The sequence below is a fragment of the Eurosta solidaginis genome, chromosome 3 (assembly GCF_040869045.1).
Source record: "Eurosta solidaginis isolate ZX-2024a chromosome 3, ASM4086904v1, whole genome shotgun sequence".
Lineage (NCBI taxonomy): Eukaryota > Metazoa > Arthropoda > Insecta > Diptera > Tephritidae > Eurosta > Eurosta solidaginis.
The window spans coordinates 240,310,346-240,454,524 of NC_090321.1; the positions used below are offsets into that span (position 1 = coordinate 240,310,346).

Below are 144,179 nucleotides of genomic sequence, written 5' to 3' on the forward strand. Positions count from 1 at the left end.
TAAAGTGTATTGTGCGAAAGATTGAAGCCCACCGTGAACCGGCTGATTGGACCTTATCAGTGCGGCTTCAGACCTGGTAAATCTACCATCGACCAGATTTTCACAATGCGCCAAATCTTGGAAAAAACCCGTGAAAAGAGAATCGACACACATCACCTCTTCGTCGACTTTAAAGCCGCCTTCGACAGCACGAAAAGGAGTTGCCTATATGCCGCTATGTCTGAATTTGGTTTCCCCGCAAAATTTATACGGCTGTGCAAAATGACGTTGAGCAACACCATCAGCTCAGTCAGAATTGGGAAGGACCTCTCCGAGCCGTTCGAAACTAAACGAGGTTTCAGACAGGGTGACCCCTATCGTGCGATTTCTTTAATTTGATGCTGGAGAAAATTATACTAGCTGCAGAACTTAACCGCACTGGAACAATATACTATAAAAGCGTGCAATTACTGGCATATGCTGATGACATTGATACCATCGGCCTAAACACCCGCGCTGTTAGTTCTGCTTACTCAAGCTGGAAAAAGAAGCGGTAAAGATGGGTTTGATGGTGAATGAGGACAAAACGAAGTACCTGGTGTCATCGAGCAAAGAGTCAGCGCATATGCGCCTTGGCAACCACGCTATTGTTGGCAGCCATAATTTCGAAATAGTAAAAGACTTCGTTTATTTGGGAACCAGCATCAACACTAGCAACAACATCAGCACTGAAATCCAGCGAAGAATCAATCTTGCCAATAAATGCTACTTTGGACTAGGTAGGCAATTGAAAAGTAAAGTCCTCTCTCGGCGAACGAAAATCGTACTCTACAAGTCATTTATCGTACCCGTCCTGCTATATGGGGCAGAAGCATGAACCATGACAACAGCAGATGAAGCGGCTTTGGGAGTGTTCGAGAGAAAAGTTCTTCGAAAGATTTATGGACCTCTACGCGTTGGCGATGGCGAGTACCGAAGAAGATTTAATGATGAGCTGTACGAGCTATACGCAGACATCAACATAGTCCAGCGAATTAAAGCGCAGCGGCTGCGCTGGCTAGGCCATGTTATGCGAATGAAAGATGATGCTCCGGCCAAGAAAGTGTTTCTATCGGAACCCGCCTATGGAAGCAGAGGTAGAGGGCGGCCCCCACTCCGTTGGAAGGACCAGGTGGAAAACGATTTAAACTCCCTTGGTGTGACCAATTGGCGCCGGTTGGCGGAGCGAAGGAGCGACTGGCGCGCCTTGTTGGACGGCCATAACCGTTTAGACGGTTAAGCGCCAATTAAGTAAGTAAGTAAGTAATATTTCAGAGAGAGAACGATTTGACAATGCTAGGTAAGTTATGTTGTGTTGTCCAAACTTCTTTATATTCACTGAGAACTGGTTAGCCAATTCAAAAGTTGATCTTTTTGAGAACATTTTTCTTATAATTCCCCTTAACAAACATACCATTTGAATTATTTCTTAAGGTATCGGAATAAATTTGTTTTTCACGATGCTTGCTTCTTTATGTTCTACGTTCATTGGTCAAACCGATTAGTATTAAAAATATCTCCCTATAGTATCTTAATTAAACGTTACTTTGAATTAGTTGAATATTTTGGGAAAAATTTATATAACGCGTCAACAGGATAGACAAGGCGATAGCTCTTTCACTTATACCTTGTAAATTTCTTCAAAGGATTTGCTCCCGTGATTGGAATTCGAACCAACACTCCCGCGATGATCTATTCGTAGACAAACATTCTCGACCAAAGCCACGTCAAATTTACTCTTTCTGAACTGCTGTTTCATGACTTTTTAAAAGTATATTAGCTTATGAAGTGAATCATTCGACAACGAGAAAAATGAATACGAACGAAAAACTACGTAAAAAAATTCTGTACATTTGGAGAATAATCCCAATGTTAATTACGACAAGTAAGGAAAGCTAAGTTCGGGTGTAACCGAACATTACATACTCAGCTGAGATCTATGGAGACTAAATAAGGAAAATCACCATGTACGAAAATGAACCTAGGGTAACCCTGGAATGTGTTTGTATGACATGGGTATCAAATGGGGATAGTGGGCCATAGTTATATAGGTGGACGCCATTTAGGGATATCGCCAAAAAGGTGGACCAGGGCTGACTCTAGAATTTGTTTGTACGATATGGGTATCAAATGAAAGGTGTTAATGAGTATTTTAAAAGGAAGTGGGCCTCAGTTCTATAGGTGGACGCCTTTTCGAGATATCGTTATGGACCAGGTTTGACTCTAGAATGCGTTTGTACAATATGGGTATCAAAAGAAAGGTGATAATGAGTATTTTAAAAGGGAGTGGGCCTTAGTTCTATAGGTGGACCAGAGGTGACTCTAGAATGTGTTTGTACGATATGGGTATCAAATTAAAGGAATAAAGGGTTTTAAAAGGGAGTAGTGGTAGTTGTATATGTGAAGGCGTTTTCGAGATATCGACCAAAATGTGGACCAGGGTGCCCCAGAACATCATCTGTCGGGTACCGCTAATTTATTTATATATGTCATACCACGAATAGTATCCCTTCCAAGATTCCAAGGGCTTTTGATTTCGCCCTGCAGAAATTTTTCATTTTCTTCTACTTAATAGGTGGACGCCTTTCACACCCATTTTACAAAGTTTTTTCTAAAGTTATATTTTACGTCAATAAACCAATCCAATTACCATGTTTCATCTCTTTTTTCATATTTGGTACAGAATTATGGCATTTTTTCGTTTTTCGTAATTTTCGATATCGAAAAAGTGGGCGTGGTTATAGTCGGATTTCGGCCATTTTTTATACCAATACAAAGTGAGTTCAGATAAGTACGTGAACTGAGTTTAGTAAAGATATATCGATTTTTGCTCAAGTTCTCGTCGGCCGAGCGGAAGGACAGACGGTCGACTGTGTATAAAAACTGGGCGTGGCTTCAACCGATTTCGCCCTTTTTCACAGAAAACAGTTATCGTCCTAGAATCTAAGCTCCTACCAAATTTCACAAGGATTGGTAAATTTTTGTTCGACTCATGGCACTAAAAGTATCCTAGACAAATGAAATGAAAAAGGGCGGAGCCACGCCCATTTTCAAATTTTCTTTTATTTTTGTATCTTGTTGCACCATATCAATATTGGAGTTGAATGTTGACATAATTTCCTTATATACTGTAAAGATATTAAATTTTTCTTAAAATTTGACTTAAAATTTTTTGTTTTAAAGTGGGCGTGGTAGTTATCCGATTTTGCAAATTTTTATTAAGCATACATATAGTAATAGTAGTAACGTTCCTGCCAAATTTAATTATGATATCTTCAACGACTGCCAAATTACAGCTTGAAAAACTTTTAAATTACCTTCTTTTTAAAGTGTGCGGTGCCACGTCCATTGTCCAAAATTTTACTAATTTTCTATATTTTCTTCAGAAGTTCAACCCACCTACCAAGTTTCATCGCTTTATCCGTCTTTGGTAATGAATTATCGCACTTTTTCAGTTTTTCGAAATTTTCGATATCGAAAAAGTGGGCGTGGTTATAGTCCGATATTGTTCATTTTAAAAGCGATCTGAGATGAGTGCCCAGGAACCTACGTACCAAACTTCATCAAGATACCTCAAAATTTACTCAAGTTATCGTGTTAACGGACGGACGGACGGACGGTCGGACATGGCTCAATCAAATTTTTTTTCGATACTGATGATTTTGATATATGGAAGTATATATCTATCTCGATTCCTTTATACCTGTACAACCAACCGTTATCCAATCAAAGTTAATATGCTCTGTGAGCTCTGCTCAACTGAGTATAAAAATTTGCCAAAACTCACAGGATAATCCCATGACATTGCCCTAAGAACGGGTTTGAGCTTTAAGGAAGATGACTAGTTCGGAAAAAGCTATAAAAATAGAAAAGTTTGGCAGAGAGGTTCCGATTTGGCAAGCTATTTGTGAATGCGGGCACAAATTCGTGCAGCTCTTTACGATGGGAACCTTAAACGCAGAATTTTATGAGAAAGAGTGTCTTCAAAAACGTCTTATGCTCTTCTTACGTCGTCATAAAACTATATTTTGGCCGTACCTAGCTCTTTGCGCTCATGTCACCCAAAAATTCTTGGAAGATAATAATATACATTATGTTAGGAAAAACTTCAATTTACTCAACGTGCCTGAGTTGCGGCAAATTGAGCGATCTTGGGCACTGATGAAAACGAAACTTTTGAAAATATGGAAACCCCGGAAACCGTTGCAGAAGTAAGAAGAATGTGGCGAATATACATGGTTAAAAGGGCACAAAACCATTCAACAAAACTTGATGTGGGGTTTCTCCAGAAAAGTTCGGTCATACGGTGAGCAACGAATATTTTGATAAATTTTTTTTTTACCTGCCACTGATATAAATATGTATTTCCATGCTTATAAAAATCACAGGTCAAACAAAATAAATGTTAGCGCTTATGAGCATATTTTAATTTGCAGAACTTTTAATACTAACCTAACGAACTCTTCTGAACCCAATAATTGTTGGTTGAGGATAATTTGTCCCTTTCTCAGCTGACGGTTCAGGAAAGCCCGTTCTCAGAATTTCTACAAAAAATGACTTAACTAAGAATTCGGTTGAAAAACGACCCATCTCAGAATGTTTTTTATAAACGCCGTATCTAACGTGAAAACATATTTAATTTATGGTCAGTTAAGGCGTTTTGAAAAAACAACTAAGATAGGACATTTTTGCGAAACATTTTGAGTTAGGGCGTTCTCAAACAAATTCCGAAACAGGACGTTTTTTTCTAAATTTTCTGAAGTAGAGGGTTTTTGAAACTTTAGTCGATACTCTGAGCACTGAGCAGTCGAAACAGACTTATCAGTTGCCCATTCGGCTACAAGCAGGGGAACCTGTACTGCTTCTGTTACTTTGAGGATTAAATAAATCGGCACTTTGTTTACATTTCTTTTGCAGCGTTTAAAGAAGTCTCGCTTTTTGGCCGAACTCTCTTTGGCTGTCAAAACATAGCGCACAATGCCTATGTTAGCTGTCAAACCTTATTGACAGACACTTCATAATGGCGGAGCATCCATCCAGCTGTCTTCAATGTGATAAAATTAGACGTACGGTGACATCAAGAAGAAGAAGACTTACTGCTATTTTGACGTAAATATGACTGACGGGTGAGTAAATAGATGCAATTGAAAAAAATTTAAGGTGCGTTCCTTTTTAATTTGCTATAACTTCATTTAAATATTCTTCTTCAATTAAATTTTTTATCACTAACAATAAACATATTATTGTATGACTTAATTCTAATATTTATATCTTTTGTCTTTTCATTACTTATACAATAATTATAAATACTTCAACACAAAATTCAATCTTAACAATTTGTATAATGTTTTTTTTTAGTTTTAAATTTAAATGGCTTGTTCTTATGACGAATATTTTTTTGTTATGTATTTTTGTAAATTTTTTTATGTATTGGGGTAGGGATTTCTCGTTTTCTTCAACAATACATCTATATGTATGAGCATGATTTTATGGGATTTGCTGTTCTTCTGCTGCTTACTGAGGGCGAGTGATTCACAATGTTATGATCAGTTGCAGTAATTAAAGTCATCGGCTTGCGGATTGTTAACCTTGATAGCCAACGTAGCTTTTTGCCTCACTTTACTAATGATTAAATTTGATGTGGATGATGCGAGATTTTTAGTTTTTACTATATACTATACATACATTATTTGTTTTGCTTTTCGTTATTTCGTTATCTTTAACAGTTTTTATATAATAAAAGTAAATAATAATAATCAATTATTTAAAATAACTATTTAACGAGCCAATGTTGTTTGCAGCACATAAATCGAAAAAATTCCTGAATAGTTTATATTAATTGCTAAAACATTTTATTCAGAATTTTTCAATTTTTTAATTTGTTAGTTCTAGCACAAGTATACTTAGTATATATCGGCAAGTACACTCCGTCACTCAGTCGACATAAACCATCATTTTTTATCTACATACGCTCTCTGCTCTTTATGCTCGTTTATAGCCCACGAAATTATTATCGTATGCGGACGCAGCGGCACCACCATCATATAAATCATTTTGATATTCTTGATATTGTTGTTGATAAATTTCTTGTTGCTGATGTTGTTCTTGTTGTTGTTGATCATCTGTTGCTTGCTGTTCAAGATATTCTGATTGTTGATGGTGTAATTGCTCTTTTTCGTATGCTTCCATCAGTTCTTCATATTGTTCAATATCATGTTCGAATCGTATAATTTGTTCTCTAATCTCTGCTGGCATTTCATCCAAACGTATTGTTTTGATTTTAGCCATCATATCTTTTGATGACATTTTATCAATACGGAAACCACGTTGATCGAATATTGGCATTTCACCGCGACTCTTACGTAAATCATCAACATATTTGAGCGCGCGTGCTATAACATCTGGTATACGTGGAATATGATCTCCCTCGGGTATGAAACCTTTGTTATTGCTTTTATAGTTGACACGATAGAGTTTGCCATCATCACCAGTATATTCGTAATAGCCCTTAGCATCGGTGCCACCCTCTTTGTGTAGTTTAGCTTGTTCTTCGCCATAGATGCCATTTTCAGTTAGATAACTATTTAGATGAAGATGAAATTTATACAAATTATAAGAAGAGCGAAAAATACCAAATTACTGTTATCATTAACGAAAATAATAAAAAAAATAATACAATATTTACTGTGTATTAGCGAGTTCAAGGCTAAAGCCCAGGCACATCATTTAGTCTACACTAATTTTAATTATAGCTTAATAAGTTATTTTGTTAATTAAGAATGAGGAAAATACCGTTTAGGCTTCTTGAATTGAAATCAATGTGGAATTTGCTACATTGTTTGAAAGCCTGCAGCTATAATTTTTTAGAATATTTTGATTTCAATGTAAAGCCACGAAACTTTAGCGAAATCAAACGAAAACTTTATATTTACTGTCGCTTTCTAAAACTGAGTTAGTTTTATTATCGTTTAGGAGTTGTAAGAAGATAATTCTTGAAATTCAGCGGTGATTTTAATATTGATTTTCAAATGTATCGCAAATAATCGAAATATTTTTCAAGTATATTGCGTTCAAAAATACGATTTGTAATATTTTTTTTCATTTGAAATGTCAATTTCACCAACCATATTAAAATATATCTTATCTGGAGGAAACAAATCTTTCAGATAGCATCATTTAACATTTTCGTTTTCACCAACTCCGTGTTCAATCGATAATTATGAATAATTTGTAGAAATCCCAAAAATCTGTTGTGAAAAAACATCTGAACTGTGTTTAAACTTTTTCCTTGCACTTAACTGAGAGGCTAAGCTTCAGTAAGCATAGCGAAAACGAAAATTTCGTTAACTTATGGATGAGTAACTAACTCATGATGAGGTAGTTCATAGGCCCTCTCTGCTTAGATTAAAAAGTGTGGCTGATACTCTCGTTGTTAAAAGTATAAACAATTGCGCCTGTATTTGCCCCGGGGCATCAAAAGCAATGTTGTCTGAACTACTTTGTTTCCCAGTTACTTATGGTTTCCCTACTGTGTGCCCTTATGATCCACAGATGGTCTCTGGACCATCGAATGCTGATAAAGCACCTTGCTTCGCTAGGTAGTTTGCCTGTTAATTACCTTCATGTCCCCGATGTTCCTAGTTCGGAAGTAGTTGTAAGTTAAAGGTAGGCAGATTCTCTTTATGCAGATTTTTTTTTTAGAATACTTTCATTGCAATGTGATCGATAATTTTATATTTTTTATTGAGTTTAAAATTAAGCAAAAAAGAAATACCCAAATAGTTCTATAAATAGAACAAAAAAACAACAACAAATACCAAGTTTCTCTGAAAACCGCCTTACAAACAGGCATAACTTCAACACATAACTACATACGAATTATGTAATGTGTGGAAGATAATATATGCGAAGAAGGCGATTGGGAAAAACTTTACAACAACTAAGGCATGACGTAGCTGAATGCGTTTATAACCATTTCAACTATCGTAGGAGTGCGGGTTCGACTCCCACTCCCGGGAGAAAAGGCCTTAAAGAGATTTACAAGGTATAATCGAAACAGCTGTCGCCTTGTCCGTCCTGATGTCACGCTGCTTCAATTTTTCCCAAATTATTAAATAAATTATAAAATTAAAAATTGCTTGAAATAAATGTTTTCATACATTTAAAGCGATACGGGCAATCCTCGGTTAACGCATATAAATACCCAAATGTTTGGTTCTATTAGTTTAAAAAAGATGACGTCTTTAAATTTTGAAAATCGGTTATCAAATTTATTCAGAGGATATGGAAATTTATCGACAAAAAACAAGTTATTGTTGCTTTATACTAAAAAAAAGAAGTTAAAAGATAACATTTTTAATATTATGAATAAAGATTTAAAAATTGATCATAAAATATATCGAAATGATATCGAAATTAATCGATAAACAAATATGTTTATAGCGTTCGAAAATTTATATTCATTTTACATGTGTGTATAATTTTTATAATTTTTGGAGGACAATTTTTTTTAAATTCTGAAATACGATTTAATATGAATTTAATGATGATATAAATATCGAAGTTATCGTTGTTGAGCATAATGGATTCTGTAGAATTGTTTTGTAACAAAAAAATAAATAAAAAAGATAAAATTAATATTATTAAAATCTTCAAACAAATTCGGACGTCTTTAAGGAATTTTGAAATTTGAAGATGGTTATCGAAGCTCACGAAATTATAATCGATAGCTAGTATGAGATCACACAATGATGATAAAAAACTATAACTTGAAAGTAGAACGAGTATGTAACTTTTTGACTTTAAATTTGTATGTAAATGCAAAATCAATTCAGCTGTGTTCAGTGGTGAACTGTGTTATTGACTTTGAAATGTATAGATGATGAAAAGAAAAAAGGGTTATGGTTATTTTTAATTAGTAACTATCGATAAATCGAATGAAATCGATAAAAATATCGCATTAGTTTATCGATTTCATTTGATTAAGGCAATTAGTTTTAAATTTGTGGCTTTAATTTGGACTACAAAATCTTGACAAAACGATTTTGCGGAAATAAAATATTGAAATGTTGTCTAATGGGCTGACAATTTCGACGGTTACAATATTACAATTCTCTTGCATCAGTCAAGTCTAATTAATCTATATTCGAATGCTGTATAATGAACTGATTTATCGATTTGCGATACTATGCTTCGCGCATATTTCGATAGAGACAGAGTCTGAAACTGTTATGTTAAAATGGTATAAATTGAAGTAGTAAAGAAAACCACTAGAAGCCAATAACCTTGTGATTGGATTACGAATTTGCTTTACCATCGATCGCTTCTAAGCTATCTTATACGATTAATCGATAAATAAAATATGATATGCTTTTACTTACGAATGATCATATTTGTCTTTTTTGCGGTAATCCTCCTGATGCAACACCTTATATTTGCCCTCCTCATCATAGTTGAACAATACCGTACGTGGTGTAGTTGTTGTTGTCGTTGTAGTTGTTGTGGTGGTAGGTTTCTTCGTTGTAGTTGTGGTGGACTATTGTTTTTTTTTGCGTATATATTTTTTTTTTCATAATTTGTTTTTTTTTTTTTTTTTTGTTTTTAAATTATTTGTTGTTGTTGTGGATGGCAAATGTCAGTGTGTATATTTGTTGTACGAGAGTAGTATTGGTGGGCAAAAATATTGTTGCATTGATTGATGATTTTGTAATTGGTTTGGTGAATTTTCGGTTTGAAAAAGGTGAAATTGTTTAGAGCGCGTTTAATATTTTGCATAATTTTGAAATTTATGAAATAAGACATAAATTACGATAGATACGAGTATAAGTATATTGGCAGCAGGCAGCATGAGTGTGTATGCAAAAAGTGTAGTTTATCTGTTTGTGTGTGGGTGCAAATGGACGTGTGTTTGTGCTTGTGAGTGCAAGTGTATGCAGTTGTGGGGAGTATGCGTTTAACAAATTAGCGTGCAAAATGTATTCAATACCTATAGAAAGTGCATGTGTGACGATAGTGGGGGGAGAGAGCTGTGAAAAGCTCTTATAAATAAGCTAGCAATTTTAAATTGCTCAAATTAAAAAAAAAAACAAGTTAATACAATTTGGTTAACAACTCTCCTTCAGAATATTTTATAAGCTCTTTTTCATTTATAATTAATTAAGTACTTAGCTTTAAGTTTTTTTTTTTTAATTCAATCTTAAGTTAGTGCAATTTTCGACTTTTTGCTTGTGTTATTTGGGACTTATGTGTAATGTGTGCAGGAGTTACAGGTTTTTGTGTATGATTCTTAATATTAGTTGAGGTATTATATGAAATTGTGTTTGTTTGTTTTGTGTTAATACTACTTTTTACGTGTGATGTAAGATGATTGGTGTGGGATTTCGGTACTTCAATTTTTTCTTGAGTGTTTTTGTATTTTTTTGGAGGCGGTGTTTTTTTTTATTGCTCTGCTTTTTGGGATTTGGAATCAGCGGAGCTTTTAACAACAGGATTGGCGGTATTGGATGTGATTTCAATTTGTGGTTCATATTCGGGGAAGCCATATTCCAATTTGATTTCGGGAACTTTAAATTCAGCATTACTTACTGTGTAAAGATTGTGGCTGTGAATAAAAAGAAATGGAAAATTTATTAATGTTTTCATAGATTTACTTTGCAAAAGACGAAAAGAAAAAATCTGACATTTAGCAGCTGGCGCGCAATTTCTATACGCCTAACATAAGTGGAGAAAAATGAAATTTTTGAGATCCCGCCACAATATATTTTTCCAATTTCTAGATATTTTAAAGAAGCAAAACGATGAGTGAATTTTTTTTAGTGAACAAAGGCACCTCAACAGGAGTTGTGTGAAAGTGTTACAGATCGCCAGATATCTCCATGGTCAGCGCTGAGCTTGAAAGTTGCACCAACTGGCGACGATGTCTTAATACAACAACAACACGATGTCTTCCCTAGTATCTCACTACGTACACATAACTACTCCCTTCGATTGATCTTCCCATCGAATTAATTACATCAGAACTCCGTCTACGGCCCACCTGATACCAGCTAATAAATATCGGAAATATCCTCGAATTTCCTTCCCCCAGCGGGTTAGGGGGTCAGAATATTCCCGCGGTAGGTATGCCTGTCATAAGAGGCGACTAAAATACCAGATTCAAGGGGCTGTGTAGCGCAACCCCTCAGGTTGCCAGCGCAATATATACATAGCTTCTCCAAACCCAATTGTCAACCTCACCTATCCGCGACGAATCCTGTTTCACTAACAGACGAGGCTCTGGCGACCCCAAGCTCCTCATGGAACTTGGTGGTGTGGAGGGAGGGGATGGCCTGAAGGTTTAATGTGGCCACATAAATCGTTCCCGAGAAGGTTGGGCTAGCACCTTAATGGTGCTGTGGTACCGGAGCGTACCGGATCTGTATCCGGCAAAGGACCATTACATCGATAACACTCCCCAAAGCCTTCGGGAAGGAACCTTATCGCTACAACAACAACAAAAAGCCTTAAAAAAAATCTACACATGGAAATCAGACGATTAATTTATCAACATAAAACGACTGCTTGGGTCACCATGAACTCCCTGTCAAATGCTCAAAAATACATCATAGATCTCTCCGAAAGGGTGTTCAATCGCTTTCTACCCAAAATTTGTGATATCTTTTTATGTAGAATGTAAGAGTCGCCATGTAACCTTCCACAAATGAAATTAATGTGTGTCGAAAAGGCGAAAGACTTCAAAATCGTTGGCTCGATGACAAACTACCAACGTAGAAAGATCTAAGCAATGAGGGGTTTCGTTAGCTTGTGTGTGTTTTGTACCTATGTTTTTGGCACACCTGAAAAACGAAACAAATCAAAGCTTCCAACTATTGCAAAGGGGAAAAGAGACTTCTCTGGGAGACGCATGTCAATAGTGTTGATCTGGATGTTTAAGGTTGTACATACAAATTTAAACACTTAGTCGCGACTTACACAATGTTTGTGCTAGATCTAAGTGCCTCAATCTGTTCCATTGTAATGTGGATGCATTGCACTTTTAACAAGAAAATTTATCAACACAGATTCTTCATCGCTTAACAGTTTGAGCTACTCCAATCTTTGTAGCAGTGTTTGTAGATTTCTAAGCGTAGTGAAAAATTCGTATACGATACGACGACGATCCCAATCGTCTGTGGAAAGTGTTAATACATTTTTAAATTCGTTTATTCTTTTCTACTGTTTTTTGTGAAACATCAGATGAATGAGGAACGAAAAAAGAACACACTATATTTCTTTTAAAAGTAGTTATGATGCAATAAAGCTTTTGTGCTAATGCATTCATCAGCTCAATTATTACTTCTTAAAAAGAACGCATTTTGGACAATTTCGAGTGAACGCGGACTTAGTCCGGATGCAAAAAGAACACGCTACCTTGCCATGCTCCTTCTATTTGATTTACTATAAATCCAAAAAAAAAAAACAGCCAATACAATTTAGAGATTTTCAAAACCCTGAGTTTAAAAAAGTTGTTCTTTAAAATTGAGTGCATTACTTGCAAAAACAGGGCCCGAATCGTAGCATACGATCACGGATCGGCAACCATACGAAAGAAAATTACGTGATACGTCAAACGTATAAACAAATTGGGATTATAACATACGATAGCAATCGGAACGTAATTGATTTTTAATTCACAATAAATTCTACGATCCACATTAGGTTGGATTGTATTTTTAGCTCACAGTAGATTTTGAACTGTCAACTTGGTTGCGAAAATATAAAAAATAAAGTAAATAACTGCGATGGATCAAATTTTATTGTTTTGTTTGAGCTCCAGTAATAGCGAAAGCGATGAAAAGATAGTCAAAAGGTGGTTAAGAGAGTGCAGTGGACTTATCGAACAAAGCGCAAGCATATCATTTATGTATTATATCTTTGTAACAAAAAATTATTGCAGTTTCTTGAAGAGATTGCGCTGAACTTAAGAAGGTTTTAGTTTCTTTCTGGATAAGTGAAAAAAGCAAGCCGATACCAAAGCGGGTGTCTCGCCATGAATTCCGCTAATATTTCTTTTGGCTTGGATTAAGCTTGTTTGATTTCGACCTTTGTTAATAATAAGAGTTTGAAATTTGTTATTATATTTCACTCGTTCATCTATCTTAACAATTTTCTTACATTTTCATTGAAATTTGTGTGGATACGATCGCCAGTTTGTGTTCGAATGAAAGTGGAACGGAAAGTGTACGTTCAGCCACTCGTCACGTATGTTGCGATCCAAAATTATGATCGAAGTAGTACGTCCACGTATGTCATAATCCGAAAATCATATTTTTACGTGACGAGTTATACGATCACGGATGTTACGATTTGGCCCTAGCTCTTTACTTACGGGAAAGCTAGTCCCTTATATTTGACTCGTTAGAGAAGAACTATTTTGTGTATAAAACTTGTTTCAGATCTCAAAAATCGATTACTTGATTATAACTCGAAAATTCTCCTACTTCCTTGTCATAAAATTTTGCATGTCAGCAATCTTTTTCAATTTACGAAATTTTGTTTTTGTTTTTAAAATTATACTTACTCATACGGCACATCGACATGCATATACGGTATATTTGAACCGTTATATGGTCCATAACCACCATCATAAGGATATGGGATGTGCTTATAAAATCCAAGTTCACGATTGTCATGCACATGACGATAAGGTATCACATCGTGCACATAGCGACCTGTGTAGAGGGAGTAGTAGAGAAAAACAAAAACAAAAACAAAGAAAAAATTATAAATTAAATGTTTTCAGAACAAACAATATTTTTAAGTTTGCGAAATCATATAAAACTTGGAACTTTGTTGGTTTGTGTGCGTGTAAATATGTATGTAAGTGTTGGTGCTAGAAAGTTTAATGGGTTAAGGATACTTGCTAATATTAAGACTAGGGTTACGCTATTATAATACTTTTGCAAAGCTACCAATTTTTTTTTTTTGTAAAAATAAAATTTCAATATTTCTTATAGCCAAAGTACAAAATTAAACCTACAAACCAGTTCTAATAAAAAATATTGCACACCATTAATAAAATAAATAAAACATTGTCTAATTCCGATAAGAAAATGAAGAAAAAAAATAATAAAATTTGAAATTTAGAAAATCTAACACATTGGTCACACTGAACAACAAACTCGATTTAATGGGGAATTTTGGTGTTTTTATGGCGCAGTGTGACCATACTAAAAGAAATCATACACATAAAGATATTAATTCAATATACTGAGCTAGAGCTTTACGGCCAGTGATTATAAGGCAAAATTGAAAATTTTCTCTTTCCACCTGCGCGTTTCGATGCTTTTGCATCTTCTTCAAGGAGTATTCTAATAACTTTTTTGCACTTAAAACAAAACACATTTTAGGTACGTCTCGCTGACAGTGCGAACATGGCAGCAAAGATAATAAGTTCAAATAAGTTTATTTATGTACAGTGAGCTGACACGTGCTAGAAATGTGATTTAGGAGCGAATTAAATATAATGCAACAAGTAATCTTTTCTCGTGTGAGCCAAATTTCGTATTATGCTCATTCACTTTAAATGAAATATTTTGTATTATGTAGTGCTGACTGTAAATGCGAGGGACTGTGACACAAAGTATCACGGTATCACACAATGTCGCCCTTAATGTCAGTGCGAAGGATTACTAAAATACTCCACGAAGAGAAGCGAAAGCCAACGAAACGCGTAGGAGATAAATGTAAAATTTTGTCGTATAATTATCCGCACAAAGCTACAACTGACCATATTATAAAGACTGACAATTTGGCCCCATATAAGTTATAGCATACGATAGTTAAACAAATTTTCTGCAAAAGTTATTTCATATTAACAAAAATTTGAAACTTCTAAATAAGTGAAATAAGTCTTAAAGAAATTTTTATTAAAATTACCTACCATAAAAATTTTCGCGCATTAAATATATGAATCAGTATTTTTTGAAACAGTATATTTTTCCTATAATACGTTCAGGTTGAGTCATAAGTTAGAGTTTATGGAGAGTTTATTTTTCAAACTGAACATAATTAGATACTAGCCGTAAACTTTCCTGCACTGTGCCTCTGTCAGTATTAGAAAAAGAAACTATAAGGGTGGCTTAATGAGGATTGGGGTGATGGATTGACTAAATATATTTCTTTTTAGTAGTGGTGTTGAAATAAATGGTGAGTGGATTGTGTTGAATATTTTTGTTTGAAGATGGTTTTCATGTTTTATTTAAATCAATTTTATGTAGTTTCGCAAGCATAGTTGAATAATAAAAAAATTAGAAAAATATTTTTACCCTGAGCATCATAGTGACCACTTCTTTCGCCTAGAATTAGATATTTTGGTATATTAGAAAAGTTACAAAAACTAAATACACGCTTATATGCACTCCAATCACAAAAAAATATGTTAAAAACATATATGAGTTTTCAAGCATATCCAGCCAAATACATGCAACATGCAAATATATTTATAAAAACTTACATATAGATTAGTTGTATATAAGTGGTTTGTATGTAACTAGTTTGTAACTAGTTTCCAGTCAATTGATTTGCTTTAAGTTATTAACATTTTTGTACATGCATATGGTTTTAGTCCTGTTCGTGCACTATTAGAAAGTGTTACCAAAAATATTTTACTAAAATTAGTTGTATTAAGTGATTTGTTGAACAAAAATTTTTGTTAAAAATTAAACCGAAAATGTATCAAAACAAGATTGAACAAAAAATTTTACGTATTCCAGGGTATATATAAATTAATATACATTTTACAAAAAGAACACACTTGCACTTGAAGACAACAAATTAAAATAATAAAAAATTTTCAAAATTCAATCAGATATTTCAAAATAAGTCAAAATAAAGAAACAATTTTTTTTGTTAATTTTGTCAGTATTAAAATTAAATTTCCATAGTAACGCAACATTACAATTAAAGAAATTAAAAGATTTTATATTTCTCTCGTTTTTGTGAACTTAAACGAATTACCTTCGTTTTGAGAACTTGGACGATATTTGCCATCATTGACTGGATGATATTTGCCATCGTTTTTATTATTTACGGAATTTTGATACTTGCCATTGTTATTGCTGCCAACTGGTATGGCTGTGCAAAGCGCAATCCCGGCCTAAAAAGATAAGTTAAAAAAAAAAACAATTAAATTTGAAATTTTAGTTGAATGAAATTATTGAAAAAAAAAAAATGTATTCTTAAAAAAAAAATATATATATATAGACTTTAAAATTTTAGTTTAATGAAATTATTGAAAAAAAAAAAAAAAAATGTACTCGGAAGAAAAAAAAGTATATATATATGTGATCTGGAATCATGAAACGACCCTATTGTGTGAAAATGGTGTTCTTCACTTTTTGAGTGATTCTTATAGGAAATTTAACCCTCTTTCCAATGGAGCCAACCGCAGTTTTGCCTCTTTCTTAGTTTTTTCACAAATAGCATTTAAGGCCAAATCGGACCGCAAATACGACTTTTTGAAATATTTCGATCCATGCGCCACCTATCGGAGTTTTTCTCTTCTTACTGCATTCTCATTGGGTTCTGAACTATATTCCAAGTTTCAAGCTTGTAGCTTATCAGGAAGTTAATTAAATTTTAATTACAAAATTCGTTCACAACCAGCCGCTACACAGAGTCAAGCTAAACAAAAACTTTAAACGCATTTTTCTCGAAAACTTGTTTCCGCACATTAGAGTCGTTTCATGATTCCAGGTCACATATATATAAACGTACACAATAAATATAAAAGTAAAAAAAAAATAATAATAAAATAATATTAAAAAATTCGGTAATAAAATGAGCATGCAAAATTCAAAAAAAAATCTACTGCTTTTCTTTAATAAAAAAAGCTCTTATTTACAAAATCAAAAGTTATAAGAAAAATAAATATTAAAATTTTTCATAGGTAAGAAAAAAGTTAAAATATTAAATAAAAAATAAAATACCAAGTCTTAAAAGTTATAAAATAAAATCTAATATATAAAAGAAATATAAGAATTCCATAAAAAAGTTAAAGAAGCTGAACTGCTCACCATAAAATAAAAATATAAAAAGAATGGTATAAATATCTAGTAAAATTTGAAATAAAAAAAAAATAAAATTGAGAAGTAAGAAAAACAAAAATAAATAAATAAAAAAGTAACAATTAAAAAAAGTCAAAAATTAAAAATAAAAAAAAAAAAATAAAAATTCAAAATTTATTATTTAATATAAATAAGAAAAATATTGTTTATAAATAAGAAGAAAATTTAATTAAACTAAAAAAATTATATAAGCCCTTAATAAACAATTGAGTAAATTCAATTACAAAGTCTTAAAATAAAGCGTAAAAAATATTTTAACAAGTTTTTATCTGAAAAAAAAAATTTTTTTTTTTAAATAAATAAATAAATAATAATAACAACAAGAAAAAAAAACGTTAACGAAAAAAAAATTTTAAATACTTCCGAACAACAAAAGTTCACCATATTAAAGTTTGATTAAGAATGAAAATAGAAACAAAAATAAATCAATTACATGCAAATACATCCACACCAACTGAAAAGACACGTATACGTAAGCAAAAACCCCTTGTTAAAAAGAATTTAATGGTATAAATTTATGAAAATGAATCAAATAAAATAGGGCAAATTTCGAAAACTTGGAAAAGTGCGAAGAATTAAAATACTTAAAAATCAAACCGAAGAATAGAAGGTTTGATTTCCAATGCAACCGTTATTTTTAGTATAAGAATTGAAAAAAAAGGCTTAAATAAATTTAAATCAAAAAAATTTAACCACAAAAATTATTTATTTTGTTATTCGAAGTGTTCTTTATAATTTGTCAAAAAAAAAAAAGAATACTTGATTTGATAGTTTTTCTTTTTTTTTTGAAAAGCTTAAAATGTTTTACTTAAAGGCATGGTTCAATTATATGGTTGGCTCATCTCATCAGCTGATTTTATTTATTTCATTGTATGGTCGATGGGATTGTCAAAAGGAGATGGCAAACTCAACATGAAACCAACACATTGGCAACATTTTCTTACACATATAAAAACTGCAAAATTTTATGTTTCCATTCCATACCATTCGCACCAACACCAATACACAGATTTTGACAATTGAACAGACATATTTTGTTAGTGCACAGATGAGCCAACCATATAGTTGAACCATGCTTAAAGGCGAAAAAATAAAAATTAAATGTTCATCAAGGGAATAGAAAGAAACCTTAAAAATCAAAATAAAACAAAAATAAAAAAAAAATAAAATTTGAAATTTTTTCTTTTCTATTTAAAAATTTATTTATTTACAAAATTAAAAAAAAAGTTAATAAAAAAGTTATTAAAAACAAAAACATTTTTTAAATACTCTTTTTTCTTAATTTTAACATTATCTAGTTTGTAACTATGCAACCTTTGTTTATTCAAAGAACAGCAAAAAATACAAGATTTGTGGGCTGAAACTCTTTTTTAAATTTTATTGTTGAATCTGTTAGCATTCCTTTCCTTCATTTTTGTCAATTAATTTAAATATTGTAGCATTGTACACTTATTCGTTATGACATGCTCAGATTTATTTAAAATTTAACAATTTAAAGACATTGTTTAGAACAGGTTTTTCTATATACAGCAGATTCCAAAAAAGAAATTTTAGGACAAGTTCAGTGAAGCAAGTTTTAATTTATTATTAAATTGTTTGTTATTTTATTTCATATACCTCTCTGCAAAGAAAGCGGGACACAGTCATACAAAGCGACGGTTTTTCACTACAGATTTAATGACTACCTCCGAACTGGTGCTAAGTCGATGCAGAGCGAGACACTTGGTAGCCACACTTCTACTAACAGATTTGAAGTCTGAGCGATATGTATTTAAATTAATTAACCAAATGCTGCAACTAATTATTTCAACGCTACCTATAATTGCCGCTTCGTAGGATATTACAATGATAAAATAGTAATTTTAAAGCACTGCGGGGGAAAAGAATAAAAACTAATATCGTCTCTTAATGCGTCTAATAGTTCTGTGCGAGTTCGAAACAAGTGCAATTCGCTGCAGGGCTTTTCATGAGTATGAAGTAGTTTGATGATGTTTGTATGTGCAAACAAAAAAATTGCATACCAGAATAATCAGGGTATTGCTATCCTGGATTTAGCCCTGTCAATTTGTTTATCCCTCTTCTTCTGTAACATGGTGTTACAATGCTATGAGCCCAAGATTATTCCACCCGCTCTGACACACTGTATTAAAACAGCACAACAGACACAAGCCAGCTTGCGAAAAACGAGCGAGCATCTGATCACCACAAGCCCACAGCCAAAGGCTATCCCGTCCTTATTTTTTTATTTAGCTGTCTGTTTCGATGTAAAGTTTATGAGCTTCAGATATTTTTTGGAATTAGCATTCTATGCAAAAAAGTTGGAAAAAAAATTTATAAATAATAGAACAATTCAATTTTAGATATAAGACGATTTATGGAAGAGAACGAGAATTCAGAAATATGCAATTTTGTCTAGTCAAAGAAAAAAAATTGAACGCGAGTCGTAAAAAGATATATTTTTTACCAGAGCGTATATAAATCATTAGTAAATGAAATTTTTAAATAAAAGATTTGATTGCACATCATAAACCCGACTCCCGAATGCCGAAAAGACATACTCAGGTAAATTTTTTGAATATCAACACACAAACCAGCTAAATTATTGTAATAATAGAATACAAATATTATAGCTCTTGTTTACCATCGATTAGTCGGCTAATCAACTAGTCGATTACATAGATTTAAAGTCGACTATCTGGTTTTCGATTTCAATATAGCATCTATTTGACTAACTGACAAATTTTTTGTCATTAAAAAAAATCTTAAATTTTGTAAACTAAGTCTTTTGCGATATTACTTATAAATAATCAATTGATCGCTTCCAAATGAGTTTCTTTTCTAGCTTCGAGGATGCTGAAGAAGAAAAGTTAAAGAAATTTGAGTTGCGGAGAGCTTCAAAAACTTTGCATCGTCTTCAAAAATCGCACAATTCACTAAAAATTACAAAACAACAAAAACTGTTCGAATGGTCGCATATGTCACTAATCGAATGCCAACGGCTATTCAATTAGTGATAATCGATTGCTTGCAACTTTTGCTAATTGATGAATCGATTTTTGGAATAGTCCAATATTAGGAGCTTTAATAACTATACCACAGGGTTTTCATTGAAGAAACTTTTTTGAAGAATTTTTTATGTTTTTCGATATTTTTTCGGGATTATGCCTTCTATGTTTGGTCCGAATTTGATCGTGTCTAGATTATGAGCTTCTGGATTACGCAAAAACAGGATTCTGTAAGTCAGGTTTACTTTATATACCCAAACAAATTTGTTTGGTTAACATTTTTATTACTCTCATAAGTTTGTATTAAGAACTATGCAGAATACAATAAATAATAATGAACGTTTGTTAAGAATAAAATTTAAACACATTCTTTATTAACTCTAAGCATAGTTGGGACACAACAATCAATTCAGTATTAATGAATCATTTGCCCAAAAATGTTAACATTTTTATAGATTAATTTATGTGAAACTCTTATAAAACAATAAATAAATGTAGTAAATTTTGTGCTAGAACAAAAAATGGGGGAAAAAACTAAGAAAGCGAAAGCTCCGAAATCTAAAAAAATAAAAATAAAAGAAAAAAATTAAAATCAATTCGAAATGAGATTTTAACACTTAAGAAATAAAAAAAGATGTCTAGACACAATAAACAAAAATATACCATTAATTAAAACAAGAAACAAATTCTGGCTCTATACGTTAGAGTTGTTTCAGTCATTTTAGGGTGTGATGCACACAATTGGCATTAGTGACTTCGCTTGTTGTTGCCACAATAAGCAATGCAATTGGCTGTGCAGAATGGCGTGTGTGTGCGTTATAGGGAGCTTATAGTTAAGTGTGTAGAACATGAATATAAGCCATTTAGAATGATTGATAGTGGCAATTTTTATTAAATATTTCTTTTTAAATTCATTTAATAAATAATAACAATAGTTTGGTGCGCCGAAAACGTGACGTGCAAAGGCCGTGTTTTTGCTGCTTTTTTGAATTGTTGTGAAAACTATTAATTTATTTTCGTTTGTAAAGAATTTTTTGATGGACAAAAGTAAAATATATAAAAAAAACGTTGGTAGTTTTTATGAGCACAATGTGAAAAAAGGTATTTATGATTATCTTGTAGGGAAATCCATATGTAGTATAACATTTAAAAAAAAAAATTAATTGTGTGTTTCGAATTCCAGGTCGCTATACTTATAGTTTTGTATTTAGGCAATTTTGGCAGTAGCAGCCTGCACTAATAACATCTTTTGCTAATAACACGCGCTCACATTTTACTTAAGGCAAGTTCAAGGTTATGAAATTGTAAAGGTCGTGTATCATTCTAACTGTGGGCACAAACACAGCTGTTGACAAAAAAATAAGAGCAAGCAATTTTGCAAATAATGATAATAAAACATGTTTGCATCAATAAAAATGCCAGTATGAAATTTAATATTTTATACTTTATAAGCCTCAAGAGCGGCTAACTCAAAATCTAATTATCATCATTTTTTAATTAAATTTAAAAATATAAAAATGAAAAGTTTTATCTTCTATAATGGCGTTTAATAGAAATACTACAAAAAAATTAATTAAAAAAGTAGTTTTTAGTAGTAGTTTTTGTATTGCATTTACTGGAAAAACAGAAATAGCCAAAAGTTAAGAAAAATTGTATGTATATCGAAAATTAATCTGAAATTTCATAAAGGAGCCTTTAAGTTTCAAGCATATTTTTTATATATTTTTTTTCTCAAATTCGAGCAATTTTTTTTTGTTTGTTTCTAAATCAACTTAGTTATTTACCAAAAGTGTCCATTTTAAACTTTTTTGTATTTTAAATTAATTTTTAAGTTTTTCAGTAAAAAATTTGTTGTAAGGGAATTTTTGGACTCTTTAATAATTTGCCGCTGAGAAAAAATTAAATATTAAAAAGTATTCAAGATTCATAAAACTAATACATGTTTTTAAAATAAATTTATCGTTTATTTTTATTGTTATATCGGCCTATTGATTTGTAAGAGCGCGGGTTCAAATCAAGCTCAATGCCTAAGAAAAAAAAAATTACAATTTATTTTATTATTGTTATGATACATTTTATCTTAAAAGAAATTTTTAGAATAGATACATTTTTTCTCTTTTAATTTTTTTTTGTTAGGCCTTGAACTCGATTCGAACCCGCGATCTTAAATTCTATAATTTTTTAATAGATTATATTTTTTATGTATTTAATTTTTTTTTCTCGTAATTTAATTATATTTTAAAATCCAAAACTCAAAAAGCGAGATTTGTTTTTTAATTTGCTATACAATTTTTTTAGATAAAATAAATTTTAATAAATTGTCGAATTCTCAGTTGAGCTCTTCACCAATTATGGGGAAAGTCTTTTAAACTGCTTTAATTTTAAAGCTTCCAAATGGCGAACCCAACCTTTTCCAAAAACTTTTAAAATTAAATTTTAAAATTCAAAACAATTTTTTTTAAAGAAAACTAACAAAATTATAAACTTATTTGAATAAATTGCAAATTTGTCTTAAATTTTTTGCAATTAATTTAAAACTTAAAGTTAAATTTTACTTCTAGAGTTCTACGAAGGCGTTTCATCCTTTAATTTAGTAAAAAGTTTTGAAATGCGTGAAATTGTACAAAAAAAAAAAAAAAATTCTAGCTCAATGTTCAAAAACTTCTCATCTTCAAACACTTTTTATATAAATTATATTTTTGTACTAAAACACTGAAACAATTGTTTTTATATTAAATTGCTTTTTTACAAAACTTATTTTTTAAACACATAAATATAGCCATATTTTTGTTTGCTCTAATTTCTTGGAAATCCGCAACTCAAAAATTAAAAAAAGATGTAATAGAACAAAAAACAAAAAATTGTAATTCATTTTTATATTTTTAGTTACATTAAAATTAAAAACAAAACCTATTTTTAACGCAGCGATCAATCAAATATTAAAAAAAATATTTTTTTAGTAAACCTCTTTTTTAAATACTATGTCCATAGTGTTTGCATAAAATATTTCAATCTATATTGTAAACATATACCTAGATTATAATTTTTTTTTCGAAAGCCTAGGACTCGTATCAGAAATTTTATTCCAAAACTAAAAAATAAATTCCTTAAAATTATTGCTTATGACAAAATATTACAAAAAAGAACTTTTAATAAAATTTCAAGAGTTGGGTAAAATTTATTTCCCATTTGAATTGATTTTTTGTGAAAGTAACATTTTCTTGAATTTTAATTTGACGATTATTTGATGTTTTTAAAAAATTATTGTAAAAAATTTAATATAAAATAAAAAAATGTCGGTTCAGTTTCACAATTTTTCAGTTACAACAGCAAGTAATTTTCTTAAATTTTAAATTGAGGCTTAAGAAAAAACTTAATTTTAAGAAAAAATTTAACTTTTTCTTTAATAATTTAATAAAGAATTTTATTTTAAGCGCAAGCCTAAACGGCTTAAAGTGTGAAACTTAATTTTATAATCTCAGATTAAATAGATGTGCATATATTACTTTGGTAAAATTTAATAAATGTTCGACATATTGCACAATAATTTGTGATTATAATGAAAATAATTAAGCAAACAACAATTAATAAAATACAAAAATTGCATGATCCAATTACTATGCAATACGTTCAAAACTCATTACATTTTACAAATGTTTTCGGTTGCCTTATGTTTATGTGCAGCGCTGTATTGATACATGTTACTACGTATATAATTTACGCAAATTTTTTGCATTGCCAAATATTTTTGTAGTCAATTATTTGCAACAAGGTAAAACAGTCAGGAAACTGCAAAAATTCAATTATCATTTGACGTTATGAAGATTCTTTTTATATATGTATGTATGTAATAAAAAGTGCGCGAAACTTCCAAAATGAATGCATCGAACTGCTAAATTGGCTTAATGATTTTGTATTCAAAAAATCACATATTTATGAGCGAGAAAATATTTAAAAAAATACTAAGTAAGAAAAAACGATAAAAAAAAAAATAAAAAATTAAAAAAAAAAATTAAAAAATTAAAACAAAAAATTGATTGGCACTTCTTTGCTGAGTCGCATTGCTGCTTAGGCAACAATAGCAAAACACACCCCAACACATTTTTTTGCTTTAAAATTTAAAAATAGAAATATATATTTGCATATTATAAGACTCCAGTGACATTCCAATGACGTGTAATGGCAATCTTAATATCCAATCGTACACTCATAAAACTTTGAATTTCCGTTAACTGCAAGCAGTTGAATGCAGCATTTTTTTTCAAAATTATATTTTCACATTTCTTATTAAAATATATACAATGTGTGTATATTACACATACATGCATATGTAATTATGTATGCAATGCTACTTGGCGCTCTGCATTTAATGTTGTATGTGTGATTTCACACACAATTTTCCAATATCCGCTCAATTCCATATTCGTAATGCACTACATCAAATCATTTGGCCACATGTGCACACACATATTTGCATAATGAAATCACTTTATGCTGTTTTAGATTTGTTTTGGTTTTTGACGAGTAGTTTTTTTAAAATATTTGAATTACATTTTTGCTTTTTTCTGTTTTTACTCACCACAAATGCTAGAAATAAGATCACTTTGGTATTCATATTGTTGTTGTTTTGCATATATTTTTTTTTTTTTGGAGTTTCAATTCTTTTATAAACACTTTTCACTCACACACTTCACGTGTGTCGTAAGTATTTAATAAAATTTACTTTCTGCAATTTAGATATAACAGCTTTTCACGTAACGCGCTCTTGCTTTAGTATTGTTTGCTGGTAATCCTTAAGCTTTGCTGGTTGCAACAGGAATGCGTGCTTAACGTTCAAGTTCAGCTTGTTTATATACGAAAAATGTAAAATGCTTGAGCATCTGCCAAGATTCATGCGTTCGTTGCGTACTCAGCTTGATTAGCTCTACTCATTTAGTACACTCACCATATAAAAATAAATTCAATATTTGGCTGTTCTTGTTTTAATATTGTTATACTCAGCTGAGCAGAGCTCACAGAGTATATTAATTTTATTCGCATAACGGTAATCCGTTACGGCATAAACTAATCGAGATAGATATAGACTTCTATATATCAATATGATCTGGGAGAAAAAAGAAATTCATTTAGCCATGTCCGTCCGTCCGTCCGTCCGTCCGTAAACACGATAACTTGAGTCAATTTTGAGGTATCTTAATGAAATCAGGTATGTATGTTCCTGGGCACTTATCTCAGATCTCTATTTAAAATGAACGAAATCGGACTATAACCACGCCCACTTTTTCGATATCGAAAATTTCCAAAAAACCAAAAAGTGCGATAATTCATTACGCAAGATGGATAAAGCGATGAAACTTGGTAGATAGGTTGACCTTATGACGCATAATAGAAAATTAGTAAAATTTTTGACAATGGGCGTGGCACCGCCCACTTTTAAAAGAAGGTAATTTAAAAGTTTTGCAAGCTGTAATTTGGCAGTCGTTGAAGATATCGTGATGAAGTTTGGCAGGAACGTTACTCTTATTACTATATGTGCGATGAATAAAAATTAGCAAAATCGGCTAACGAACACGCCCACTTAAAAAAAAATTTTTTTTTAGTCAAATTTTAACAAAAAATTGAATATCTTCACAGTATATAAGTAAATTATGTCAACATTCAAATCGAGTAATGATATGGTGCAATAAAATACAAAAATAAAAGAAAATTTCAAACTGGGCGTGACACCGCCTTTTTTCATTTAATTCGTCTAAAATACTTTTAATGCCATAAGTCGAACACAAATTTACCAATCCTTGTGAAATTCGGTACATGCATAGATTCTATGACGATAACTGTTCTCTGTGAAAATGGGCGAAATCGGTTGAAGCCACGCCCAGTTTTTATTCACAAGTCGGCCGTCTGTCCTTCCGCTCAGCCACTAACACGATAACTTGAGCATAAATCGATATATCTTTACTAAACTTAGTTCACGTACTTATCTGAACTTACTTAATGTTGGTATTAAAAATGGGCGAAATCCGACTATGACCACGCCCACTTTTTCGATATCGAAAATTTCGAAAAATGAAAAAAATGCCATAATTCTATACCAAATACGAAAAAGGGATGAAACATGGTGATTGGATTGGTTTTTTGACGCAAAATATAACTTTGGAAAAAACTTTGTAAAATGGGTGTGACACCTACCATATTAAGTAGAAGAAAATGAAAAAGTGCTGCAGGGTGAAATCGAAAGCCCTTTGAATATTGGCAGGAATATTGTTTGTGGTATTACATATATAAATAAATTAGTGGTACCCGGCAGATGATGTTCTCGGTCGCCCTGGTCTAAATTTGGTCGATATCTCGAAAACGCCTTCACATATACAACTAATGGGCACTCCCTATTAAAACCCTCATTAATACCTTTAATTTGATACACATTCTAGAGTCACTCCTGGTCCACCTTTATGGCGATATCTCAAAAAGGCGACCACCTGTGGAACTAAGCATCACGCCCTTTTAAAATACTCATTAACACCTTTCTTTTGATAACCATTCTAGAGTCACCCCTGGTCCACCTTTATGGCGATATCCCGAAAAGGCGTCCACATATAGCACTAAGGCCCATTCCCTTTTAAAATAATCATTAGCACCTTTCATTTGATACCCATATCGTACAAACACATTCTAGAGTCACCCCTGGTCAACCTTTATGGCGATATCTGGAAAAGGCGTACACATATAGAACTATGGCCCACTCCCTTCTAAAATACTCTTTAATACCTTCCATTTGATACCCATGTCATACAAACACATTCCAGGGTTACCATAGGTTCATTTTCCTACATGTTGATTTTCCCTTATTTTGTCTCCAAAGCTCTCATCTGAGTATGTGATGTTCGGTTACACCCAAATTTAGCATTCCTTACTTGTTTATACATGCTAGTAATATTGTTGTTGTATTAAGTAAGTTGTCGAGTTATTTTATACAATACAAATTTTAAATATTCTCTGCTCTGCTTAACATATATTATTAATTTGAATGCATTTGTATGTGTTTGTTGTTATTGTTCTAATTCAGTGGTTGTGGGTTTTACTTATTTTTTGCAAATGCCCTCTTCTGCTTTGCTCTTCTTACAACTCATCATGATTTTTTTTAAATAATTCTGTAAGCCTTAATTCGTATTACTTTGCCCTGTTTATTATTTGTATTCAATTAATTAGGGATTTTATTGCAATTGGCAATTGTATTTAGTCGTAACTTAATTTTTGACATTTTTTATGTGAATCAACTTTAAATCGCTTTTTCAGTTCATTAATCCTTGGAATTTAGTCATAAATGAGATTTTTCGTATACCTTTCAGGAGAACATAGCCCAAGAGGGTGGTGGAAGAGGTAAAGTGATACAGCCATGGATCATGAAGAAGCTCAAAGAACAGATTCCAATTATCTAACTTCCCAGAGATGACACGAGGAAGCTAATTAAGTTTAAGAAGCGTTTCAAAATAGAGCTGAGAACAAATCTACGCAGGCCACCTCCAGAATTGAAGTCCTTCACCAGGAAAACACTCTAATATAGTACACCGATGGTTCAAAGATACTGAACCGCTTCGTAGAGCGTGTGTTCGGCCCCAATGCCAAAATGTCCATACCATTCAGAAAATATCCGATCAACTTCCAAACCGAAGTTATAGCCATAAGCCGGTGTGCAGAGATAAATCTACAACGGGGCTATACAAGCGAGAGAATTGCTATACTTAGCAACAACGCTCAACGCATAATATTTAGTTGAGATTAAATCATCAACCGTCCTTAAGTGCATGGTGTGGGTAAACAGGCTAGGACCAATAACACCGTACGTTTAGCTTAGGTACCTGGACATAGGGGAGCTGCTGATAACGAGCATGCGAACGAGATTGCCAGGTTGGCAACGGCCGAGGAACAAATAGGACCTGATCATGCCGATAGTGCCACACACTGTAAGGGAGGAGATCAGGCAAAAAGAGGCGTGCCTCAGAGAACAACACTGGCGCGAAAGTTTATGACTTCGGCAGGCAAAGGCACGAATAGGAGGGTACAACTCAAAGCGATATAAAACCATGATTAACCTCCCCAAAGTAGCCTAAAGGTGCGTCCACGCCAGTAACAAAACGTGTTACAAACAGTTATACAACCAATGTTATGTAACTTGTTAGAAATTCTACTGCAAAATGTTGTATAACACGATGCTGTGTAACTTTTTTGCTTTTTTTTTTATAGCAGGTTACATGTTACCCAGAGGTTGTTGGTAAAGATCAAAGGAATTAGATAACTTGGTTGTATAACAAGTTGCAAGCTCGTCCACACACACAACAAAGTTTATACAACATATATACATGTTTTAAAACAATTGTTATACAACTTTGCTATTTCGTTACCGGTGTGGACGTACCTTAAGAATTTTAACAGGCATTTTCACAGGTCCCTGCAGACTAAAGAGTCACATGCATAAACTAGGTATATGGTCTAGAAGCCTATGCCGGTTATGTGATTGCGAAGATAAGACTGCAGCACACATCCTGCTGGAATGCGATACAGTCGCGAGAAGAAGACTAAGGATTATTGGATCCCTCAAATTAGAAAAGTGTCACATACGCTCTTGAAGCCGAGTACTATTCTAGATTTTCTCAGAGAACTTGGTTTGGACGAGGTGCTGGGAAGAGCATGAGGGCACAATAGACTAATAGGTTGCATCAAAATGAAATCTACCTTTCATGAAAACGAAAAAGGTATATTAAGTTTGTTACGAATCTCAAAATTGTAAGTCCATAATGGAAAAGGGATAGATCCACCAATAAGTATAAGGAAATGATCAGGATGACGAGCTGATGTGAGTATGTCTATCCCTTTGTCTGTTTGAACGTAAACTAGTTGTATATAAAAGAGGATTTTTGTAACATCTTCCTCAGTTTATTAGATTGAAGCTACAAATTTCACCATACGCTTTCGTATACATCACATATTGGTGTCTGAAAGAATCGGAGATATCTCTCGTATATACAGCATATATACTCTACAACCGATTTTTCAGATAAAAAGCTTTTCTTAGTTTCTGCCCCATTTTAACGACTAGAAGCTTCATATTTCACTAAATGTTTTCGTATAGGGAATTTATTGGTGTCTGAAAAAATTATATAGATCGGTGGTATATATAGTATATTTCCCATACAACCGATTATTCAGTAATCAACTTTTCATAATTTCTGTAATAATTCAAGGTTCGATTCGAGCTCTAGGCTAGAACAATAATTTTTTTCTAATGATAATTATTGTTATTTTTTAATTTTTCTAAATTTGAAAAATTGTAATTTCTGTAATATATATTATTGTCTGAAAACATCATAGAGATTTGTCGTATATGTGATATACACCCCATATAAACCGATTGTTCAGATAAGGACTTTTTTTCATTTCTGGCCCACTTTAATTGCTATAGCTTCAAATTTCATTAAAAATTTACCTATACGTGATAAATAGTTCAGATAAGTAATTCATGGTCATAGTTATCTCCTCGGCTATGAAGCAAATGTCACGTATGCGTTTCGGGACAGTACGTAGATAAGTTAATGAAACCAGGCTAGCCCTGTTAATTTTTCAGAACAATCGAATAATGTTACTAGAGGCTAGTTTTTTTTATAGCATATAAAGTTTCCTGGGCAATTTCCGGAAACAAGAGTTAGTTCCAAATTTCAGCAAGGTTTTCAACGACTGCTTCACTAGAAGTGACCTTCTAGAGTATAGACTACGAAAGTGGATCTTGGCAAAAAAAAAAAAAAAAAATTGCTAGTCGATTGAGGCGACGAAGAATTTATAAGGCTCGGTAAGCTTCTTGTAGGTAATAATTTGGAAAGGCTTTAGTGAAACACGCTGATACAGCGTGACTAGGATCAGGATAAGCCGAGAGCCCTGAGCCCTCAGCAACATCTGGCATGATAGCTTACAAGACTTAAGCCGAAGAGAAAATTATCTGGGCAATAAATTTATGAGCCAAGGGTGATAGTTGCTATTCTAACCATTATGCTGCAGAAGATCCAGAAATCTTTGTGATTAATAGTAGTCACCAGGGTACAGCGGGCAGTAGCCAACCATTTACCAAGTTTCTAGGACTAATAACCGACTGCAAGTTAGCGTAAAAAGCGTGCAACGATAAGCGTGTGCAAAACGTCTTAATTTCTAAACAAGCAAATTATTGTTTGGTAAGAAGGAGTGCTCAAGGAGAAGTTGGTGTCATGGCTGTAAGATATATTGGTAAGCGCTTCAGAAGGACATCAAATTTAACCGAAGGCTATTGTCAAAATATTCAGCGAAGTTGCGTGATAACTGGCTCAATTGGGAGTGGTGAGGGAGCTTAAGCCCGTCTCCAACCGTCCTGCCCAACTCATTGGAGGTTTCCCGTTCCTCTTCTTCTAAACACGGTTGTCGATAGAAATACTTTCTGGCTCGGAGCGTCTTCATCCATTCGCATAACTTACCGAACCAGCGAAGCCGAGGATTTTTATTCGTTCTTGTTATCTATGCAATAAATCACAAATCTCCTAATTGTAACTCTGTAGATACTGGAAGTCTGCATCCAGGGACGTAGAGAGAAAATCCGGGCCCGGGACTAAACAATTTACGGGCCCCTATAAAAAATCCACTAATACATTTGATTAATTTGAATTAATGACGTCTCATTCATGAATCATTATTGATGGATTATATAAAAAAAAAAAAAAAATTTGCCACATCAACTAAAGGATTTTTGTACTAAGAGCTGAAAATAAAATTAACACAGAAAATTTACTATTGTAACGAATTTAGGGAAATTCCGCTTATTCCAAACCTTCTGCTAACGTTCGAATCGCTAAACTGTTGAATAAATAACTCCAATATTTAATAATGCAAAATGGTCTTTATTAGACTACTTTGAAAGTACTTCACAATAACACTTATACGTGCTTAAATTAAAACTGATTAGTCATGCCTCAGCTTGCGCTGCTTTTATACTCTCGGTTTCCTCGTTCACCCATTTCTCCTAAGGTCTAGTAATTTCGTGAACTTTATGCTTGGTTACCAGCTATATACATGTATATTTGTAGTTTGTACCCATTTGCGGGTGTATATGTGAGTACTACATCGGCTGATGTTGACATGCGTTTGTGAGTATCCCCCTGCTGCCTTGCATGTATGTGTGTATATGACGATTGATTGTTTACGCGCATACGAGTGGCTGCTTAGTATCGGGTTAGTGATGATAATATTCGTCACACTATACTGTTTTATTGTATGGTAGAAATAAAATTCTCTTTTAACAGCCACATATTGTTTCAAATAATCTTTTCTAGTTATTTGGTAACATTTTAATACTTTTTGATATTTTTAATGATGACTATAAATTTTAATGATTCAATATAGAAGGTTCGGATATCAAAGAGTGGCGTTTCTTGCTTTTTTCGCTGCAAAATTTTTTATAATGATATCAAAATTTAACTGCCTTGCCAAAACGGATTCACATAAAGCGTGACAAGTCCTGAAACTCGCTCTGGAGATGAACGGGATCTATGAAAGTTTTTGATTCTTGAAAGGACGCTGAATGAACGTTCTGCACTAGCTACAGTGACAGGTATAGTACAAAACATACGTAAAGCAACACAAATGTTGGGGAAAATCGTATACAGATTTTGAACATATGTAGATGGCATTTAGCAATTCCAATGGTGACAGACCTTTATCAAAATTTGCTTCGTAAATGTGTTTCAAGTGAATTGTTTCGCATTTTAAGCATTGAGATATGTCCGTCTTGTATTTTTCGACAAATTTTGCTGCGCTCGTCCGAACCGTAGTTTCATCGATGTCTTCAAATTGCCACAAAAAGGAAAACGTCTCGTTTAAATTTCTCATAGCTGCAAATCGTTCAGTAATGCCAATGATTACCGAATCAACGATCACCAGGAATGTATTGTTTTTAAAATCAGACTCTGAATGATCTGTAATCATCTCATTTAAATTATCTTCAGAACGTCTTTTGGGTTTTCTCTTTCGAATGTCCGGAAACTTTGGCGAGATGCTGAATAGCAACTGTTTTGCATTCGTTTAAAATTGTTTGCCATTGGTTCCTGATCAAATTCAAATCTGCTAATAAGACATCAAGATGTCGGACCTTGTTGTCGTTGTAGCGATAAGGTTACTCCCCGAAGGCTTTGGGAGTGTTATCGATGTGATGGTCCTTTGCCGGATACAGATCCGGTACGCTCCGGTAACACAGCACCATTAAGGAGCTAGCCCGACCATCTCAGAAACGATTTATATGGCCACATTAAACCTTCAGGCCATCCCTCCCTCCACACCCCCAAGTTCCGTGAGGAGCTTAGGGTCGCCAGAGCTTCGTCTGTTAGTGAAACAGGATTCGTCACGGATAGGTGAAGTTGACAATTGGGTTTGGAGAAGCTATATATTGCGCTGGAAACCTGAAAGGGTTGCGCTACACAACCCCTTGAATCTGGTATTTTAGTCGCCTCTTACGAAATGCATACCTACCGCGGGGGAGATGTCGGATTGTCTCTCTCTCTCTCTCATCTGTCAGATGTCAGACCTCAACATCTATGGTGGTGTATCTAGCTTGGAGGACCACGTTTCTTTCGTTAATGGTAGTCAGTATTTTTAACCAAATTTAGGACAGCAAGATACATTCGAACTTGTTTATGTACTTGAGAATGCCGGTAACATCGCCGTATGCTTGCGCAGTCAAATTTGGCTTTTGTTTGAAAGACTATGAAGAGAGATCGGTACATTTTTTTTGAGGATGTCCCATCGTTGTGGACTGCAGCTGAAATCAATAAAACATTTTTGTACAATTCCGAGGAAAGTAATTGCAGCCGTACAACATTCTGCAGCATCAAAACCAGATAAATTGAGACTGTGAGTTGCACAAGGCGAGCATTCGAGTTTTTGACGTAGTGCTCCCTTGTAAGTTCCATTCATATTGGCGCCGTTATCGTACCCTCATGCACGACAATTTTAATGGGGTTTCATGTTTACATAAAGTATGGCAAATTAGATCAGCGATTTCGTTCACCAAGATATATACTTTCGCTTTTGAAAGCTAGGCCTCTTTCACCCAAAAATAAAATAGTGTCCAAAATTCTATATAACATTTCTTTCCACTTTTGAGTTTCAGTGATTAGCTGTTCATTGATAAGTGTATCAATTGTGGCCCCCTTTTGCGTTAGATTTTGTAAAGATAGCCATTGAATTTAACATTTAATGTGATCTTGAGTATTTTCGTGTGGTGGCAGTTTATCGTATAGCTTCTTCTATACCTGGAATTTCGAATATCCGCACAGCAAATTTTAAGTCGATTTAAAGTATTGGTGCTTAACAGACGAAATGGTAGGCAATAGAAAGCATTGCTACTGGCACTCCACACTAACCAGTCATGCTCCACTTCCTCTCTATTTGGCAAGATGCTCCGCCACGACAATCACGTGGAAAAATAACAGGGCAGTTTTTATGACCTTGACGAATTATTTCGTTGACTTCTTCAGATCCCAAAAACTCATTATTCACGGTACCGATATCGAAGTCGTTTAAATAATCTGGACTTTCATACAGAGTTGGTGGTGTTATTGGATTACTTTTTGAAGATGAACCTTCATCAGGGTCACCACGAAAACTTTATTATTTTGGATTCATGTAAACATACATTTTTGTTTGATGTTTTTGTTGTCTCCCCAGGCCCAGGCAAAATATCATTATCAATATTCGTTGCTTTTGAAATGCGCCTTAAAATTTGGACATGGAACAACTAAAGACTCTCCCGAATTAAAAAAATGTCTTAGTACATCTAAAACGCGGGCATCCTGAGAAACCCCGGGCCAGGGGGGAATCCCGCCATTCCCCCTCCCCACTCGTCGGGCCTGTCTGCATCATGGCAGGATCTGAATTTTCGAATAATCTTTCTCTATCGTTACCGTTCACGATTTCGAGCCATACATCAGGAGATGAATGTTAAGGGACTTATAGAGCATGATTTTTGTTTACCAGAGAGGACTTACTTTGCAATTGTCTAATCAAAAAAAAAAAAAAAACTTTAGTGTGCGATAAGAAATATTTTGGAAAACTTTTGCTTCTTCTCGGGCAAGCATTTGTTTTGAGAGCTATCATTATTGATGTCGTCAAGTTTATTTATTTGCATTGGCTGATTGGTGTACAGTCCGTAAAGCAAAACTTGTTTTTATCCCGACTGGCGCCATTAAGACGGTCTTTGATAAGTGTATCGAGCTTAAATAAGACATTATTAGCCAGCTAAATGTGTTTAATTTGTCTATTTTAAATGCTTTCAAAATATTTTACATACAAAATTTCAAAGTAAAATTAAATTATAATTAAGTTTTACATTTATTTCAGAGTTTCAAGTTTTCAATACACACACAAACATTCGACACACAATTACCTTAAATGCCTTAGAAATGTTATGCAGAGCAATTTGTTTCTTCGATAATGGAATGTCATGCAGGTCAATGGGCAGGTATTTTTCAAAAACCTTAATTATGTGGTCAATTTAATAAAATTTATCTGCATAAAAAACAACAAATACAATTAAAACGCTATAAAGTAACAAAAAAAGCCCAAACAAAAAATTTCCGTCCAATTGTTGTTGGGCATTTAGAAAATATGCCTGTTTGAACTTATTATGAGCCACACATATTGATATTCGTTTTAAAATGTAACATGTTTACATATAGGTTTATTGAAACAGATACTAAATGCGCCAAATTTATGGGATATTAAACAAATTCGCTCAATGTATTGGGCAGCAGGGGCTGTGCACAGTGTGCGACTTTGAAGTGTAAACATTTAAAATTATCTTATAACTTTAAACGAGCAATTCTTTTTTGTTTGCATAGCCGAACGATCTCGGGAACGGTTCCACCGATTTAAATGAAATTTGGCACAGAGGTAATGTATCACCTTCTAAGACTTTCTACCTAGGTTTTGCCACTCAGAATGTTTCACAAGGTTGCCACCTATTCGAAATTAAAAAAAAATGGCATGAGATATGTCGATATGGGTATCAAACGAAAGGCATTTCACTCCGCATGACAATAGGGTGATTTTTGAGTGGGGTTGCCACCTATTCGAAATTAAAAAAATTGCATGAGATGTCGATATGGGTATCAAACGAAAGGTATTTCACTCCGCATTACAATAGGGACATTTTTGAGTAGGGTTGCCACCTATTCGGAATTTAAAAGAATTGCAAGAGATATGCCGATATGGGTATCAAACGAAAGGTATTTCACTCCGCATTGCAATGGGGACATTTTTGAGTAGGGTTGCCATTTAGGGTTTCCACCTATTCGAAATTAAAAAAAAATTGCATGAGATATGCCGATATGGGTATCAAACGAAAGGTATTTCATTCGCATCGCATTGGGGACATTAGGGTTGCCATTTAGGGTTGCCACCTATTCGAAATAAAAAAAAAATTGCATGAGATATGCCGACATGGGTATCAAACGAAAGGTATTTCACTCCGCATTACAAAGGGGACATTTTTGAGTAGGGTTGCCATTTAGGGTTGCCACTTATTCGAAATAAAAAAAAATTGCATGAGATATGCCGACATGGGTATCAAACGAAAGGTATTTCACTCCGCATTACAAAGGGGACATTTTTGGATAGGGTTGCCATTTAGGGTTGCCACTTATTCGAAATTTAAAAAAATTGCTTGAGATATGCCGATATGGGTATCAGACGAAAGGTATTTCACTCCAATAGGGACATTTTTGAGTAGGGTTGCGATTTAGGGTTGGGGTAGTTAGTTGAGGTAGTTAGACGAAATAGTACTCTACTTACTCATATTCTATTAAAGCTTTAAAGGGGAACATTAAAGTTAAAAATCTTTGTAAAAAATCTGACACATGATTCGACTTAATTTTCTAAATTTCATACATGCTAATAAAATTAAATTGCAATATCAAGGCACCGTGGCAGATTCTAGCAAAATATATTTAAATGCATAAAAATAAATAAATGTAAGGCGCGATAACCTCCGAAGAGATCTAAGGCCGAGCTTCTCTTCCAATTTGCGTGTGCTCCTCTTGATTTTTCCCTACAAATTGGCCGGACGGGACCTACATGTTTTATGCCGACTCCGAACGGCATCTGCAAGGCAGATGAGTTTTCACTGAGAGCTTTTCATGGCAGAAATACAATCGGAGCGCTTGCCAGACACTGCCGAGGGACGACCCCGCTTAGAAAAATTTTCTTCTAATTGAAAAATCTTATTTCTAAAATTTTGATGTTGCTTCGCCCGGGAGTTGAACCCAGGGCATACGGTGTGATAGGCGGAGCACGCTACCATCACACCACGGTGGCAAATATGAAATGAATAATTGCAATTTCTCACAGATTATTATTAGAAAGATTTCTCACTGTTGCAAAAAGATATCTCACCAAGATAATTTTCTACCGTTGAACACTAGAGGCATATGTTCAATTTGAAAACGACATCTAACCATTTAACTACTTACCAACAGATGTCGCTTAGAGAAGTAAGTTGACACTTAATTAAATTAACTGATAGTTGTCATAACTGATAGTTGTCATTCGCGAAATTTACAAGTTTTTAGAATGTAATAAAATTGTGAGACTTTCATAGTGTATAACTAAAAAATTTCTGAAATTGATAATTCTGCGCATGAAGATACTCGACCTAAATAACTTAGTTATCGATTTCACTAATTGTCATAACAAACTCTTATACTATAGGCTGGAATTACCCATTTCTAATTTTTCATTCCAGTTCATTTTGCGGTTAGTGTTTGATATGTTTTTGAAATCTATTTTTAAGGAAACCAAATATGGGTAAGTAAAAATATATAATATATGGGCATATAAAAAAAGTAGAGTTTGATTAATGATTACATGTAGGAAAAAGTAAGTTATGCGGCATACTCGAAGATTGCCGAGCAAATCTCGGTCGCCCAGGTACTGCAACTTTATACTGATAACAAATAAAAAGAATGCTCATTTAGTTTCAGTTTTTTTTTACTAAGTATCAAACGATTTAGCCCATTTTCATTCAATATTCCTCTTTATAAAGGAAATAAATGTATATATAGAGTCTCTCTACTATCCCGTATATATTTAGTTATTCAAATTTCTTGTTATAATAGCACTTCTGAAGTGAAAAATTATTGTTAGCAAGTTATTTTTCGCAAAGATATTGCCAATAGTATTGCTTTTATAAATACTTTATATAAATGTGGGTGTGGTCATTTCGTCCATTTTTATCATAAATATTTGACGTTTTACTTACTTACTTACTTAATTGGCGCTTAGCCGTTTGAACGGTTATGGCCGTCCAACAAGGCGCGCCAGTCGCTTCTTCTCTCTGCTTTGACGTTTTAGGAGAAATAAATGTACCACACTTTATCATGATACGTCAACTCGTCTTCTATTTATGGCTCCCGTATCGTGAAAAAATGCTTGGTTCAAAAACGGGCGGTGACACGCCCATTTCCAAACATATTTTATGTAACAATTTTCATGTCCTTATGACATAAAGTGTGTTTTTTTTTGCAAAGTTATTGCCTATTATATACATCTGAGATCTCTATAAAATCTCGTATATAAAAGTGAGCGTGATCCTTAACAGACTTCGTCCATTTTTTCCAGGTGGCGGTCGTGGTGTGATGGAAGCGTGCACTGCCTACCACACAAAATGTCCTGGGCTTAAGTCTCGAGCAAAGTAACATCAAAACTTAAAAACCACTTTTTTTCAATAAGAAACAAGTTTTTCTAAGTGTGGTCGCCATCGGCAGTGTTTGGCAAGCGCTCCGAGTGTATTTTTGCCCCGAAAAGCTTCTCAGTGAAAATCACCTGCCACACAGCTGCCGTTCGGTGTCGGCATAAACATATAAATCCCGTCCCGCAAATTTTTAGGGAACAACAAAAAGGAGAGAAAATCGCCTTAATCCTTTCAGATGTAAATGACTAAAAATATTTTAAAAATTGATTTTGCTAGAAGGGCTACCAAATTATTTTTACCTAGCTTTTATTAGTTTGGGTTGTATGTATGTAACGGAATTTTTGAGCATAATTTTCACCAACTTTCAGATGTTTTATTAATTTGAAAGTTTGCACACGTTTCAAGGATCGATGACAATGCAAAAATTTGTGGGAGGGGTGACAAAAGCTCAAAGGATATTAATTCAATTGACTATATGGACACTTCAAACCCCATAAGTTTAATTGAAACTTTGCCCACGTATCAAGGACCTATGATAATGCAGTAATTTAATCGTGGGATGACATAAGGTCAACGGATATAAGGTCAGGGGGGTCATAAGGCTAATTTACCTTATGGCCATTTGAATTGGTCTATCCGAACTTAAAATCACTACCTAATTTTTAATCACTAAGATTTTATGTTATACTAGAAGACCCGGCAGACGTTGTCCTGCCCTAAATTTGGCCTATCTGCATACATTCTAATAAGCTTTTCCCGTCTGACTATGCCCTCCCCCTTCTTCACTTTTTCCACTTTTTCCTAATCCCAGTCCGTCTCTGTATAATATATTACTCTGTATTAAAGCACTCATCAATTGATATCCATATTGTATATATACGAAAATTACCCTATACTAATGCACTAATCAACAAAAAAAAAAAAAAATGTAAGGCGCGGTAACCTCCGAAGAGATCTAAGGCCGAGCTTCTCTTCCAATTTGCGTCGTGCTCCTCTTGATTTTCCCTACAAATTGGCCGGACGGGACCTGCATGTTTTATGCCGACTCCGAACGGCATCTGCAAGGCAGATGAGTTTTCACTGAGAGCTTTTCATGGCAGAAATAAACCCGGAGCGCATGCCAAATACTGCCGAGGGGCGACCCCGCTTAGAAAAATTTTCTTCTAATTGAAAAACCTTATTTCTAAAATTTTGATGTTGCTTTGTCCGGGGTGTGAACCCAGGGCATACGGTGTGGTAGGCGGAGCACGCTACCAACACACCACGGTGGCCGCCGCACTAATCAACAGCTTTCATTTGTTATCCATATTCTATAAACACATTCTAGGGGTTATCGGGTCCACGTTTTGGCCTATATCTCGAGACCCTGTACGTCGATCGCAACCAAACCTATGATGTAGTAACCACCGCGTGAGGTTTAGGCAATTTGTGTGAAAGTTTGAACAAAATCGACCGACGCATCTCTTCAAACACCGGCGACCAACTACCACACATTTTAGCCTTTCTTTTTATATATGTATATAGATTTTTATTTTTCACACTTCACTATAATATTAAAACGAAATGCAGATTTTCCTTGATTCGGCTTAAAAATTGCACATGGATGAACTAAAGACTCTCTTGAATTAAAAAAAATTTCATAGTACCTCTAAATCGCGGGCCCCTCATTTTATATATTAAGATTATTAGAAGGTGGAATAATTTACCATGAATAATTTATTCCAAATAAAGTTGCCTATAATAAAATTTAAGTTATTAACCTAATAATCATATTCAGAGCAAAAAGCGTGGGTTGCTTGATATAATAAATATTACATTTATTATCAGCCCAATTCTAAATATTCCCTCAGAATTTTGTTCTCGCGGATTTTTTTATTCTCGCGGAAAAATTCCTCCAATTCTTTTCTCCTAGGGAGAACAATATCTGGGGAATACGAATTTCGAATTTTCGAAGTCAGCTGTTTAGTCAATTGAAATTTTGGTGCGCATTTCTTTTTTTGTTTAAAAAATCGAAAAGTTTAGTTAATGTTGTGAATTTGTTTGAAATTAAGAAATAAAGTATAAACAATGCACAGTATTGCATTTCATATGGTATTCACTGAAATGAGTTATGAATTGGTGCCACAGCAACATCAACAGTGGAGCATAAGAAGAAGAAGAAGGCGACGGAATAACACACATCAGCTGGAGTTGCCTGGTTCCATTCAGCAAAGCAATTTTCTGGCGGCCAAATCGAGTTGAATTCATCTTTCGTCATATGCCAAAATCTATTTAAGACTTCTTAAAAAATTCTTGCGCAATTTCTGGATGGTTGCATCAAATATACCAAGAGCTCTTCCGTTGCTTGTGATATACTCTTCGACTTAAAATAAAGAATATTGTGGTATAATGTACATATTTTAGCAGAAATTTGTACAAATAAGTGCCCTTTCTTAAAAGAATCAATTTACTTTAACTATTTTGATGCATTCCCTTTAATTTAACAAGAGAAAAAACTCCTAAAAAATGGCAGAGAAATCTCCATTCATAATACCTACATATCTTCCATAACCGGTTTCCGCTTTTTCGAACATTGTGCAGGATAAGAGGAAAGGGAGAAGTGAAAAAACTCACAACGAATTTTTATTTAGAATACGAGGAATGGGAGAAGGGAAAAAACTTGCAAGGAATTTTTGTTTAGAATTGTGGTGTATATTTGCAGCTATTATGACACTGATTAACATAATTATTTAAAATTTGTTCCCAATTGAAGAAAATAAAACACTATGCGCCGTTAAGCCTTAACAGATGACGCTGTATATGTAAAGAGTCACATTTCACTCACACCGCTCTGGGTGAAAGTACGCATAAATCTTGATACCTTATCGCTGAAGTTTTTGAAAAAATATTGCGGTGCAACAACAATTTCCGTTTTGCACTAATTTAGATGCGGTTAAATCTTGACTTAAACCGATAATAAACAGAAGTCAAGGTCAATGCCGAGATGTGCTCAACAACGTACCTGACACTGTCTGCCGGTAGTCATCATTTACTGGTGACAGCAGCGTGAGGGGCTAGTGAGTAAATGCCGGTTTGTTTTTCAGTGAAATATCATTTTGCTAAATATCAATTAAAGCGTTAAGAAGAAATTCATGTTTTGTAATTGTGTGTGTGTGATTTTCAATTGCATTTGTTGCTAAGTTTTACTTTAATTTGATTAACATGTAATAGCTTAAGACGGCTTAGTAGCGATTTTTACGGTAGTTTGTCGTATTAAATGTGATGGGTTTAATTGGTACGGTTATAGATATACTCTTTTTTGGTTTAGCAACGGTTTTCAAATTAGTTGTTTTGTTTAATTCAATACAAGCGCTACTGGTGCTTCTTATTTTATGGTTTATAGATCACACTAAAATATTTAGATTTTTATTTTAGTGTTTGTTTTGATTATCGTTGTTTTGTATTTTTGCTCTGCGGTTCATTGTACTTTTGGTGACTTTATTTTAGTCAAATTAAGCATGTTGATGCTTTCTGTGAATAAATGATGCTCAAGGTTTTAGTTTATATTATTATTCTTTCTTAACTTTAAAGCCTATAAGTAAAAAGTTAAAAAATTATTAAAGTTATGGTCCAACTGCCATAAATCACATAACAGAAAAGGTATACAAAATAATAGTGACAGTTTATGCGTACAACCCGAAATAAAAACAAAATTTGAACTCATAACTGTTGATTCTAAATAAACTTTAAGTTGTACACGGTTAAAAATTTTAGCCTAGGCTTAGGTAATTTTTAAATTTTTTTGTAGTTATACTTCTTTAGGCGTGTTATGAAAAAATTATGAGCGTGTAATTTTCAAAAATGTAACACAAAAGTAACAAGTTGAAAATGCAGTTCGTGTGTATGTGTGAACTGTACGAACAAACTTGCTTTGAGTGGGACTTTCACCACATCACGTTATGCGTTACATATATTCATGTTGAATTAGGTCGACTGGTGAAAAAAGCCAGCATTCGAAAGCATTCTTAAACTCATGAAAATTTTCTCAGTGAAAACTCATCTGCCTTGCAGATGACGTTCGGCATAGATTAGATTGATATGAATCTTTTGCTTACGCTCTCATATTTTCGCTCTCACGAGGGATTTATCTTCTAGTTGTTGCTGGCAACAATCACAGATAAATCCCTCGCGGCAGCTGAAGCGGGTGCCAGAACAAAAAATGTGCCAGCCAAAACGAAAAACGTACCAAAAATTTTGGTAAACTTTATTTTGACCTACAACTGTAGAATAGCGTTCAAAAATTATGGGAAAAAGGCTAAAATACTTGTTTTAGTGTAAGTATTATTAGTTCGAAGGCGTAGGGTAAATATTATTTCCTATTCAATAGTTATCACTAAAAATAGGTTTTGTAAATATGAACTCCCGATGCAACCAGCCCATTTTGATCACAGAACCTGGAACGCCAGACATGCAAGATAAGCCCTATCCATTAAGTAATGTTAACTATTATATCATAGGTCCGATTTACTGAAATTTCAAAAGAATATATGGTTTTCATTGCGAGTTAAATGCGTTACAATATTTGACTAATTAATTTAATCGAAATGTAAATTTTACTTAGATTTGTTTATATTTAACTCTAACTAGTCGTATTATTGTAAAATAACTTTAAGGAAATAAATATTTTACGACTATCATTTTATTAAGTGATTGAAACTATAATCGCCGAAATGTATGTCAAAAATCCCCATTTTCAGATCTATATATTTTTGTTTGGAGTGGCATAATTGATAAATGTTATAAAAAATGTGCATTTTGACAGCGCTCTCTCGAAACAAAGAGTTGCAAATCCATTCATCTATGACGTTCGGAGTCGGCCTAAAACGAGTAGGTTCACTCCCGCCAATTTGTAGGTAAAAATAAGAGGAGCACGACACAAATTGGAAGAGAAGCTCGGCTTTAAATCTCTTCGGAGATTATCGCGCCTTACATTTATTTATTTAAGAAGTTTTAATCTATCTATATATGTAAAGAAGGATTTGATTACATCCTATATATATAAAGAAGGATGTAAATGTGTTTGTATGAAGCTTATGGACTCCCAAACCACTCCGCCGATTTCATAAAAATTTGCAGGGCAGCTTCACAGCGATCCGGATAGTGTTCCTGTGAACCTTCTTTTTTGGAAAGTGGACCAAGGAATGATCTATTCGAACTAATTTTATTCACTGTTCGATTTGCCTGAAATCCGGTAGATACGTAATTTATATATGCACCAGGTACCGTCTTTTTCGAACAAAATATACTCATGGTTCCATTTGCCTGAAATTTGGTATACAGGAAGCCCTTTTTATCATAAGGCACTGATAACTGAATCGGATTCAGTCATGACCGGAAGATGATATTGAAGTGGATATTATTTAAAAATAATAACATTCATTTAATTTGCGAATTTATGTTACACGTAGGCCCTCTTTTTAACGCAGAGTTAATTTGAAAATTTATCAAAAATGTTAACTTACCCATGACAAGAACGATCAACCCCATTTTAACTGCCCTTTTTTCTTTTAGAGCACTTTCCCGAATAGTTTTATAAATCTCGCTTTTAGCCACTCTTCATATAAATTCAATTTTAATATTAATGTAGTGTTTAAATATTTATTTATTGCCTAAAATTTTTAATCGTGTACTCTTTGTTGGGGAATTAAGGCAAGAAGTAAAAGTATATGAAAGGTTGAAAACGATGAAGTATGTTCATAGTAATATTCATTTATATATATATCGTTGTTGTTTCGAGTTACTGTAGGCATTAAATTATATTTTATGACTACCCCAGAAATATTAAACAAAAATATTTTATGCTTTACTTATGCTGGCTTGGAATTGAAATTCGGTTTAATTACTTTATTTTATAATTTTTTTCTGCTTTTCAATTATGTTTGAGGTATTGAAATGTGTTTTATCTTTTTTATACTAAGCTGAGCAGAGCTCACAGAGTATATTAATTTTGTTCGCATAACGGTAATCCGTAACGGCGTTAACTAATCGAGATAGATATAGACTTCTATATATCAAAATGATCTGGGCGTTCGTCTGCCCGTTAACACGACAACTTGACTAAATTTTGAGGTATCTTGATGAAATTTGGTATGTAGGTTCCTGGGCACTTATCTGAGATTGCTATTTAAACTGAACGAAATCGGACTATAACACACCTACTTTTTGAATATCGAAAATTTCGAAAAACAGAAAAAGTGCGATAATTCGATACTAAAGAAAGTTAAAGAGATGAAACTTGGTAGGTGGGTTGACCTTATGACGCAAAATTGAAAATTAGTAAAATTTTGGACAAAGGGCGTGGCATCGCCCACTTTTAAAAGAAGGTATTTTAAAAGTTTTGCAAGCTGTACTTTGCCAGTTGTTGAAGATATCATGATGAAATTTGTGTGCTGAATAAAAATTAGCAAAATCGCAACGAACACACCCACTTAAAAAAATATTTTTTTTAAAGTAAAATTTTAACAAAAAATTGAATATCTTTACAGTATATACGTAAATTATTTTAACATTCAACTCCAGTAATGATATGGTGCAACAAAATACAAAAATAAAAGAAAATTTCAAAATGGGCGTGGCTCCGCCCTTTTTCATTTAATTTGTCTAGAATACTTTTAATGCCATAATTCGAACAAAAATTTACCAATCCTTGTGAAATTTGGTGGGGGCATAGATTCTAGAGCGATAATTGCTTTCTGTGAAAATAGGCGAAATCGGTTAAAGCCACACCCAGTTTTTATACACACCCGACCGTCTGTCCTTCCGCTCGGCCGTTATAACGATAACTGGAGCAACACTCGATATATCTTTACTAAGCTTAGCTCACGTATTTATCTGAACTCACTTTATCTTGGTATAAAAAATGGGCGAAATCCGACTATGACCACGCCCAATTTTTCCATATCGAAAATTACAAAAAATGAAAAAAAGTTCCATAATTTTATACCAAATATGAAAAAGGGATGAAACATGGTAATTGGATTGGTTTATTGACGCAAAATATAACTTTAGAAAAAACTTTGTAAAATGGGTGTGAAACCTACCATATTAAGTAGAAAAAAATGAAAAAGTTCTGCAGGACGAAATCAAAAGCCCTTGGAATCATGGCAGGAATACTGTTTGTGGTATTACATATAAAAATAAATTAGCGGTACCCGACAGATGATATTCTGCATCACCCTGTTCCACATTTTGGTCGATATCTTGTAAACGCCTTCACTTATACAAGTAAGGCTCACTCCCTTTTAAAATACTCATTAACACCTTTTATTTGATACCCATTTCGTGCAAACACATTCTACAGTCACCCCTGGTCCACCTTAATGGCAATATCTCGAAAAGGCGTCCACCTGTAGAACTATGGCCCACTCCCTTTTAAAATACTCTTCAATACCTTCCATTTGATACCCATGTCACCCTAGATTCATTTTCCTTCATGGTGATTTTCCCTTATTTTGTCTCCAAAGCTCTCAGCTGAGTCTGTAATGTTCGGTTACACCCGAACTTAGCCTTCCTTACTTGTTTTTTTTTTTTTTATTTTGAGTTTAGTAAACGACGAAAATACTGGTAAAATAATACTGTACAGAAAGATCATCGGCAGTTTGATCGACACTGGACCATAGGTGTATGTCAGTTTCTTGATAACCAAAGTATGCGAATAAACTGTCAGTTAGCGTTTACCAAAGTTGGTTAGAACGGTCCTAAGTTTCTAAAATTTTCCATAATCTGAATCGCAAAAAAATATTAAAAAAAAAAATATTAGATTTTATATCACTCCGAAAATGTTTAACACTGCATTATATTTTTTCAAAAGCAACGCTAAAGCTGGGTCATATTGGAGTACTAACACGAAGAAATCGGTACAAATGCGCCAATTATTTTTTCCTGAGTCCCTGAAACAATGTTACAAAATCCTATCATTAAATATAGATGACATTTATCTTTAAGTACATAATGTTCTGTTTCGACCGGACTTAGACTTTATTACTTGGTTTTTTATGCAGTGGTTGGGTTGAACTCAAAGGCGAAATTTGCACGATAATGGTTTAGTGTGAACTTTGTCATCTCACTTAGTGTTTTTTGGTTTTCGTTGCTGCATTGCAAAATTAATCCGAGGTCGTTAGCAAAATAAAAATTCTATGAAGTGCATTGCCTTTAAATGATTTTAATTCGTTAAATTTTCCAATACCCTGATTAATCATCAGCTTAATCACAATGTTGAACTCTATGTAGGTAATCTACTTATAAACACATACATGTTTCTAGATATTTTTATATTTTATTTTGAATATAACAGCAATCAATTTAACCACAATTTTGGCGACAATCTGTACATATATGAAATCATAATAACTTTTTCAAGTGAATTTGCAATGAAAAATAAAGAGAACAATTAAAAGAAACCAAATATTTGAACTCGTTTTTGCAGAAGCAGATATAAGGAATTTCCAAATACATTAATTGCTATTGAAGCAAACAACTAGAATAAGACCCAAGACGAATTCAGTACAAGGTGTAGTTATCCAAACAGCTGATTGCTTCTTCTTGATTATTTCCCATACAACGCCTGGTACTACAAGATATCAGTTAATCGAAATCAAGGAAAATTTCGTTTCGACTTGACATTCTTCTGCACGGTAAATTGATTGAATTCGCTTTGCCACAATCTGGTATGGATTCGCCAAAGATAATGATAAGACCAAATAACAGAAATGCAAATTACCATTTTAAGTCATAGTTAGCTTCTCATGAGGGGTTAAACTCAGGGGCCTGAGGGCCTAATCCAGTTAAAAGTAGTAATTCGGAGCGAATAGCAGATAAATAGCATTGATGATATCTTGACTCATGCGATACGCCATTAAAGGTTCTTAAATTGTAAGACGAATAAGAAAAACTGTATAAAAGGAAACAGGGCCTGTATTGTGTTATATCATCCGTGATCGAATTAAATTTTTCAAATCACAATATCTCGCAATTGGTGAATCGGAATAATGACATACGTGAACTAGTGACCACGCGTATACATAAGGTCCATATTGTGTTATCATTTTTATAAATAGTATAGCAGATTCATATTGTAACGAATTTTGGGGAAATTCCGCTTATTTGAAACCTTCTGCTAACGTTCGAATCGCTAAACTGTTGAATAAATCACTCCAATATTCAGTATTGTAAACTGGCCTTTATTTATATTACAACCAATAGCATGTTTAAGTCACAACTGACTTGTTATTACTCAGCTTGCGCTGCTTTTATACTCCCGGGTTCCTCGTTAACCCATTTCTCCTAAAGTCTAGTAATTTACCAAACAGTTGTAACTCATTCTTTGTTAGTTACCAGCTATATAATAAGTACATGTATATTTGTAGTTTATAGCCATATGCGTGTGTATGTGCGAGTAACTACATTTTTTTTTTTTTTGTTTGCGTGGAGGCTGAAAAATGTGTAATGTACCATAATTGCTGCCGTCGCAGCAACCATGTGTCCGTAGACTAAGAAACAGCCCCGTTCTGGAACCGTCGCCCACCCCGACACCACTTTCGCATTACTTCAGGGTGGCGTTCCATATTTCTCATTTTTTAAGAGCCTACTGTTGTCCCTGCGTCCAGGTTCCCGCTATTTGCTCTGAGTGTCCATTTAATAGCCACTGCCTCGCATGCGCATTTCTCTGCGCTCCCTCTCAGCATCCATCAGGCGTGTCATTACTATAAATGCCATTTTACTCACTGCAGTCCAGCACTCTTTCCTGTTGCACATATGTGATACTAAATTCCTCGTGGTAGGTTCCTCTCCAAAGACTCCATGCAAGGTGAGTCTTTCTTCGTGGAAACGGGGGCAGTGGAACATGACGCGTTCTGCGTTTTCTAACTCCGTGGTACACATTGGGCAATGAGGATCTTCCTCTATCCTACGCTTCCATAAATACTCTTTGAAACCGCCATGTCCACTCATTATCTGCGTGAGCTGGTAGCTCAGTTCACCGTGCTTCCGCTCAATCCATTTAGCTACGTTCCAAACTAGTGTGAAAGTCCAACGCCCTTTACTCGAGGCCTCCCATCGTTCTTGCCACTTAGCTATTGTTTGTGTCCTTGCTCCTTTCTTGTCTTCTTCAGATGGTCGCTCGATATTAGTATTATACAGATCGGCCATTTCGCTTGCCAGTAAGTCCATTGGGATTTCCCGGGTTAGAACCAGGCTCGCGTCGTCGGACACCGTCCGATAAGCACTTGCTATTCTTAAAGAAGCAAGTCGGTACGCTGCTAATATATATTTTTGATGGGTCTGTTTAGATCCATACCACACTGGTGCTGCGTATAGTATTATTGAGCTGGTTACTGTGGACAATAGATGACGTGTAGCTTCGCTCGGACCACCAATGTTAGGCATTATTCGCATAAGTGATCCATTAACTTTGGTAATTATCTCCCCCACCGCTCTGAAGTGCTCTTTGAAAGTTACTTAGAGTCAATGTGCACTCCGAAGTATTTTAAGGAATCCTTTGAGGTGATCTGATGATCCACGACAGTTAAGACTAACTCGTTCGCCGACCGTTTGGAGCTTACTAATACCACTTCCGTCTTTTGGCTAGCCAACTCCAGTCCCGTATTGGTCAGCCATTCCTTTATTCTTGCTACGGCGTCATTACATAATGGTTGAAGCAGGTCCAGTTTCTTGGCCACTACTACCACTGCAATATCATCAGCATATCCCACAATTTGCGTGTTTTCTGGTAGATCAATCTTTAGCGTTGGACCGAGAACAGATCCCTGTGGGACCTCTCCTGTGAGTTTGTACTCTTTTGCTCCTTGATTCATGTCAAAAAGAAGTAGTCTGTCTTTAAGATAGCTACCTATTATTCTGCGTAAGTAAGCTGGAGTGCCGAAGCTTTACAGCGCTGCCATTATATGCATCCAGTTAGCAGTGTTAAAAGCATTCTTGATGTCCAATATAATCAGTGCACAGAACTTTCTTTTATTTTGGCCTCCAGAGATAGCTTCTCTAGCTATATTGACGACTGTTTGTATTGCATCTACAGTGGATCTTGATTTGCGAAATTCATATTGACTAATCGATAAGCCACCTGGTCTTTATAGAGTCAGCTGTAGGCGCTCACTAATTATACGGTCGAAAATCTTCCCTAGGGAATCCAGCATACAAAGTGGCCTATATGAGGACGGTTGGTCCGGCTGCTTACCACGTTTCAGCAATAGGACAAGTCTTTGTCGGTTCCACGGGCGAGGGAACACGCCTTCTTGCATACAGGCATTAAAAAGATCAGTAAATAATGTAGCCCTAGTTGTGATCGCGGCTTTAAGGGCTATGTTTGGTACTTCGTCTGGTCCTGGGGATTTGTTATTAGCAACTCTTTTTTCAGCGTCCAGCACCTCTTGCTCTGTAATTTGCGGAATTTCCGTATTTTCTAGATCCTCGCTTGGATGAGTCCAGAGATCTTGCGCCGGGAAAAGTGTTTCAACAATAATGTTCATCAGTATCGTGCAGGTAGGTTGCTGTGATATGGGCCCTTTAACTTTGGCCATCTCAGTTCTGTAGGCTGATCCCCAAGGATCTAGGTCGACATTATCCAGCAGTTCCCTAAAGCATAACTTCTTGCTCTTTTTTATGGCATTTTTAAGTGCCTTTCTTTGTGCGACATAGGTGCTGTGTAACTCCGCATACCGTGGTGATGAGCGTGCCCTCTGCGCTATTCTTAGTGCTTTGTGACATTTTCTACGTTCTTCCGCAATTTCGTCATTCCACCAATATACCGGAGTGCGCTGTGCTTTTCCGCGACTTCTGGGCATGGCAGCATCACATGCCATACATAGCCACTTAGTGATTTGAACCGACTGATCTTCCGCATGCGATTCTCGTACTATGGCATCCTTCCAGATAATGTCAAATATTTGTGGGTCGAAAGGTGCTGTTTCCATTTCCTACTTTGTCGATGTCTTGCTGCTACCGTTCGTGGAGTTTCGAGCAGCTCTACGCTAATAGCTTTATGGTCGCTGTGTGTGTTGACGTTGCTTATGGACCATTTTGCTCGTCTTGCTATTTCGCTGCTAGCGAAGGTGAGATCTATAATGGATCGTCTGGTACCTGTATCAAAGGTATATATCCCTGGTTCATTTAGGAGTTCTAGCCTCAAAGAAGTAAGGCTTTCGAGAAGAACTCTCCCTCTTTCGTTGGTTCGTCTACTTCCCCACACAGATGACCATGCATTGAAGTCTCCACACGCTAAAAGCGGGTGTTTACCTCCTGCTTCAATGGTGATTCCGTATATCATGTCTTCGAACTCGGCGATGGTCATGCTCGGAGGGGCATAGCAAGATGTATATACCGTCGATTTTTGCCCACGTGAATCCTGCTACCGTTGGCGTCATATTTTCCTGTGGGAGAAATTTCCCTGGTGCCCAAATTGAGGCTTTCCCTGCTGAATCTGAGTGCCAACCCTGCTCCTGGCGATTTTTGTATTGTTCAGAGAGTACCACTATGTCATATCCTCCTTCATAGACTGTTTGGGATAATAGCTCTTGGGCTGCCTCGCAATGGTTTAAATTGAGCTGCAATACCCTCATGAGACAGTCATTTTGCTGCCCTCTCGTTGTGGGCATTTAAAACAGCCTGCTGAATGTTGTCCCCCACATAGCGTGCATTTCGGTGCGTTTTCGCAACTTGCAGCCTTATGACCTTCCTGGCCGCATTTCCTGCATAGGCTAGACCTATCTACAGTCTCCTTACATTTCTGAGCTATATTCCCGTAGCCCCCCCCAGCACCTATAACAGCGTTTCTCTTGCTTGAGCTCTCTAATTCGGCAGGAAACCCATCCTACCCGGATTCTTTGCGTATTAAGAACCGCCTTGGCATCATCCGCTGTAAGGCTTATAAGTGCCGACTTCGTGCCACTTTACCCTGTGCGTATGCTTTTTATGGCAGCCACATCTGGAAGTTTGATGTTGCATTGCTGGTGGAGGGCGTTGCAAATCTCCTCGGGCGTAGTAATCTCATCGAGATCTCTGCACTGTAGTGTCACCATTTGGGACTTCGTTATAACTTTAGCCGAGTCCTTTAGTACCGCTTCAATTTCTGCTTGGTACGCGCTTGTTTTCCCATCTTGCGATTTTTTCAGCTCTAGTAACAGCTCTCCTTTCGCCGTTCTTCTAATCGTTTTGACGTCATCACCCAGGGATTTTAATTCATCGCATCTTCTCACTTTACGCAATATGTCGGCGTACGTCGCATCCCCCGCCTTGGAAATGATGATTACATTCGGCCTAGCCTTAAGTGCTTTTTTCTTGCCCTTCTTTTTAGCTAGCTGCCACTCTCGCGTCTTTTGGGCTGCAGTTTCCTCTTTCCGCTCTGTCTTCTCTTGTGTTTCTTGCCGTCGTTTGTGACCACCCACGTGCCCTGGCAAGACGTCTTTTAGTGTAGTAGTGGGTTTTACCACGTTGTTCTCCTTGGTCGAGTACGAATTATTCCTCGGTCGCTTTACTGGGGGTGATGGACTTCTATCCTTTGCATGCACGCAATTTATGTTCTAAATTCTTTACCTCTACTAACTACTTCGGTTGATCTGTGTGTGTGAGATTGCTCTTCGTCGCCATCTACATAAGTTTTGCTAGCTTTAATGTGTACACGTACATAAGAATGGCTGGTTCATGTTTTTGCTGTTGCGTGATTATTTACTAACAGCTTAGTGTTGCTAGTATTCGTCACAATATTTATCCTTCGAGTAAAATTGGTTCTCCATCCGTGCTCTTATAACATGATACGGGCCTATAACTATCTAAAAACAAAACTGTTAATCTTACATTTTTTTGTCCTATGATAACAAATACAAAGAGTTGAAGCAAATATATTTATATCCTATAGGTTTGTGATACTTTTAAATTTGCGTGAGGAAGAGTCTATTAAAACGTAACTCTGACTTCAACACTTCCACTAATTATTTAATAATGTCAGAATAATTAAAAAAAAAAAAATTGTAGTTTTTGTAACAATTGTAATTCAAAATTTTGCTTACTACTGTATAATTAAATGTATACATAGGTTCCTGTTTACAAGTAAAGTTAATGTCCTAACCTAATATTACAGCAAAAACATACATTTGACACAGGTCAAAGAACTTGCATACATTCAATACGGCTATAATCCAAAATCTTCAACCTCTCAATTATTGTATGGCGTTGTATTGTCTTAATTAACAAAACGTCTTCAATTTAGCATCTAAATGATTCATATTAACGAATTGTTGTTTCGATATAAATACCTAATTAGAGCTGAATATCGATCGAATGGTGTGATAAATATATTAAAACCAGTATTTTTCAAACTCATTAGTATTCTTTAATTAATTATAACCAGGTGCGTTAGTATAAATGGTATAGTAGTTTTGGTTACATAGCACTATAGGTTAATATCTTTTTTTTTATTGAAGCAACAAAACTTTTTGTTTTGAAGATCGTGCCATAAGCAAAAAGTAATTTCCCCGTTTTTCGAAGTTTGCTCAGAAACAATTGATATTCGATTTTGAATCTCGAAATTTGAACCTTTCGTTTTTAAACAGTTTTATTTAGCTTGACTCTGTGTAGCGAACAGATTTTTGTAATTGAAATTTAAGTAACGTCCCGATAAGCTACGAGCTTGAAAGTTGGAATATATGTAGTTCAGAACCCGATGACAATGCAATAATAAGAAAAAAAAAACTCCGATAGGTAGGGCATGGATCGAAATATTTCAAAAAATCGTATTTGTGGTCCCATTAGGCTCATATTTGGAACAAAGAATACATATTATAAAAAGTCGTATTTGTTGTCCGATTTGGCTCATATTTGGAGCAAATATTACATACAGTCCGGTAGAGGTGATATCAAAATACTTTGGAGTTCGAGGAGGGACAAGCATACGTGGCGCTGAGTCGAGTAAAGTCTTTGGAAGGATTATGTATTGAGGACTTAGATTGTAACAAATGGTCAGGAAAGAGTCCTTGTAATAATGAGTCACTAAATAAACCAGGCATGCTTAACAAACGAAACGACAAATTAACGTTAATTTGACGATCTTAACGTTAATAAACGAAACGAAATGACTTCGTTTCGTTTATTAACGTTGATTATCGTAACGAAATGATATCGTTTCGTTCGTTAAGCATGCCTGAAATAAACTAAATATAATAAGAAATAATAGGCAATTAAATAAAGACTAACAACTTGAAAAAAAAAAAAATAATTTTTAGTTAAACGGTTTTATTGAAAACAATACATACATTAAGTAATAATAATAATAATAGTCATTACACCCCATATCAATTTAGGGCTTTGATCAGACAATTAAAAGCGTTGGGAGCGTGAAATTTCTAAAAATGTGAGGCGAAGCATACTATGATTAAAGTTCAGTTGGCCTTACTTATGACTATCACTAGAAATTTGACGCGTCCAACGCTTTTATTTAATTGGTTTATCAACGGCCTAGATTGATGAGAGTGTAACGACTTGTACCTAGGACCTACCAAATTATTTTCTAGTTTTAGTATTATTATTACATAATGTAAGTATTTTTTTCAATAAAACAGAATTGGCTTAACGGGTCGTGGTTCAGCGATAATCTAAAAAAAGTAGACAATCACTGGTGATTAAGAGCTATTGAGGTTCTGATAGCGGTTTCAGATTGAGTGCATCAAATTGCTTTGGAATACATGTGTCGCAATACCAGACATGCCAAAATATTTTGTGCAGCTAGTTCATTTTTCACTATAAATCTTTTTCGAAAATCTGCCTTTACACTCCATAAATAAAAGCTTGAAAAAAAAATTATGTATACAGTGCATTTCATGGTTCAACTATATGGTTGGCTCATCTCTACAGCAACAACATACATTTGTTTAGATTGTCGAAATATGCGTGTTGGTGTTAGGCAAATGGAATGGAGAGAAATTAGAAAATTTTCAATTCTTGTGTAATGTGGTAAAATAATGCGCTAAATTAGATGCATTTACTAAAAAATTACTTAAAGTGATGTGAACCTATTTTTTAATAAAAAATGAACCACCACGGTAGTAAATAATTGTCAATGTGTTGGTTACGGTTTGTGTTTGCCATCTCCTTTTGACAATCTCTATGCCAGTGAAATAAAAAAATAAAATCTGCTGATCAGACGAGCCAACCATACAATTGAACCATGGTGCAAATAACGCTGGGTCTAATTTTTTAAACACAATAAGGCAGTTAGCAATATATGTATAATTTTAAACCTGTCGTCTGTGCTTTGTTGTTTCTTATATAAAACAAATACAATTCAGAAGCCGGGCAGCAATAAAAGTATTAGCGGTTGCATAGAAGGGTTTTTAATGTTTTTGTCTGATGGCTCTTCTTACGGACGTATTTAAGTACAACATACAACTCATTGTAGTATTTAAAAGGGTAGTGTTTAAGAATATACTCCTTAAGACAATAAAACCCTTCTGAATTGCTTAAATAAATAAAAAAATATATTACAATGGGTTCAGTTTCGAATGGCAAAAACTTCGAAAAATGGAAAAAGTACTTTTTGGATTACGCACCAAACTAGAACAAATACGTCTTCATTTTTCGAAAAAATATCTATTTTTTGAAGCATAATTTCGAAAAATTTGGAAACCCTTATTTTACTTATCAATCAACATGTAGAAAACATTGTTTCAATACAAAAGAAAAAGTTGATTTGCCTCATAGTGTTTGTATGGGCTCAGTTTCGAGTTTCGATAGCCAACAAATTTGAAAAAAGGGAAGTTACTATTAAACTCTATTTTTAAAAATAGTTGTTTTCAGAACTTCTTGCGGATGAAATTCACACTATCTTGGGTTTTTTTTATATTTTTACCTTTATATTAAGTCGCTTTCATGTTTGTCCCCTCATTTCCATGCGAAATTTTGACCCCCGGAAAAGTCTTTTTCGGTATCTTCCCGTTGAGCTAGACACTTGATACCTAGAACATAGTTCAGATCTGCGAGACATTACAATGCAAGTGAAAAAAATCCGCTAGGTGGCGCACGGATCGAGATATACAGAAAATTTATTTTAAAATGGAAATTGTGCGATCGCCTTTTAACTAACTTCTCGGCGATCCAGAGACTGGAAACTTAGCACATAGTTTGCGAGTCGATGGTTCGTTGAAAAAAAATGCCGCCAGGTGGCAGACGAATCGAGATAAACGAAAATCCCTGAAAAAACGCAGGGAGTTTTGAGATCGATTTTTAAGTAACTTCCCGGTGAGCTAGAGCCTAGAAGATTATGATGTGAGTCAGAACCCGGTGACAATGCAACATTTGACCAAAAACATTTCGCTAGGTGGCGCATGGATCGAGATATTAGGAAAATTTATTTTAATTTGGGAATCTTTCAATAAATTTTTAACTAACTTCCCGGTTACCTAGAGACTTGTAACTTAGCACATAGTTCGAGACCCGGTGAAAATACAATTTATAGAAAACAAAGCTCCACCAGGTGGCACGCTAGTCAAGATAACTGCAAATCCTTTAAAAACGGGGTAAATCTTGCGATGGATTTCCGAGTAAATTCCCGATGAGCTAGACACATGAAATTTCGGCCGTAAATCAGAACCCGGTGACAATGCAATATTTTATCAAAAAAATACCGCTAGGTGGCTCATGGTTCGAGATATTGAGAAAACTAGTTTTAAATTGGGAATCTTGCAATCGATTTTTAACTAACTTCCTGGATATCTAGAGACTTGAAACCTGAAATATAGTTTAAAACTCGGTGACCGTGCAATGTTTGATCAAAAAATTTGAGCTACGTAACGCACAAGGCGAACTATTTAGAAGATTAGGCCATACCTTCAGGGCTAGCCTCATGAGTGTTGCAGGCGTTGTAGAAATCCACCTCGTTGAAGGCCCAACTCAATGCACGACTTGCATTCTTTTAGGCGTACGCGACTTTCACCACGATTTTCAGCTGTGCAAATTAAGTAGCTTACAAACGAGGTGGAATTCTCTTGTTAGATGCAAGGTGGAATTCTGTTGTTTTCGCCAGTGTTGTCAGCGAAAATTCCACTAATTCTATTAAATCTTGCTATTTTGAACAAATAAAGATAAGAATTTTCACTTACGAATTACTCAAATTACTAATCAAACTTGCAATTGCCTTTTTGTAGGCAGTACTAAAAAATTTAAAATGAAAAATGATACAAAATTTTAAGGACTGCCTTTATATAAATGGACCAAAAAAATAGAAGGCAATTTTTCCTTTAATGCAGACATAGTCTTTTTGAATTTTGACTAAAAAACTTTAACAATAGCTCTTGTAAAAGAATTTTGGGATTTCAAATTATAAAGGTAGAGGTCGTGTTTAAATTTTAAATAATCAATTAGTTAATCTCAAGTACATGGTTTGCCTTAAATTGAAAGATTGCGCTCCACCTTTATAGTTTTATATCCCAAAATTCTTTTACAAGAGCTATTGTTAAAGTTTTTTAGTCAAAATTCAAGAAGGCAATATCTGTATTAAAGTAAAAATTGCCTTCTATTTTTTGGTCCGTTTATATAAAGGTAGTGCTTAAAATTTTTTTATCATCTTTTTATTATATATAACAACTTAGTCCTATTGCAAAAATTTCTAGAGTTATACAAAAAGCTACACTTAGGTATACAAACTTCGAAGACACTCTATGCTAGATTTCCTTATTCAAATAGTTTTATCTTTTACCTTTTGTGAATAAAAATCATATATATGTACTCACAAATTTACATATCATCAATACGTATGTCATATGCTTACGCGGTGCAATGTACTACCAATTGAAAACGGGGTTGACCCGAGCTGCACACACAAATAAATACTTACAGTCAGTGTCAAAAGAAAGTATACACACGCGGAAAGTAACAATATTACCTCTACTTAAGTGCTTTCTGGGTGACACAGCGGTATAATTTTTTTCTTTGAAAATTATATGGAATGTTCTTTTATTTGATGAGAAAACAAAAATCTTACAATAAACAAGTGAGGAAGTCTAAGTTCGGGCGAAACCGAATATTATATACCCAGCTGTACACTTGAAATGCTGTTGTTGTTTGTTTTGTGTGCATAATAGTGTTACAAGGCTGCGAAATAATACATATACATATGGTTCTATTCTGAACTAGTTATTCTTCGAATTATGGCTCCCGAAACATAGAAAATAGCTCAGTCATAAAAGGGCGGTTCCACTTTGTACTTTTGTTCTATATCTTCTATGAAACTAACATTTGTAACATTTGTATTCGCAATCATACTTAATTTGCACTCGCTCTCCTCTTTACCTTTCATGCTGTGTACAAATTTGAAGTAGCCTAAATAAATTAGTATAACTTTGTCGCTCACATTAAGCGGTTCGGTCGTTTCGTCATTTTTGGAAACATATAAATAATATTGTCGCGTGTGGGTGCCACAATTTTTCGCACCATTTTTGGCAATTCAATAGCAAGAAAAAATCTTCTTGCTCGTACAATCTCCAAGAATCAATTAACAGCCTGTACACTGCTGAAAGCGCGAAACGCACTCTTTCTGACAACATATAAATTGTGTTCGTTGGCTAAACAGAAATAAAATTATCGGCCAATATATGGATCAACAAATGGAAGTGAGGTAATGGACTTGACAAATTTTAGACAAAAATGAATGTTACCTGAACTTTCCGGAAACATTTTAGTAAACAGACCTATTTAACATCTGAATGCATTTTTAATTTCAAGTCGACGTTTGCGTTCTAGGAAAATAATAAGTATAAGGCAGCATCAATTTATAAAACCTCTGTTTTCCAATGTTTTTTTTAAGGCTAAATAAAAGTCTAGACAAAATTTTATTAAAAGCAAAATTATAGACCTGGGTTATATTTTGTTATTAAAACATCTAAATTTTCAAAACCGATTACGCTTTTCTTTGAAATCGTATTTCTCTGTCCATGATGAGGAGAAAGAATCAACTATTTGATTTCCACATCATACACATATTTGACCTTTAATCCCAAGTGATAGAAATAAATTCTGACCACTTTTGATTTTCGGTTCTTAATGGACCTTATTTGGGATTCGCCCATATATATGTACATAAACAAACAATTACAAAGAAATTTTGGTTTGAAAAAGTATAGCAAAATGCGTCATTTAATTTCGCTACAATATCAATAAATACTTACGATTTGTTATCTTGATAGAGATAATTCAGCTAATTAAAGAGCTTGTTCAGCTAATTAAAACAAACAAAAACAAGTAAGGAAGGCTAAGTTCGGGTGTAACCAAACATTACATACTCCTTTGAGAGCTATGGAGACAAAGTAAGGGAAAATCACCATGTAGGAAAATGAACCTAGGGTAACCCTGGAATGTGTTTGTATGACATGTGTATCAAATGGATGGTATTAAAGAGTATTTTAAGAGGGCCATGGTTCTATAGGTGGACGCCATTTAGAGGTATCGCCATAAAGGTGGACCAGGGCTGACTCTTGAATTTGTTTGTACAATATGGGTATCAAATGAAAGGAGTTAATGAGTATTTTAAAAGGGAGTGGGCCTTAGTTCTATAGGTGGACGCCTTTTCGAGATATCGCCATGAAGGTGGACCAGGGGTGACTCTAGAATGCGTTTGTATGGTATAGGTATCAAATGAAAGGTGTTAATGAGCATTTTAATGGGGAGTCGGCCTTAGTTCTATGGGTGGACGCCTTTTTGAGATATCGCCATAAAGGTGGACCAGGGGTGACTCTAGAATGCGTTTGTACAATATGGGTATCAAATGAAAGGTGTTAATGAGTATTTTAAAAGGGCGTGGGCCTTAGTTATATAGGTAGACGCCTTTTCGAGATATCGCCATAAAGGTGAACCAGAGGTGACTCTAAAATTTGTTTGTACGATATGGGTATCAAATGAAAGGTGTTAAAGAGTATTTTAAAATGGAGTGGGCCTTAGTTATATAGGTGGACGCCTTTTTGAGATATCGCCATAAAGGTGGACCAGGGGTGACTCTAGAATGCGTTTGTACAATATGGGTATCAAATGAAAGGTGTTAATGAGTATTTTAAAAGGGCGTGGGCCTTAGTTATATAGGTAGACGCCTTTTCGAGATATCGCCATAAAGGTTGTTTGTACGATATGGGTATCAAATGAAAGGTGTTAATGAGTATTTTAAAAGGGAGTGGGCCTTAGTTATATAGGTCGACGCCTTTTCGAGATATCGCCATAAAGGTGGACCAGGGGTGACTCTAGAATGCGTTTGTACAATATGGGTATCAAATGAAAGGTGTTAATGAGTATTTTAAAAGGGCGTGGGCCTTAGTTATATAGGTAGACGCCTTTTCGAGATATCGCCATAAAGGTTGTTTGTACGATATGGGTATCAAATGAAAGGTGTTAATGAGTATTTTAAAAGGGAGTGGGCCTTAGTTATATAGGTAGACGCCTTTTCGAGATATCGCCATAAAGGTGGACCAGGGGTGACTCTAGAATGCGTTTGTACAATATGGGTATCAAATGAAAGGTGTTAATGAGTATTTTAAAAGGGCGTGGGCCTTAGTTATATAGGTAGACGCCTTTTCGAGATATCGCCATAAAGGTGAACCAGAGGTGACTCTAAAATTTGTTTGTACGATATGGGTATCAAATGAAAGGTGTTAAAGAGTATTTTAAAATGGAGTGGGCCTTAGTTATATAGGTGGACGCCTTTTCGAGATAGCGCCATAAAGGTGGACCAGGGGTGACTCTAGAATGCGTTTGTACGATATGGGTATCAAATTAAAGGTATTAATGAGGGTTTTAAAAGGGAGTGGTGGTAGTTGTATATGTGAAGGCGTTTTCGAAATATCGACCAAAATGTGGACCAGGGTGATCCAGAACATCATCTGTCGGGTACCGCTAATTTATTTATATATGTAATACCACGAACAGTATTCCTGCCGAGATTCCAAAGGCTTTTGATCTCGCCCTGCAAAACTTTTTCATTTTATTTTACTTAATATGGAAGGTGCCACACCCATTTTACAAAGTTTTTTTCTTAACTTATATTTTGCGTCAATAAACCAATCCAATTACTATGTTTTATCCCTTTTTTCGTATTTGGTATAGAATTATGGCATTTTTTTCATTTTTCGTAATTTTCGATATCGGAAAAGTGGGCGTGGTCATAGTTGGATTTCGGCCATTTTTTACACCAATACAAAGTGAGTTCAGATAATTACGTGAACTGAGTTTAGTAAAGATATATTGATTTTTGCTCATGTTATCGTGTTAGCGGACGAGCGGAAGGACAGACGGTCGACTGTGTATAAAAACTGGGCGTAGCTTCAACCGATTTCGGACTTTTTCACAGAAAACCGTTATCGTCCTAGAATCTTAGCCCCTACTAAATTTCATAATGATTGGTAAATTTTTGTTCGACTTATGGCATTAAAAGTATCCTAGACAAATTAAATGAAAAAGGGCGGAGCCACGCCCATTTTGAAATTTTCTTTTATTTTTGTATTTTGTTGCTCCATATCATTACTGGAGTTGAATGTTGACATAATTTACTTATATACTGTAAAGATATTAACTTTTTTTTTAAATTTGACTTTAAAAAATTTTGTTTTTTAAGTGGGCATGGTCGTTCTCCGATTTTGCTAATTTTCATTAATCATACATATAGAAATAGCAGTAACGTTCTTGCCAAATTTCATCATGATATCTTCAACGACTGCCAAATTAAAGCTTGCAAAACTTCTAAATTACCTTCTTTTAAAAGTGGACGGTGCCACGCCCATTGTATAAAATTTTACAAATTTTCTATTATGCGTCATGCGCCCAGGAACATACATACCAAATTTCATGAAGATACCTCAAAATTTACTCAAGTTATCGTGTTAACGGACGGACGGACGGACGGACATGGCATAATCAAATTTTTTTTCTATACTGATGATTTTGATATATGGAAGTCTATATCTATCTCGATTCCTTTATACCTGTACAACCAACCGCTATCCAATCAAAGTTAATATACTCTGTGAGCTCTGCTCAACTGAGTATAACAAGTGGGTATCTAAGTTAGGGTGTAACCGAATATTATATACTCAGCGTGACCTTGAATTGCACAATATTTGTAAAATTTTAAATTTTTATCAAGAGTCTCAATATCAGTCCACACGTCAAATTTCAACATTCTAGGTGTATTGTATGTATAAAAAGTGGGCGTGGTTATCATCCGATTTCCCCGGTTTCCCGGATTTTCAATACCAATCTATTCTGGGTCCAGATAAGCTCGTGTACCAAATTTGGTGAAGATATCTCAATATTTACTCAAGTTATCATGTTAACGGACAGACGGGCGGGCGGACGGACGGACATGGCTCAATCAAACTTTTTTTCGATACTGATGATTTTGATATATGGAAGTCTATATCTATCTCGATTCCTTTATACCTATACATTGTACAGTGTACAACCAACCGTTATCCAATCAAAGTTATAACACCCTGTGTACAACTACATCTGGGTATAGAAGGCATATGAACGACAATAATGGAAATACTTCACATATTTGGTGTAAAAATAAAGTTTATGAAATATTTGGTTGTCAATGTTCCAGTACTTTGTGTGCTTTCTATTTGTTTTATAGCACATTGTTTACGACGGGCGTGGAACTAACAAGCATTGATGTCACCTCCGCTAAACTTGTTTGTCATTACACCCAAATAGTAGCTTAGAGCAAATTTTATTACTAATGGTTCTTCCTCGGATTTCTCTGTCTAGGTTCTCCCAAAGACGGTCGATGGGTGGAGGTGCAGTGACTGCGGAGGGTGATCTAAATGCTTAGGGAGGGCGTGATAGAGCATCCGTTCTTTGACAAATTTTGTAGTATGTTCGGGATGCTTGTCCTGCTTAAACATCCATGATTAATCCAACTTAATTTTGCGACACTCAAAATGTTCTTTTAAATGTTTGGCTAGTTTAATTTACTTATTAAACTTTCTATGAAAACCAAATTTCAGCATCGCCAAAGGCCAAATACCCTCACACCTAATCGCTCCATGTTTCACTGCAAATATAATATTGTGTTTTTTTACAAGTGTCTTATTTATTGTTCTCCATATTTATCTTGCTTTTTTCTTACCTGAGACCTCAGTTTTTCTTACGTTGATAAAAACATTGCTAAAAGTATACTCCGGAAGTAGATGTATCAATACTACGTTTATTGCGCTTATATTGGCTTCACTTGTATGTTTGTAACTCTCTAGGTTTGGCGTGCAAAGAGACTCATATAGTGGCAATTATTGAAGAAGGCAGTGGTTAAATAACTCGCTACAAAACGAGTTGTGCTTAATAGCGGAGACACCAACCTCTTTGCAAGGCGTGTTTTTTAGTTTTTAAGCGGTTTTATTTAGCTTGACTTGGTTGACAAGAATTGTGTAATTGAAATTTAAGTAACTTACTGATAAGCTACAAGACTGAAACTTGTCAGAACTCGATGACAATGTAATAATAAGATATAAAAACTCCGATAGGTGGCGCATGGATCGAAATATTAAAAAAAATGGTATTTGTGCTCCGATTTGGCTCATATTTGGAATACGGAATACATACATGAATAGAAAGCGACCTATGAAAAAAAATGCCGCTAGGTAGCGCAAGGTCGAGATATTCAAAAAAATTGCATTTGTGGTCCGACTTTGCTCATATTTGGAACACGTAATACATACATGAATAGAAAGCGACCTATGAAAAAAAAATCGCCGCTAGGTAGCGCAAGGATCGAGATATTAAAAAAAATGTATTTGTGGTCCGATTTAACTCATGTTGGAAAAAGTTTTACATATAGTTCGATAGAAGTGACATCAAAATATTTTGGAGTTCGAGGAGGGACAAGCATGCGTGGCGCAGAGTCGACTGAAGTCTTTGGAAGGATTATGTATTGAGAACTTAGATTGTAACAAATTGTCAGGAAAGAGTCCTTGTAATAATGAGTCACTAAATGAACTAAATAGAATGAGAATTAATAGGCAATTAAATAAAGACTAAAAACTTGAAAATAAAATAATTTAAAAAAAAAAAATTTAAGTTAAACGGTTTTATTGAAAACAATATTTACATGAAGTACTAATAATACTAAAAGCTTGAAAATAATTAGGTAGGTCCTAGGTACTAGTCATCATACTCCTTATCAATCTAGGGTGTTGATCAGACAATTAAATAACAGTGTTGGGCCCATCAAATTTCTCTTTATAGTCATATATAAGACCAACTGAAACTCAATAAGGTTATGGTACGCCTCACATTTTGAGAAATTTCACGCGCCCAACGCTTTTATTTAATTGTCTGACCAATGCCCTAGATTGATGAAGAGTGTGATGACTAGTATCTAGCACCTACCTAATTATTTTCCTGCTTTTAGTATTATTAGTACTTCATGTAAATATTGTTTTCAATAAAACCGTTTAACTTAACATTTTTTTTATTATCTTATTTAAACTATATGTTATGTACGAAAGTTTAGCGTTTCATTTGGTTGGATTTGCATATTAACATTTTATGCAGTGAAACTTGCCCAAGTAGACCGTTTGCATATTATGACCAACACATTTTTTGGTATTTACCACTACCTGGGATAGTTTTGAGATATTTAAGACAATTTTACAGCACTTTTGAAGAAGTTTTCAAAACACTTAGCTTCACTGATCATATTTTAGCACCACGGTGTGGTCTGCCTAATTTGGAACAATTTTCCTTATTTTCCTTCATTTTTAATAAAATTTGTTACAGAATTCTGACATCTGTAGTATTTAAAGTGTGGTGGGCTAAAGCCCCTGGCAAAGCAATGACAATTGAGAAAAAAAATTTTTAATTAGAAAAACTGTTTTCTTTCTTTGCCGGGTCGCCCCTCTGCAGTGATTTGGCAAACACTTTGAGGGTATTTCTGCCAAACAAATTTTATACCACTCAATTGACAGAAACATGTTTGCAACGTATCAAAAAAATTATGTTCGCTGTAAGCGCTCATTGTTACATTAGACGTGTGCACTTTCTTTTGACGCTGACTGTATGTACGCACCTATAATAAAATGAAGAAGTTTATGACTTGATTAGCTGTGAATCATGATCTTTGATAAATCAAATATTTATTCACATTAGTTCCGACCGTTCAACATATTGATTTTGATTAATTAATATTAAATTTTTTAAACCGTCAACTGAAGCTGTAATTGTTTTATTTTATGTTGTAATTAAGTTTAATTTGCGTTAAAAATATGTATGTATGTATGAAAAAAAATAAAAGGATTTTATTGAATTAATGGCATATCGGCTTATGATATTTGATTTAATTTATTTGTTAGTGTAATTAATAATAAATATGTGCTGCTACCGGAAATTTATTGAAAATAATTAAACGCCTTTTACTAATTTGACCAGAGACGGAACAGTTTAAGAAGATAATTAATTTAAAGCTACTTACAATTGTTAGGCGTAACGTTTTGAGTTGGATTAAGCACAAACAATTATTATTGTTCAATTACTTGTTAAGAGCTTTTTAATAAAAAAATTTAAATGGAATTAAATCAACAAATTGAGTCAAGAGTACTTGATTCATACACCAGATGTTGTGAGTTTCTGCCATAGGTAAGGTTAGGTAGGTTATGGAGAATATCCTACAGTAAAGCAATGTGCTTTGCCAACACCACGATATGATGAGCTACCCGGATGCTGAAAAGCCCTATGAACAGCGCCTAAAAATGCTATAAAAAAGTGAAAGAAAGCGTTTCGATCTTGACTCATATGGATTGGCTTATATAACATTGACGGCTTAAATTAAAGGACCGAAATCAGAGCCACCTACATGCCTTGTACTAATGAGAACAATCGTCCAAAATCTTTTTCCGACAGAAGATTATTGGACTTTTCTCAGAACGAGGACATCGAATTTAAGGAAATCCATCCCACGCATTACAGAGAAGAATGAATTGCCAAATATATAAGCTAGAACCACACCAGTGCTAGAACATCAGTATTTATGGATCTCTTCAATACCTGCATCAAAGAAGGTGTCTCCAACCGCTCATGGAAAAGTGAAACACTGATCCTACAAGGTTGAATGTAGTCATACCAAATCTTTCTCGAGATGGTCGAGCTAGTACGTTTATGGTGCTTGTTACCGGAACGTGCCAGATCTGCATCCGGCAAAGGACCACCAGTATCGTTAACACTGCCCATGGCATTCGTGGAGTGGCCTTATCGCTACAACAACAAGAACACCAACAACGGCGGACTTATATGGGACTGATGATGAGTTCAAAGCAAATACATACAAATTCAAAGCCCTACTTGAAATATTTAGGAGTCAACATTGACTCAATGAATAGCTTTTAGGGAGCATTTCAAGGGGGTGGGAGAGAAAGTTTCTGGCGTTAGTGGAGCCTAGCATCGGCGACCCAGGCGAAGATATCCGTCGGCTAACGATATTCAAAACGATAATAGCTGACTCTTACGTTATCTCGGCATTCTCTAACACGACCAGCTGCTGTCGAAGCTAAAACGAAGTGTCCGATGAAAAAAACGAAAACAAATTTGACAATTGTTTTCGTGCAGTTGACGAGTAACGTAAAGCCAGACGATAAACGAAACCGTAAGCTTCAAAGTACCATTAGCAGACGATATTGTCAACGCAGGTAACAATCGTTAAGCGTCTCTTTCGCGCCAAACAGAAGACGATTTTAATTTCATATGTACGTCGCATCCCTAGGAACTAGATTGCTAGCTCTCAAGTTTTCACGTTTCTCTCTTATTTCGTGCTTACACTTAGAGAATACACCCTGGAGGTGGTTCTTTGACTATGAAACACAAATCGGCATTTCTAAAATTTGTTCATAATTACCGATTATCGAAGGAAAAATTTTAAATGGGAACTGTAGTTACTGAATCACCGATTAGGCGTCAAGTAGCATAGTGAAAAAATCTCATTATATGTAAACTAGGTTTAATTTTACTGTTCAAGATAATGCCAAAATAAATCGAAGTGTTAACAGTTGGTTTTCGATAAGCTATCGGTTTGTAATGGGGTGTATACAAAAACTATGGTCGCATTGGCGCTTTCATATCCGTAGAATAACAATGAAACTCCATGCCGCTTTTTTCGCTTTGCAGCCATTAAGGCGTGGGTTATAGGGTTTGTGTCCATTTCTTATAGATGAGTTATCGCCTTGTTAAAGGCTTGCTGCCGACGAGATATAGACGAGTTATCCATTCGTTATCAAAGTGTTATAAGTTTGATATCGCCAACAAAGATTACCAATGAGGTACCGATATTTGGACAAATTTGCGTGTTATCGAAAATTGTTCGATTCATTTTTAAAAAAGTTATCTATTATCTATGGATATTTTATCAATAATTAGCGATTTGTCAATGAAAACTATTCGGTTTGTTATGGAAAAGTTATCGATATGTTTTGCAATACGATTGCAAATCGATAATTATTTGATATCAAGACGAAAAAGTTTTGATAGCAAATCGATAAATTTTAGACAGCAAGTCGATACATTTTCGTTAACAAATCGATAACTTTATTACAACAAACCGATGCCACACTTGTAACTGATAAAATTTCGATAACAAATCGATTACTGCTTGATAAATCGATTTTTTTTCGAAATTTTATCAGTTTCTTACAAGTGTGGCATTGATTTGCTGTAATAAAGTTATCGATTTGTTAACGAAAATTTATCGACTTGCTGTCTAAAATTTATCGATTTGCTATTCAAACTTTTTCGACTTGATATCAAATAGTTATTGATTTGCAATCGTAGTGCCACCAATTTATTGTCGTCGTGTCATAAATTTGGAGTTGGCATGTTATGTTACAAATACCGTTCAAACTTCAGTATAAAATAAATGATATATCAGCAACCCGCTGATAATAAGCGGATAATTAACCAATAACAGCCGAAATAATCGGCAATAACAAGCCGATAATAAACCGATTCAATGGCTATAATGAATCTCTATCGATAATGCTATATTAAAAAGGTTTACTTGTCGGTATCTGTATTTGGCCTATATGTATATGTATTATATGCTCCAAAATTAGGGGTGGTTTCTTACCTTTGTGTCCGGACCAGTCTTACTAGACCGTTAATTAAGTACACCAACACAAGTTTTTAATACTTATTTGTATATTTTTTCCATTTAAGGTGTATTAGCAAATATAGATTTTAGTATCTACATTGTTAAATTTATGCAGGATTCCATTATTATCCCACAAATATACTAATGCCTTTTGTAAATTTTGTTTTCTGCTATAAAATAGACATACAAAATTGTATACATTTTCCCCCTAATATAAAATCCTTATCTTATCACACCTATCCAAAACTATCGGTTCTACACTAAAAATGGCTTTGCAGGTTGCTAACCTGCGAACTCTAGTGGCAGCACCTACTTGTCACACAGTCTCTCCAAATCCACTTCCAATGACAAATCAGAAAATGAACTTGAGCTACTTGAGCTCGGAGCTTCTCTACAATAATCAGTTGAATCTTCCGCTGAAGTACGTTCACTACGAGTTTGGCCAAAACGAAAATGCTTAGACAAATTACACGAGCATGTATGGACATTTTCTTGTAATTCTGTTGCTACTTTTATATTATTCTCAATTATAGCACGACCATGTTCTTCAGCTGGTTCAACAGGTGATGTTTGTTCGGCACAACGACAATTATTGCGTATCCATTCCACTTCTTTACACGCAACATGTCGTTGAGGATTAAATGGCTCGGGAACTTTTGTTATAAAGTTAGATTGTTCGTGGTAAATACCTTCTACGGTATCATAGGTATTCGGTGCTAAAGGTCGTTCATTGTAGGTTGCGAATGGTTCATGTGGCGCCACTGGTAAAAGGCCCATACAAAGCTCACGTGTATAAAGACGATTGGATTTACTCAAATATGACCAATCGTCTGTTTTTAGTTCTCCTGAATCAAAATCTCCATGGAAAACTAAACCATCTGAATAAACCATTTTATTTACTGCAACCATTTCACCATTTTCGAACTTGCCAACAAATGTAAATGAATATGGTGATGCCAACGTGAGCCGACCGAAGCCATGGAAGCGGCCGCGCAGAAAATAACCATGATATTCGCTGCCATCTGGAAATGTATAGGTGCCATAGCCCTCCATGCAATTTAAGGGTCCATTATAAGTGCCAAGGTATTGACTTCCGGTACAAAACTTTAAGTGCCTTTGTGTTTCCATGCTGCAAGGATCTGTTATTTATTATTATTTAGAAATAAAAAAAGTAGTTGCTCAACAGAACAAATACAAAATTAAATTGATAATGTTTGACATTTCTACTTCAGTTTACATTTACATTTCATTTTACTTCGAATATTTTTGAGTGGAGTGGATGACTTTCTGGTTAACCCTCGTGTGATCGGAAAATAGTGCAAGTGAATCTTGTAAGGCAATGATTTTTAAAAATTGCATGAAAGGGAGTCCCAGTTGTATTTGTTGGGTGATTTATCGATGCTGGCAGATCTTTGCCGAACATTTATTTGGTACGCTCTGTAATTTCGCCTTCCTTCCGCTTGCGTTGTAGAAGCTATAAAGCTATGTATTGCGCTTAACAACTCCTTAAATCCCCGCTGAATGAGATGGCTATGTTAAGTAATGAAATTTTGTAAAGCCGTTTAACTTTTTGGAAAAAACTTAACGTAAACGTCTAGAGCACGGGTTGACTGCCAATACGCGTCCAAAAATACCGAGAGAGGTGTCAAAAAACGCGTATTGACCTCCGACAACAGTAATCCGAAGGCGGAAAAGAAAGATTTTATCTTTGTTCGGATATATTTGCAGTTGAAGTTGGCAATTTTCATTTGATTGTTGTAATGTTGTTGTGCACTTGAAAAAAAATTTGTGTACAAAGGGATTTTGCACGCATTTAATTTTGATCCCATCCAATTGGTGGACCGGACAGGGTAATTTTTTATAAGCGCGGCCGAAGGCCATCAACCCAGAGAGGTGTTTTGCGCAAAAATATTATGGATCCCATTCCCGGTTTCGGATGCACCCGGGGTAGTTTTTCAGATTTTCGTTAATTTCTTTTGAACGAGGTAAAATTTTTATTTTCCGCCATCGGCCGATACGCGTCTTTCGACACCTCTCTCCATATTTTTGGACGCGTATCAGCAGTCGACCCCTGTTCTAGACTATTACCAAACTTAATTTAAATATAGCGCAGAGTGAAGTCGTGATCCACTTTACTTACTTACTTACTTAATTGGCGCTTAACCGTCTAAATGGTTATGGCCGTCCAACAAGGCGCGCCAGTCGCTCCTTCGCTCCGCCAACCGGCGCCAATTGGTCACACCAAGGTAGTTTAAATCGTTTTCCACCTGGTCCTTCCAACGGAGTGAGGGTCGCCCTCTACCTCTGCTTCCATAGGCGGGTTCCGGTAGAAACACTTTCTTGGCCGGAGCATCATCTTTCACTCACATAACATGGCCTAGCCAGCGCAGCCGCTGCGTTTTAATTCGCTGGACTATGTTGATGTCCGCGTATAGCTCGTACAGCTCATCATTAAATCTTCTTCGGTACTCGCCATCGCCAGCGCGTAGAGGTCCATAAATCTTTCGAAGAACTTTTCTCTCAAACACTCCCAAAGCCGCTTCATCTGCTGATGTCATGGTCCATGCTTCTGCCCCATATAGCAGGACGGGTACGATAAATGACTTGTAGTGTATGATTTTCGTTCGCCGAGAGAGGACTTTACTTTTCAATTGCCTACTTGGTCCAAAGTAGCATTTATTGGCAAGATTGATTCTTCCCTAGATTTCAGTGCTGATGTTGTTGCTAGTGTTGATGCTGGTTCCCAAATAAACGAAGTATTTTACTATTTCGAAATTATGGCTGCCAACAGTAGCGTGGTTGTCAAGGCGCGTATGCGCTGACTCTTTGCTCGATGACAGCAAGTACTTGATCCACTTTGGGTGGCATTATTTCACACTATTCCTTCGACGGAACCTTATATGTGATACTATGTAAGAGAGCGTGCATGCAGGATCTACTTTCTTTTCTGACCATATGGACTGGTTAGAAGCTGCTTTATGTATTTTACCAATTAGTTCGCCTTTCTCACCTCCAAACTCGAACAGTTCATCAAAAAAATGCATCAATCAGAATGTTGCTATTTGAACTTTGGTTAAGTAGGACGTTCCCCTAACGATTCCACTATCTTTGAGGTCAGTTTTTCAGCCTTGGTCTATATAAATCATATTTAATTGCTGTGCTTTAGTCTCGCTAAAACTCAGAGCCGGATCGGTTTGGATAAAACTATTTATATTTGAACATATATACATATATATCCTATTTATTTGTATAGATTTTTGGAAAAGTGGGTGGTGCCACGCCCTCTACTAAGAAAAAAATTTATTTCGCTTTTGATCCGCAATTATTTGAAGCAGTTTTAAACTTTTGGTTTAGAGACTTCAAATATGAGAAAAATGAAGTGTGAGTGATTGGAGGAAAGAGAGCATGAGTGGGAGTTGGAGTGGAGTGGAAGTTGGAGTGAGAGTTGGAGTTAAGTTGGATTGGGCTTGCTGGTGGGAGGGAGATAAATGGAATAAGGGAGAGACAAGACTTAGAGGAAAAAGACAGATATAGAGAAAGATAATGGGATTGAGAACGAAGATGGAAAGACTAGCTCACATTTAAATGCAGACAAACCAATTTTCGGGCAAGATAAAGTCTGCCGGGTACGCTAGAAGCAGTAAAACAACAGCTATACCTCTGAAAAGATTTCAGGCGAAGTTTTCAATTTGCAGCTTGTTCCTTTTTGATGAATGCCTTAAAATTGGCGGAACGGGACCTATATACTTTACACTGATTCTGACGGGCACCTGCGAGCAGCTGAGCTTTCGTTGAAAAACTTTTCTTAGCAAGAAGGATATTTGTGAACTTTGCTAAACCACTGCCGCAGATCAGCTGCATTCAGAAAATAAATTTTTAAGGTTTCTTCATGTTGCTTTTTCCGAAAAGTTTTCGGGACTTATGTTGTACTAACAGTTTCTGTGGAATTGCCAGAAGCCTGGGCATCCCAACAGGCATCTGATTGAAAAGGCCACACCTCCCAGGGACTTACGAGGAAATACGGCGTCTGAGAACTTAGTCGTATGAAGAAAAAAAGGACAAAAAGTGCTTAGAGACATCCACCAAAACGCGTCACACTAGCTCAACTTCGATCTGAATACTGTAATACGTTAAACTCTTACTTAATTATCTAGAATCAACCCCGACATAATAAATACTGTTTGTCCTGCTTGTAGCGTGTCCCCACATATCCCTATATGACACTAAAAAAGTTCATACCGGAGTCGAAATTTTCCGGCATTCGAGATTTTTGAACTTTATTTAGCTTAAGACTACGCAATCGACCAAAGTTTGAACCACAAGAAGCTAAAAGGTTTTAGAACAATTTGGATATCTACTAGAGAAGATCAACAGGCCTTTTATATGAGTTCGCAATTTCCACGAAACCTCAAGCGGTTTAGCGGCTATCCATCACAGTTTTGACCACAAAAAAACTAAGATCTAATAGAGAAGATCAGCAGGGCTTCGAGATTGGTTTTGATACGACAAGTAAAGATATAATGCTAAAATTTTATAGGGCCAAACTCGCAAGTAGACCAAAAATAACTGTTAAACAATTTTGAAAAATGGTTGTTGCAACGCATACCTTTTTGAAACGCGTCGCATCGACTTTTGGTAGCGATTTCTCGAGAACGGTTGAACAAATAGTAATGAATGGTTTGCATCTTTGATATTAAGATAAGAACACGTTTGGCCAAAAATAATAAAAGTCCGTTGATAACGACACCCAGTTTCTTATATATATGTCCCATAAAGTATGCATTGCCTTAGTAGGCGTTGTCTTACCCATTTCTCAAAATTCATTTGGTCGAGGTTACCGATTTATTCGGTTCACTTAAATAGGTGGAAGGATGAAAAATCGGTTTAGGATACCACGAAAATAGGAAAATGCAACCAAACAAATGGTAGCGGCGCCCGATTTGAAATGTATATAGCCAAAGACCCCCAGCGGGTTAGGGGGCATAGAATATACACCCGAAGGTATGCCTGTCGACTAAGAAGCGACGAAACTACCAAATTGATTCAAGGCGTTGTGTAGCGCAACCCTCTCAAGGGGTTGCCAGCGCAATATATACATAGCTTCTTCAACCCAATTGTCAACCTTACTTACCCGTAGTGAATCCTGTTTCTTTAACAGCCGAAGCTCTGGCGACCCCAAGTTCCTCATGAATCTAGGGGTGGGAGGGCGGTATGGCCTAGAAGGTTTCATATGGTCATACCAATTTAACTAAACATCCTATGAGTAATGAGTGCTACTTTCGCAACCCGAGGCCCAATTTTCAATCGCACCTAAGTATCGTGTTAAAAGATACCGTAGGGTCTTTCAAAACTTTGATCTGTAAAGATAAGCTAGATGCTACGATTAACCACCACTTCGCAGCTCATACGCGAGGTCTTTTGTTACTTAGAACCCGACAAAGAGTTTCGTTGGTACAGTCCTGCCCTCAAGTAGTCAATTGATAAATAACGCCGCCATAGCTGAGACATTGTAGCAAGTTCCTTTGACGTTGATGTTGGCAAATGAAGAGCTTTTTCGGTAGACCTATCTATACAAATGGCATGCTGCACTGCCGAGAATAAGTGCTCTTACATTTTTTAACGGGAACGAGGACGAACTATCCGGTCTTTAGTTCTTGGAAGAGAACCAGTAGTGGAATGGAGATATTTTGATTTATATATCTCAGCTTCAAAGAGCTAGAGTGTAAAAAAGCCAGGCAGCTGCAATTTGTCTCTCTGCAACGTACCAATAAATCATTCTTCCCCAAGAGAATTGTCATTACCCTCCGTAAGTCGCTGCATTATTGAACGCTTTCGTATACATACATATTTTAAGGAGTTCAGCTTGGATGTCTTTATTTTGGGCTTGATGGTAGTTTGCTCCTTCTGATCTCATTTAAAAGACATACATATTCTGAAAATTATAAGGTAATCTACACATTTTTAACTGTGTTTCAGAAGAGCGTGAATCTATTTGAGAAACGTGCAAATGTACAAATTGCAAGATAAGCTAGGCCTTAGTCGACTAGGAGCATCAGCGAGTTTTTCATTGCATCACGCCCTTACACTTGATTGGCAGACCTTATGACAAATTGAAATATTACTTCTGCAAACACTCAAATGGAAAATTTGCACAACTTTGTTTTGTACACCCAAAAAACAAGTTAGTAAACAAAGTTGTGGAAATTTTCCATTTTAGTGTTTGCAGAAGAGATATTTCATTTTGCTCTATTTATCTAAAAAAAATTCAAGGAATTTATGCATATTCCAGAGAAATGAAATGAGCTCAGCTTTAACAAAACACTTGCTTTATTAATTGTTTGTTTATATATGTATCCGCAGGGTTGAATTGTGTTATTAATTTGAAATGTACACAGCTGTACTATTGTTGAATAAATACAGAAAAGTATAATGAATACACTTAATTAGCTTTATCTGTTTCCAAACTGCGATAAGCACACAGTGATAAACAAACGAAAGAATATACTGGGTTTCTTAAAACGGCGAGATCCAATACTCTTCTGAGAAATTTATCTTTTGAAATGTTCTTGAAATAGTTCCGAAAACAATGAACAGATTCGGCTATAGTTAAAAAATATTCGACAGCAGTCAGTCCGATATGATTCCCGAAACATTTTACTTTAGGACTTTTTCGACACTTTTTAAGTATAAAATACACCGAAATTACTTTCTTGGACGCTACTTGTAAACGTTCAAGTTTAAAAGCATTTTCCGTTCGATAATTAATGTATCCTCGGGAGAAAAATGTACCCTAAATGGGATTATTCTTGAATAATCATTCATGATTCATATTTCGAAACGCTTTTTATGTTTGTTTGTTTAATGGTGTGTTCAATTTATATTTATTACTAGCCTTTACCCGCGGCCCCGTCCGCAAGGAGAAAATGAAATATGTGGGCTATTCACGTTAGCCTGCTTATAAAGTTATCTGTTTAAAATTTTTTTTCTGTCTAATGCATTTTATTTTTGTAATTGAGTAAAAAAAAGAACTTTATGAGCTGATAACCTGATAGGATCCCAAAATGATAACGAAATTATCCAGAAAAAGCCACGAAATGACCCCGACGCTATTGCGGACGGATCCCGAAAACCATCCAGAAACGCCCCGGAAGTGTTTCCAAAAGTTCCCGAAGTAGTCCCAAAAAAAACCGAAATGACAACGACACGATTCTAGACTTATCCAGATAACCACACAGAAATGATGCCTGAAGGGTACCAAATTGATCCCGAAATAGTCCCGAAAAAGTTCCGAAATTACCCTGACGGGCTCCCGGACGGATCTCAGAAACCATCCAGGAAATATCCAGGAAGGGTCCCTAAATTATCCCGACTAACTCCAGAAAAAGTTCCGAAATGGCTCCGAGGGGATCCACGATGGATAGCGAAAACCATACAGAAATGATTCCGGAAGGATTCCAAAATGATCCCGAAATAGTCCGGAATTGACCCAGATGGGATCCCGCACAGATCCAGAAATGATCCCGGAAGGGTGCAAAAACTATCCCGGAAAAGTAACAAAAAATCCCGAAATGGCTCCTACGGCATCCGGGACGGATCCAGAAATGATCTAGGAAGGGTCCCCAAATGATCCCAAAATGGTCCCGAAATGACCCTGATGGATCCGGCAAACCATCAAGAAATTATGCCGAAAGGGTCCCAAAATGATCCCGAAATAATACAGAAAAAGTCACGAAACGACCCCTAGAGGATCCCCAAATGATCCCGTATTAGCCCCGAAAAGGTCCCGAAATAACCCCTACGGGATCCCGGACAAATCCCGAAAACCATCCAGAAATGATGCCGGAAGGAATCCCAAATGATTCCGTAAAAGTCCCGCATTGATTCCGACGGGATCCCGAACGGATACCGAAAATCATCCAGAAGTGACGCCGGAAAGGTCCTCAAATGATCACCTAATAGTCCCGAAATGACCCTTAAGGGGTCATGGACGGATCCCATAAAACATCCAGAAATGATCCCGATATATTCCCGAAGAAGTCCCGAAATGACCCTGACGGGATCTCGAACGCACCCCTAAATGACCCTGACGGGATCCCGGACAGATCCCGAAATCCATCCAGAAATGATCTTGGGAAGGTCCCAAAATTATCCCGAAATAGTCTCGGAAAAGTTCAGAAATTATCCTGACGGGTTCCCGGACGAATCCTGAAAGCCATCTCTAAATGATCCCGAAAAAGTCCCGAAATGACCCTGACTGGACCCCGAAAGAATCCCGAAAACTATCCAGAAATGATGCCGGAAATGTCCTCAAATGATCACCTAATAGTTCCGAAAAGACCGTGACGGGATCCCGAACGGATCCCGACAAATATCTAGAAATGATGCCGAAAGGGCCCGCAAATGATCCCGTATTAGTCGAGAAAAAGTCCCGAAATGAACCCGACGGGATGCCGGACGAATCCCAAAAACCAGCCAGAAATGATGCCGGAAGGGACACCAAATGATCCCGAAAAAGTCCCGCAATAATTCCGACGGGATCCTGAGCGGATACCGAAAACCATCCAGAAGTGATGCCGAAAAGGTCCTCAAATGATCACCGAATAGTCCCAAAATGACCCTGACGGCATCCCGGACAGATCCCGAAATCTATCCAGAAAAGATCTTTGGAGGGTCCCAAAATTATCCCGAAATAGTCTGGGAAAAGTCCAGAAATTACCCTGACGGATACCGGACGAATCCTGAAAACCAATCTTAAATGATGCCGAAAAAGTCCCGAAATGACCCTGAAGGGACCCGGAAAGGATCCCGAAATCTAACCAGAAATGATGCCGGAAAGGTCCTCAAATGATCTCCCAATAGTTCCGAAAAGACCCTGACAGGATCCCGAACGGATCCCGACAACTATCCAGAAATGATACCGAAAGGGCCCGCAAATGATCCCGTATTAGTCGAGAAAAAGTCCCGAAATGACCCCGACGGGATGCCGGACGAATCCCAAAAACCATCCAGAAATGATTTTGGAAGGGACCCCAATGATCCCGAAAAAGTCCCGCAATTATTCCGACGGGAATCTGAACGGATACCGAAAACCATCCAGAAGTGATACCGGAACGGTCCTCAAATGCTCACCTAATAGTCCCAAAATGACCCTGAGGGCATCCCGGACAAATCCCGAAATCCATCCAGAAATGATCTTGGGAAGGTCCCAAAATGATCCCGAAATAGTCTCGGAAAAGTTCAGAAATTACCCTGACGGGTTCCCGGACGAATCCTGAAAGCCATCCTTAAATGATCCCGAAAAAGCCCCGAAATGACCCTGACGGGATCCCGAAAGGATTCCAAAAACTATCCAGAAATGATGCCGGTAAGGTACTCAAATGACCCCCTAATAGTTCCGAAATGACCGTGACGGGATCCCGAACGGATCCCGACAACTATCCAGAAATTATGCCGAAAGGGTCCGCAAATGATCCCGTATTAGTCGAGAAAAAGTCCCGAAATGACCCCGACGGGATCCCGGACGAATCCCAAAAACCATCCAGAAATGATGCCGGTAGGTATCCCAAATGATCCCGAAATAATCCCGAAATGACCTCGTCGGCATCCCGGACGGATACCGAAAATTATCCAGAAATGATGCCGGAAAGATCCACAAATGATCCCCTAATAGTCCCGAAATTACCCTGATGGGATCCCGGACGGATCCCGAAAACCATCCAGAAATGATGCCGGAAGAGCCCCCAAATGATCCCGAAAAAGTCTCCAAATGACCCCGACGATATCCCGGACGGATCCCGAAAACCATCCAGAAATGATGCCGGAAGAGCCCCCAAATGATCCCGAAAAAGTCCCCAAATGACCCCGACGAGATCCCGCACGGATCCCGAAAACCATCCAGAAATGATGCCGGAAGAGCCCCAAATGATCCCGAAAAAGTCCCCAAATGACCCCGACATACTCCAGAAAAGGTTCCGAAATGGCTCCGAGGGAATCAACGGCGGATCGCGAAAACCATACAGAAATGATTCCGGAAGGATCCCAAAATGATCCCGAAATAGTCCGGAAATGACCCAGATGGGATCCCGCACAGATCCAGAAATGATCCCGGAAGGGTCCAAAAACTATCCCGGAAAAGTAACAAAAAATCCCGAAATGGCTCCTACGGCATCCCGGACGGATCCAGAAATGATCTCGGAAGGGTCCCCAAATGATCCCAAAATGGTCCCGAAATGACCCTGATGGATCCGGCAAACCATCAAGAAATTATGCCGGAAGGGTCCCCAAATCATCCCGAAATAAAACAGAAAAAGTCACGAAACGACCCCTAGAGGATCCCCAAATGATCCCGTATTAGCCCCAAAAAAGTCCCAAAATGACCCTGACGGGATCCCGAAAGGATTCCGAAAACAATACAGAAATGATGCCGGAAAGGTCCTCAAATGATCCCCTAATAGTCCCGAAATGACCGTGACGGGATCCCGACAACTATCCAGAAATGATGCCGAAAGGGTCCGCAAATGATCCCGTATTAGTCGAAAAAAGTCCCGAAAGGCCCACGACGGGATCCCGGACGAATCCCAAAAACCATCCAGAAATGATGCCGGTAGGTATCCCAAATGATCCCGAAATAGTCCCGAAATGACCTCGTCGGCATCCCGGACGGATCCCGAAAATTATCCAGAAATGATGCCGGAAAGGTTCCCAAATGATCCCCTAATAGTCCCGAAATTACCCTAATGGGATCCCGGACGGATCCCGAAAACCATCCAGAAATGATGCCGAAAGGGTTCCCAAATGATCCCGTATTAGTCGCGAAAAAGTCCCGAAATGACCCCGACGGGATCCCGGACGGATCCCGAAAACCATCCAGAAATGATGCCGAAAGGGTTCCCAAATGATCCCGTATTAGTCGCGAAAAAGTCCCGAAATGACCCCGACGGGATCCCGGACGGATCCCGAAAACCATCCAGAAATGATGCCGGATGAGCCCCAAAATGATCCCGAAAAAGTCCCCAAATGACCCCGACGAGATCCCGGACGGATCCCGAAAACCATCCAGAAATAATGCCGGGAGAGCCCCCAAATGACCCCGACGATATCCCGTACGGATCCCGAAAACCATCCAGAAATGATGCCGGAAGAGCCCTCAAATGATCCCGAAAAAGTCCCCATATGACTCTGACGAGATCCCGCACGGATCCCGAAAACCATCCAGAAATGATGCCGGAAGAGCCCTCAAATGATCCCGAAAAAGTCCCCATATGACTCCGACGAGATCCCGCACGGATCCCGAAAACCATCCAGAAATGATGCCGGAAGGGTCCCCAAATGATCGCGAAATAGTCCCGAAATGATTCCGGAATAGTCCCGAAAATGTTCCAAAATAACCCCGACGGGATCCCGGACGGATCCCGTAAACTATACAGAAATGATCCCGGAAGGGTCCCAAAATGATCCCGAAATAGTCCCGAAAAAGTCCCGAAATTACCCCGGCGTAATCCCGGACCGAGCCCGAAAACCATCCAGAAATGATCCCGGAAGGGTCTCGATATGACCCTTACGGGATTACAAATAAGGTGAAGCTAATTATAAAACCATGTTAATAAGGCAGCAGGCGCATTGGAGCGAATAAAAAGTTAGATAGAAACATACAGGTAAAGCTAATAAAAGCGTGCTAATAAAAACAATTGATGGAGGGCGGATGGCGGGAGTAGAGGAGAGGACCACTGATCGTTCCTCCAAAATTGTCTAGATCTCGTTCTGTATGTACCAGATACCAAAAACTATTGATTTAGAAGAAAATTTAGATTGAGTTATAACAATTTATGGATTTTACACCAGAGGGGGTGATAAAGGGGGGCGGGCGGAGGGTGTCACTGCTTACTTTGTAAGCCCTCGACTTATTTGACCCCTTGAGTCTGTGATATTGGTGAAGGCCAGTATACGTAAAGTTATAATGTGTAAAAATTATGAAAAATAATTTCTCGAAGGGTCGTGGGACCCCCACCCCTCTTTCCATGTTCGAAAAAAATTTCGCTAGTAGACTACTGTCTGTGTCCCAAATTTCATCAAAATCCGTGTAGCCATTCTGGCGTGATTCAGTCGCAAAGACGAAAATATATAATAATTAAATTATAACTGTCCCTAGGGGGCGGGGACCACGCCCCTTTTGAAAAATATATAGCTAGTAGATCCTTCTAGACTATTGGCTATATGTGTGCAAAATTTCATCCAAATCGGTCCAGCCGTTCTTGCGTTATTGAGTCACAAAGACAAACGTCTGGACAAACATCCAAACATCCAAACATCCAAACATCCAAACATCCAAACATCCAAACATCCAAACATCTAAACATCCAAACATCCAAACATCCAAACATCTTAACATCCAAACTTTCCCATTTATAATATATATTAGATTAGATTTAAGAATTCATGAGCTTAATACCAGCTTATAATAATTGAGTATTCAATTATTATGTTTTTCTAAGAGAAACTGAAAAGAAATAAGGAAACATTTACTGGCATATTGCGATGGTACCATTTCGAAAACCGCCACATAGTCATTATCAGTCAATTTCGTAATGTTATCAAAGGTTTTACCGAGATTCGAACTGGGAATCACTTTCTTTCTTTCTTTTCAGTTTCTCTTAGGAAAACATAATAATTTAATATTCAATTATTATAAGCCGGTGTTAAGCTCGTGAACTTTTACATATGAAACGCTTGTTATTAATATTTGATATCATTGTAAAATTGAGCTTTAAATGTTTTAGAGTAATATTTGACTGGTTTTCATAGTCATTTTTTGATCATAGTCGTGAACATATTTCAATCGTTTTGGTAGAGATTTTTGAATGCGATTATCATGCATTTATTCTTCATATCTCATTCAAAATAAGATACTATATAATAATCTTATTTCATCAGGAAAAGAAAGCATGCGGAAGTGAGCTATTTGAACCAAAATTAATTCGCAAACAAACTTGACCGATACACATCTGCGACTACAACATCCCACATCAGCTATAACCGTCAACATTTTAATACACGATAAGGTACTGGATGTTGAAGCCGTATACAGGTATGTCAAGAGAGTGTGAAATACCTGGCGCTCAAATATTTCACAACCCTTACATTGTTCAACCATTATATATTTTCTGGGAAGCCGAAGTTGGCGAAATTTTTGGGGAAATTTACATTATTTCTTGTCTTGAAGAATATCTTTTGTATAATAATAAAATTTTTATATATTTTTTCTGAACTTCATGATTGAACGATAAGATAGCCCATAAAATTAATTACGGTGTATTTTATACCTAAAATGTGTCGAAAAAGTCTTAAAGTAAAATATTTCAGAAATCATATCGGCAGAACTGCTACCGACTATTTTTTTAACTATAGCCGAATCTGTTGATTGTTTTCGGAACTATTTAAGGACATTTCAAAAGATAAGTTTTCCAGGGAGGTATTGGACCTCGCCGTTTTAAGAAACCCAGTATATTCTTTCTTTTGTTTATCACTGTTTGCTTATCGCTGTTTGAAAACAGATAAAGCTAATTAAGTGTACTCATTATACTTTTCTGTATTTATTCAACAAAAATACAGTCATTGTACACATTTCAAATTAATAACACAATACAACTCTGCGAATACATATATAAACAAACAATTACTAGGAAATTTTCTTTTGAAAAACTAAAGCACGTGTTTTGATAAAACTGAGCTCAATTGATTTCTCTGGAATATGCATAAATTCCTTGAATTTTTTTTATATAAATAGAGCAAAATCTTTTGGTTCAACTAATTAAAAAAAATGTCCTTTGTATAGCTTTAACATAAATAAGAAATATTCCTGAAATCTATAAGAAAGAGTGTTTGCTTATTTTTTGTTCACAAGACTCAATTAGATATAGTACTTTATACTTAACAAGCAAGGAAGGTTAAGTTCGGGTGTAACCGAACATTACATACTCAGTTGAGAGCTATGGTGACAACATAAGGGAAAAAAACCATGTAGGAAAATGAACCCAGGGAAACCCTGGAATGTGTTTGTACGACATGTGTATCAAATGAAAGGCAGGGGGTGGGCCATGGTTCCATAGGTGGACGCCGTTTCGAAATATCGCCATAAAGGTGGACCAGGGGTGACTCTAGAATGCGTTTGTACAATATGGGTATCAAACGAAAGGTGTTAATGAGTATTTTAAAAGGGAGTGGGCCTTAGTTCTATAGGTGGACGCCTTTTCGAGGTATCGCAATAAAGGTGGGGGTGACTCTAGACTTTGTTTGTACGATATGGGTATCAAATGAAAGGTGTTGAAGAGTATTTTTAAAAGGGAGCGGGCCTTCGTTCTATAGGTTTAGGGTGACTCTAGAATGTGTTTGTACGATATTGGTATCAAATTAAAGGTATTAATGAGAGTTCTAAAAGGGAGTGGTGGCAGTTGTATATGTGAAGGCGTTTTCCAGATATCGACCAAAATATGAACCAGGGTGACCCAGAACATCATCTGTTGGATACCGCTAATTTATTTATATATGTAATACCTGCCAAGATTTCAAGGGTTTTTTATTTCGCCCTGCAGAACTTTTTCATTTTCTTCTACTTAATATGGTAAGTGTCACAACCATTTTATAAAGTTTTTTCTAAAGTTATATTTCGCGTCAAAAAACCAATCCAATTACCATGTTTCTTCCCTTTTTTCGTATTTGGTATAGAATTATGGCATTTTTTCATTTTTCGTAATTTTCGATATCGAAAAAGTGGGCGTGGTCATAGTCGGATTTCGTTCATTTTTTATACCAAGATAAAGTGCGTTCAGATAAGTACGTGAACTAAGTTCAGTAAAGATATATCGATTTTTGCTCAAGTTATCGTGTTAGCGGCCGAGCGGAAGGACAGACGGACGACTGTGTATAAAAACTGGGCGTGGCTTCAACCGATTTCGCCCATTTTCACAGAAAACAGTTAGCGTCATAAACTCTATGCTCCTACCAAATTTCAAAAGGATTGGTAAATTTTTGTTCGACTTATGGCATTAAAAGTGTCCTAGACAAATTAAATGAAAAATGGCGGGGCCACTCCCATTTTGAAATTTTCTTTTATTTTTGTATTTTGTTGCACCATATCATTACTGGAGTAGATTGTTGACATAATTTACTTATATACTGTAAACATATTAAATTTTACTTAATTTTTTTTTTTTTTTAAAGTCGGCGTGGTCCTTCTCCGATTTTTCTCATTTTTATTAAGCGTACATATAGTGATAGGAGTAATGTTCCTGCCAAATTTCATAATGATATCTTCAACGACTGCCACATTACAGCTTGAAAATTTTACTAATTTTCTATTCTGCGTCATAAGTTCAACTCACCTACCAAATTTCATCGCTTTATCTGTCTTTGGTAATGAATTATTGCAGTTTTTCGGTTTTTCGAAATTTTCGATATCGAAAAAGTGGGCGTGGTTATAGTCCGATATCGTTCATTTTAAATAGCGATCTGAGATGAGTGCTTAGGAACCTACATACCAAATTTCATCAAGATACCTCAAAATTTACTCAAGTTATCGTGTTAACGGACCGACGGACGGACGGACGGACATGGCTCAATCAAATTTTTTTTCGATCCTGATGATTTTGATATATGGAAGTCTATATTTATCTCGATTCCTTTACACCTGTACAACCAACCGTTATCCAATCAAACTTAATATACTCTGTGAGCTCTGCTCAACTGAGTATAAAAAGTAGTGCAAAAGGTCTTAAGCTAAAATGAATTCAAGCATTCATTTCGCGATCCTCGCTCTCGTGCTAAGCTGCAATTTGATATATACAAATGCGCAATTTCGCGTTAGAAATGGCGTAGATGTAGATATTGAGCTGACCCCACATACGGTAGCAATTTTTCATAACTATTGTTATGTTTGCGCCGGTACCTTAGTCAATGAGAATTCGGTGGTAACGCTTGGACATTGCTTTGAAAGTCGAGAGATGACGGATATCATTCTTCTAGCTGGTGTAACATTTTTAAGTGATTTATACACAAAGAGAGGGCAAAAACGCAACGTGCGTGAAGTGCATAATGGTCCCAACCATAATCCTAGAACATTTTACATGGATATAGCTGTAGCTAAAGTGGATGAACTTTTTATTCCGACTACTAGAGTACAATCAATACCTCTTTGTCAGCAAACATTAGGACCGGGCTTAGCTCTGCAAATTAGTGGTTGGGGTTCGGTAAGTACAGCAATACTGAAACCTAACAATCATCTCAAAACTACTGAATCGCCTATATTAGACAAAACGAGCTGCCAGGATATTTTCCGGAGAAAACGGAGTCCGCGAATTTTACCAGAAACACTTATATGTGCTGGATATAATGGAAATGATCCGTGTTTTGGAGATTCTAGAGCAGTGGCATTGTGAGAGGACACCTTTGTGCAGTGGTACAGAGTGTTTGTAAGTTAGGATGCCTTCTGAGTCTATTTACAGATGTAACACATCCAAAGGTTAAAGCCTTTTTAATATCCGTGACGTAGTTATAGTAATTGAAAGGTATTTTTATAAATTAACAATTGAGTGAAATATCACCCTAACTCGACTGATCCCAGAATTTCGAATTATTTTGAGATATGGCGTTTTCCAAATAGCAGTTGAGATAGTGATATTGTTTTCTTGTATCATGTACAAATAAATTTTAATGATTGCGAGTAAATAAATATTTTTGATTGTATGCAACAAAAGTTTGTGTATTTGAGATAGAAAGAAAATTGCGAAATAGCTACCAACTTTATGGAAATAATTGTAATCATTTTTTGAAGCCATAGAATAACGCTTTAGTCGTAACGATACTATGGCCAACCATATGGTTTAACGCCATATCCATAATCTATACATTTTTGCGTTGGCGAGTTTATTCACATTTTGGAGATTTTATTTTACTATGGATTCCAAGTTCGATTCGAGCTCAAGGCCAGAACAATAATTTTTACACTCAGTTCAGCAGAGCTCACAGAGTATATTAACTTTGATTGGATAACGGTTGGTTGTACAGGTATAAAGGAATCGAGATAGATATAGACTTCCATATATCAAAATCCTCAGTATCGAAAAAAAATTTTATTAAGCCATGTCCGTCCGTCCGTTAACACGATAACTTGAGTAAATTTGGAAGTATCTTGATGAAATTTGGTATGTAGGTTCCTGGGAACTTATCTCAGATCGCAATTTAAAATGAACAAATCGGACCATTACCACGCCCACTTTTTCGATATCGAAAATTTCGAAAAACACAAAAAGTGCGATAATTCAATACTAAAGACGGCTAAAGCGATGAAATTTGGTAGGTGAGTTGAACTTATAACGCAGAATAGAAAATTAGTAAAATTTTGGACAATGGGCGTGGCACCGCCCACTTTTGAAAGAAGGTAATTTAAAAGTTTTGCAAGATGTAATTTGGCAGTCGTTGAAGATATCACGATGAAATTTGGCAGGAACGTTACTCCTATTACTATATATATGCTTAATAAAAATTAGCAAAATCGGAGAACGACTCGCCCACTTTTAAAAAAAATTTTTTTTAAAGTCAAATTTTAACAAAAAATTTAATATCTTTACAGTATATAAGTAAATTATGTCAACATTCAACTCCAGTAATGATATGGTGCATCAAAATACAAAAATAAAAGAAAATTTCAAAATGGGAGTGGCTCCGCCCTTTTTCATTTAATTTGTCTAGGATAATTTTAATGCCATAAGTCGAACAAAAATGTACCACTCCTTGTGAAATTTGGTAGGGTCTTAGATTCTAGGACGATAACTATTTTCTGTGAAAAAGGGCGAAATCGGTTGAAGCCACGCCCAGTTTTTATACACAGTTGACCGTCACGATAAATTGAGCAAAAATCGATATATCTTTACTAAACTCAGTCCACGTACTTATCTGAACTCACTTTGTATTGGTATAACAAATGGCCGAAATCCCACTATGACCACGCCCACTTTTTCGATATTGAAAACTACGAAAAATGAAAAAAATGCCATAATTCTATACCAAATACGAAAAAAGGGATGAAACGTGGTAATTGGATTGGTTTATTGACGCAAAATTTATCTTTAGCAAAAAACTTTCTAAAATGGGTGTGACACCTACCATATTAAGTAGAAGAAAATGAAAAGGTTCTGCAGGGCGAAATCAAAAGCGCTTGGAATCTTGGCGGGAATACTGTTCGTGGTATTACATATATAAATAAATTAGCGGTATCCAACAGATGATGTTCTGGGTCACCCTGGTCCACATTTTGGTCGATATCTCGAAAACGCCTTCACATATACAACTAAGGGCCACTCCCTTTTAAAACCCTCATTAATACCTTTAATTTGATACCCATATCGTACAAAAAAATTTTAGTCGCACCCCTGGTCCACCATTATAGCAATATCTCGAAAAGGCGTCCACCCATAGAACGAAGGCCCGCTCCCTTTTAAAATACTTACTAACACCTTTCATTTGTTACCCATATTGTACAAACGCATTCTAGAGTCAGCCCTGGTCCACCTTTATGGCGATATCCTTAAATGGCGTCCACCTATAGAACTATGGCCCACTCCCTTTTAAAATACTCATTAGCATCTTTCGTTTGATACTCATATCGTAGAAACAAATTCTAGAGTCACCCTTGGTCCACATTTATGGCGATATCTCGAAAAGGCGTCCACCAATAGAACTAAGGCCCACTCCCTTTTAAAATACTCAGTAACACCTTTCATTTGATACCCATATCGTACAAACAAATTCTAAAGTCACCCCTGGTCCACCTTTACGGCGATATCTCGAAAAGGCGTCCACCTATAGAACTAAGGCCTACTCCCTTTTAAAATACTCATTAGCACCTTTCGTTTGATACCCATATCGTAGAAACAAATTCTAGAGTCAGCCCTGGTCCACCTTTATGGCGATATCCTTAAATGGCGTCCACCTATAGAACTATGGCCCACTCCCTTTTAAAATACTCATTAGCATCTTTCGTTTGATACCCATATCGTACAAACAAATTCTAGAGTCAGCCCTGGTCCACCTTTACGGCGATATCCTTAAATGGCGGCCACCTATAGAACTATGGCCCACTCCCTCTTAAAATACTCTTTAATACCTTCCATTTGATACACATGTCATACAAACACATTCCAGGGTTACCCTAGTTTTATTTTCCTACATGGTGACTTTCCCTTATTTTGTCTCCATAGCTCTCAACTGAGTATGTAATGTTCGGTTACACCCGAACTTAGCCTTCCTTACTTGTTATGATAGTTGTTGTTTTTTTTATAATTTTTCTATAACTGAAATATTGCGTTTTATTTTTGGAATAGAGCATAGAAGATTTTTGAGTATCTTAATATCGTATCGTAATATGATTAGAGAATTTTAAATAACAAAATCACGCGATTTTTTATTCCAAATTTTGGCCTGCGGCAATTTTTTTTGATTTTCGGAATTTATTCGAAAAATATCTTAGGCCCGTTTTGTAAATTGCGAGCTCTATTATGCCACCGTGAATGTGTGAGTCGCACTCACTCACATTCACATTCACCCATTCACCCAGAAGTTCGTATTTTATAACTTCTTACGTATTCGCGTTTGTACTCTTACGTAGTCACTACGTATTCACAGCGACTGTCAAACCCAATACGTAGCCAGTATAACCACTTTTTACTTTTATTACTTTGGAAAACTTTGCAGTGCACTTTTTTCGGAACAGCATCGTTTTAACGAGCTGGCAATATTGCAATATTGCACACCTGACAATTGTAAATAAATGAAAACAGTGTAACGCAATAATATTGATTGTTTGTTAATAATTTTAAGTGCAGTGTTTATATATACTTTATGCTGAATAAGAAGCTCGGTTTATATACTATGCAATACTCATTGAAATTCACTTTTTGTGAACATGGAAAAATAAATTTATAAAAAAACTAACAAACATATTACTGACCTTGTGACTGGCGTGGTGCCATTTAAAAAGCAAAATTATATCTCTAAAAAAAAAAAACATCCTGATTCAAGAATACTACTGGAATCACAAAATACTTGGAACACAACCATTAAATCTTGCCGTGTATTAACGTATAGTTGCTTGGTCTTTTGCATAACTATAGTATATGAGGCAGAAGCCACAGCTGCGGGCAACAAACGTCATTTTGGGAATAGTAATCGTGGTGATATAAAGAAAATGATACCTAGATGAAGACAGGAAAATATTATGCAATAACTTAGATAACCTTTGGAATTATTTTTATATTAATTTCCTTTGAAGTATTTTCAAATGAAATCCTTTATATCTATTTATGAACAATTTTTTATCATACACATAACTTTTATAACATTTTATTATTTCATTTCACAGGAACTTGGCACACCCAATGAACGCATTTGGCCTGGTTACAAGGAATTACCTGCCGTCCGTAATATGCTGATTTAGAATTCACAATTCGCTGACTACCCAGTTTCCAATATACGAAAACGTTTCGCAGAAAAAACCACCGACATTGGCATTAAATGGCTACAGGGGCTCCTTACTTATGATCCCAAGAAAAGACTGACCACCGATACGGCATTAAAACACAGCTACTTCAGCGAAATACCGCTACCCACGAACCGTCCATGTTTCCCACATGGCGGGCAAAAAGTGAATTGGATGCACGCAAAGCGCTGACCTCATCGCCCAAACCGCCTTCAGGAGGCTCACAATTCAAACAGTTGAGACGCGATGAAATTATTGTTAGTAATAGTAATGGTGCCGCTGGTACTGGTGGTGGTAGCAACAACGCATCTGCTTCCAGCAATAGTAAAGTTATGTCTGGTATTATAACTGGAAATAAGAAGACCGCTATGAATACCGGATTTGTGCTGAGTGCAGGATTATTTTTGAAGAAATAAATTAATAAATTTATAAAAATAGTTTCGGATGACTTAAAAAAATATTTATTGTGCAAAATAATTTTGAAAGATTTTTTCTTTGTTGAATAATCTCTGAAATTTGTTTAAAACTTGAAATTCAAATAATTATTATTTTGGGTGTTTGCTTAAATCAAGGAAAATCCACACCAGCTGGTGGCAAAGCGAATTCAACAAATTCGCCGTGCAGAAGAATGCCAAGTTAAAAAGAAAATTTTAGTTGACTTCGATTAACTGACATATTAAAGTACAAGGCGCTGTATGGAGCATAAGCAATCAGCTGTTGGGATAACAACACCTAGTACTGAATTAAATAGAAAACATTTAATGTATTTAGAGCTGGGAAACAAAACAACTAAGACGTCACTAGATTGACTGCCCAGGGCAAAGATAGGCCAAACTCATTAATCTAAGCAGGGATAACCTAAGAACTCTTACTGGGTACTCTACGTGACACTGCGGTCTACGATATCGCCTATGTAAGTAAGTGAAATCTATGATATACTCAAATTTGTCATTTCTGTGAGCTGGAGCATGAAACGTCGGTTAACACGCTCTGGCAAGGCAGAGACTCTCCCATCTAGCTGGTGTGACTCTTAATCCCTATGTGATATACAAAATTAGGTTGAAAGGTCATGCACAAAGGTCGCAGGCCTAATAATAATGTATTTATAGCATGAAAAAAAAATGTATGCACTACATAGACATTTTCGAATATATTACGTAGGTGCAATACCTTTAATTCGAATATTAATAGCTGCATATTTGTTTACTGTTAACTTATTTGTTCAATACTCTGAGCATTCCCATCTTCGCTGTCAATACTTAATTTTACCACTTTTAGCAATGTGAATTCCTTTTCTGATTAAATACAAGATTTTGATTTTACTTTAATTATTAAACGTACATATGTATTAATATATAATTAAGTTATATATATTTTAATCAAAAAACACACATATTTGTTTTAATATATTCCTCATAACCAAAATGGAAACCATTACAATCGAAAATTGTTAAATTTATATACGCCAGAGCGTATGATAACATATCGCCGGAAGTCCCGTGTACGCCATTGCATAGTTCATTCCTCCACGTTGATACGTTGATTTTGGAATTATACCGTTTATGGAATCTTTCAATAAAAAAATGTGGCTTATAGAGGCTCACATTATTCAATTACAATATTTAATTTTCAAACATATATATATATATATATTAGAGCCGGTCGAATTGTATGGATGGATCTTTTTTCCATCAGAAGTATAGCAAAAACGTAATCTACAGATTATTCTAAGAAAAATTGTTGAATACACCATAGCTGTAAGTCCGATTTTTGCAAAATAGATATTTTGGCATATGAATGTAGGGTTTGGTCAAAAAATCTTCATATCTTCTGAAATTATAGGAAAAATATCATATTGGGCTTACTTTAAAGATATTTTACGCACATTGCAGAATCTGTATTAATATAGTGTTTTTGAATTTGAATTGAAATTAGTAGAGATATCAGGCTTAGAATACGAGAAATTATCCTAAAATGAACTTTTAACTACTTTATTATCATTTCTAACAAATTTGTTATGGAAAATTTTTCTTTTTTCGAATTCGTTTTAGTAGGAAAAAATATTCAAAAAAAAAAAAAAAAACAAAAAACCTATATTTTCAAGTAATAAGCAAAAAAACACAATTTTTATAAGTTTAATGTGATTTATTTAAAAATTTATTTTTTTTACTTAGAATTGACCATTTTAACGTATTTTTCAAAATAAAAGTAACGTTATGTTGTTATTTTTTAAAATCTTTTTTGCTCTCCATTCGTGGTTGTTTTTCACGACTTTCTGCTGTAACAGCCATATCACCTTCACGTTTTTATACTCAGCTGAGCAGAGCTCACGGAGTATATTAACTGTACAGTACGGCATAAACTAGTCGATATAGATATAGACTTCTATATATCAAAATGATCTGGGCGAAAAAAGAAATTCCTTTAGCCATGTCCGCCATCCGTCCGTAAACACGATAACTTGAGTAAATTTTGAGGTATGTTGATACAATTTGGTACGTAGGTTCCTGGGCACCCGTCTCAGACCGCTATTTAAAATGAACGAAATCGGACCATAACCACGCCCACTTTTTTGATATCGAAAATTTCGAAAAACCGAAAAAGTGCGATAATTCATTACCAAAGACGGATAAAGCGATGAAACTTGGTAGGTGCGTTGACCTTACGACGCAAAATGGAAAATTAGAAAAATTTTGGACAAGGGGGGTGGCATCACCCACTTTTAAAAGAAGGTAATTTCAAAGTTTTGCAAGCTGTAATTTGGCAGTCGTAGGAGATATCACGATGAAATTTGGCAGGAACGTTACTCCTATTACTATATGTGTGCTGGGGAAAAATTAGCAAAATTGGATTACGAACACGTCCACTTTAAAAAAAAAAATTTTTTTTTTAGTCAAATTTTAACAAAAAATTGAATATCATTACATTATATTAGTAAATTATATCAACATTCAACTCCAGTAATGATATGGTGCAACAAAATACAAAACTAAAAGAAAATTTCAAAATGGGCGTGGCTCCGCCCTTTTTCATTTACTTCGTCTAAAATACTTTTAATGCCATAAATCGAACAAAAATTTACCAATCCTTTTGAAATTTGGTAGGGTCGTAGATTTTGTGACGCTAACTGTTTTCTAATAAAATGGGCGAAATCGGTTGAAGCCACGCCCAGTTTTTATACACAGTCGTCCGTCTGTCCTTCCGCTCGGCCGTTAACACGATAACTTGAGCAAAAATCGACATATCTTTACTAAACTTAGTTCACGTACTTATTTGAACTCACTTTATATTGGAATAAAAAATGGCGAATCCGACTATGAGAACGCCCACTTTTTCAATATCGAAAATTACGAAAATTACGAAAAATGAAAAAATGCCATAATTCTATTCGAAATATGAAAAAAGAGACGAAACATGGTAATTGGATTGGTTAAATGACGTAAAATATAATTTTAGAAAAAACTTTGTAAAATGGGTGTTACACCTATCATATGAAGTAGAAGAAAATGACAAAAGTTCTGCAGGGCGTAATCAAACGCGCTTCGAATCTTGGCAGGAATACTGTTCCTTGTATTACATATATAAATAAATTAGCGTTACCCGACAGATGATGTCACGCTGGTCCACATTTTGGTCGATATCTCGAAAACGCCTAAACATATACAACTAAGGGCCACTCCCTTTTAAAATCCTCATTAACACCTTTCATTTGATACCCATATCGTACAAACACATTCTAGAGTCACCCCTGGTCCACCTTTATGGCGATGTCTCGAAAAGGCGTCCACCTATAGCACTAAGGCCCACTTCCTTTTAAAATACTCATTAACACCTTTCATTTGATGCCCATATCGTACAACACATATTCTAGAGTCACCCCTGGTCCACCTTTATGGCGATATTTCGAAAAGGCGTCAACCTATAGCACTAAGGCCCACTCCCTTTTAAAATACTCCTTAACACCTTTCATTTGATACCCATATCGTACAACACATATTCTAGAGTCACCCCTGGTCCACCTTTATGGCGATATCCTGAAATAGCGTTCACCTATAGAACTATGGCCCACTCCCTTTTAAATATACTTTAATACCTTCCATTTGAAACCCATGTCATACAAACACATTCCAGGGTTACCCTAGGTTAATTTTGCTAAATGGTGATTTTCCCTTATTTTGTTTCCAAAGCTCCAGCTGAGTATGTAATGTTCGGTTACACCCGAACTTAGCCTTCCTTACTTGTTTTCTATTACATGTTTGGAAACAGATGCTAACAACTGTACGTATCTTTCTGTTCCTTGTATATGCATTGGAATATTGGATCATCTAGTGTTGGCTCATCATAATCTAAGAATTGTACCAAGTGATCGTATGGAACATTTTTGTGAATGCCGGTTCAGATAGTAAACTATCGTCATTCGGATCAATCATATCAGTATATTCTAAAGCATTAAAATTTATATTATATTTTTTGTAAACTCTGAGTTTGGTTGGATCAAGTATTTTTTCTCGATAGTATAACATTTTTATCATAGCTCTATCACGTATGGCTTTTCTATCATCAAATGACGTTGCTAATAAAATGTTTTCTGGATGAGCGTAATATGAATTATTTTGGATTACACCATCTACAATATTAAGTAAAATCGTTTCCAACGAATAAACTTTGATAAAAGTACACTGCCGTATAAAACAGTATTTTACATTGAAATACATTGGCACATAAATTATAATAATATAAACTGCTAAAGTTTTCAAAATTTTCCGATGGCGTATTAGTTATTGTATATAAACGTAATACCCTGCTTGCATTGGTTAGCCATCGAGAATGTACAGTAATAAATAAAATAAAATGTAATAGTATATTTAGTATGTGTACGTACTTCAGGTTTCTATCTACTTGCTTTTAAACTACTTTGCTCCGCCATCATTGTTTGGCATTCCACGCTGATTCCATAGATAATAATCTTTATATCAAACGATGTAGTGGGATTGGTTAATGATGATTGACGCTACTTGTATCTTCGTATACAAACTTTATTACAAATACAAAATATGTTTTAAAACGCTTGTGGGTAGATAATGATAAGCTAAACTTTTTAAATAATTTCATTAATTAACTACGATTGGTGATTAGCAATGAAATTTGCCTAATTAATTAATTCATTCATTCAATACATTACGCCTAAACATTTTACAGTCTAGTGTTCCACTAATTTCTCCATAGTGATACTTCTTCAATTGATATTCCAATTGAATACCTAAAGATATCAACTTAAGCTTTGTAACCGGTAAAATAATGTCTAAAGAAAACACTTGAAATTTGCACACGTCACTACGCGATAATACCAAATATTTAAAAATGTATATCACGGTGACGGAAGCCCAGCGATTGCAGTGCGAATGCGTTTTTAAGAAAGTTATGAACGCTGACAATCTGTCGAGAGGGGAAGAGAGGTTGCTCCTTAAGATCGACAGCGGAGGCTACTCACACGCGTTCCCAATTTATGTCACCGTTTAATAAAAATCGTACACGCTTACAAAATAACCTTAAACTTATTTAAATAGTACAGTTTTGTTAGAGAATAAGTTACTGTTTGTCCCAGTTTGACCTGCGAACCTATTTTATATGTTCTAACATATACATACGCAAATCTGTTATTGTACTTCCTCACCAATTAGCTCTAAAAATTAGTGTACCTGAAACTATCTTGACCATGGAAAAACAGTGCAGTGAACTCTAATGAGCTGAAATGGGCGCAATCAGACACCAAATAAGTTAATTAAACCGGAGCGGAATCCCAAAAGTAATGATTAAATAAAGCAAAAGGGAAAAGGCGAAAGGAAAAGGCAAAGAATATGCAAAGAAACTGAAAGAAAAGAGGAGGAGGAATAAAATGCAGAAATGATGATAGTGTAGAAAATGATAACTAGCAGAGCCACAAATGAGCCAGCGGCCGACTTCCGAACCGAATCCTTCAGTTTCAGAATAGAAATCGTAACCGAGCCTGCAGCAAAGTGTCAACTGAAAAAGGAACCGAACCTTTCACTTCCGCGAGAAAAACCGGAACTAAAACCGTACCTGAAACCAAAGCTGTGACCGAAAACGGTACCGAAGCAAGACTGTAAATGCACTGAATCCGATACTTAGATCGGAACCAAAATCGGATGAAAACCGAAACCGGAAATGCTTAGGAACAGAAACTGCCAATGGAAGCAGAGCCGAGACCAGAACCGAAACCGGAAACGCAATACGACCGAACGGAAACTGGCACAGGAATAGGAAGCGAGAAAGGATCTAACAACGCGCACAGAAAACAAACCAGGAACCGAACCCTAAATCGGCACTGGAGCCGAGAGCAGAACTGATATTGGGCCGAAAACCTAAACAGAAATTACTAACGGCACCGAAACTGATGCCAGAACTGAAAGCAGAACCAAAACCGGACAGAATATCGGAACCGTCAAAGAAACTAACATTACTATTTTAAAATAAGACAAAAAACTTAAAAATCGAAACTTCTGGTTTTAAAATAACCGCAAAAAGTTTAAAAGCTCAAACATAGACTTCAGCTTTAAAAAAAACCAAATATTTAAATAGTTATAAATCTACACTACTGACCTTTAAACAAAACCAAAAAGTTCAGATGTGATGGCTATGTTTCAGAGCACTTCGACTCAAGACCTACAGGCATACGGCACAGTTTTGTTTTTAAATACAAAGTTGAAATTGAAACTCATTTCCCAAAACAGTTATTATTAAAATTTTACAACTAATTTGGTTTGATCAAATAGGCAGTATAAAAAAGTTTCAGATTAAAACTCGAACTTTTAAACGTGTAGTTGGTTCATAACCACCATATGATGTTTCGGTTTTGCCTTGTCGATATAGTGTCCCTGCAGTCTAATAAACTAGTTGTATACTAGATGAGTTCTTGTTTGCCAAAAATCCTCCTTTAGTTAAAGTTTTGTCTTTTTTCCACGTTAGCAGCATGTATTTTCAGCCCGCGATGTCCTTCGAAATATCAATTGCCGGTTTCGCCATCAGCATCATACCTGTTGACAAACTAGTTTTTGTTGTAACAATGAAGACACTCCCGAAGGTTTTTGAGAGTGCTATCGATGTTGCTTTGTCGGCTATAGATCCTGTACGTTTTGATAATAAGTACCTTTAGGATACAAGTCCGACCATTTCGGGGCCGATTTAATATTACCGCATTGAACTTTCTAGGCCATACCGCCACCAACGTCTAGCTTCATGAGCAGCTTGGGGTAGCTAGAGCTTCGGCTGTTAAAGAAACAGGTTTCGCCACAGATATGTGAGGTTGCGTTGGAGTATCTGCAAATTGGGCTGGTCAAATAACGTCCAATATTTCCATGATGTTATTGTGCCACATCTTGAACAGGATGGCCGTGCAATTGTTCGGTGACATTGCTAGGTTTTGTGAGAAAAAAACAGATAGACCGGGAAGACTATCATTCATTTTGGTAACTAATGTATCCCTTAATGCGCCAGCGCATTCTGCCATTAACATGCAGTCGGTATAGGAAATAATGTAGCTCCCTCTTGTGGCGTACCCAACTGATTTCTCCTAGATTTTCAAGTTTCGTTTCTAAATTGTACCGACTCCTACCAGACGCTCCGATAACTTGTGATAAACCTATTTCGACGACGAGGAAGTGGTGAGCCTTCCATGTGCGAAGCGCTTTTAATAAGACATAAGGTTTTAACAGTGTTAAGCGCGGTGGTGGTGCTATGCAGTTTACATAAGCCATGCTGATCACTGGGTTTTACCAAAACTTGCATTTAAATTAAGAAAGCGGAACGGTATTATATTGGCAGATACGACTCATCGTCCTTAACTGGGTTTCCAGGCTTTGGTAGTGGAATTATCCTTCAGCGGTAAAAAGAAAATATGCGTGAAGCATAGCTATTCCATTTGGGTTATTTTATTTAGAAAGCTTGGCCTTTTTAATGGCTCTTCAATCACTGTGTAAGTAACGATGAGGTCATGCGGCAACGCATCATGCTTGTGTTATATGTGCTTTGATTTGTAAGACGTCTCGCCTTGATGTATGCATCACAAAAACTCTATTTAATGAATTTGAATGTTTACTGACTACTTTGGCCCTTAACTGCAGGTATCTGCTGCTCTACCAAGCTGCATAAAAACGTAATTTTTGACAAACATTTTATTATACAAGTGTGTCTTTATGCTCCAAACTGACATAAATTTAATGCTTTAGGAAAAGCAATGGTCAAAACCGCCATTTAATGACTATGATGAGCATATGCATACGCTTAGAGCATTTGATAGCTTAAGGTGAAGCTGTTTATATTACAGTTATTTATAAATATTATGTTTTCAACCAGTTCAAATATATGTGACGACAATCTGATTAGCTATGACATTTGACCATAACTCAATGCGTTCATATGGCATTTATAGGCGCTTCACTAATCAAGTGCAATAATTGTGCTAGATAATAAATTTAAAACAATATTTGTATTCAAACGAGATATATCAAAATGCAAAAATGCGATGAAATATAAAAATAAACCCAAGTGTAATGGAGCAGCAAAAATCTACGATTCAGTAGTAAATGAGCGGTTGAAAGAGTAAAATGGTGCGATAGACGTGGCGTATACGTAATATCGTGTGCTTTTTATTGAAAAAAAAAAAAAAATTATAATAATTCGATTATTACCAAATAAGTTATATTTAAATAATAAATACTGTTGCAAAAATGCATCATATCCGTGGTGATAATTTACTTATAAAACTATTAATGTTAATGCTAATGTTCAGTCATCAATTGGCTTATGGCCGCCCGCAAGACCTTGAAGATTTACTGCCAGTATTACGCAATGGACGTTATGTGCCCCAATTGTATGGAGCTGATCGTGGTAAATATGTGCCTGATGATAGCGGTACATATCATCATGTACATTTACCCTATGAAGGTGGTTATGGTGATCGTGGTTTAGCTTATGTGCATATTGAACCAAAACGTGGACCCACTGGTCTTGGTGGCTTAAGTTTGGGACCAAAGGATCATTTACGTTTCTCAGTGGATTTCAATTTTAATAATAATGGTTGGCAAATCGTACAATTGGAATATATAAATGATGATGATGAGAAACAGCGTTATGACTACAAATATGAGAGGCAATTGTGGCCTGTAGAAGAGGGTAAGGGGAATCTCTAAAAGTGTGACTTTTTAAAAGCTACAGAATTTCGTTAAATTTGTGTGCTTTTACTATTTTGTGTACTATTATAAGTTCCGACTGCAGTTGATGAATCCGACAGAAGTAATGCAACGAGTGAACCTGTGGCTCAGCCAGTAGGGCAAGCAGCACCACAAACAACGGTGGATCAAACGCCAAGTACGAAGGTGCGCGTGTCAGGCGAATATCAAGACGATTATTACAATGTTGCCTATAAAAGTGATAATAATACGAATGCAATAAGTGTAAGCAATAGAAATGGCGATTGCTTTTTATCGCGTATATTTATTTATCTCTCTTTCTTTTTTCTTTTATTCAACAGGCCAATGTACAAGAAAAAATAGGCGTTGTGCTTGATTATATACAAAAAAGTATTTTGCCTACGCTCTCGTAAATTAAAATTATTTGCATTTCACGTATACTAATACAATACAGACTTCTCATAACTATGTACCTTGTACGTTCTAAACAATGAACAATGAATGTGCACATAAACATATTTATATAATTAAATTTTAATATTTACAACTCGACTGCTGAGTGGAATATCAACCTATCTCGGCTGCCACTTCGGAAAAATTCCTATCTCAATATTTGTTTTAAAGTCCTATCTCAGATTTTTTCATAAACATTCCATATCTTCGTTTCGTCCATTCTATCGTTTTTTAAAAGTCTTTTTATTTTCTCAATATGGCGTTATCGAAGAGTATGCCGATACAGGGTATATCAGCAGTCGAAATACTCTAATCAATAAATCAATTTTGAAAATGTTTTTGTGAGTTTTTTGCGTTTTCTTTCGGAGAATCAAAGTCTGGTCTAAAATGTAGTTTTTTTCAAATTCTAGCTCGGAGATCATTAGCAGTTGGAAAAGTTAGTTTGGAAAGATTGGAAAAGTTACTCATATCTTTGAAAAGAAAATACTTAAGCTCGTGATGGGTATTCTGTTAAGTATTCTGTGAACTGTTAACGATGCTGATGGTGCTTTGTCGGATATCAACCCGGTATCAAATACCATTGAGATATTAGCTTGAGCATCTCGTGAAATTATTCAATATGACTATATTGAACTTTCAAGGCCAAAATAATTAATGATAAAAATAAATAAAAAAGGAAATAGAAAAATAAAAATAAATACAAAAAAAGTAATTTGTTTTAAAGTCAAATGGTGAAATAACAAAAAGTAACAAACATACACAAAAATTATTGAAAATAGAAGAATATGGGACACAAAGAAAATAAGAATAATAAAAGAAAAATTAAAAGGATTAAAATAAAGATACTTTAAAATATAAAAAAAAGTTTAAAATAAAAAAGTAATTTATGAAAAATAAATGAAATAAAAACAAGAAACTTTAAAAATAAAAAAGGAAATAAAAAATTAAGGTACCTTAAAGAAAAATAAAAAAAAATATAAAATTTAGCTTAAATAAAAAATACGAAAAAAAAAAAAAATTTAAGGAAAAAATATAAAAATTTGTAAAGTTGTAAAAAATTGTATGAGTTAAAAAGTATTTAATAAAAGAATAAGACAATATAAATGAAATAAAAAGAATCTAACAAAAAAATAAAAAAATAAAAAATGTACCAAAAAGAAAATTAAGAAGTAAAACAAATCATAAAATTAAGGTACCTTTAGTGATAAAACGAAATAAAACAAGATGACATAAAACAAAATAAAATGAACTTAAATCAAATAAAATGGAATAAAGGAAACAGAAAAATAAAAAAAAAATTTAATAAAATAAAATAAAAATGATAAACTAAAATAAAATAAAATAAAATAAAATACAACAAACTAAAATAAAGTCGTAAAATAAAATAAAATAATATAAACAAGTAAAGAAGGTTAAGTTCGGATGTAACCGAACATTACATACTCAGTTGAGAGCTATGGTGACAACATAAGGGAAAATAACCATGTAGGAAAATGAACCGAGGGAAACCCTGGAATGTGTTTGTATGACATGTCTATCAAATGAAAGGCACTAAAGAGTATTTTATGGGGTAGTGGGCCATAGTTCTATAGGTGGACGCCATTTAGGGATATCGCCATAAAAGTGGACCAGAGGTGACTTTAAAAGGGAGTGGTGGTAGTTGTATATGTGAAGGCGTTTTCCAGATATCGACCAAAATGTGGACCAGGGTGACCCAGAACATCATCTGTTGGATACCGCTAATTTATTTATATATGTAATACCTACCAATATTTCAAGGGTTTTTTATTTCGCACTGCAGTACTTTTTCATTTTCTTCTACTTAATATCACAACCATTTTACAAAGTTTTTTCTAAAGTTATATTTCGCGTCAATAAACCAATCCAATTACCATGTTTCATCCCTTTTTTCGTATTTGGTATAGAATTATGGAATTTTTTTCATTTTTCGTAATTTTCGATATCGAAAAAGTGGGCGTGGTCATAGTCGGATTTCGTTCAGTTTTTATACTAAGATAAAGTGAGTTCAGATAAGTACGTGCACTAAGTTCAGTAAAGATATGTCGACTTTTGCTCAAGTTATCGTGTTAAGGGCCATGCGGAAGGACAGATGTACGACTGTGTATAAAAACTGGGCGTGGCTTCAACCGATTTCGCCCATTTTCACAGAAAACAGTTAACGTCATAAAATCTATGCCCCTACCAAATTTCAAAAGGATTGGTAAATTTTTGTTCGACTTATGGCATTAAAAGTATCCTAGACAAATTAAATGAAAAATGGCGGAGCCACGCCCATTTTGAAATTTTCTTTTATTTTTGTATTTTGTTGCACCATATCATTACTGGAGTTGAATGTTGACATAATTTACTTATATACTGTAAAGATATAAAATTTTTTGTTAAAATTTTACTTCAATAAAATTTTTTTTTGAAAATTGGGCCTTCTCCGATTTTGCTAATTTTTATTAAGCGTACATATAGTAATAGGAGTAACGTTCCTGCCAAATTTCATTATGATATCTTCAACGACTGCCAAATTACAGCTTGAAAAAATTTTAAATTACCTTCTTTTAAAAGTGGGCGGTGCTACGCCCATTGTCCAAAATTTTACTAATTTTCTATTCTGCGTCATAAGTTCAACTCACCTACCAAATTTCATCGCTTTGTCTGTCTTTGGTAATGAATTATGGCACTTTTTCGGTTTTTCGAAATTTTCGATATCGAAAAAGTGGGCGTGGTTATAGTCCGATATCGTTCATTTTAAATAGCGATCTGAGTATAAAAATAAAATAAAATAAAGAAAAATAAAATAAAATAAAAAAGCAAGTAGAATAAAGTTTACATGAGAAAAAAAATGTTTAATTATTGATTAATTTTAATCAATAAGCGATACTTACAGGAAAGAAACTAAGTAGACCAGACAAGTTGTCTCCAACCTTTCAAAGGTGCTTTTTGCCATAGGTTCACTTAGCTCGGATCGCTGAAATCGAACACCGGAGCGATGCACACCTGTTCTGTGGTAAATATATATGTCAGCACACAAACGCAGTTAGAGAGGACGGTATAAACTGGCATACTCGTATGCGAATTTCCGCTCCAGCTTATCGACCGTACGACTATGAAAGATTTGCATGATGACCCTAACAAACATACAAACTGGTGCTGGTAAATATGTCTTATGTACCATAGTGCCATTAAAGCCGTGCAATGATTTTGAGGCGGCCACCGTGGTGTGATGGTAGCGTGCTCTGCCTATCACACCGTTTGTCCTGGGTTCAACTCCCGGGCAAAGCAACATCAAAATTTTAGAAATAAGATTTTTCAATTAGAAGAAAATTTTTCTAAGCGGGGTCGCCCCTCGGCAGTGTCTGGCAAGCGCTCCGATTGTATTTCTGCCATGAAAAGCTCTCAGTGAAAACTCATCTGCCTTGCAGATGCCGTTCGGAGTCGGCATAAAACATGTAGGTCCCGTCCGGCCAATTTGTAGGGAAAAATCAAGAGGAGCACGACGCAAATTGGAAGAGAAGCTCGGCCTTAGATCTCTTCGGAGGTTATAGCGCCTTACATTTATTTTTTTTTTTTTTTTATGATTTTGAGGCTTTCGACGTTTTCTCCACTAAAAATTAAGAAACAGAAATCAACGGTGCTGGGTACCTAAGACGAATAAGTTAGTAGGGGCAGACCTTGTATACGCCGTATACGTTCCAATCCATTTGAGAAAAGTATAAAGTAGAAATGAGTTACATATATATAATCAATTTGGCAGGAAGAGATTTAGTCTAAGGGAAGCACACTTATCAGATTTCAAAGCAGCCATTAATATGTAATTTCCTCACTTTGCATATATTAAAAAAAAAAACTAAAAATTGTGTAAACAAATTTTACTATGGTATTTATTTAGTTAGAATGCCAGTTTTTGCGTATAAAAAGCTTGAGTTAACGAAATACAAAATATGTAACAAAAAAACAAAAAATTTAATTAAATTACTATGTGTCGCCGTTGTTGTCGAACAACTATTTCTTCGCATTCGCTGCCAAATAAGCCAACAATTTCTCAACATAAGGCGGTGGTGTGGGCAAATGAGCACCTTTTGGTATAAAACCATTATCATCAGCTACATAATCAACACGATAAAGCACACCATCATCGCCAGTATATTCGTAAAAACCGGCAGATCGTAAACCATCTGCTTCCGGTGCTAATTTTTCAATGCGACCTTTTTCCTCCGCCAAAATGCCGTTCTCCGTTTCATAACTGAAAAGAATATCGAGAAACTTTTAAAGCATACATTTAGGTGGTTTCATGATCACTTTTGTAATGAACATTGATCACTGCTGTTAAATAACAGTAGGTAGAATGTTAAATTTGGTAAGCTGTTAGCTGTGAACATATTTTAAGCTTCCAAGTTGGTTGGTACTGTCCACTATATCTAAAGAATTTTCTTAGACCTAGGCGTATAAGGGGGACGCGATGAGACAAGTTCCTAAATCGAGAGAATCTGATAACGTTGTACTAAACTTGCGCGGAACGTCTTAGGAAGATGGAGCGCCACTCGGTTACTTGAGCTAAATCTAAGCAGTAATTGCAGCTAGGTTATTTTAGTCAATACTGTGCTTGATAGCTCAGTGTTGCATGCCCTCCTGAGTGTTTGCGGAGGAACAGTCCTTTGCAAAATATAATGTCGCTACGTACAGATAAGGCACATTCAGATTTCAGCTCTAATGGATATGTTTAAGCACTTGCAACCTTATTTCTGACCTCTTTTTGTAAGAAACTTAAAGTCCTCTCTAAAGTCCTCCTCAGCGGAATCGGTCTGTTAGACTCAGCAGAAATTTATCAGCATGTCAGTTCATAGGACTCTTTCAGAATGGAAGCATTACCTTAGACATTATGAGACTTCTTCGACTATCGAAAGGCCTCCTTTGTGTTTGAAGACCCCTCTAAAACCCTTTTCATCCAATAGGTCATGTCATCTGGTTGCCATATCAATCACAAGCACACAACATTTCTGAAGTGCCTATCTAAATAGGATGTTGGAGCGAACTCCAAGGGCAGGTGGCGAAGTTCCACTTACCAATTATACATTCCTCCAAATGTCATTTATTTTCCAAAGAGCCTCCCTCCACGTCATCATCGGCAAACCACCCATCCTACATCAAACCTCACTAGGGTAGGCACCTTGTCATTATCGTGAGGACTTAGTTGAGCGCCATAGCTCCTCTCAACCGTGATGGTTGCGAAGTCTAGTCATCCATAAAACTATGCTTGAATATGATAAGAACGAGCTTTCTTGTTCGAAAAAATAAAATGTGCAGAAGAATACTTATGGTCATCACTTCACACCGAGCTATCAAAGGATGCTCCGACGATTGTACCTTCTACAGAATTCGGAATGAGGATAGTAAGAAATAATTTCATAACTTCATTGCAGATTTTCAGGACTGCAGAAAACGTGACGGAGAAAGCTGTGGCTTTGGTTTCTCCATAGTCTATGCATTTTTAGGGTAGATCATTTGCTTCTTGTTAACTTAATATGAGACTGATAAATGCCAAACCAGATATGTTAGCCTTACACTAACATGTATTTACTTACATATACTGATATCCGTCTTTTTCCTCTTTATCGAATAGTTGTAATATGCGCCAGCCATTACCACCTTCCCCAGTTCCTGTACCTTTTGGTAGTTCTGGTCGTGGAGTTGTTGTTCGTGGTGCACTTGTTGTAGATTTTGTCACAGCACCGTTTCCATTTACAGCTCCACCATTCGCAGCAGCACCTCTCGTAGCCCCATTGGTCACACCACCATTAGCTTTCGCTCCTGCTCCAGCACCGCCGGAACCACCAGTTCTACCTTCACCACCTCCACCACCGCCCCCAGGTCCAAAACGATCTTTATCACCCTGGTAGCCAGCGTCAAGTCGCGCATCATGCACATAAGGAACATCTTTATGCACATATTTGCCATCATTTCCACCACGATAACGTCCATCGCTGCTACCACGATAACGTCCATCATTAACTGGTCGATAACGACCATCACCACCGCCACCTCTAGCACTGGGTGCACGTGTTGTTGTTGGTGGCCGATAACGTCCATCAGCTTGCGCACTAACTGTAGCTAATAATACAGCAACAACAACAACTAATGAGGCAAGTATCTGTAATTTAGAAGTCATCATTCTCAGATCCTTCGTATCGTAAAATCCTTGGTAAGTGAGTTGATTGAGTGCGCGTGCTTACTTACCGCTGCCTTAGGCTTCATGACGATGTTTTAACGTTTTAAATATAGCAAATGAGCACGACAATCAATAAGTTGATGCTTTTATAGACGCATTGCTATTTGATAGCTGGTGATTGCTCTTGCAAGTAAGCTGTCGTCATGTTAGGCATATGCACAATAATTAACTTATTGGAAATACAGCAACGGCAATCTAGTTTTGTTGACCGCGCAGTTGGTGCCTGCACCAATAAAATGCCGAACTTTATGATGTTGACATTGTTGTCGTTGATGCTGATGATGCGCTGCCGATGATGTGTAATAGCAAATATTGTAAAAACTTATTCTAAACATATTAAGTATAAGCGGAGATCACTATAAAATTTCCAATGTTTTGAAAATTTTCTTAGCAAATCGTGTTAGAAATTCCAAATGGTTTTAATTTATGGTTCTTGATTTGGGGCATCGACGTAACGATAACTCTCAGGGAATTGCTGAGTTGAGCTGGTACGCTCTCAAGACTCAAATAACGGGCCTACTGAATAATTTTAGCACAGGGCCAGATAGATATATTTTGTTTTGCTAATAAAGTTGTATAGCACGACCGCTGTGGTGTAGTGTCATTGTGCTCCGCCTACCACAACACCTGGGTCCAAATTGCAGGCAAAGCAACTTGAAAATTTAGAAACAATTTTTTTCAATTAGATCAAGTGTTTTCGAAGCGGGGTCGGGTGACCACTGCAGTTGTTTGGCAAACACTCTTCATCTACCTTGCAGGTGCTGTTCGGGGCCCGCATAAAACATGTAGGTAATGTACTGTAAATTGGTAAGAAAAAGTCAGAAGGGAGCACAATATAAACTGGAAGAGAATATCGGCCTAAATCTCCTGCCAAGTAATTTTTAACACCTATTTCTCGGTCATGGATGCAAAGAAGAGATTTTTCTGACTGCGCGATACTTTATCGAGCGGTTCCTCAACTTGAGGCGAGTAATAATATTTTCCAACAATTTCTGTTTCGTATTAAGCGGGACAACTTCAGTCCTGAATGAACAATAAATATGAATTAAAAAACCTAAAAACACGCTTTTAAATAATATCGAACTAAAATGTTAAAAATAATTTTCAAAATAAGTTTAAAGCAATGATGAACGAAATATACTAGTATTATTGTGAAAACAGCATCGGGCGCCTAAGCTAATATAAGCCTGATAATAATCAAGTTCTGAGAGAAGCGAGGATCAGTCGCATTTTTTTTAAACCATTTTTGCAAAAATTTAAGGTTCTATGAGCTTTTTAGGAATGCAGTTTGTAGCGCAATCAAATATAATCTTTAAAGAAAGGAACTAGAGGTCTCTCACAATTCATTTTAATTTTTGAAGAGTTTTTTCCGAACACCATATTCCATATAAAAAAAAAATCACACTCTACATAAAGGAAAATCTTAAACGCCCTTTCAGAAAAAGTTATCAAGAATCACCGAAACATAACACAGTGTTATGAACCATGACAACATCAAATGATATGATCCTTTGTGTATTCGGATGATCTAAAATGAATTAGTGATGAAGTCTTCCGGCGGCGGTCCTGGGGCGGTTTGTCAACATACACAGAAGAAGAGGATCGGCATCGGGAAGATCGAGTGGAGCATATGATTTCATTTGATGCTTATAATTGAGGTTGAGTTGAGTTGCTTTTATGTCTGATAGTGATAGTGTGCTGATAGGTGAGGTCTAAATCTAGCAAATGCAAAAATAATACTGAACCATGTCTATCGCTGCCTCTTCATTCCGAAGCCGCCTCTTCGACATATCGGTTACAGTGTCGACTATTGTTCAGAAGAAAGCTCTTTTTAAGGAAGCGCTTCAGAAGTTCCCGGGGCCCATGCAAAGCGCCCACTCATCCGACCGGTTTGGTGTACCGTGGTTTAAAAGCGCTGAACAATTCTTAATACTGCTACTACTACGAGAGGGATTTCTTACTCTTCTCCTCTATTCGCAGTCGCTGAGTGATTTATCATAGTCGTACGACCACGTGCCCGACAAGTGCCCTTTGATGTGGTAAGACCACAGACCACTGCTTCTCGAGGCAGTTTTTGGTCACCGAGCTTACATCACTTGGGCGCTATGGATTTCTACTAAGCTTTCACTCTAACGGCAATATACGTTACATAGCGAGCTTTATTGTACTGAACCAAAATCACTGTGTTTACAGCAAGGCAAGAGAAGTCCATTATATATTTGCTAAATATTTCAATACTAGACCTGCCCACTGGTGACTTTTCATCGATCACCGTTTTTTTCTGTCCAAAGTATATCATATTCAGCTGCATATATGTAAAGCGTGCTCCGACTACCACGCCGATGGTCCTGGGTTCAACTCCCGGGCAAAGTAATATCAAAATCTAGAAACAAGTATTTTCAATTAGAAAATAGTTTTTCTAGTCGGGGTCGCCCCTCGGAAGTGACTTGGCAAACACTACGAGTGCATCTCTGCCATGTAAAGCTTCTGAGTGAAAATCCATACAGATGCCGTTCGGATTTTGCAAAAACCATTTTAAAGGTTTGCAAGTAAAATATATATCAGCTGTTCGTTCACAGCTATGTTAGACTTACCATAATAGAACAAGCCTAATTTGCGGAGGCTTGTCGGCTGCGCCTCACTACTTTGGTTCAAAATAGTGTAGTTGTGTTTGTAGCAGCTGTAGTACTGTTTTTCGCGGATAGCTTTTGTATGGGTTGAAAAATTTGTGTTTGTAATATAAATGTTGATAACACTACGCGTCTGTGGATACCTCATACTAAATTTGCCACCACAGCAACCTATATCTGAAAATACGCTCCTGCGTCGAACTCGATGGCAACAACCCGGGGAAATTTGACACTTCGTTCTGTGTGAAACTCTCGTTCCCCTGTTTTGATACTTCGACCAGTGTTAAACGTCAGTGTGTTAGAAAGAGAAGGAAACAAATATATCTTACTTGTGAACCAGTGCTATGCATAGAATTTTGTAAGTCCCATCACGCCAATTCGTGTTGAACATTAAAAGAAGCAGAGTGCAAATTTGAAAAGAGAAGCTCGGCCTAAACTCCTCGGAGGTAAATCACGCCAAGTATTTGTTTGTTTTTTTTTTATGTTATATAATTTTCAGAAAATATCAAAAGTATATCAGAAAATGTCAAAAGTATTTCAGGCTATTCAAATATATTTCAGATATAGAAGAGTAGCTAATTCGTTATTGTAAAACTTTATATGAGCTAAAAGGCCGTAGTTAAATGAAACACAATATTTAAAATTGTACTTTAGTTTTTAATATTTCGATTTCAGTCTGAAATCATCTTCAAGAACATATGACTATGTTTGATCATATGTTCCTGAAGATTATTTCAGACTGAAATCGAAATATCGACGAATTAAAAACTAAAATAAAATTTTAAATATTGTGTTTCATTTAACTACGGCCTTCTAGCTCATATAAAGTTTTAAAATAACGAATACTTACAAGGCTATCAAAAATCACCAGTAAAAGTAGCTAATTTTTAATAATTATCTCAGATTTCTGTCTGAAGATTTTTAAGCTTCCTAAACAAAATTGGTGTTTTTAAAATATTTCCTCTTTTATCTGCAACAAATTAGAACTGTTTTGAAAACGGCTATGACTTTATATAACACATTTGGAATATCTGAAATACTTTTGATTTTTTATTAAATATTATTTAAGCATTTCTGAAATATAATTGGAACATATGAAATACGTCCGTTCTTCACCGAAATTTTCAATAAAAAATAAGTTCACTGAAACTTATAGAACTAAGTTGTTTCGGCACGTGTGCTGCCTGGTTCCGAGAAAAAATTTAAATCTTTAATAGTATTATTTTATTAATTTGTTGCAAGTATCTTCAACTAAATTGATTCTCGTTGAATAACTTTGAGTAAATTTGTAAGTATGGTAACAGATGAATATCAAAAACGAAAATTGATTATAAAACTATATATTATTTTTGAAAAACTGTTTGAAACAATATTCGGTGTATGTGGTATGTGGGTACCTACCACATTGAATTATCCGCGTTATCTTGAAAAAAAAAAAAATATATATATGTAGGAATAGTACCAACTCAAGTACTAAAATACTAAAACAAAGTAATCTATTTTTGAAGAAATAAAGAAGGTAACTCAGGAAAAATAGTATAAATGGAATAGAGAAAATCAGATCAGTTCAGTTGTAGAAAAAATATAAAAATAATTACGCCGGAACACACAAACACAAAACCTTAATTTAAATTAATTTTAAAAATCTTTTTAAAAAAGAACAATTTCACGTACTAATTTAGTATACATAATTATTAAAATAAATATTTAAATCTAAAAAATGTGGTAAAACCAAATGTTACTACATCTTTGGGGGCTCAACCGCAGCAATATTATTCGTATATACATATGTGTTCGATAATCCATTTAAATTGAAAAACGATCTCATCATAAATATACGTATGCGTGTGCATAGAACATTTGCGGAAAAATTTTAAAAATATCTGCATGTGTAAATCTCTCATGAAAAGATATTGCGCAAAACAAAAGACAATAAATTGAAAGAAAAATTTTCTAAAATTCATCTACTAATCAAAAATAAAAGTTTTGAATATCAATCCAAACGTTGTTTGTAAAAACTATTTCAACTCAAACAAATTAATTCTATTGAAAATCGGCGTCAAATACCACCATTGGAAGTAAAAAAACTGAAACAATTTACTCTGGTATCAAAATAAAAATGGGTTTGCATCAAATTGAGACAGACTATCACTAATGATGTAAAGCAGCAGAAAGCAAAACGTGTACCGAAAAGGCAGAAGAAGCAGAAAACATATCGAACATCTAAAGGGCCAGATACGTAGAAAAGTTGGTGGAGATCAATACTTACGGAGGGTTTGCATTTTTGAGAAAAAAGAAAATCAGTATTGTGAGTATGCAATGACAATAATGATGTATAAACAAAAAGACAAGAATTAAACCCGATTTAAAACAAGTAAGGAAGGCTAAGTTCGGGTGTAACCGAACATTACATACTCAGTTGAGAGCTATGGAGACAAAATAAGGAAAATCACCATGTAGGAAAATGAACCTAGGGTAACCCTGGAATGTGGTTGTATGACATGTGTATCAAATGGAAGGTATTAAAGAGTATTTTAAGAGAGAGTAGGCCATAGTTCTATGGATGGACGCCATTTAGGGATATCGCCATAAAGGTGGACCAGGGCTGACTCTAGAATGTGTTTGTACGATATGGGTATCAAATGAAAGGTGATAATGAGTATTTTGAAAAGGAGTGATCCTTAGTTCCATAGGTGGACGCCGTTTCGAGATATCGCCATAAAGGTGGACCAGGGGTGTCTCTAGTTGTACGATATGGGAATCAAATGAAAGGTGTTACTGAGCATTTTAAGAGGGAGTGGGCATTAGGTCTATAGGTGGACGCCTTTTCGAAATGTCGCCATTAGGGTGGGCCAGGGGTGACTCTAGAATGTGTTTGTATGATATGGGTATCAAATGAAAGATGGTAATGAGTATTTTAAAAGGGAGTAATCCTTAGTTCTATAGGTGGACGCCTTTTCGAGATATCGCCATAAAGGTGGACCAAGGGTGACTCTAGAATGTTTGTACGATATGGGTATCAAACGAAAGGTGCTACTGAGCATTTTAAGAGGGAGCGGGCATGAGGTCTATAGGTGGACGCCTTTTCGAGATATCGTCATTAGGGTGGGCCAGGGGTGACTCTAGAATGTGTTTGTACGATATGGGTATCAAACGAAAGGTGTTACTGAGCATTTTAAGAGGGAGTGGGCATTAGGTCTATAGGTGGACGCCTTTTCGAGATATCGCCATTAGGGTGGGCCAGGGGTGACTCTAGAATGTTTGTACGATATGGGTATCAAACGAAAGGTGTTACTGAGCATTTTAAGAGGGAGTGGGCATTAGGTCTATAGGTGGACGCCTTTTCGAGATATCGCCATTAGGGTGGGCCAGGGGTAACTCTAGAATGTTTTTGTACGATATGGGTATCAAATGAAAGGTGGTAATGAGTATTTTAAAAGGGAGTAATCCTTAGTTCTATAGGTGGACGCCTTTTCGAGATATCGCCATAAAGGTGGACCAAGGGTGACTCTAGAATGTTTGTACGATATGGGTATCAAACGAAAGGTGTTACTGAGCATTTTAAGAGGGAGTGGGCATTAGGTCTATAGGTGGACGCCTTTTCGAGATATCGCCATTAGGGTGGGCCAGGGGTGACTCTAGAATGTTTGTACGATATGGGTATCAAACGAAAGGTGTTACTGAGCATTTTAAGAGGGAGTGGGCATTAGGTCTATAGGTGGACGCCTTTTCGAGATATCGCCATTAGGGTGGGCCAGGGTGACTCTAGAATGAGTTTGTATGATATGGGTATCAAATGAAAGGTGGTAATGAGTATTTTAAAAGGGAGTGGGTATTAGGTCTATAGGTGGACGCCTTTTCGAGATATCGCCATTAGGGTGGGCCAGGGTGACTCTAGGATGTGTTTGTACGATATGGATATCAAATTAAAAGTATTAATGAGGGTTTTAAAAGCGAGTGGCCCTTAGATGTATATGTGAAGGCGTTCTCGCGATATCGACCAAAATGTGGACCAGGTGATCCAGAAAATCATCTGTCGGGTACTGCTAATTTATTTATATATGCAATACCACTAACAGTATTCCTGCCAAGATTCCAAGGGCTGTTGATTTCGCCTTGTAGAACTTTTTCATTTTCTTCTACTTAATATGGTAGGTGTCACACCCATTTTACAAAGTTTTTTCCAAAGTTATATTTTGCGTCAATAAACCAATCCAGTTACCATGTTTCATCCCTTTTTTCGTAGTTGGTATAGAATTATGGCATTTTTTTCATTTTTCGTAATTTTCGATATCGATAAAGTGGCCGTGGTTATGGTCGGATTTCGACCATTTTTTATACCAAGATAAAGTGAGTTCAGATAAGTACGTGGGCTAAGTTTAGTAAAGATATATCGGTTTTTGCTCAAGTTATTGTGATAACGGCCGAGCGGAAGGACATACGGTGGACTGTGTATAAAAACTGGACGTGGCTTCCACCGATTTCGCCCATTTTCACAGAGGACAGTTACCGTCACAGAATCTATGCTCCTACCCAATTTGAGAAGGATTGGTAAATTTTTGTTCGACTTATGGCATTAAAAGTATTCTAGACAAACTAAATGAAAATGGGCGGAGCCACACCCATTTTGAAATTTTCTTTTATTTTTGTATTTTGTTGCATCATGTCATTACTGGAGTTGAATTTTGACTTAATTTACTTATATACAGTAAAGATATTAAATTTTTTGTTAAAATTTGAATTTAAAAATTTTTTTTTTAAAAAGTGGGCGTGTTCTTCATCCAATTTTGCTAATTTTTATTTGGCACATATATAGTAATAGTAGAAACGTTCCTGCCAAATTTCATCATGATATCTTCAACGACTGCCAAATTACAGCTTGCAAAACTTTTAAATTACCTTCTTGTAAAAGTGGGCGGTGCCACGCCCATTGTCCAAAATCTTACTAATTTTCTATTCTGCGTCATAACGTCAACCCATCTACCAAGTTTCATCGCTTTAGCCACCTTTGGCAATGAATTATCGCATTTTTTCGATTTTTCGAAATTTTCGATATCGAAAAAGTGGGCGTGGTTATAGTCCGATATCGTTCATTTTAAATAGCGATCTGAGATCAGTGCTCAGGAACCTACATACCAAATTTCATCAAGATACCTCAAAATTTACTCAAGTTATCGTGTTAACGGACGGACGGACGGACGGACGGACGGACGGACGGACATGGCTCAATCAAATTTTTTTTCGATCCTGATTATTTTGATATATGGAAGTCTATATCTATCTCGATTCCTTTATATATGTACAACCAACCGTTATCCAATCAAACTTAATATACTCTGTGAGCTCTGCTCAACTGAGTATAAACAAGTAAGGAAGGCTAAGTTCGGGTGTAACCGAACATAAATACTCAGTTGAGAGCTATGGAGACAAAATAAGGAAAATCAATCTGGGGTAACCCTGGAATGTGGTTGTATAACATGTGTATCAAATGAAAGGTATTAAAGAGTATTTTAAGAGAGAATAGGCCATAGTTCTATGGATGAACGCCATTTAGGGATATCGCCATAAAGGTAGACCAGGGCTGACTCTAGAATTTGTTTGTACGATATGGGTATCAAATGAAAGGTGTTACTGAGCATTTTAAGAGGCAGTGGGCCTTAGGTCTATCGGTGGACGCCTTTTCGAGATGTCCCCATTAAGGTGGACCAGGGGTGATTCTATAATGTGTTTGTACGATATGGGTATCAAATGAAAGCTGTTAATGAGTATTTTGAAAAGGAGTGATCCTTAGTTCCATAGGTGGACGCCGTTTCGAGATATCGCCATAAAGGTGGACCAGGGGTGTCTCTAGAATGTGTTTGTACGATATGGGAATCAAATGAAAGGTGTTACTGAGCATTTTAAGAGGGAGTGGGCATTAGGTCTATAGGTGGACGCCTTTTCGAGATATCGCCATTAGGGTGGGCCAGGGGTGACTCTAGAATGTTTGTACGGTATGGGTATCAAACGAAAGGTGTTACTGAGCATTTTAAGAGGGAGTGGGCATTAGGTCTATAGGTGGCGCCTTTTCGAGATATCGCCATTAGGGTGGGCCAGGGGTGACTCTAGAATGTGTTTGTACGATATGTGCATCAAACGAAAGGTGTTACTGAGCATTTTAAGAGGGAGTGGGCATTAGGTCTATAGGTGGACGCCCTTTCGAGATATCGCCATTAGGGTGGGCCAGGGGTGACTCTAGAATGTTTGTACGATATGGGTATCAAACGAAAGGTGTTACTGAGCATTTTAAGAGGGAGTGGGCATTAGGTCTATAGGTGGACGCCTTTTCGAGATATCGCCATTAGGGTGGGCCAGGGGTGACTCTAGAATGTGTTTGTACGATATGGGTATCAAATGAAAGGTGGTAATGAGTATTTTAAAAGGGAGTAATCCTTAGTTCTATAGGTGGACGCCTTTTCGAGATATCGCCATAAAGCTGGACCAAGGGTGACTCTAGAATGTTTGTACGGTATGGGTATCAAACGAAAGGTGTTACTGAGCATTTTAAGAGGGAGTGGGCATTAGGTCTATAGGTGGACGCCTTTTCGAGATATCGCCATAAAGCTGGACCAAGGGTGACTCTAGAATGTTTGTACGATATGGGTATCAAACGAAAGGTGTTACTGAGCATTTTAAGAGGGAGTGGGCATTAGGTCTATAGGTGGACGCCTTTTCGAGATATCGCCATAAAGCTGGACCAAGGGTGACTCTAGAATGTTTGTACGGTATGGGTATCAAACGAAAGGTGTTACTGAGCATTTTAAGAGGGAGTGGGCATTAGGTCTATAGGTGGACGCCTTTTCGAGATATCGCCATTAGGGTGGGCCAGGGTGACTCTAGAATGTGTTTGTAAGATATGGGTATCAAATGAAAGGTGGTAATGAGTATTTTAAAAGGGAGTAATCCTTAGTTCTATAGGTGGACGCCTTTTCGAGATATCGCCATAAAGCTGGACCAAGGGTGACTCTAGAATGTTTGTACGGTATGGGTATCAAACGAAAGGTGTTACTGAGCATTTTAAGAGGGAGTGGGCATTAGGTCTATAGGTGGACGCCTTTTCGAGATATCGCCATAAAGCTGGACCAAGGGTGACTCTAGAATGTTTGTACGGTATGGGTATCAAACGAAAGGTGTTACTGAGCATTTTAAGAGGGAGTGGGCATTAGGTCTATAGGTGGACGCCTTTTCGAGATATCGCCATTAGGGTGGGCCAGGGTGACTCTAGAATGTGTTTGTAAGATATGGGTATCAAATGAAAGGTGGTAATGAGTATTTTAAAAGGGAGTAATCCTTAGTTCTATAGGTGGACGCCTTTTCGAGATATCGCCATTAGGGTGGGCCAGGTGTGACTCTAGAATGTTTGTACGATATGGGTATCAAACGAAAGGTGTTACTGAGCATTTTAAGAGGGAGTGGGCATTAGGTCTATAGGTGGACGCCTTTTCGAGATATCGCCATTAGGGTGGGACAGGGGTGACTCTAGAATGTTTGTATGATATGGGTATCAAACGAAAGGTGTTACTGAGCATTTTAAGAGGGAGTGTACATTAGGTCTATAGGTGGACGCCTTTTCGAGATATCGTCATTAGGGTGGGCCAGGGGTGACTCTAGAATGTTTGTACGATATGGGTATCAAACGAAAGGTGTTACTGAGCATTTTAAGAGGGAGTGGACATTAGGTCTATAGGTGGACGCCTTTTCGAGATATCGCCATTAGGGTGGGCCAGGGTGACTCTAGAATGTGTTTGTACGATATGGGTATCAAATGAAAGGTGGTAATGAGTATTTTAAAAGGGAGTAATCCTTAGTTCTATAGGTGGACGCCTTTTCGAGATATCGCCATAAAGCTGGACCAAGGGTGACTCTAGAATGTTTGTACGGTATGGGTATCAAACGAAAGGTGTTACTGAGCATTTTAAGAGGGAGTGGGCATTAGGTCTATAGGTGGACGCCTTTTCGAGATATCGTCATTAGGGTGGGCCAGGGGTGACTCTAGAATGTTTGTACGATATGGGTATCAAACGAAAGGTGTTACTGAGCATTTTAAGAGGGAGTGTACATTAGGTCTATAGGTGGACGCCTTTTCGAGATATCGTCATTAGGGTGGGCCAGGGGTGACTCTAGAATGTTTGTACGATATGGGTATCAAACGAAAGGTGTTACTGAGCATTTTAAGAGGGAGTGGACATTAGGTCTATAGGTGGACGCCTTTTCGAGATATCGCCATTAGGGTGGGCCAGGGTGACTCTAGAATGTGTTTGTACGATATGGGTATCAAATGAAAGGTGGTAATGAGTATTTTAAAAGGGAGTAATCCTTAGTTCTATAGGTGGACGCCTTTTCGAAATATCGCCATTAGGGTGGGCCAGGTGTGACTCTAGAATGTTTGTACGATATGGGTATCAAACGAAAGCTGTTACTGAGCATTTTAAGAGGGAGTGGGCATTAGGTCTATAGGTGGACGCCTTTTCGAGATATTGCCATTAGGGTGGGCCAGGGGTGACTCTAGAATGTTTGTACGTAATGGGTATCAAACGAAAGGTGTTACTGAGCATTTTAAGAGGGAGTGGACACTAGGTCTATAGGTGGACGCCTTTTCGAGATATCGCCATTAGGGTGGGCCAGGGGTTACTCTAGAATGTTTGTACGATATGGGTATCAAACGAAAGGTGTTACTGAGCATTTTAAGAGAGAGGGGGCATTAGTTCTATAGGTGGACGCCTTTTCGAGATATCGCCATTAGGGTGGGACAGGGGTGACTCTGGTATGTTTTTGTACGATATGGATATCAAATTAAAGGTATTAATGAGGGTTTTAAAAGCGAGTGGCCCTTAGATGTATATGTGAAGGCGTTCTCGTGATATCCACCAAAATGTGGACCAGGTGATCCAGAAAATCATCTGTCGGGTACTGCTAATTTATTTATATATGCAATACCACTAACAGTATTCCTGCCAAGATTCCAAGGGCTGTTGATTTCGCCTTGTAGAACTTTTTCATTTTCTTCTACTTAATATGGTAGGTGTCACACCCATTTTACAAAGATTTTTCCAAAGTTATATTTTGCGTCAACAAACCAATCCAGTTACCATGTTTCATCCCTTTTTTCGTATTTGGTATAGAATTATGGCATTTTTTTCATTTTTCGTAATTTTCGATATCGATAAAGTGGGCGTGGTTATGGTCAGATTTCGCCCATTTTTTATACCAAGAAAAAGTGAGCTCAGGTAAGTACGTGGGCTAAGTTTAGTAAAGATATATCGGATTTTGCTCAAGTTATTGTGTTAATGGCCGAGCGGAAGGACAGACGGTGGACTGTGTATAAAAACTGGGCGTGGCTTCAACCGATTTCGCCCATTTTCACAGAGAACAGTTACTGTCATAGAATCTATGCTCCTACCAAATTTGAGAAGGATTGGTAAATTTTTGTTCGACTTATGGCAATAAAAGTATTCTAGACAAACTAAATGAAAATGGGCGGAGCCACGCCCATTTTGAAAATTTCTTTTATTTTTGTATTTTGTTGCATCATATCATTACTGGAGTTGAATTTTGACTTAATTTACTTATATACAGTAAAGATATTAAATTTTTTGTTAAAATTTGAATTTAAAAAAATTTTTTTTTAAAAAGTGGGCGTGTTCTTAATCCAATTTTGCTAATTTTTATTTAGCACATATAGAGTAATAGTAGTAACGTTCCTGCCAAATTTCATCATGATATCTTCAACGACTGCCAAATTACAGCTTGCAAAACTTTTAAATTACCTTCTTGTAAAAGTGGGCGGGGCCACGCCCATTGTCCAAAATCTTACTAATTTTCTATTCTGCGTCATAACATCAACCCATCTACCAAGTTTCGTCGCTTTATCTGTCTTTTGTAATGAGTTATCGCACTTTTTCGGTTTTTCGAAATTTTCGATATCGAAAAAGTGGGCGTGGTTATAGTCCGATATCGTTCATTTTAAATAGCGATCTGAGATGAGTGCTCAGGAACCTACATATCAAATTTCATCAAGATACCTCAAAATTTACTCAAGTTATCGTGTTAACGGACGGACGGACGGACGGACGGACGGACGGACGGACGGACGGACGGATGGACATGGCTCAATCAAATTTTTTTTCGATCCTGATTATTTTGATATATGGAAGTCTATATCTATCTCGATTCCTTTATATATGTACAACCAACCGTTATCCAATCAAATTTAATATACTCTGTGAGCTCTGCTCAACTGAGTATAAAAAGAAGACAAAACAAAAAATGTAAACAATGTTTCTAAATATTCTAATGTAATTATTCAAGCCAGTAGGAAATATTATAAAAAAACTTTGTTTGAAAATACTTTTCAACTCATATCGTAATTAATTTTGTAAAAACATACATATATTATTTGTATTTAACTTTTGTATTACATAAAACAAATATTTGTAACCGGCGTTTAGGTTTAGTTTTGCTTAGTTGATTTAAAAAAAAAAATGTATTAAGAAATGGATCTTCAAACTATTAGAAGTGCAACTGTAGCAGTATTGCGGGAAAAGCTTAGGGAGTTAGGTTTGACTACAGATGGCAATAAGTCGAATTTGCAGTTGCGCTTAATCGAACATTTCGGCCTTTCTGATCGCGAAGATAGTGATGACGGTACGAGGAAGCTGCTGAAGTGGGTTTACAAACCCGGAATGTTTCACGTTTTACCCTTAAGGATATTGAAGATAGTGTATCCTCTTTTACAGGTGTAGACTCACTTGACGTTAATCAGTGGGTAAGTGAGTTTGAAGATAGTGCAACTATTGTAGGATGGAATAGTTTGCTAATGTTCATTTATGCCAAGCAATTATTAAAAGGTGCAGCTAGGTTGTATATTAGGGGTGTTAGGGATATACGAGATTGGCACTCATTGAAAAAGGCTCTTATAGATGAATTTGGAGCGAAGTTGTCTTCAGCAGAGGTACATAACCTTTTGCGAAATCGTCGCAAAAAGCATAATGAATCATTTCTTGAATATCTTTACTCTATTATAGAGATAGGAAAGCCTATCAGTTTAGATAGCGAAAGCATAATTGACTATTTTATAAATGGGATACCTGACTCTAAAATAAACAAATCTGTTTTATATCAGGCCAAAGATGTGAGTGAATTAAAAAGACAAATTAAGATTTATGAGAAGGTTAATCAATCCCAACAATCGCAGAATAGAGGTATATTTTCACCACCAGTAAAACGCATTGAATCAAAGTCAAGTGGTTTAAGTACGGAATCAAAAAAATGCTTTAAATGTGGAGATGCATCTCATTTTGCTAATAATTGTCCAGGGAAACAATATCGTTGTTACAAATGTAATAGGATCGGACATAGGTCCTTCGAATGTAACGAGGTAGTATCAAAAAACAATGCTATTAAGACAGGCCAGAGTGTTAATATTTTGCGTGACAAGTGTGGATTAATATTTAAAGATATTCAATTATGTGGGTATAAATTTTCTGCTTTAGTAGATACAGGTTTTGATCTTTGTATTATCCGTAAAGATATCTTAGATATGATGGATAATGAAATTAAATTAAATAGCGACAGACGTCGACTAATGGGTTTGAAGGAAAGTGCCCTTGACACTATAGGAAGTTTCGATGTGAAGGTTGACATTGATAATGTAATCATGGACGTTACATTTCATGTCGCAAACGAAGTAGATTTACGTTATGCCGCTATAATAGGTAATTGTGTTCTGAAGAACGTGGACATGTTGGTTAGAGAAGGTGAGGCAATTTTCATTAAAAGATTTGCTAAAACCTTAAATGAGCGTTGCGATTTGTTGAATGAGTTTAAACATATCTCCGTGTCTGTAGAAGAGTTCAAGAAAAACGAAATAGCACTTGATTTAGAACACCTAAATAGAGAAAATGCAAGTTTGGTGTCATCAATAGTGAATACATATAAGCCAGTAAAGGAAAGAGAAAGTCCTGTTGTTATGAAAATCGTACTTAAAGATGATATACTAGTGTACACTACTCCTAGAAGAACGTCTCGGTTTGATCAGGTTTATATTGAAAAGCAAATAAACGAATGGTTAGAAAATGGAATATTGAAAGCTTGAAAATTGTGTTAAAGCGTGCTTCAGAATACGGTCTTAAAATAAGATGGGACAAATGTCAGGTTTTGAAAAGAAAAGTATGATTTCTGGGTTATTTGATAGAAAATGGAACAATAAAACCATCTGTCGAGAAAACTCGCGCTATTACTAATTTCCCTATGCCAAATAATACGAAGCAAATACAACGTTTTTTGGGACTAACACCCTACTTTAGAAGATTTGTACCTGACTATGCATCTAAAGCTAGGCCTCTTACTGATTTATTAAGGAAAAATGTAAAATTTAAAATGAGTGAGGAAGAATGTTTGGCTGTTGAACAATTAAAAGCAGCCTTAGTAAGTGCCCCAGTACTTAAGATATATGACCCACGAGCAGTGACGGAAGTATATACGGATGCTTGCATGTATGGGTACGGAGCAGTATTATTGCAGAAGGATACTACAGATCAGCAATATGATCCCGTTCAGTATATGAGTCGTCGCACAAGTCAGCAAGAAGAAAAATACCATTCGTATGAACGGGAAGTTCTTGCTATTATTCAGGCACTTAAAAAATGGCGTATTTACCTAATGGGGCTTAAGTTCAAACTAGTAACAGATTGTAATGCTTTCACTCAAACTATGAAGAAAGTTGAGGTTCCACTTAGAATTTCAAGGTGGGCTATTTTCCTTCAGGATTTTGATTTTATAATTGAACACCGTTCTGGAACAAAGATGAAACATGTAGATGCATTAAGTCGTGTCGCGTGTTTGTTAGTGGAAGATTCAATTAGGCATCGATTAAAAGAAGCTCAGATGAGCGATGAATGGATTAAGACAATACGGAAATTACTTGAGAGGGAGCAGTATTCAGACTTTTTTGTGAAATATGATTTATTATATAAAGATCCAACGACGGAACTGTTGGTAGTACCGTTTGCTATGGAGGAAGAGATAATTAAGATCGTGCATAATAAAGGACATTTTGGCGTAAAGAAAACGCAGGAATACTTGGAGAAAGAATTTTATATTCCACAATTACGTTCAAAAGTAGACAGGGTAGTTCGAAATTGTGTTGAGTGTATTATTACGGAGGGCAAAGCAGGAAGGAAGGAAGGATTTCTCTCTCCAATCGATAAAGAAGATGCACCTTTAGGAACTTTTCACATAGATCGTGTAGGTCCTTTGGATTTGACTTCTAAAAGGTACAAATATATTCTGGTAGTTGTTGATGGGTTTTCTAAGTTCGTCTGGTTGTACCCAGTAAGGTCAAAAGACGCTGCATCAGTTATTGATAGTTTGGAAAAGTTGTCATTGGTTTTTGGTAATCCAAAAAGAATAATATCCGATAGGGGAACAGCATTTACGGCTGGGGTTTTTGAAGAATATTGCAGGGTACACTTTATTCAGCATTTAGTAACTGCGACTGGTGTACCAAGAGGCAATGGCCAGGTGGAGCGTATCCACAGAATTGTAGTTCCAATGTTAGCGAAATTGTGTATGGATAATCCATCCCATTGGTATAAATACGTTGGTCGTGTGCAGCAAATTATTAATAATACTGCACCTAGAAGTACCAAGTGCTCACCATTCAAAATACTGACAGGATTGGATATGAGGTTTACAGACGATTTAGGGTTAAATGACATATTAGTCGAACTTATAATAGATGAGATTCATGAGGAAAGAAATGATTTGCGAAAAGAAGTTAAGAGAAATATTCAGAAGATTCAAGAAGAAAATTGCAGGAACTTTAATAGGAAAGGAAAACCAGAAAGAAAATAGAAAGTCAATGATCTTGTAGCTGTAAAAAGAACTCAGTTTGGGGTGGGATTGAAGTTGAAACCTAAGTTTTTAGGGCCTTATAAAATCATTGCAATGCTTCAACATGGCAGGTATAAGGTTAAGAAAGTTGGGGATCTTGAAGGCCCAGTAGAAACCATTACGGTGGCCGAGCATATGAAAATGTGGAACGATTCATTCGGGGCGAATGATTCCTCAGGACGGCCGAATGTAGGAATAGTACCATCTCAAGTACTAAAATACTAAAACAAAGTAATCTATTTTTGAAGAAATAAAGAAGGTAACTCAGGAAAAATAGTATAAATGGAATAGAGAAAATCAGATCAGTTCAGTTGTAGAAAAAATATAAAAATAATTACGCCGGAACACACAAACACAAAACCTTAATTTAAATTAATTTTAAAAATCTTTTTAAAAAAGAACAATTTCATGTACTAATTTAGTATACATAATTATTAAAATAAATATCTAAATCTAAATAATGTGTTAAAACCAAATGTTACTACATATATATATATATATATATATATATATATATAAATAGGTAATCCACGTTAAATAACTGTTTTGTATAAGGGAAAACTTCAGCTTGACTTAATATTTAAATTGTGTCATATTAGTGGAAACATTATACAAAATTTAAATAACTTTTTTTCATTTTTAGTTGCTCTTAACTAAATGAGTATCAGGGTCCTCGAATAGCCCCCTAATAACCCATTTGTTGACGCTAGCTAGAGTGTGAAATCCCATGTAAGACCTTCTTCGACCTTTCATATGTCTTCAAGTTCAATGAACACGGCGCTGCCACTTGTCTTTAAATTTTACAAAGTTTGCAATGAAAAACTAACAGAACAATGCCTAACTTTCGTTTGTTCGTAAATATGTATAAGTGTGAAAGCTTTTTCGTGTAGCTTTTTATATCTGGTCGTTCCACAAAATTCAAACTGCGTGTTTTGACCCTCTGTTAAAGCAAATCTAAATTATTAGGCAGGGTATCGAAAAACTCGTTTTAACCTCGGTATCAATAATCTGAAATCGAAAATCAAAAGTTCCATTTCTTTAAGAAATATCGTGCACAAAAAAAAAAAGTTGGCAACCATGTAGTTTGGGTTTGGTGGGAATGCAGTAGTACCTACCTGTACAAAAATTTACTACATTTATTTTCATTCAACAGCCAACTCAACGAAAATAGTTTAAAAGTAGTTTTTTGCCGCGCGTACCTTAAACGGCGCATTTACCCTATAGTATACAAGTCAATATGCTATTTGAATTTATGTTTATCTGTCACCGTATTATTTAGTATACATTTAGGATGACGCTAATGAGCAAAGATGTATTAAGTTGTTTTATAATTACGGAATTTTAAAATCACATATTAAAGTTAAGTTTCTTCATATGTATGTATGTATGTTTCTATGGAATGTTTATACAGTGTCGTGGAAAAGCTGTCGCCTTTAAATTTCTTGCGTAAGGATCACGCAACGCTTTCTAGAATCTCTTATCTTTACCTGCGTAAGTCAAACGCGATAGCCATAATATTTATTTTGTTTTGCGTAAAACATATAAGCTTTCAAGAAGAATTTATGTGTTCAGTATCTCCTATGATCCTATAGAACTTATAGGCATATAGAATTTTACTGTTTCCAAAGCAATTTTGTAGGTTCATTAGAATAACGTAAACAGTAGAGAATAACTGGTACCAACGCAGGGTCTAAAAAACCTATAAAAAGTTCTAAGGGTTTCACTGGATTTAAAATCACAGACGCATCTTGGTATATAATGTGAATGTGTCAATAGTACTGATGTCATAGTCAATGGGGAATCTCTATTGATTTGCAGTTGACATTTGCTACAGAAACTTGTATGCCCGTGTTTAATTCATTTTAAATACTTCGATTGTGAGGTTTAAAGTGCGTTTTGTGAGTTATATCTATAATTTTTTTTTATTTTTTACACCACTGTGTATACCGATTTGTATATACCAATAGCGCTTGAAGCTCGAAATCTGTTTCCTGTTGTTCGGATATATTTTATTGGAAGTTTAAGTTGTGTTTACAAATCAAAGTAAACCTTAAAGTCCAGCACCCGCAATTGTATCCCAAAAGTTGAGAAAAAAGGCGTCACAAAAAAACTGTTCATGACAAATACAACCCCCCAGCGGCTTAGGGGATTAGAATATACCGCGGTAGGTATGCCTGTCGTAAGGACTGAATAAAATACCAGATTCAAGGGCTTGTGTAGCGCAACCCTTTCAGGTTGTCAGCGCAATATATAGCTTCTCCAAACACAATTATCAACGTCACCTATCCGTGGCGAATCCCGGAGGGCGTTATGGCCTATAAGGTCGCATGCGGACAAATCGTTCCCGAGATGGTCGGGCTTGGTACCGCAACGTACCGGATATGCATCCGGCAAAGGACCATCTACTCGATAACACTCTCAGGCCTTCGGGGAGTGTCCTTATCGCTACAACAACAACAGCAACATGACAAATACAAAAATATTCTAGAATCTCTTTTCTTTACCTGCGTTAGTCAACAGCGATAGCTGTAATATTTATTTTGTTTTGCTTAAAACATACACTAGTTCCAGATAAACTTTCATGAAGAATTTATGTGTTCAGTGTCTCTTATGATCCTATAAAAATTTACTGTTTCCAATGCCCTTTTGTAGGTTTATTAGAACAATGTAGACAGTAGAGAATAACTGGTTCCAACGCTGAGTCTAACAAACCTACATATAAAACGTTCTAAGGGCACTTGTTACACTGGATTTTAAATGACAGGCATCTCTTGGTATGTAATAAGTCAATAGTACTGATGTCACAGTCAATGGCGAATCTCTATTGATTTGCAGTTGACATCTGCTACAGGAACTTTTATGGGAATGTTTAATTTATTTTAAATACTCTGAATGTGAGGTTTAAAGTGTGTTTTGTGAGCTATTTCTATAATTTTTTATTTTTTACACCACTGTGTATACCGATTTGTACATATCAATGGCGCTTGAAGCTCAAAATCGATTAACTAATTAATTTATTGTTATGTTGTTCGAATATATTTTATTTGAAGTTTAAGTTGTGTTTACAAATCAAAGTAAACCTTAAAGTCCAGTGTTCGCAATTGCATCTCAAATATTGAGACAAAAAGGCGTTACAAAAAAACTGTTGATGACAAATACAAAAAAAAAAAAAAAAACAAACAAAAACGACGCACAAGTAACGATTACTCTGTTTGTTCACGATGTAAACATACAGGTGTAAATATAGAAAAGTTATGTGGTTAATATTTATTGAAGTGTTATCGGTATTTGTTTGATTACAACTAGATGAGCCGTCGATAATGTTGTTATCTATAACACCTCGGCAACAAACCGACAACTCGTTTGGTAACTCGTCGATCGAAAATAGATAACACGCGTATAATAAATCGATATTTTTTCCATAACAAATCGATAAATTTTCGATAACAAATTGACAGCTTTCCCGCAGCAAGCCAATCCCGTTGATAACAAACCAACAACTCATCGAAAACATTTGTAAACGATAATAAATGTATAGCACTTTGATAAAAAAAATTGATAACAGTCTACACCTCATCGATAAAATATCAATAATAAGCCGATAACTAGTAAATGTTTTATAAATAATTGACCTGTCGATGACAATTTCATGTTTTAAAAACCCGTCTCTTTAAATTGATTGAAATGATGAATACAGCTAATTATATATATATATGCAATGAATTTTTTGCTTTTGCTCCTTCTAACACTAATTATGTAGTCTATATCGTGAAGTTGTAGAATTTCTCAAGAAATGTAAAGTGTCGCCGAGCTCTGTTCGATTATCTCGGTCGACTAAATAATTAAAGTTGCTATTTTTGCAACCGAGCTTGCTTGTTATCAGAAATTTCTCAATATGTTGTTGAAAAGCTACCGATATGTTATCAATATGCTAACGGAAGTCTAAGGAAACTAGCAGTTTCAGACGGGGTGGACCATAGGGAAGTTGCTGCAGGAGGCCTAGGTTCCACATTACAATTGAGAAGATGGTTCGTGACATGTTGAGTCACATGGTATGCATGATATACATTACATATGTCGGAGTTGATTCTGGCCGAGTAATAGTTCAACCGCTTACAGTATCCAGAAAGAAGTTGGAGGGGGTGACTCGTGTCTCCCTTGGTAGTCTGATTTCTTTTGCAAAGGTAGGATACTGTATATTGATTACGGAGCTCACATGGCGCGACCTAACAAAGGTGTTTACCTATTCTGTGTGGATTTGGCTTGGGGCCTCCTTATGTTTATCTAGATCAAACGGCTGCGTAGGCTGGTGTGGGTATCATCATAGTGCTTACGGAGATGTTTTCATATCGCTCTTGAAGACGGAGCTAGAGCAAGATGTTGTTCGCTAGGATGACCAGGTTTGTGACACTTTAACAAAAAGTGTCTGTTGAGCATTTCGTTATGCTCTTTCATGTACAGCTCTTTTGTCTTACTATGAAGATGATGTACATAGGTCATAAGAAGACACTCCTAGGCAGTTCTGAATGCAGCTTTTTGGCAGCCCTGCAGCCTTTTCTAGTGTGTGTTTCTAAGACCAGGCGACCAGACTGGTAACGCGTAGCGTGTTATCGATTATCGAAAAGTTATCGATTTTTTATCGAGAGTTACTGAATTTTTATTTAAAAATTGTCGACTTGATATGGAAAAGCTGTCAAACTTCTGTAAAGCTTCTTAAAATTATGCTGGTGAAACAAAGTGCGGGTGCCGGGACTCCTGTGTTAAATAAAATAATAATTTTTGATGGTATTCTATTTATTACACTAGGTACTTTCTTTAAGTTTTGATGTACATTTCGTAAATGAGTATTTTCATATAAATCACAAATTTCACGTTCATCCCTTTTTTCCAATAATCTTATTTCATTACGTTTCTCCTTTAAAGTCCAAACCTTTATCTCTCAAATTAATCTCTAAACATTTTCCATATTTATGTTTTTGTGTCGATGTCTTCTACTTTTTGCTTGTGTGTGTTGTTGTTATTATCGATTACTATTATTCACAGCTTACTGCTCATCAAACTCTAACCCCTTCGATTGCCCCCAAATGAATTGGGTTGACCCTGCGGGGGTGGTGCGGTAGCCAAGTAAGCAAGCGCTTTTTGTATTGCCGGTGGAATTGGTGGTGGCGTTGGTAGATGATCACCTTGTGGTTGGAAGCCATTCTCATCAGCAAGGTATGTAATGCGTATTGGGACACCTTCAGGCGAGGTATACGAAAATGAGCCCTGAGCTGACTGTGTACGGGGTAAAAAAAGAAAAGAAAAGCAATTTCTTTAAATATTATTATAATAGGAAAAACAATTTTCTATTGTACTATGTACCTTTGTATGTATTTTTATTATTATAAATGTATTAATTGCTTTTTTATTTGAACATCAGTTCGTAATTTTAATATCGAAAAAGTTTCAAATTGTTTGATTTATATGTACGTATGTGTGTGTCTGCGTATATGTGTGTGTGCGTGTATGAAGGGATTGCAGCTCTACTCTTCCCCATTCAAGCAAAAAAGGTCACAAATGTCAATCTGGATTATAGTTAAACAGTTTCTTAAAGTTTGCTGAATTTATTGAACCGATGAACTGCGAGCCTGATAATCATTGAGTCATTGAGCAAAAATCGTGTTTGCCACACCACGATTTATGTACTAATGAATGGGTTTACATACAGTCGCTCATAGCCAAAATGGTACAGTTTTTGTTCTTTATTCACAAATTTCAGAATTATTTGATAGTTGAATTCACTAAGAACTATACAGTGGAACTAAAGCCAATTACACTTTCAACAAAATTAAAAATATTTTAAAATCAGTTATAATTAAAGTTGTAAAATTAAAAAAAAAATATATTTGGTTTATAAAAAATTTGTAGTACGTAGAATAGTAAAATTTTGATTTTTGAGTGTTATCCTTATTTCTTTCATTTTCATTTTAAAAAACATTTTGTTCACACCTTCAAATTTGTGTTTTATTAAACTTAATTCGTCCATATAAGTCAAAATTTATTACATGAAATCAAAAACTCACAACTTTTTTTTATAAATTTCGGGCATGCAGTTTTGTTTCCAGCCGTTGTGCAAGCTATGAACTATGTTAGGCTAAAATTTCAGCGAACATTTCGAGAGAAATTGATAACTCGGCTTCTCGCTAGATTCTCGAATTTTGAAATACTCTCGCGAGCTTTTGGACGTCGCATTTTTGTGATATTGAAACTCGCAAGGCCCGCGAGCTTCTCGACATTTAATTAACAGTTACATTATGTTCGAGAAGCTGTCGTGAGCTCAACATATAATACTACCATAGCAGCGACTAAATTTAGTGTCGAGAAGCTAGCGAGCCTTGCGAGTAGTTTGGAATTCGAGAATTTTGGGAGAAACCTATACTAGCGAGAAAATTCTTCTAAAACAAACTCGACAGCTCGTTAGCTCTAGCGTTAAGCGGTACTTGGTTTCAAACTGTCGGCGCTGATGAAAATTTTGTTGGATGAAGTAAGCAGTTTTTACCGCGGCGTATACGATACATGGTCGAAGCCCGAACAGAAACTATAAGAACTTTTACAATTTGTAAAACAAACCAAATTCCAAGCTTTTAATCTTTTGGCTCAGCCCCACTAAAACTTTCAAAAAATTTCGCAAATTTGATTACCATTAAATTAAAAAAAAGCCATTCATTTTTTAACGAAATTCTTGGCTATGCAATTTTTTTTCTTTTGTAAGTATGATCTTTGCTGATTATTTGTTGCAAATATTTTCCGACTTACGCTTTCATAGTCGGCATATTCGTAGCTGCGCTTACCTCAAAAGAAGCATGATCGCTTTTCCTGTTTTTGGGGTTAGAATCTGATGGCGGAATCAGTTCACCACGTCAAAATGCATGGAAATACATATGACGGATCTGCCAATTTTTGTTTGTGCGTGGTTGTGATGATTTTAATATTGGAAGATCTTTCTTTTATGATTTTCGAAGATCAGCCACTTGTAACAAATTTTATTTATGTAAGTTGCTAAATGAAAAAAATCCAAACAATCCAAATACGAAAAGAAAGCCGACCATAACTTATTCATTTTTCAAATATAAAAAATGAAAAATGTAATTGGGAAGGACGCAATTTCGAACTTCGAAAGCTAAAATCTTTGTTTTCGAGGCTAACTTCGAAAAAAAAGAGAAACAACCTTCTTTGCTTATGAACGAAATTCATTAAAAAATTGGTTTGGGACAATACCCAGCCCAGTACTATACAGTGTAATTTTATGTGCTGTACCTATTCGTCCGGAAAATTTAATAAAAAATTTACGAAATCTCTCGTGTTTTTATATTTTTTTTTTTGCTGCCTTTTTTTCACGTAACTTTCTTCTGGACGATAGAACAAATGTTTTTCCGAACTTAAAGCCATTTTTGTAAAAATAATAATTATTATTCGAAAAATTGTTTAAATGAACGTCGTCTCATTTCGGTTCTGAGGCACTGTAAGCACATGTACAATCATATATCTAGCGCTCATTGCTTTGCCTATAGACAGCTCTGCGACTGGCCCGAACTGTCATGTTGGCCTCACATTAGTGTAAAAATAATACAGAAATTGATCATCAGAGTGCTTAGAGCACAAAATAGCAAACAGGCTTTTGTTGTTGTTATTGCTGTCAGCTGCTGACAACATAAACTGTTGTTCCTTCTTGCAAGTGTAATTGGGGCAACACAGATTCACCAAACGTTGCAGCTCATGAACTTTAATATGCTGCAGTGATGCGCAACATCACATGGCAGACGCCTACTACATCACTAAGGCAAAACTTAAACTTAATTATATGCACGTACTTGCACTAACACATACACAAAAGCTATCCGCGATATGCACTTCTATGCTGATCTGTATAATTGCAAGTGTAATTTTCCATTGATTTAATGTTCAATTCACAAAATTGGCAATAAAATACTTTTCAGCAGCAAACCATTTTTTATGGGCGGTTATGGATTGCTATCGGCGCTCACGTTGAGCTTTGTTGCTGGTCTAGCGTGAAGTAACGCTTCTTCAGCAATTTTGACATGCGAGGAATGGGTGCGTCGCGCCTGCGAGTTCGTGAACCGGTATTTTTTTTATTGTCCGAACGCTTTGCAGGTCACATTGATTTATTGTTGTTGTGGCATGTAGTAAATTAGTAATTTGCTTAAACATTAATATAATTAGATGTATTTTTATACATAAACATACATAGATACATAAAAACGAATTGATGTTATCGAAGCAATGTATTCTGTTGTAAGATTTATTATTTTTTTTGCATACTTTACTAAAATGTTACCTGTCCCTCCGCTTCAGAACCAGCATTTTTTAAATATCCCGCCTCATCCGCTTGTATGCCATTACCTGTTTCATACGAATATTGATACGAACCATCGAAATTGACCTCCTGCTCTTGTCGTATGATGGGTATTGGATCTTTTGTGGGACCTTGTGGTCGCGCCAGTGTTGCATTGAGCAGCAAAGCGAATAAGAAACTGATCTGAAGGAAAAATTAAATAAAATTAAAATATATATTGATATATATTCTTGCAAGTAAGAAAGTAATGCACGTTTTTGCCGCAGTGATTATAGCAAAAACAGCGTTCTGCTACGCGTTTTGGTAACTTTTATAGCTACTTAAGGGAGTCTACATTACCTTTATTGTTAGGTTAGGTTTAGGTCAATTCTGATTTTGGCGAGGTATACATTTTAAAGATAAACTTAGGTGTGGTTCTTGTATTGAAAGACCGTATACGAAGACACAAAAAGTAGTGCAAATTTCTACTCAGAATTTTCTTTTTTGCTTTTAAAATCGATTGTTGGAGTGCGAATGTTTGAAAATAGTGGGACCCTATTTTCAAATGCAGGATCGAACTCGGCTTCCTTAACCATTATTCAGAAGTCAAATGTGCTCCGCAGCAGCAATTTTGTAAAAGGTTAGCCTGCAACTTTTCTGAACAGACGTATAGTCCAACACGTCTTATTGCATTATACCTTTCATGAAGATCAAATGGTATACAAAGACTGGTCCGAAATCGAAAGATGAATAGATATATCTATGAATAAGTATACACTAATGATCAGGAAGACAAGCTGATTTGATTTAGCCATGTCCGCCTATATGTTTGAACGCACACTAGTAATTTTGAGATATCATGATAAAATTTGGTGTGCTAGTATATTTGGTATCCAATTAGAAAATTGTCGGAACCGACCGATGAAAAGGAGAGGAAACATTTATTTGCAGATTGTGCTGGCAATTGTTTGGAAACTACTAAATTATCAAACTTTGTACGAGAGAAATTTTCTCATATCATAGAATATTTTTTTTATACTCAGCGTGCTTTGCACACAGAGTATATTATCTTTGATTGGATAACGGTTAGTTGTACTTTCTGCAGTTAACTAGAGGTGAGCTCCTTTCCGTAATAAGGTAAGAACTCCAATTTTATCCCACATACATTTCTTTTCCTGTTTCACAAAGTACAGAAGAAGATGTGGATATTGGTAACCAACAAGTCCACCCCATTTCAAGGTTGTCACTGGATATAATGCTGATGGGTATTGCTACGAATTGTCAGCTGCGAGTATAACTGAGAGGGATGAAGAAGCCTGTATGGAACTAGGAGTAACACCATCTATGGTCTGCTTCAGTACAGATGAGCCAGTTAGCTAAGCAAACCACGTCTTTTAAAGAAGCGATATCTGTCTGGCTAGAAGTGGATAGCAGGTGATCTGCTAAATTTATAGTATTCGCCGAACCTAGTTCATTAATGGTGAATAAGATTCTAACATTCTAACGACTCATTAGCCGTGTTTTTGTTTACACGCGTATACGCTTCGTTTGCGCGTGAAAAAAAACGCCTATCCTCGCTTAGATAATGCTTAGGAGACCCATCTAGCGGCTGTGGATAAATAACTAGCTACAGCCACAGGGTGTACCGAAAAGCGGAGACACAACGCTCTGATGGCCATAGGGTATAACATATAGCTGAATCAGTTGCGATGCATTGTGGACACACATAGAATACATAGAATTAGTGTAGAGGGTGAAACAAAGACACATATTTTAGTTACATCTGAGTATAATGCGTATTGAAATTTAGTAGGACAAAATTTATGCGCAGCAATTTCAGAGGTGTATTTATAGTTTGTCGCTTAGCAGTCCACATAAAGTTTAAGCGTAAACGGATATACGCGTGTTAAAAAACACGGCTATTCTCCACTAAGCGTCCATGCGGTATATCTAAATATAATGAAAACTCGCTCCCATGATATCTTCAAATAACGTCTTAGAAAAGAGTTTATACCAAATTTTAGGTCACTCTTTAATTTTTCCAGTCGCATACATAAATGATGTTGGATCACATTCATTAATGGTTCCATCAGTTCCTTTCCCGAATTATTTCACCTATTTGGGGAGTATTATCGATGATGACGGAAATAACTAGCACTTTTAAGGTACTAGCCTGAACATCTCGGAAACGATTTAACATGCCCACGTCGAAGAATTTAGTTGCCTCTTACGGCAGACATGCTTACCGTTGAAATATTTTGAACTTTCTAAAGCACAGAGAGGTTTTCCGGTATTCATTATTTTGAAACGATTTTCCATCATGACAACACATATCGACTTCGTGCCATGTTCAGTGTTTAATCGTATGCTTTTACAGTATTTCGATCTGCTGTAATGTTCTTTCAGGTACGTTTTCTATGGATAGCTGGTGGCAGGGTTTTGTTGTTTTTCTTGTAGTGATAAAGACACTTCCCGAAGGCTGTGGTGGATGTTATCGATGTTGATGGTCCTTTGCGGGATATATATGCGGTACGTTCCGTTAACAAACGCCATTAAGGTACTAGCCCGACCGTCTGAGGAACGATTTAATATGACCACTTCGAACTTTTTGGGCCATACCACCCTCACTCTCTAATTCCATGATGAACTTGGGGTCGCCAGAGCCGCACGTGCTAAATATGTGCACGATAAATTTATATTGTAATAGAACTCGCCTCGCATAGGTGCGGTTGACAATAGGGTAAGCTGTGAATCGCGCTTGTCAACCTTTGAATACACCTTTTGTTGTATTTTTGTTGACAACATACGTCTTTCACTGAACATGACAAACGATTACAATTCTAGTTGTAATCTCTTTCGTAATGTCTGAGGCCAAACTAGGACAACGTTTAAAAGCGGTCTATATAAAAACGCCTTGACTTTTTCTTGTATCTCAGCACAAATTTGACATATTTGTAGCTGAGACACAGAAACATTTGAGAGAGCTTTCTTAAAAAGAAACCGGATTCATAGAAGGATAAGGACCGTCACTACGACAATACTTTTCAAATGTGTGCGCAGCAGATCTTCCGTTATCCATTTTAGGTCATTTAATATTATATGTAATTTGGTGCTTTTAAACACGTTATGTAAATTAAAAGCCAGTTTCAGTACGTAATTTTTCGTATTAATTTTTTTTTCCTAATTGTCAATTTTGGAAATAAGTTCTATTATCCTTTTTTCTTGTACACCTTTTCACTAAGAATTTTTTCACTTACAATTATTTTCATAATTAATTAATTTTTTTTAAATTGTTTTTGCAATATTTCAAAATTATGTTTGTTGGAAACTTATATCCTTTTATAAGGATACAATACTTGAATCGGCTTCTTCTCGTATCACGTCAATTTCACACAGCACTTCAAAAGTCTAAGCTTCATTTATTACTGTGTGGCAAGCAGAATGTACAGGAATATTTATACTGAAAAAATTCACTTGATCACTTTGCGGTTTTGTGCCTTTATTGCAGATTCACTTGAACTTTGTGTACATTACATAGCACTAAAGCTATACTTATACAAATACAATTACATGAATTGTTGCATTGGTTTCTTGATTTTGCTAATGCTGGCCGGCAACAAAATCGTCAACATAAATTGCTTTACGAACACTTACACTTACATATATCTATATATTTAGAGGTGTGTAGGAGATTTGGCGGATCAAGAATAAATGCGACAGCAGCAAGATCGGCGGAGACAAGCAAAGCTAAATTCGCCAATAATGGGGGAGTGAGCCAATACTCTCAGCTTTAAAGGAAGTTATAGCCAAATTGAAAACAGCACTAACCGGCGAATTGATAGCGAGTTATGTATAAACATATGTACAAACATAAATTTATTCATGTAAATGTGATATGGTCACAACTGTGCAAATATTCGAACAAATTAACTGAATAATATGCATAGGTACAATGTCCTATAGAGAAGCTTTGCACAGTGGTGTAAAAGCAGTCTTTAATGTGTAATTTGCGCACAGTACGGAGAAAACCAGAATATAAGGTAAGCTAAAGGTAAAAGAAATAAAGAATATAAGTGCAGGGTAAATATAAGCGTAATGTGTTTTATTCGAGAGAAGTGAATGTTACCGATTTATCGAGGCATTAACGGTTTGTTATCGATAAAAAGCGTTATCAAAGATTTACCGCTTTATTATTGACGCTTTTTCGGTATGTCATCGAATTATTTCCAGGAGTTATCGGTTTTGTTTTCAGCGTGTTATCGACAAGGTTTACTAGAGTTATTGATTTTTAATCGATGTGCTTAAAATTTGTTACTCATGATAAACGTCATCGATGAGTTATTGGTTTTTATCGACGGATTAATGCATTCTTTTTTATAGAAAAGTTATCAATTTGTCATACGAAAATTACAAGTATTTTTATGGAAAAGCTATCGATATGTTATCGGGATGATTCCGATTTTTTATCCAAGAATTATCGGTGTGTTATCGACTTTTTATCAATATTTTATTGAAGATTCATCATCATAAAATTGATAACACTTCGATAACCCGTCAGTAGCAAGCCGATAAGATAGCAAAAACAAGTCGAAAATTCGGCGATAGTTGTGCTATCGATTGCAAGCTCATGAGTCAGCGATAACTCAAAGCTATTTATTTTTACCGATAAAAACCGAATAAACTTTTCTCAAATAACCTCCCTTTTATACCGAAATGGCTCTTAAATATATCCGACATAGTTCTGAAAAAATCCCGAACATAAATACAAAAAACCTATTTAGATATCCTGACTCCGTTATCAAACCAAAATCTCTTCAAAAGTACAGCTGATTTGCACTTTTGTTTTACATTTTATAAGCCTATGCCCCTCCATGGGAAGGTTTTCGTAGCAGTTCACTTAAGAACGTGCGGAAACTGTATTTTTTTTTTTTTTTTTTTTTGAATTTTCAAATCTAATACAATTCATATTTTCATCAACGTATATATGCTTTATCTTCATGACGCAATAAAACCAGACAGGTGAAGTCATTAGTACAATAACAAAAATTTGACGGCCGTCATAATATGGCCATGAATTCTACAGTAGCAGGGGAAGAACATTTTTGGTAATATTTTGCTATCTTTTTACTACCTTAGGAATGTAATGTGTGAAAAACCCAAAGTCGATATACATATAAATAAAAAATAAATGAAAGGCGCGATAACCTCTGAAGAGATTTAAGGCCGAGTTCCTCTTCCAATTTGCGTCGTGCTTCTTTTAATTTTGCCTACAAATTGGCGGGACGGGACCTACTTGTTTTATGCCTACTCCGAACGGCATCTGCAAGGCAGATGAGTTTTCATTGAGAGCATTTCATTGCAGAAATACACTCGGAGTGCTTGCCAAACACTGCCGAGGGGCGACCCCGCTTAGACAATTTTTCTTCTAATTGAAAAATGTTGTTTATAAAATTTTGATTTGCTTTGCCCGGGGTGTGAACGCAGGGTCTTCGGTGTGGTAGGCGGAGCACCACCACACCACGGCGGCCGCCTTATATACATATCTCCACAAAAAAACTCGGAAAAGTAATGAGAACAAGAAAAAGATGGAGAGTGAGAGTTAAGGTAAGAATGAGTTTTTAATGTTGTGAGACAAAGTAGAAAAAGAGGTTAATAGGAAGATTGAGAATAGGGATAGGATTAAGGATAATAGTGAGAGATAGGCTTATATTGGTGCATGACCGGAAAGAGTTAGAGGAATAGCGGGAAGATTTACAGAAGAGCGAAAAAGATCGGGAAATTGAATGAGCCGAATTAAATAAACTAGAAAATGCAGATAGCAGAGGAAATAAGAGAGGAAGAGGAGGGGCAGGTGAAGAGATAGAGAAAGTTAGAACAATGTCAGTCGGGTTTTATCATACGGCTGTAAGTATTTCATTTTGTCTTAACGGTTTCAGGTATATCGAGAGCTGTTCAAAATCAAATTCCGATAAGCCAAGTTTTTTTTTTGAAGCATCGTTGCTCACAAACCTCTGCCGCTATATATTTTTATACCAGCCACCTCTTTTTGCTCAAAGCGCCTACTTCAACGCCTGATCAACATATATAAATGTTGGATCTGGGAACCGTATACTGTTAATCCCGTGTTTACGTATTACAAACCTCCAAGATACTCATCAGCAACTTCATGATATTGTTCCAGGTCGTCAGCCATCTCATTGACGACGGCAGTATCTTTCCATATTCCTTAGTTGTGGACAATGTGATACTCTAAAGATGCAGCCGTTCAGTTGCGTTGACTTAAACTTTTCCATTTCCTCTTAGGAAAAGGAAATAAGCACTCACATAAAGGAAATACAGACCTCACGCGTTATTTTCCCACATATTGTAGTGGTTTTTTATGATACTAGAACAATCAATGTTGCAGATAAGCCAAGAAGCACCACTTAAACCTATAAGGGCAAGTATTGTCAAATGTGACTCCCTTTTGTAAAATTGGTTTCACCTGTTTGGGTTTATTACGTCATGTTTCTCCTCAAAAAAGCTCGAAATATCAGATATGACTTTCTAAAATGCTTCTTTGTTTTGAACTTCTAAAAGTTAGGCCCAAAGTTAACAGCGGTACAGGGTGTACGAAAGTATGCCCAAACAAGTACTTATGTTAATTGAAGATAAATTTTATATACTCAGCGTGCTTTGCACATAGAATATATTAACTTTGATTGGATAACGGTTGTTTGTACAGGTACAGGTGTATCGAGATAGATATAGACGTCCATATATCAAAATCATCAGTATCGAAAAAAAGTTGTATTGAGCCATGTCCGTCCGTCTGTCCAATAACACGATAACTTGAGTAAATATAGACATATCTTCACGAAATTTGGTACACGAGCTTATCTGCACCCAGAATAGATTGGCGAAATCGGATGATAAACACGTACACTTTTGATATATATAACATTTTGGAAAACACAAAAAACCTGATTATTTAGTAAATAATACGCCTAGAATGTTGGAATTTGACGTAAGGACTGATATTGAGACTCTTGATGGAAACTTGAAAAAAAATTTTAAAATGGGAATGGCACCGCCAACTTTTGATAAAATCAATTTAACAAATATTATTAATCAAAAATCGTTAAACCTATCGTAAAAAATTGGGCAGAGAGATTGCCTTTACTATAAGGAATGCTTTAAAGAAAAATTAACGAAATCGGTTAAGGGCCACGCCCACTTTTATATAAAAGATTTTTAAAAGGGTCGTGGACAAATAAAATAAGCTATATCTTTGTAAAAAAGAGCTTTATATCAATGGTATTTCATTTCCCAAGTGGATTTATACAATAAATAGGAAAACCTTCAAATTTAAAAAAATGGGCGTGGCACCCCCCCTTTTTATGACTAAGCAATTTTCTATGTTTCGGGAGCTATAACACGAAGAAAAATTAACGGATCGTAATAAAATTGAGTACATAGATTTTCCCTATAGTAGAAAATATTTCTAGTAAAAATGGACGGGATCCGTTAAATACCACGGCAAATTAGATATAAAACAAGTTTAAATGGGTCGTAGACTAGAATAATAAGCTATAACTTAGCAAAAAATAGTTTTGAATCAATGATGTCTCACTTATCAAGTTTTATTGCAAGAGGAAATGGGGAGAAATTTTATTTAAACGGGCGGTGCCACGAGTTATGTAGAAAAGGAATTATTTGAAATGAAATGTGCAATTGAAGCTCACGCTGAGTATATAATGTTCGGTTACACCCGAACTTAGATACATTTACTTGTTGTTCAGGAAGTTTATTTTCTTATTTAATTCGTATTTGAACTTATATGTACTTTTCATACATAATTTGTAAATTGCTCCACTGTAAGACGTACCAGATCATCGCACCACTGACGAATAGTTATAACTTAGCGCAGATACACTTGACAGGTGAACGATAAGACTGCTGCAGACAGACAAGCATTTAGTCATCTTTACCCGGTAAAAAAGGCGCACATTATGCTCAAGAAAAAAACTAAAGAAGTGAAGCAATTACACGAATTTTTTGTGTTTTTATAATTGTTGAGAGAAGAATTTTATTTTTTGGTTAAATTATTATTAAGCTCGTAATACCAACTAAGACATTCAAATATATATTAATGAATTTCAATTACTACATTTTATTGTGTAAAGTTGTAGGTGTTCTCAAAGTTAGTGTGCAACTTTAACTCATCTCTGTGTTTTTGTTATATCAGTAGATATTTGGTAAGAATGGAACTTCGAATAGTTTGAATTAAAGAATGTGATGTGCTGGTCGCAATTAATAACAGTGGTTTAGAAATATTTTTGGATGTGTATTGGCAATTGCCAAAATATGTATACCTCACGTGGGAGTTTTGATTCTGACTAAAGTAAATTTTAAAACATTTTAATGCGGTATTCTCTGCAAACGCGTTATGGATTTCGTTGAATATGTGACAACATAAAGTTCTCGAAAGCAATTTTTTTTTGTCTTCAAGCCAATCGAGAGATATAAATGTTGGAAAGGTATGAGATATCAGAATTTCGACAAGCCAATATCTTAGCAATTTTCCAGAAATACCGCCAAGACACAATCTAAGCAGACTAAAATACAAACGCAACAATATTCCGAAAGGACATAATCCAGAAAAATTTTACTGTAACTCAAGTTAGAACTTTTTCTTATTCAAAACAGGGCCCGTATCGAGTCGTACGATCACGGATCGAAAACCATTTTCACTCAAACGATAGATAGGAAACGGTCAACCTTTTTATAAGCTTTTATTTATTTTTACTTCGCTGTTGTCTGTAATCAAATATTGCAAGTTAAATTTGATACACTTCCCGGTGTCCGATTGAGCTGAAATTTTGCACACATGTATAACTCCGATGATAATGCAATATTACTTTGCGAGAATTCGATAAATTAATCGATAACAGAGTTATCGGTAAAGATTTGTATTCACAAGGGAATAAAAACCTAAGTCCTCAAGAACGCAAGTAACTTCGCTTTGTTTGTGTATGCAACAATCGTAGAAGTTAGGCTGTTATCGCTAAATGTTGCATACTTTTTGTTGCTTGCTTTTCTGCGCACTTGATTTTTTTTACAGATTTTTGGCGATGGAACAGAGCAGAGATCTGCAATGAGTAGTTATAAACTGTACGCGACATAGGCAAAGTCAAAATAAAATAAGATTTTAAGTTAGTTAACACTCGAATAGAATAACTTGACTGGTCAAAGTTGACTCCGAAGAAACCTTGTAATGTTGATGCATTAAAAGAAATGGATAGGATGAGAAACGTTACAAATAACTAAGTAAAGATTAAAAATAAATAAATGTAAGGCGCGATAACCTCCGAAGAGATCTAAGGCCGAGCTTCTCTTCCAATTTACCTCGTGCTCCTTTAGATTCTCCCTACAAATTGGCCGGACGGGACCTACATGTTTTATGCCGACTCCGAACGGCATCTGCAAGGCAGATGAGTTTTCACTGAGAGCTCTTCATGGCAGAAATACAACCGGAGCGCTTGCCAAACACTGCCGAGGGGCGACCCCGCTTAGAAAAATTGTCTTCTAATTGAAAAACCTTATTTATAAAATTTTGATATTGCTTTGCCCGGGGTGTGAACCCAGGGCATAAGGTGTGGTAGGCGGAGCACGCTATCATCACACCACGGTGGCCGCCAAGTAAAGATTACATAACTAATTTAAACAATATTTTACCCTACTAAAAATTAAAAAAAAAATTCATATTTAAATTAAATTTAAGAAAAAACCTTTATAAGGACAAGCTTCTATTATTTGTTAATAAAACGAACTAAAAAGTAAAAAATAAAATTAAAGAAAAAAAAACTTTTTTAAAAATAAGCTTTTATTATTGGTTAATAAATACATAGTTATAGCGAGAAAAGGAGGTCCTAAATGTTCTTAATTATACCATCAAAATTTAACACGCTTTTTATTAGAACAATTAGGACTGTGATATAAACTGTAAGATTTAATAATTTAGGTGTAAAGTCTTTATGTTAAAAATATATAATTATATACAATATGGAATTTTTTTGTCGCAGACGAAAAAGCCTAATCATCGTTAAATGTTACAATGAACTTATAAAGTGTTATATTTCTTTAGAGTCAATTTATTTTTTACTTTTAATTAATTTTATTAACCAATAATAAAAGCTTATTTTTAAAAAGTTTTTTTTTTCTTTAATTTTGAAAATGATAATCAACTATGGATATTATGAGTAAGAATCGTCCTCATCTTACATTGGTATTACTCCGATTCACCATCTTAGAGAAACTGTGATTTCAAAAATAGTTTTCGATCACGGATCGTAACAAATAATTTTCGAAAAAGCCCAGTCATGGGGCTGGAAAAAAAATGGAATAAAATCACATAGACCTGGAGTGGAATTCATTAACTGTGAAAAACTGAAAAATTTACGCTTTCATTATTTGCACACAATATTTACACTGTAAGATATCGTGCACACTGTTTTGCTAAATGTAAGAGTCAAATGTCAGTGAGAAAATATTCATCAAATGCCATGAAAACAAAAAATTAATTCTGCAATAGCGCCAAGAAAACTTACGAAGTTTTTATCAGTGAGTTTTCTCACTCACATTTTTGCTTTGCAGAGTCAGAATTTTGAAAGAGTTTACACAATTTCCAGTGCATACTTTAAAACTCACAGTTAGTAAATCCAGCCGTTTCGAAGCATAAAAAAATGTTCAACAAAGTCGGTGATGAAAAATAAATCAGTAGGGTAGGTTGACACGGAATGCCCCATATTCGTTCAAACATGTAAAGTAATATACATGCATATGTACTTAGATAATAATTATCAGTTGTGGTTAATCTGAAGTTCGGACATGCCGCCAAGCAACTATGAGTATTTCCTTTCAAGGTGGCGGTAATTATTTGGATTGTAGTAGCAATTTGTCAGTTTTGGCATTTACAAATATATAAAATTTTTAAAACTTTTTTGGCAGCTGTCATAAATTTACATACAGGCGTTATTAATATATACATTTTGGATGTTAAAGTTTGAATTCTACTATTTTCGTATGTATGTATGTATGCAAATTATGAGGTTAATTCAAAACCAATTCTCCCATACAAAATAATTTTATCGTACGAATATTATTTGTGTACATATGTATACATGCCCATTAAAGTGACATTTTATGTTATTACCTAGTTCTGCTGGATTTGTTAAATAATTAAATTATTTTTAATTCAGGGACCCAAACTGTATAATAAAAGTTCTTCAGAAAAAATGATTAACGGACTTTTAATTGTTTATATCAGGCAACCGGAATATATGGTCCCTTGCCTTATCTTCAAAAGAGATATTGGGACCAAAATTGAGGGCTGGTGCCGGGGTGTAGAAATGGCAGAACATACTATACACGTTTATAGAGGTGGTCACAAATTAATGGAAGGGGTTGGGTCTGCTGTTTACCGTATCGACCCAGAAATAAGTAGATCCTATAGGCTGCCAGATTACTGCAGCATTTTTCAGGCGGAAATTATAGCAGTGAAGAAAGCAGCAGAAATTCTGGAGAAAGCGTGTTTAAGCTGGAGTCGCGTCAATATATATATATATTGTTACTCAGACTGCGACTAAGGCAATAACCTCACACAGTACTTCAGTAGTGTTCTGTAATGCGAAGGAGCATTGTAAAAACTTGGCTTAGGCTGGAACATACACCTTTACTGGGTTCCCGGACATAAAGGGACAGAAGGTAACGAAAAGGCCGATGAGTTGGCAAAGGAGGGTGGAACACTCGCTGAGTAGACGATAGACGTCCCTATCCGCTTGTGAGAAATCATAAGGAGATAGAAGTTGCATATGATCCATCAAACATGGCAAGGCGCAAACAAAAGCGAGGAGCTGCAAAAGGTTTAAGATCATGTTCAAACCCTACGATATTAGACTCACAAAGTGGGTCATATCTCTGGAGAGTGAAGACTTAAGACCCACGATGGGCATATCGACTGGATATTGCCTTCTGGCGTCACATGCTTATAAGTTAGGCCTCGTCAGTAACAGCAAGTGCAGGAAGTGTGAGCTACAGGTAGAACCGGGTGAGCACGTTCTGTGTTCGTGTCCTGCGCTCGCCAGTTCAAGGCTCCAGCTATTAGGGGCGGCAGAGTTGCCAGGTCTCGAGGCGGTAATTAAGCTGGGTCCTAGAAAACTGCTAGTATTTGCCAAGAGAACGGAGTTATTCTATAACGTATGTCCTCAAAAAGTCCTAAAAAAAAAATCTGGTAACATTACGGACACATTCAGTCTATGTGAGGTCTTTATTGATCTGTCAGTTCAACCTAACCTAACTTTAATTGTTTACAGGACAGCACGACGATATGTGGACTCTTAACTATGGAACGAACGGCTCACCTAAATGAAACGAGTGTTTTTCATACAGAATCATTCTTCTTTCATCAGAAAGCGTGTCTCAAGGCACCCGGTCCGCGCGGGACATGATTTTTGATTTCGATGAAATTTTAATATGTTGTTATTTGGTCAAAACAATGAAACACATGTTTTTTTTTTTTGCTCCAAAAAAATTTTTTTTCGGATTGATAGGCAATTGAATTCGATAAAGTGCAATCGATATTTCTATCACCTATTTTCAACTGTTAATAACTTTGTCGAAAATTAACCGCTTCTCATGATTTTTTCTTTGGAATGTTCGTTATTACATTTACTTTTATAAAAATTTAAAAACAATAGCATATAATTTAAACAAAATTTTTTTAGCATTTAGTAAAAATGTATGACTTTTTTCAAAAATTAATTTCTTAAAAAAAGTTATCAATATGATCATTTGTATTTAATTAACGAGCTTTGCTCGGTTATCTTTGTTTTTTGTTTAAACTTTTTCTGTATCGAGCGAACAGTTCATATTCCAACTTGGCCAAATCCCTGTTAGCCAAAACTCGTTGTTTTTGAGATATCAATTTTTGAATATTAAACTTTTTTCGCCATATATTTATGCAATATCACATTTATTATTGAAAACATTCATTTGTTGTTATTTTTCAGAATATGGCAAAATATTTCACTAAACCTCCAATACCGGCACAAGAGCCTTTGCCATGTCCTGTTACAAAATCACTGTAATTCTGAAAAATAATAAGAAATGAATGTTTTCAATAATGAATGTGATATTTTAATTAATTTTAAGCATTTGGCATTGATCGCCCTTTATGCTGATATGCATTGCATCAATATATGGCGAAAAAAAGTTTAATATTAAAAAATTCACATTTCGAAAACAACGAGTTTTGGCTTATACCCAAGTTGAAATACAAACTGTTCAATCGAATGACATGTCTATCAAATGAAAGGCACTAAAGAGTATTTTATGAGGTAGTGGGCCATAGTTCTATAGGTGGACGCCATTTAGGGATATCGCCATAAAGGTGGATGAGGGTTGACTCTAGAATTTGTTTGCACGATATGGGTATCAAATGAAAGGTGTTAATGAGTATTTTTAAAGGGGAGTGGGTCTTCGTTCTATAGGTGGTCGCTTTTTTGAGCTATCGCCATAAAGGTGGACCAGTGGTGACTCTAGAATATGTTTGTACGATATTGGTATCAAATGAAAGGTGTTAATGAGAGTTTTAAAAGGGAGTGGTGGTAGTTGTACATGTGAAGGCGTTTTCCAGATATCGACCAAAATCTGGACCAGGGTGACCCAGAACATCATCTGTTGGATACCGCTAATTTATTTATATATGTAATACCTGCCAAGATTTCAAGGGTTTTTTATTTCGCACTGCAGAACTTTTTCATTTTCTTCTACTTAATATGGTAGGTCTCACAACCATTTTACAAAGTTTTTTCTAAAGTTATATTTCGCGTCAATAAACCAATCCAATTACCATGGCTCATCCCTTTTTTAGTATTTGGTATAGAATTATGGCATTTTTTTCATTTTTCGTAATTTTCGATATCGAAAAAGTGGGCGTGGTCATAGTCGGATTTCGTCCTTTTTTTATACCAAAATAAAGTGAGTTCAGATAAATACGTGAACTAAGTTCAGTAAAGATATGTCGATTTTTGCTCAAGTTATCGTGTTAAGGGCCATGAGGAAGGACAGACGGACGACTGTGTATAAAAACTGGTCGTGGCTTCAACCGATTTCGCCCATTTTCACAGAAAACAGTTAACATCATAAAATCTATGCCCCTACCAAATTTCAAAAGGATTGGTTAATTTTTGTTCGACTTATGGCGTTAAAAGTATCCTAGACAAATTAAATGAAAAAGGGCGGAGCCATGCCCATTTTGAAATTTTCTTTTATTTTTGTATTTTGTTGCACCATATCATTACTGGAATTGAATGTTGACATAATTTACTTATATACTGTAAAGATATTAAATTTTTTGTTAAAATTTTACTTAAAAAAAAATTTTTTTTAAAAGTGGGCGTGGTCCTTCTCCGATTTTGCTAATTTTTGTTAAGCATTCATATAGTAATAGGAGTAACGTTCTTGCCAAATTTCATCATGATATCTTCAACGACTGCCAAATTACAGCTTGCAAAATTTTTAATTACCTTCTTTTAAAAGTGGGCTGTGTCACGCCCATTGTCCAAAATTTTACTAATTTTCTATTTTGCGTTATAAGTTCAACCCACCTACCAAGTTTCATCGCTTTATCTGTCTTTGGTAATGAATTATCGCACTTTTTCGGTTTTTCGAAATTTTCGATATCGAAAAAGTGGACGTGGTTATAGTCCGATATCGTTCATTTTAAATAGCGATCTGAGATGAGCGCTCAGGAACCTACATACCAAATTTCATCAAGATACCTCAAAATTTACTCAAGTTATCGTGTTAACGGATGGGCGGATGGACGGACATGGCTCAATCAAATTTTTTTTACGATACTGATGGTTTTGATATATGGAAGTCTACATCTATCTCGATTCCTTTATACCTGTACAACCAACCATTATCCAATCAAACTTAATGTACTCTGTGAGCTCTGCTCAACTGAGTATAAACAGATCAATCAAAACAAAAAATTTACTTTTTTTGAAATATAAATTTTTGAAAAAAGTCATCAATTTTTACTAAATACTTAAAAAAAAATATTTTTTTAACTATATGCTATTGTTTATAAATGCATATAAAAGTAAATGTAATAACCCACATTTCGTAGGAAAAATCATGAGAATCGGTTAATTTTTGAGAAAGCAATTGTATGCTGTTATGCTTTGCATCAATATATGGGGAAAAATGTTTAATATTCAAAAATTTATGTCTCAAAACCAACGAGTTTTGGCTAATAGGCATTTGGCCAAGTTGAATTATGAACAGTTCGCTCGATATAGAAAAAGTTTGACCAAAGAACAACATATCAAAATTTCACTGAAATCAAAAATCATGTCCTGCGCGGACCGGGTATTTTGAATTGGAATGAGCCTATAGAAAAATATAAGTGTAGTACTACGGAATTTGATTATGTTTTTTTGATGACAAATAGTACTAGTACTAGTAATGTTTAAAAATCAGATATTGAGAAAACCGGTTCAATTTTGATGTTCCGTTCCTTAGTTATGGGGCTGGACTTTTATTCTGTCCCTAAAAAAAAAAGGCTGAATTTAACTTTTATTTTCGAACTTGTAAAATTATAGTCCGGCTTTTACTTTTATTTGTGTTTTTGTTTTTTTTTGAAAGAAGTCCTAAAAATAAAAAAAGATGCATGATTTAACATGAAAATTTTACGGAAACCATAAACTTTCAGTTAGTACAATTTTTTGACCAGGACATTATGTCTAAAAAAAATTACTATTTAAATTGGTCCCCG

The 144,179-nt window shown here is 35.7% G+C and overlaps 6 protein-coding genes across 10 annotated transcripts; 2 read left to right on the forward strand and 4 right to left on the reverse strand.

The window, feature by feature from the left end:
• Window positions 1-5,187: 5,187 nt before the first annotated feature.
• Cpr49Ac (Cuticular protein 49Ac) lies at window positions 5,188-24,962 on the reverse strand. Of its 2 annotated transcripts, none has more exons than XM_067775694.1 (7): window positions 24,708-24,962; window positions 16,105-16,153; window positions 15,324-15,353; window positions 13,577-13,727; window positions 10,603-10,618; window positions 9,399-9,553; window positions 5,188-6,598 (listed from the first exon to the last, which is right to left on the reverse strand). In XM_067775694.1, exons 1-7 carry the CDS (start codon window positions 24,759-24,761, stop codon window positions 6,001-6,003), a joined length of 1,053 nt encoding a protein of 350 aa, XP_067631795.1. In that variant the 5' UTR covers window positions 24,762-24,962; the 3' UTR covers window positions 5,188-6,000. The 2 variants fall into 2 exon arrangements, with proteins under 2 accessions (XP_067631795.1, XP_067631793.1); XM_067775692.1 differs by having other exon boundaries at window positions 16,015-16,153.
• An 8,594-nt stretch (window positions 24,963-33,556) lies between these two features.
• On the reverse strand, window positions 33,557-68,163 carry LOC137246113 (uncharacterized). The gene is made up of 2 exons (XM_067777208.1): window positions 67,349-68,163; window positions 33,557-33,803 (listed from the first exon to the last, which is right to left on the reverse strand). The coding sequence occupies exons 1-2, from the start codon at window positions 68,161-68,163 to the stop codon at window positions 33,557-33,559; spliced, it is 1,062 nt and encodes a 353-aa protein (XP_067633309.1).
• Window positions 41,242-88,250, forward strand: LOC137247043 (serine/threonine-protein kinase PITSLRE-like). 4 transcript variants are annotated; one of them, XM_067778114.1, is made up of 2 exons: window positions 41,242-41,381; window positions 87,446-88,250. In XM_067778114.1, the coding sequence occupies exon 2, from the start codon at window positions 87,703-87,705 to the stop codon at window positions 87,976-87,978; it is 276 nt and encodes a 91-aa protein (XP_067634215.1). In that variant the 5' UTR covers window positions 41,242-41,381; window positions 87,446-87,702; the 3' UTR covers window positions 87,979-88,250. The 4 variants fall into 4 exon arrangements, with proteins under 4 accessions (XP_067634215.1, XP_067634213.1, XP_067634216.1 ...); XM_067778112.1 differs by lacking the exon at window positions 41,242-41,381 and adding an exon at window positions 41,387-41,525; XM_067778115.1 differs by lacking the exon at window positions 41,242-41,381 and adding an exon at window positions 57,306-57,540.
• Window positions 88,251-96,076: 7,826 nt separating this feature from the next.
• On the forward strand, window positions 96,077-97,562 carry LOC137247046 (uncharacterized). The gene is made up of 3 exons (XM_067778116.1): window positions 96,077-96,754; window positions 96,845-97,035; window positions 97,113-97,562. The coding sequence occupies exons 1-3, from the start codon at window positions 96,310-96,312 to the stop codon at window positions 97,182-97,184; spliced, it is 708 nt and encodes a 235-aa protein (XP_067634217.1). The 5' UTR covers window positions 96,077-96,309; the 3' UTR covers window positions 97,185-97,562.
• A 3,528-nt stretch (window positions 97,563-101,090) lies between these two features.
• On the reverse strand, window positions 101,091-103,606 carry Cpr49Ab (Cuticular protein 49Ab). Its single transcript, XM_067775695.1, has 3 exons — window positions 103,471-103,606; window positions 102,819-103,384; window positions 101,091-101,479 (listed from the first exon to the last, which is right to left on the reverse strand). Exons 1-3 carry the CDS (start codon window positions 103,486-103,488, stop codon window positions 101,239-101,241), a joined length of 825 nt encoding a protein of 274 aa, XP_067631796.1. The 5' UTR covers window positions 103,489-103,606; the 3' UTR covers window positions 101,091-101,238.
• Window positions 103,607-124,808: 21,202 nt separating this feature from the next.
• Cpr49Aa (Cuticular protein 49Aa) lies at window positions 124,809-131,797 on the reverse strand. Its single transcript, XM_067775696.1, has 3 exons — window positions 131,614-131,797; window positions 128,360-128,560; window positions 124,809-125,298 (listed from the first exon to the last, which is right to left on the reverse strand). The coding sequence occupies exons 1-3, from the start codon at window positions 131,623-131,625 to the stop codon at window positions 125,086-125,088; spliced, it is 426 nt and encodes a 141-aa protein (XP_067631797.1). The 5' UTR covers window positions 131,626-131,797; the 3' UTR covers window positions 124,809-125,085.
• Between the last annotated feature and the right edge of the window lie 12,382 nt (window positions 131,798-144,179).

Excerpts from the sequence above, each read along its gene's own strand:
- LOC137247046 (XM_067778116.1), top strand. The coding sequence starts at position 96,310 with ATGCATCATATCCGTGGTGATAATTTACTTATAAAACTATTAATGTTA. Across the intron at positions 96,755-96,844 it reads ATTGTGGCCTGTAGAAGAGG|TTCCGACTGCAGTTGATGAA; the intron begins GTAAGGGGAATC and ends TACTATTATAAG. Across the intron at positions 97,036-97,112 it reads ATAATACGAATGCAATAAGT|GCCAATGTACAAGAAAAAAT; the intron begins GTAAGCAATAGA and ends TTTATTCAACAG.
- Cpr49Aa (XM_067775696.1), bottom strand. Across the intron at positions 125,299-128,359 it reads GTTCTGAAGCGGAGGGACAG|TCAGCTCAGGGCTCATTTTC; the intron begins GTAACATTTTAG and ends CCCCGTACACAG.
- LOC137247043 (XM_067778114.1), top strand. The coding sequence starts at position 87,703 with ATGTTTCCCACATGGCGGGCAAAAAGTGAATTGGATGCACGCAAAGCG.
- Cpr49Ab (XM_067775695.1), bottom strand. Across the intron at positions 101,480-102,818 it reads AAAGACGGATATCAGTATAT|TTATGAAACGGAGAACGGCA; the intron begins GTAAGTAAATAC and ends TATTCTTTTCAG.
- Cpr49Ac (XM_067775692.1), bottom strand. The coding sequence starts at position 24,761 with ATGCAAAACAACAACAATATGAATACCAAAGTGATCTTATTTCTAGCA. Across the intron at positions 16,154-24,707 it reads TCTTATTTCTAGCATTTGTG|GCCGGGATTGCGCTTTGCAC; the intron begins GTGAGTAAAAAC and ends TTATCTTTTTAG. Across the intron at positions 15,354-16,014 it reads TCCAAGTTCTCAAAACGAAG|GCGAAAGAAGTGGTCACTAT; the intron begins GTAATTCGTTTA and ends ATCTAATTCTAG.
- LOC137246113 (XM_067777208.1), bottom strand. The coding sequence starts at position 68,163 with ATGGAAACACAAAGGCACTTAAAGTTTTGTACCGGAAGTCAATACCTT. Across the intron at positions 33,804-67,348 it reads TTGGAGAGACTGTGTGACAA|TTTTCGTGGTGACCCTGATG; the intron begins GTAGGTGCTGCC and ends AAAATAATAAAG.